Raw genomic sequence first — 121,896 nt, forward strand, 5'->3', positions numbered from 1 at the left:
TACTAGTATATAAGTGTGTGTGTATGGTGTTCATGAAAGTATGTGTAATTATTACAAAAATATATAAGGAAGACAAACATAAAGATCTAATTTGTAATGTGAAAAGTACAAGAAACCTTCTGTGCATATGATGATAATTAAATAAATATTAAAAGGACAGACTCCATATAAGGACACACTTCAGGGGAATGAACTAATTCCTTTTCAGGAATAAAGGATCTCATCAAAGAGATAATTCAATGGACTGATTTTACTATCTTGGTAAGTTGTTTCCAAAGACGGCCACTATCTTCTCACTTCTGGATACCCAGGCCACTTCATCCTGAAAGCTGGGATCCATTTCTCCTCCTTTTGAATCTGGGATGTTCTTGTGACTTGTTTTGTCAGAAAGTACATGGCAGAACTGACTCTCTGACAGTTCCAGGCTTATCCCTTAGATGGTGGTTCCCGTTTTCATTCTGTTGGAAGGTAGCAGCCATGTAAACATCATTTAGAGAGAGAGCAGCTACTTATATGGATGGATGGATACATAGATAGATAGATAGATAGATAGATAGATAGATAGATAGATAGATAGATAGATAACCAATTGTATAGAGAGAAGCCCTGGATAATAAAAGACTTTGAAGGAAGAGAGAAGGCTGGTCAACCCCCAGTTGATCCAGCCACCCCAGGTGAATCACTAGACATGTATGTGAAGCTTGTAGATCTTCCAGCTCCAATTGAACCATCACAGCCAACATGGAGCGAAGACAAACCATCCCCAAGTTGCAGAATCATGAGAAATGAATAGTTGTCATTGCCTGTTAAGTTACCTATAGCTCTATAATAAGCTACCCCAAATAATATGCAATATGCAACTGAAACACCTTAAAAATGGTTTATATTATACTCTACACTGAGCAACAGACCCAAAAGTCATGAATATGTAATGACTTCCTAGGGTTTTTAATCAAGCTGAAGGCAAGTAAGTTTTTATTACTTGAAGCTTAGTGGTAGCTATAAATCTTTTGTAAATATAATGCCAATAGTTACTTATTTTTTGTTGTTCAAATTTAGAAATTGCAGGGCTCTGGGAAAACATCCCATTTACCTCTCAAGGGTAATATAACAGATTTTGAAAGGTTTATCTTAAAAACCCAAGTCTTTTGAAAGACATGATTAAGAAACTGGGATACCTAAGCAAATTATAAATAAAAAATATTCCTCCCAAGGACTTTTTCAGTTTATTTTGTTTAAAAACATCATAAATTAAAAATAAATAAATAAAAATAAAAACATCATGAATTAAATTTATTGAACCTGGAGAGTTTTAAAGGAAAATAAAAAAGATTTTTTAAAAGTCAGAAATCATTTTACAATGGCTGTAAACAGAGTGAAGTTAATACATATGTGTTTTCATTCCTGCTAACCTTGGAAAGACATAGATAAACGAGATTCAGAGCCATCACTATCCTCACACTAGGCGTTAGGTTCAAATGCCTCCCCTACTCAAGTTCAACAAGAACAATTTAAAGAGAACTGTATTTCCTGGGATTGGATTTCGGATCCCAGTCTACCTTCCCTGGTCATCTAGTGGAATTGGAAATGAACATAAACAAAACCAAAGGCTAGGAAAGGTTTCTAATAATTAATAAATATTTTACATGACTGAAAAGTTGACTTAGAAAACCTCTACAGAAATTCTGGAGATACAGGCCACATGGCTGCCACATTTATCACCAAGCTTGACAGCTGAGTGAGGTGATTGAGGATCCCAGTCCTTTTCATTCAGTCACCTGTTTCCAGACCAATGCTTCAAGGTCACTCCATGAGGACAGTACTCCTCACCTACTCACCTAGGATACCTGAGTATGTGCCTCCCTTCCAGATGACCTTTAAAAATCAGGATATTCAGGAAACCTTTCTAAATTATATTAAACTAGTAGCCCTGTGCAAGAATTCATGCACCAGTAGTTTTCTGCGGGGCCTGGCCACTCCGTGCCCGCTGCCCAGAGGCTCTCCACAGCCCAGAGGCCCATCCACAGCCAGGCGTGGAATGCTTGCCTCATTACCACAGCGATGAAGCAAGCATTCTACCAGGCCATTCACACTGCCTGCTCTCAGTGGCTCCACACACCCCCGACCCGCCCCTGGGACTGGAAGACTCCAGCAAGGCTGAAAGGACTGGGCGCTGCCATCTTGTGGCTATGGGTGCCTGCCATCTTTGTGATGGAGTGACAGTTAATTTGCATATTACCCTTTTATTAGATAGGAATAGAGGCCCGGTGCATGAAATTTGTGCACGGGGGTGGGGGGGTTGTCCCTCAGCCCAGCTTGCACCCTCTCCAATCTGGGACCCCTTGAGGGATGTCCAACTGCCCGTTTAGGCCCAATCCCAGTGTCGGGCCTAAACGGGCAGTCAGACATCCCTCTCACAATCCAGGGCTGCTGGCTCCCAACTGCTCGCCTGCCTGCCTTCCTGATCACCCCCTAACCGCTTCTGCCTGCCAGCCTGATCACCCCCTAACCACTCCCATGCCAGCCTGATTGATGTCTAACTGCTCCCCTGCCAGCTTCTTTGCCCCCAACTTCCCTCCTCTGCCGGCCTGGTCACTCCTAACTGCACTCCTTTGCAGGGTTGATCGCCTCCAACTGCCCTCCCTTGCAGGCCTGGTCCCTCCCAACTGCCCTCCCCTGCTGGCCATCTTGTGGTGGCCATCTTGTGTCCACATGGGGGCAGGATCTTTGACCACATAGGGGCAGCTATCTTGATCTTGTGTGTTGGAGTGATGGTCAATCTGCATATTACTCTTTTATTACATAGGATAGAGGCCTGGTGCATGGGTGGGGACCAGCTGGTTTGCCCTGAAGGGTGTCCTGGATCAGGGTGGGGTTCCCTTGGGATGTGGAGAGGCCTGGGCAAGGGGCCTGTGGTGGTTTGCAGGCCAGCCATGCCCCTGGCGACCCAAGCAGAGGCCCAGGTATCTGGAATTTATTTACCTTCTACAATTGAAACTTTGTAGCCTGGAGTGGAGCCAAGCCTCCTGCTCGTTCCGTGGCCAGCAGCAATTTCTCTTGGGATTGATGTATCTTCTATAATTGAAACTTTGTATCCTTGAGTGGAGGCCTGGGCCAACCAGAGTGTGTGGAAAGTTTTGCTTCCTCTGTTGCCGGGGAAACCCAAGCCTCCCTTCTGGTAGCCATCTTAGTTAGGGTTAATTTGCATACTTGCCCTGATTGGCTTGTGGGCATGGCTTGACTGGTGGGCATGGCTTATGTAACGGAGTGATGATTAATTTGCATATTACTCTTTTATTAGAGGATGGCAAGGAACCTCATATTCCAGAAAGTTCTAGCATATGACCCTTCTAAATCTACTCATGTAACAATCTAACAAACTCAAACTATATAATAAATCTAAGAAGTAATCAATATATGCTCCAGGCTCTGAGCTAGAAAATAAATAATAAAAGTAAGAACTTTCTAATAAATAAATAAAAGCAAAGTAATTAACTCACAAATTATTTAAACCTCTATAAAGTTGTTTAGATAAGGCTCTCAACCTTGAGCATTACTATCAGCACAAAAAGTGTTTTTGCTGAACCAAGTTCTCCAATACAAAATAAAATAACAATATATTATCTTTTTCTTTAAATTATGTTGCTTTTATTTTTAATAGTTAAATATTCATATGGTTCAAAATTCAAATGAGTATAATATTAAAAGTCACATTCTTATTCTGTCACCCCCATCATCCAGTTCCCCTGCCTAGAGTCTCTTGTGTATTCTTCGAAAGATATTTTATGCCTTTACAGACATATCTTTCTCCTTCCTACATGTTTTCAAAATAAAAATGGCTACCTTATATTTGTACATTTTCTACAATGCACATTAAAATAATTTATCTTTCTTTGGGGGGTTTCTTCAAAATATCTTTTATTTTATTGAATTTTTGGGGTGATATTGGTTAATAAAATTATATAGGTTTCATGTATATAATTTTATAATATATCATCTGTATATTGTATTGTATGTTCACCATCCCAAGTCAAGTCAAAAAAAAAATTATGCTCTTAGGCCTTAAATTTCCATGGGCATTTACTTTGATTTTACAACTGAGGACACTGAGAAAACATTTAAAAAACACTTGCCCAAGGCAGAGATAGCACATAACCTTGCTCTTTTTATTTCAATCAACATTCCTTTTACTGTACTTCAACACCCTTATTTATTCATTCAGCACTCCATTTGTTTTGCAAATATATAATAAGCTTCTATTTCATGCAAAATATTATGTTAGGTGTTTTGCAGTCCATATATTTTAGTGAGAAACAATTTCTTCTTCCCAAGAGCTTAAATTGTATAGTGGAAATAAAAAAGATTTATATAAAATAGAATCCAGTGTGATTTTACAGCTATGCAAGTTACTATGGAGATCCTAAAAAGAATGAATGCAACTATTTTTCCCTTGAAATATCAAATAAGATTTTATGGTACAAATGGTCTTTGTGTCAAGCCTTGAACTACAAGTACAATAGGAACAACTTAAACACATCAGTACAATTAAAATACATTTATTTACCAAGTATTGCAAGCATAGCAGAAGCATTTAGTTAATTAAAGAATTTTTCATGGGAATAAAATGTGAACCCCTCTCACTGTAGCTCACTACAACATAGATTACTCTCACAAATATAATGTTGAGCAAAGTAAGTCAAACACTAAAGAGTACATTCTGTGTGATTCCTTTCATGTAAAGTTTTAAATGAGTCAAAATGATGCTAGAAATCAGACTAATATATACTACTGGGAAAGAAGGGAAGAGGCATCCGCTGAGAGATGAATGAAGATAATTTGTCTTCTTAGCCTGTGTGGTGATTACACAGGTGACTTGACTTTGTTATGGTTTACTGAGCTGAACAAATAATTTATTCATTTTAATTGAAATACTTCATCCTAATATTTTAAATTTAAAAAAATTAAAATGTGGATAAAATACAGAAAAAGGCATTCTTTTGCTTTTGTTTATTACAGTCCCCTGTGGAAAGTATGAATTCACAATGCTATTTCTCTGACAATCATAGGAATCTATTAGCAAATGAGCACATAAAAGACTTTTAAATGTGATGTTTAGGAAGTTCCTCTTTCATTATCATTACAAATCACCATCAAATATCTTTACCTATATAATGACATTATTTATTCCTGCTGGCTGTAGGTTGTCTCATATACCCCAATATCATGATGATTGAGTGATTTGTGAAAATTAGAGATTATATTAATTTTATAACCTCCTATAAGATTGTGATTTTGTCAACATACATATATTGCGATTTCTTACATTGCTTCTTATAATTATCATGCATTGAGGAAAACAAAAGAGAACAAGTCCTGAATTCTTGTGTGGACTCCAGGTACAAGAGAGCAACAGAACAGTCCAACTAGTCAGTGTTGCCAGGATGTCTTCATTCCTACAGTTGTTAAACACATAAAGCATGTGAATTCATAATAATTAGATTCCCACTTCTAATGAATAAGTAAGCACTAAGAAATAATCCTTTATTTTTATGTAACTCAGGAGGAGGGATCTGTGAGAAACCAGGGAGCAGTTCTCTAAGAAGATTGAGCTCTGGCCACAAGAGGGCATTGTGAGAGATGCAGAATAGCTGAGTCCAAGGCTGGGAGATCTATGGCCGCCCAAGGCTGGGAGATCTATGGCCGCCCAGGATCTATGAAAGAGAAATCACTTTCATCACTGGCTTTCTTCATTACAAACCTTGAACAATATTTGGCCAGGGCCAAGAATAGTAAATTAATTTTTTAAAGTCAATCAATGGCAGTACGTTTCCTATCTACCAGTAAATAGGCCTCTTAGTAAATAGGACCTGATTTTGAATACTCAGTTCAAACAGCTCCTGTGGCTATGTTAGGGAAGAATGGAATAAGCTTCTTTCTTCTATCCTCAGTTCTCCTAGTGAACTCCAGTTCCTACCAGAACAATATAGCAACAGAACTGCTCTAGAATCACTCCAAACTTTTATGATCATTGAATATCATCTGTATTTATTGAACTGACACTACCTTGCTCTGCATTTATTTTAAAAATGTAGATGTGAACAAAAATTACAAAATTGACAAGGTCCTATAACAATTCTGTACCTCTCTTAGAGACACAACTAACTATTCTATGTCTATGCCATGTCTGTAATAATATTTAACTAGAGGCCCCGTGCATGAAATTCATGCACGGGGGGTGTCCCCTCAGCTTGGCCTGCACCCTCTCCAATCGGGGCCCCTCGGGGGATGACCCCGTGGGATAGGGCCTAAACTGGCAGTCAGACATCCCTCTCGCAATCAGGGACTGCTGGCTCCTAACCGCTCACCTGCCTGCCTGCCTGATCATCCCTAGCCACTCTGCCTGCCGGCCTGATCACCCCTAACCACCTCTGCCTACCAGCCTGATCACCCCTAATCACCCTCCCTACCAGCCTGATTGCCCCTAATCACCCTCCCTACCAGCCTGATTGCTCCTAACTGCCTCTGCCTCCCCCCACCCCCACCCCCCACTGTGGCTTTGTCTGGAAGGAGGACCGGACGACTGGAAGATGTACAGTTGACCCAGTCTAATTAACATATTACCCTTTTATTAGTATAGATTGTAGCTTTTATGTCATTTTTATGTATTATTTTCAAATTCATGAATTTTCTCTATAAAAGACTTATTAGACTGATTGTTCCAAGTTATCTAGAAGTCAACAAAGAAGAAGTATTTATAATACAAGGTAGGTGATGTAAACCCTTTGACCATATAGTATTTAACCACAATCTGAGAAAAATCACAAGATAAAGCCATCAGTAGGAGTTGTCCATTTTTTGCTGCTAATATACAAATTTGCTTAAAAAAAATGGCCTTTGGACTAGCAAATTCCACTGGAATGAAGCAAGCCGACAAACCTGTTCAGCTGTAACAAATGCTATCTTTCATTAAAAGGAAAGATTACTAAGAACAATGCCAAGATCCCAGAAGAAGTCTCTGAGAACCATGAAAAATTATTCCTAGGTCTAGAGATGTATTCAAGGACTTTCCAAAACATGTCTGCCCGAATTGCATAATTGCTCTGAACACTGAGTCGCCTTTCCCCCTTTTTGTACAGGAATGTCTACAGAACATTCTGTGCCTTTTTCGCCATTGTTTATTGTGTTTTTTAAAAGGGACAGATACCTCTCTCTTTTGTTCACAAATATACAGATCAAGAGTACTATAACTGAGCTGCTGTACCTAAGGAAATACACCCTAGGATCCTGGTCTTGACTTACACAATGGGATTCTGGACTTTGGTCTGATACTGGAATGGGGTCATAAGAGGATCTGAGAGTAGGAGAGGAGGTGAATCACTTCCTAGAATCCCCAGTGACAATCTCCATCTCATGGCACTCAGATCTTTTGTAGCCTCCTCCCATTATGTACCAGGGTAGGTCTGTGACCAAAAGCATATGACAAAAGTCATGGTGTATTACCTCCAAAATTAGACTAATTAGATTATAAAAGGTTAATGCTTCTATTTGGGGAACACCCCTCCCCCCTCTCCTCATCACTTCCTTTTTTCCTTTTTCATTCTGGAGGGAGGAATGACATGAGCATTCCCATAGAGTGTTCCATATGGACAGGAACTAAAGCTTCCTTCCAACAACCATAGCTATCTGCCAAGCCCATCCTTCAGACTCACACTGGCCTAGGGTTTGACACAAGTCTGAGGACTGCAGCAGGATTCTGTACCATTGGTCTGAGGATAGGGACAGAGATACCTGAGATTGGCTGATTTGGCTCCTCAACAGAGAATGAGAGCTGCTAGAATCTTATCCTGGACTCATTTTACAAGAAATCCCACCTGCTCAACCAGGGGCTTGGCCAGAAGGCAAGAGGTCCAACAATCTGGGCATGGGCTGGACTGGTAGAAATCTAAGAGCTAAGGGATACTCATAGTCAGCAGAATGGGGGGCACTGCTCACCTTGTGGGAGTTTAGGTCAGATAGGCCCAGCAGAAGAGCTGTCAAAGAATCCAAGATGGTCCCAGAGAAAAAAGTCAGCTTTAAACATCAGCCATCCCAGAGAGTAAAAAGACAGAACCAAAGTATAAATCAGTCAAGTAAGAACTTTCTGGTTCTTTTCCCTTTGTCCCTCCCTGAGGTCGACACTTAATAGTAAAATATTCAGGAGAGACCTGAGGTTGCTTAGGTAGGAGAAGCACCTCACAGACCCTCCCTGCCAAGGTTGATAGGAAGCAGCAAGAGATAGGAGGGGACAGGAGAGAGGGAGATCTTACCTTTAACTAAAACTCAAAATTTAAACTAGACATGCTAATTTTTAATCAAGCTCTGTTTTGCAAGTTAAAGCCACAGTGGGACTTTGTCATTAAGTCCCCTTGAACTTTTTCAGCAGCAAGAAAAACATTTGTCTTACTGAATACACTTTAAAGTGACAGTGGGAGGTGAAAATAAAATTGCTTCTCTTATTAAGCCTCTCAACCCATGCTTATTCAATATGCCAGTTGTATTTATTAAAATGGAAATGTTATGAAGAAACACAAGAATTTAAATGGAAAGTTGCATTGCTATCATGAAAAGTATGATGATAAACAATAGCCACAATGCCTTATATTTAAAAAGCTTTTTAAATACATAAATCTATGTTTTATTATATTTACAACCCTCCAGTAATTGCAAAAGATGTTAATTAAGCACCCCATTGGCCTGGTTCCTCATCTCTCTACATATTTCTACCACCCAGAATCACTGGATCTGGATCCAGGTCCTCCCCAACTGGCTGGGTCCCTAGGCTGAACCCACATCCCAGGGTTCTATGTTGTTCCTCTTATTCTCATTCTGACTCTGGCACTAGCCTCCACTCCTGGTACCTGGGCCTTCACTGCATGTCCAAGTTTTGGCGTCAACCTTCATGGCTTACAGTTGGTTTCTGTCCATCTTCAAGTCTTTGATGACTTGCCTATATTCTTGTTCCTTCCCAGGACATCTTCCAAGGTCATTTCCAAATTATTGGAGGCCTATCTTAGAAATATGGAGGCCTAGTCAACTAAGCCTTCATATCTCTTGACAAATCTTTCTCACGTCTTCTTTGCTGTGTCTTCCTCAAATGCCAGAACTCCCTACTATTTCATTGTTGATTCTATTGCCAGCTATTTGCCTGGTTGAACCTGACTGTAGACCTCGGAAAGTGTGCTCACCTGACAGCCTATACTTCCAGCCCCGCACATGCATCAGGTCCAGCTCCCCTGTGGGTGGGTTTATTGCCAGGTCCTAGCCCCTCCTGTGAGTCAATTCTGATGGAAGTAACTGACATGCTCTATCAAATCACAATATTAATGAATTAACATTTATTAATATATTGTTAAGTTCCAGTGAAGTATTATATTATTTTATTTGGTTCTTGCAATATCCCATGAGGTAGGTACTAATTGCCTATAGCAATGAAGAAACTGGTGCATATACTTGTTAGATAACTTGCCCAATATTGATTGGTCTCAGGTAGAAGAGAACAGACTTGACCCAGTCACATAGAAGTTTGTAGGACAATTGATAATTTAATGCATACACATTCACAAGGAAATTACACAAAAAATGTTAAGCCATGTATATAAGAAGAAGGCTGTCTATTTTGTGAAAAGGAAAGACAAGTGAGAATTAATGATATTAGTTATTAACTAAGTTCAGTAACATTAAATTTGTTGGTACATGGGTAAGAAGAGAAAAAAATTGAATCTGCTAACTGGGTAATGGACTATGTTTTGTATGAGACACAGGAGAAAAAGACTGGTTTCTGGAGAATAACCTTCAGGAGCCAAAACCCTGGAGAGAGAAGGAAGCCTGAACTTAGTCCTGTTTGGACAAGAGCTGGAACAGCTCCAAAGTGCTGTGGGAGGCTGTGGGTCTGGAAAAGCAAGCACTGGAACTCTGTTCAGGAGGCTTTTCTTCCACTCATGAAGGGGAAAAAATAATACAGTTGAACTTGAAGTCCAACAGAACTAGGGTTCATAGCATCAAGGCTCCACCACTTACTTTGAAATAATCAATTAGGTTTTCTGAGTTTCCGTTTCCTCAGTTATAAAATGGGAATATTAGTATCTACCATGCAAGATTATGATGTTGATGAGAGATTCTTATGTACATAACCACCACGGTGCTTAGCCCAGTACAAATGCTTTATGGTACCATTATGAGTGGGAGGGGGGGGAATGGAAAGACCACCAGATGCCAAGAAAATGATTGTGAGCTGTGCTCTTAGCTTCTAGTCAAGTTCCTGGAACATAGCAGGCAATCAATAAATATTTGTTGAGTAAATGGAGGACTAAAACAAGGAATGAATGAATCCTAGAGATGCCATCTCAAGGCCCAGCATATACTGGTAGTTGCTTGCTTGGAGAGAGCAGCATCTGTACTGACATCTGATGTGTCACCCATATGTGTCATTCTCTATGTTTTGAGGGGCTTCTAGGTCTTGCAAGCTCTGAGGCAGTGTCTGGGTCTGCTGCCACACTGGGATGTGGCGGGATGCTCTAATGCTGTTCTTTAGCATATAGGATTTATTCACAGTAATAGATGTCACATCTACCATTTCAGAAGGTTCATGTGTCTAATGAGTATTTTTCCAGGCTCTACCCTGGAGAAAGAGTGGGTCAAGAAAAGGATCATTTTATAGCCTAGATGGCTCAGTTGCCTGAGTAACCTCTTGGTCCATATTCACTTAGTGGTAAAAGGGTGGAAAAAGGCTTTAATTGAATGTGGACATAAGAAAATTCTGCAGTGGCATAGATGTGACATCTAATGATGCTGTTGTAATAGCCTAGTTATTATTTAACAGGAAAGGAATAAAGCAGAGACCAGGTAACACAGGCATGCCATTTATACAGCTTTGCCAAAAAGCTGCATTTAACATTCTCCAAGTCTGTTCCCCGATGACCGATGGGGGGAAGGGGCTGGACAGAGGCAGTTTAGACACATGCCCAGTAAGGTCTGAGTGATGTGGAAAAGTGCTTGTCTGTCTGTCACACCTGGGAACAAATTAGTGGCCAGAATAGGCATGGCCACTACAAGTGTATGAAAGCTGAATATTTAAATTTCTAAACAAAGAAGCACTCTCTCTCTCTCTCTCTCTCTCTCTCTCTCTCTCTCTCTCCCCCACCCCCACCCCCCACCCCCAGTTCCTGGCTCTCCTGTTGCAGGGGGCATGCTCCCCTGTGCCCACATGGCCATGTGGAACTCCACAATGGCCTAATAGACTTGAATTAGCTTGGATGCTGAAATACTCCCGGCTGCAACATGGAACAGAACTCTGGACACTGACGTTGCTTTTGGTTCTACTGGAACCCCAGCTGCATCTTTCAGGACTGGTTTCAGGGACACACACGGGACTTTGAAACCCAGGAAATGAAACTCCACACAAATAAAGCCTTTTACCACATCTCATTCTCCCATGGGGGCTTCTGAAACTTCTCATTTCAGCAGTACCCCAAGAACCTCACTCCCACGAGCAGCAGAGGAATTTGATTCTCTGATAACACTATTACATTGGAAAAGAATTGAATGCTGAAGAGAAGGAATGGGAGGAGTTCCAGGAGTAGGCAGGGTAAATTAAAGGAAAATCAGTATGGAATGAAATGTTATAAGAAAAATGCCTTGTGGTGCCGCAAAAATCTTTCACCACATTCTGAGATTAGCTATGCTTACTCTACATTGAGAGTGAAATAAAATACAGCATCACAATGGCCCAGAGATGTTTAGCCTCGTGATATATTCATAAAGAGAGAACAAAGATGTATTTATACTAATGGCATTTGAAGAGTATTTGAAACTAGTAAATGATGCCAACTCGTACTGCAAATTAATAAAATATCCAAGGCCAGTGATATGGAAGGGGAAAACCAGATGCCTTTAGGGACCCACCTTTTATGTGGGACTGACTCCCCAGAGCAAAAATGAACACTAATGCAGAGTATTGACTAACCAAAAGGGTGACTGGAGCCATATGGTAGTTGGTTCAGTTCCAGCTCAAACAGCAGACCAAACTGTGGTATTCTCAGATCTTTCTAAGCCTGGCACCATGTAGCAAATAGCTCATCTGTATTGCTGGGGATGGTACCAATGAGAGCAAACATCTATTTACATAAAGGCATACTCCAACGGCCAAAATGACTTTATATTTGGCATGGCTTACTCATAAAAACTGAGCACTTAATAGGCCAGGAAGCTATAATTGGTCCATTGAATTGTTTCCTTCATTCTTGGTAAATTTCCAGTGTTTTTCAAGAGGCTAAACCCACAATTTATAGGGTTTTATCTTAAAGCTAGCTAACTAGAAAAGTTATTTTACATGTAGTTGAAGGGTAACAATCTGGCCCTTGTACTCAAAAATATTTATTTATTATTTCATTTCAAAAGCAAGGGTTCTTTTTTAGTTGCTTTTTTTACGGTTGATAAATTGTGCTTTTGTGTATGTGTTTGTGTTTAAGGCACATAATTTAAAGACCTGGATTCTAAACTTATTTCCAGTACTTACTAGCTGTTTAACCACAGTTACTTGTAGTCCTCTCTTCCTAATCTATGAACTAAGGGCAGGAATACTCCAAAAATTGTTCTGATGCTAAATGGAACACACAGAGACTACCTAGCAAAGTGTCTGGAAAATTACATGTTAAATAAATATCAGTTACCTCTGCTTCCTTCTTTTCTATCCTCAACGTTACAAGATAATTAAACACAACGTTTTTAAAACTTTGAAAAATAATTTGACCTAAATGTAGCCCTCTGTCCAAATGAATGTATTTTTCAGATAGGTAAATCTATGCAGCTATAGTCATAACAGGTATGCCCTGAAAATCAGTGCACAAATTGAATTGTTAATATCTAATTAGTAATAATGGTAGTTAAATCAGAGTTTACTTTTAAAAATCCTGTGAAGTACCCTAGCTTAAAATAAGTAACCAACCCTAATTAATCTGTCTTGCAAAATTAATTCTTTGAATACTATATGAATACTTTGCCTAAAATGGGATGTATTCTTAGTTCTTTGTGAGCCAATAATTACATATTTATTCATTAGTGGACTTTGAAAAAAGTATTGTGTACTGTTGATTATATTTCATATCTGAAAACATATCACTGTCAGAAAGATAATACTACTTGATTTATTTAGAATTATGAGACCATTGCTACATTTCAATCTTCTGTGGTAAGATTGGGGTGTGTGTGTGTGCGCGTGTGTGTTATAAAATGAAATATAAACATATACTATGTCTAGTACATAGTACATGCTTAATGACTTATTGTGGCAGTTTGAGGATTTTAGCAAATATTGAGTATTATCAGCCACTGGCAGACACTTCTTGAATTGATGTAGGACACAGTCCCAAAGGTTAGCAAGAGGAGAAACACCTGTTCACTGCTTGTGGGAATGCAAACTGATGCAGCCACTATGGAAAGCTGTATGGAGTTTCCTCAAAAAATTAAAAATGGAACTTCCATTTGATCTAGCAATCTCACTTCTGGGGATATATCCTAAAAACCCCAAAACACCAATCAGAAAGGATATGTGCACCCTTATGTTCAGAGCAGCACAATTTACAATAGTTAAGATTTGGAAACAGCCTAAGTGCCCATCAGCAGATGAGTAGATAAAACAGATGTGGTACATTTACACACTGGAATACTACACTGTTATAAAACAGAATAATCTTTTACCCTTTGATACAGCATGGAACAACCTGGAGAATATTATGTTAAGCGAAGTAAGTCAGTAAGAGAAATATAAGTGCCACATGATCTCACTTATTTGTGGAATCTAATGAACAAAATGAATTGACCAACAAAATAAGACCTGAAGCATAGAGGCATGGAACAGACTGACATACCTCAGTGTGAGGACTGGGAGGGATAAGAAGAGATAAACCAAAGAAGTTATATACTTACTAGAGGCCCGGTGCACAAAATACATGAACTGGAGGGGGGGGGGTCCCTCAGCCCGCCTGCACCATCTTGCAGTCTGGGACCCCTTGGGGGATGTCCAACTGCCAGCTTAGGCCCGATCCCCCCTGGACATCCCTCTCCCAATCTGGGATCCCTCACTCCTTACCGCCTGCCTGCTCATTCCTTACCGCTCACCTTGCTGCTCCTTAGCGCTGCCTCAGAGGCAGGAGAGGCTCCCGCCACTGCCTCTGCACTTGCCAGCCATTAGCCCGGCTTCTGGCTGAATGGCGCTCCCTCTGTGGGAGTGCACTGACCACCAGGGGGCAGCTCCTGTGTTGAGCGTCTGCCCCCTGGTAGTCAGTGCACATCATAGCCATGCTCATTCCAGTTGTTCTGCCGTAAAGGTCGCTTAGGCTTTTACTGTATAGATATGCATAGCCCATGGACACAGGCAATAGAGGAATGAAGACTTGGGGTGAGGGAGGGGGATTGGGAGGATGGGGTAGAGGAGAGGAGGAAATGGGAGACATCTGTAATATTATCAACAATAAAAAATATATATTTAAGCCTGGCCAGTGTGGCTCAATGGTTGAGCACTGACCTATGAACCAGGACATTGCAGTTTGATTCCCAGTCAGGATACATGCCTGTGTTGCAGCTCTGTCCCTGGTAGGGGGTGTGCAGGAGGTGGCAGATCAAAGGTTCTCTCTTATCATTGATATTTCTATCTATCTCTCCCTCTCCCTTCCTCTCTAAAATCAATAAAAAATATATTTAAATATATTTTAAATAGAAAATATCAATCAATAAATAAAATTTTCAAAAGCATGGAGAAAGTCTGAGCCCCTCCATCGAGAGTTGACTTTGTCTGGATTGTGGGGCATCGAAGGGGAAACATAGGGCTACTGGAGATAAAAATTCACTGCAAATAGAATATATATGAGGGAAAACACATAGAAATGTTAAAAATTAGTGTATGCAAAGTAGAGGTTATTGTCCTATTATATTGGTATTGTCCTAAAGAACTGTCTATTGTTCTAGCTGCACCATATAATCAAAATATAAATAAAATAATGGTGAATTACAGGTCAGTCTAATTTTGTAAGGAACTAAACACCAAAAGTGGTCATCTATCAACAGATACCAATCATTAGTACCATTGCTTCACACATTCTGCTTAACCCAGCTGTGATTCCTGAACCTATTTCTACAAGTACAAATACTAGTAAGAAATAATTTCCTAAGAAGAATTTAGTTTTAAGGTCTCCTAGACACTGCTATAAGGAACCTTTAAAAAAATATTGAAATGCCATCTGCTAAAAAATATTCTGGCATGACAAATTTAAACAATGTGAAACCAGAGAGATTAAAAACATGGTACAATCATATCACCAATCTTAGCTGGCATTGAAAAAGCAGATGTTAGAGGAAACTTTAGAAAGTATTCTATTTGCATATAATAGCTCTAAATTTTTCTCAAATGTCTTTGTTATAACTCTCACACTATTCATATGCCAATGAGATCTTTGTGGTTTTATTTTTGGAATTATTAATTTGTCAGACTGCACTGCTTCTTCTGCATCTAAAATCATAACTTTTGTTTTAGGAGAATACGAGAGTTACTACTGTGATTAAAATCAGCACTTTCAAATATTTCGATGGTATTCCAATAGCAGGCCATTTGGAGACACAGGTGCTATTTGGGAGAGTTTAATCTGCTAATATATTTTATTTGTTTTTTTTTTGTTTGTTTTTTTTAATATATTTTTATTGATTTTTTTACAGAGAGGAAGGAAGAGGGATAGAGAGCTAGAAACATTGATGAGAGAGAAACATCGATCAGCTGCCTCCTGCACACCACCCCACTGAGGATGTGCCCGCAACCAAGGTATGTGCCCTTGACCGGAATCGAACCCGGGACCCTCCAGTCCGCAGACCAACGCTCTATCCACTGAGCCAAACCGGTTTTGGCTGCTAATATATTTTAAATTAGCAAGACAGAGTGAGAAAGTGATGTCTATCTCCAACTACACATTCACTGGCATAGAACTATTTATTAGTCGCCTAACTTATCATTTAGTGGAATCTTATTTTTAATGAATGGAAATTTATCTTTAACCTAACCTTAAAAGTCAAAAATTCTGAAGTGATTTCTATGATGTACTTCACGAAACATCTTCAATGACAGAAGAAAACATACATAACAAGTATAGATCAGTCTGGAAGTCCTCTTTCACTTTGTTCTTATGAAGAAATATCACATTGTCACCTATTAAAGAGCAACCAGGTGCATGCATACGCTATTTACAAAAATATAGCCCCTTCTGAAGAAATTGCTGCAGAGTTCTGCTTAAAAAGATGCTCGTGTAGCACCTTAATATTTAGCACTTGAACCACAATGGGACTTAGGGGGTATGTAGCACCACTTGAAGTCTCTCCATGGCCAATTAAGTTGAAAGCAATATTTGCCATACAGGATTCTCACTTAGAGAAATAGCTAAACCAAATAATTTAAGCATGTTGAATGGGAAATGGGCCCAGAGTATAAAGTTCAAGCCTATGGGTGCTTTCAAATCCAAAGGAAGTTTTGGTAAAAGGCAATTGGGAGGAGATTAATAGATTCATTGAAGATATAAGCCAAACAATAAGCCAACTAGTTGCTGTAGAAAAATGTGCAACTGAAAGAGCTTTTCCAGGGTCTGAATAAACCCCAAACAATGACTTCAAGAACTATCCCTTCAAAGGAGCCTGAATTTGATTAGATTAGTGTGTGCAGCAATTTATTTCCCAAGGCATTTTTACAAGCAATAGAGTGACCAACCAGCAATTAATGGAACTTCACAGGGGGTGTGGTCAGGTAACCAGAAAGACCAAGAACCTTACCAAAATGACTGTCCTCCCCCAGTGACCGCAGGCTTCCTGTATCTCCAAGGATGCACCTCTGAGGAGCAACCAGAGGCTTCTTCACTGTGTGTGTGCTTGGGACAATGGGGGGTTGGGGAGAAAGAGACTTCACTAAAATATACTTACCATAATAGCAAAAGAGGCTGGTGGGAACAAAGCTGTATTGGGCTAAGAATTGACTTCAGATGTTGACTTGAATATATAGGAACAGGTGCAGAAAACCTGAAATGATAACTAAGGTGGCTAATATAACAAAAGCTATAAATATATACTCGGTCTCCTCTCTTCTCTCAGCTTCCTTAAAAGACATAAAATTGTGCAAAATAATAATGTTAACAATGTATTGCTGAGTTTATAACATGTACAGACATAATACATCCTCTCTAATAATAGACAAATATGCAAATTGACCATACCTCCGACACACCCACAAGCCACACCCATCATCCAATCAGAGCGAGTATGCAAATTAACCCACACCAAGATGACTACAGCCACAGAGAGCAAGGTTTCCTAGGTAACAGAGGAAGCCAAGCTTTCCGCCTGCCCTAGCCAGGCCTAAGCCTCCACTCAAGCTACAAAGTTTCAATTATAGAAGGTAAACAAATTCAAACAAATGGCTGCAGAATGGAGCTTGAGAGAGCAGGCCAAGGTTGCCGCTGGCAACAGGGGAAACAAAACTTTTCGCACACCCTGGCCGGGCCCACCCGCTTAAGGCAACAAAGTTTCAATTATAACACCAACACAAATGGCTGCCGGCTGGCCTCGGAAGGAGCCCCAGGCTTGGCTCCGCTCCAGGCTACAAATTTTCAATTGTAGAAGGAAAATAAATTACAGATACCAGAGCCTCCGCTTGGGTCGCCAGGGGGCATGGCCCGCCTGCAAACCACCACAGGCCCCTCGCTCAGGCCGCCCCACACCCCAAGGGAAACCCCACCTGATCCGGGACGCCCTTCAGGGCAAACCAGCTGGCCCCCACCCCTGTACCAGGCCTCTATCCTATCTAATAAAAGAGTACTATGCAGATTTATCATCACTGCAACACACAATATAGCTGCCCCCATGTGGTCAAAGATCCTGCTCCCATGTGGACACAAGATGGCCACCACAAGATGGCCAGCAGGAGAGGGCAGTTGGGAGGCACCTCGCCTGCAAGGGAGGGCAGTTGAGAGGGACCAAGCCTGCAAGGGAGGGCAGTTGGAGGTGATCAACCTTGCAGGAGAGGGCAGTTAGGGGTGACCAGGCCGGCAGAGGAGTGAAGTTGGGGAGCAAACAGGCTGGCAGCAGAGTGGTTTAGGGGGTGATCAGGCTGACAGGCAGAAGCAGTTAGGGGCAATCAGGAAGGCAGGCAGGCAAGCAGTTGGGAGCCAGCAGTCCTGGATTGTGAGAGGGGTCCCAGATTGGAGAGGGTACAGGCTGGGCTGAGGGAAAACCCCCTCCGTGCACGAATTTCATGCACCGGGCCTCTAGTTTATTATAAGTACCTAAATGAAAAATACTTGAGGCAGGCAGGATTCATTCTTTCACACTTTTTATTTTTTTTAAATTAATATACTTAACTAGAGGCCCAGTGCACGAAATTCATGCACGGAGTGGGGTGGGGGGAGGTAGAGACACCTTAGCACTGCCTGCACCCTCTGCAATTCGGGACCCCTACACCTTTTTCTTATCTAGCTAACCTCTTCACATTTAAAAAAATTAACTGAAATATCACCTACTCTAGGAAATCCTCTTTGAACAAATGTCTTTACAATCTGTATTATTTTCATAGTATACCATTCTTTTTCTTTAACAGCTGCTTAGAGTGAATGCAATGTGCTTTTCATTCTTGCATCTGAATTTTTTCTTCTTGCTCTTGTAATAGCAAAGCTTATCCAATTTACATTTGCCCTTCAAGGGCTTATATTTGGTTCAGTTTCTAGTTGGCTCCCTGCTTTATTTTTAAGCAATAAATTTGGGTTGTGATAGTAAACCTCACTTATAATCAAGCCTGTATGTCTCTCTATCTGAATATTTCTATAATACTTATCACTTTAGCATACCAGAGATTGCCTTCATTTATAGAAAATAACAATAAATGTCACCTGATCATTGGATGTTCTAGTAATATCTTATTTATTTTTTATATATTTTATTGATTTTTTAAAGAGAGGAAGGGAGAGGGATAGAGAGTTAGAAACATCAATCAGCTGCCTCCTGCATACCTCCCACTGGGGATGTGCCCACAACCAAGGTACATGCCCTTGACCGGAATCAAACCTGGGACCCTTCAGTCCGCAGACTGATGCTCTATCCACTGAGCCAAACAGGTTTTGGCAATCTTCTAGTAATATTTTATAGCAAGATGTATTATTCTAGTAATTTAACTATTACAAAACTGAGGCGTATAGAAATAAATTACATTGAACAATAAAGAATGACTCAAATATCAAAGCATTGTGCACTTAGGGCCTCCCTTGTCCTGTGCCTCAGATATCATAGCATAGTTCACAGTTCACATGGAACTCAGCTTCCTTTAAAATAGAAAGGGATGCCATACTCATGAAGCAGCTACTTCCACATATATTTTTTTTATTTAATTCATAGCATATACTCTTTGTACTAATTATTGGAAAATCATCCTAGCAATTGCCTCTGTTTCTCTCTGTATTTTTGCCTTACATTCTGATGTTATTACTTTGCTTTTATCATCCACTCGCTCTAATAAGATAGTGAATTTATTTAAGGGCAGAGATCATGACTTGAGCTTGTGTTTCTCTGTCATGGTGCCTAGATAAATACTCAAAGGCCATCCAGTCCAAATGACTTGTGATGAGAGAGGCCCACTGTTGCTGGAGACCTCTGATTTTTATTTAAGGGCCTCACTTGTTCTGTGCCTTTACAGAGGGGTAAGTAGGGGCTGAGGGAATTTGAGGAAACCCAGACAGAATTCTCTTCCTAAAATATTTTGCTAAGCTGGCCCCCCTGGGGCCACTGGGCATTTGTCCAATTAAAACCCAGACACACAGCAATAACAAAGGCACTGGTCCATGGGGATCAAACCTGCAGGAACTCACCCCCGCATTCAGGACCAGGCCGCTGGGTAGACCTGGGCTGGTGCTCCTAACTCTGGGGACAGGGAGAATTCCCTTGGCTGTACCCCGTGATCTCAGGTCAGCTCTGCCTGGTCTGCTCTGCTCCCCCGTGATGGCGATGGTGGGTTTGGCTTGGCCTGGCTTGCTCTGCTCCCCCGTGATGGCGATGGTGGGTTTGGCTTGGCCTGGCTTGCTCTGCTCGCCCCGTGATGGCGATCGTGGGTTCACTCAGCCTGGCCTGCTCTGCTAGCCCTGTGACCACCATCGGGTCTCGGCTTGGCCTGGCCTCTTCACCCTGTGATGGTGGGGCAGGGCAGCTTAGGGCACTGCCCCCTGCCACCTGCCCAGGTCCCCTTGAATCCGCCGGAGGCTTAGGTGTTGTTGCTCCTACAGCCTGCATATGCAAATTAACCTCCATCTTTGTTGGGTTAATTTGCATACTCACTCTGATTGGCTGTGGGCATAGCAAAGGTATGGTCAATTTACATGTTTCTCCATGTTAGTGTAGATAGTTTGTCTAATAAAAGGAAAAAAATTAAACTCAATAAAACCAAAATAACCAGACTGCTTATTCACTTCTTAGTTCTTTTGATGTTATACAAACACAAACTCAGATTATTCCTTCAGTTGAAAAAAAAAAAATCCAGAAGTATTTACTTGGGAAAATCCAGGTTCAAAAGATTTACCAAAGCCTGAATTTTGTCCTATGGCTATTGAAATCAATTGTATTTAGAGGACATTGATTTTGTTTAATAGCTAAGATGTAATGAACAATATTCACCCTTTTAAAGTGTACAATTCAGTGGTGTTTTATTTTTCAAAAATATATTCAGAGTTGTGCAATTAGAATCATTATCTAATATCAGAATATGTTTATCACCCCAAAAGGAAACTGTATCCATTAGCAGTTCCTCTCTGCCCCTTCATTCCCAACCACAGAAACCACTATTTATGTTTTTTGTGTGTAAATTTTCCTATTCTGGGCATTTCATATAAATAGAATTACATAATATGTGACCTTTTGTGATTGGCTTCTCTCACTTAGCATATTTGCAAGGTTCATCTATGTTGTAGTGAAACCAGACAACCAATGAGTCCGGGCTGCCTATCACTACTTGAGCCAATTCAACAGAGACAGGATTGAATCATATGTGAACATTTATTCTAATAATGCGGGCAATATGGGAGAGCAGCAGGTCATCCACAAAAATCTGCTCTGCAGCCCCCCATAAAGCCAGCTGCTTATATGGGGTAGGACAAAAATTACTTGGGGAAGTAGGGATTACAGGTATGGTGAGGTAGGCAATGTAGGTTGGGGTGGGACTCCATTGTTTGAGCATACTGAAATTTCCATGATAATAGACAGTTCTTGAATGAAAATGGACCTCATTCCAAGGTGAACTCTCAGGTCCAAGGTTGACTCCCAGTTGGGGGAGAAGGGTGCATACAACTCCCAGCCAGGTTAGAATGTCCTTTCTTTAACAAGAATAAGGCAATCACAGTTAACAGAGCATGATTATATTTCCTATAACCATAGCTAGTTCCCAAAATTCTATTTTTGCCCCTAACAGTAGCACTGATCAATACTTCATTACATTTCATGGCCAAAATATGTTCCATTGTATGAATCACAATTTGTTTATCCACTTGTCAGTTGATAGACATTTAGTCTTCTACCTTTGGTTATAATGAATAATACTTCTATGAACATTTGTGTACAGGGATTTTTTTGAGCATACACATTTTTAATTATCTTGAATATATACTTAGAAGTAGAATTAATGGGTTATATAGTAATTGTATGTTCAACATTTTAGGAAACTGCCAGTCTGTTTTTTAAGGTGGATATACCATTTTACAATCCCATCAACAATGTGATAAGACTTCCAACATCTCCATAGCCTCACTGAGCCTTATCATTGTCTTTTTATTTTAATCATCCTAATGAATTTGAAGTAGTATCTCCTGCAGTTTTGATTTGCATTTCTTTAATGACTGCTGTTGAGCATCTTTTCATGTGCTTGTCTGTGTGTGTGTGTGTGTGTGTGTGTGTATGTGTGTGTGTGTGTGTTTGTGTGTGTTTGAGAACTGCCAATTCAAATATTTTGCCCATTTTAAAATTGGGTTATTTCCTTTTCATTGTTGAGTTATATTTTTATACATTCAGATACAAGTCCCTTATCAGTTTTATGATTTACAAGTATTTTCTACCATTCTATGATTTGTCTTTTCACTTTCTTAACATCGATATCTTAATTAATGCTGTTCCTCTCTTTTTATTTACAATGAATAAAAAAGAATACAAACTTTGTGCAAATGAATAGATATAAGTGCTCTGAAGGAAGGGCAGAAATAGAAGACAGACTGATAAAACTCAGGGGGGTGGGGGTGGGGAAACAGGAAGTGATTAACCAAAGAAATTATATGCATATGCATAACCCATGGGCACAAACAATAGTGTAGTGAAGGGCTGGGGAAGAGGCAGGAGTGGGGGGGAGGGAGGCGGAAAGGGGTCAATGGGAGAAAAAAGGGGAGACATCTGTAATACTTTCAACAATAAAGATTAAGAAAAAGAAAGAAATGAGACTTAGCATTTGAGTGTGAATCACATCATTCTCAATGCTATAACACCAAATCTGTAATTTCAACACAGAAAAGTATACCTGCCATATCTTATTTCTAAAATCCAGGACCTCCAAACTCAAATCAGAGTCTGCCATCAAAAACCCAATCAACTATAAATTCTTGCACTATGAATATCTCCAGCAGAGAGCACTAATGTCTTTTGAATATTTAGCGTAAGTAGCTTTAAAGCTAGAAAGGGCTTAAGGAGCAGGTACCACCCTATCCCATTCCCACAGATCTGGGAACATAAAACACAAGGGCATTTATTCCAAATCAATTAATAGTTTATTGAGCACACACTATTACCAGGTACCATGTTAGTCCTTGGTAAGCCGAAAAAGATATACTTCTTACCCTCAAGAAATTTAGAGTTTTACATAGATGTTTACCTCCATCTCCCAATAGCCTAATCTTCCATTAATCAAGGAAAGCATTTAATAACTAATCATCCACTTCCCTATCTCTATCCCTCACACACACACACATGGAATAACTGTCCTTGGTTGGAAATAGTAAGTTCAGGAGGGGTTTAGACATAATCTAGTCAAAGCCTGACATTTTATACGTGGAAACTCTAAACCCAGACTGGGCAAGTAATTTACCCAAGATTATAATTAGAATTAAGATGAATATGGGACTTACTATATGCCAGGAACTGCTCTAAGCATATATTTTTAAAATATATACATATAAATAGATTTAATTGATATTTAGAGAGAGAGAAGGGAGAGAGAGAAAGAGAGAGAGAGAAAGAAAGAGAGAGAGAGAAACATCAATGAGAGAGAAACATCTATCAGCTACCACCTGCACACCCCCTACTGGGGATCAAGCCCACAACCTGGGCATGTGCCTTGATGGGGAATCAAACCGGTGACCTCTTGGTGCACAGGATGGTGCTCAACCAACTGAGACACACTGGCTGGGTTCTAACCATATTATTCATTTAATTCTCACTACACCCATTTTTCAAATAGAAAACTAAGGCACAGAGAAATTAACAAAAATAAAGTAAAAGGATTCCACATAAGGGCAAAGCCAAGATTTAAACCCAAGTAGTCTTGTTCCAGAATCCATGCTTGTAGAACTATGCTATACTATTTAGGTAACTATTAATAAAGGTAGTCATAATTTTTGAACTCGTGTCTTTATGCTTTCTTGTCATTTTATGCTAATCATCATGGTCTCCTGCCCCGGCCAGCGGGGTCTTCTAACGGGGGTACCGAGGCGGCGCACCTAAGAGAATGAGAGACAGACAAGGGACGCAAAGAATGGAGGCAAGACAAAGGGGTTGCTGATCAAGCCTCAAAATTTTATTTTTTACAGCGTTCTTTATATGTGATTTCTAGAAGGGTGGATGCCTAGGAGGGGTGGGGGCTGACCTAGATAATCGGCTAAAGTCGTAACTATAGATAAAGGGTGTGGCGGTTGAAGGGCGGCTACAGAAGGAATGCTTTGTCCTCAGGCAAGAGGAAGTGGGCCTAGTTACAGTAACTTACTGAAGGTCAGAGTTAATCCTTTGACCGACTCTTGGCTCCTCACAGTTTCCAGCATCTCCAAAGAGAATGCTCTGGTCAAGAATCATCGAAGCTGGTTTGGCTCAGTAGATAGAGCACCTGCCTGCAGACTGAAGCATCCCAGGTTCAATTCCAGTGGAGACATGAAAAGGGTGGAGACATGAAAAGGGATCACCCCGAACCTGCATGCTCTAGTTAAGAAACCAGAGAACTATCTCAGCTGCAGACCCTGAGGTGCGAAGGGTCTTAATCCCACACCGGCTCATCAGCTAGACACACCAGTGCCAGGGAAAGGAGCCAGCGTACCAACAGGCTGTGAAAGTCAGCATGAATTCCATCTACGAGGGTGAGACAGGAGACTGTTGGAAACTCAGTTGCCCTCTTAAAAAGCCAGTGCACAAAATCTTGTTTGTAGCCAATCACCCTGAGCTCCAGCAGAGGGAAGGAGCTCAGAGTGGACTGAAGTCATACAGGAGAGACTGGGTTGTGTGACTTCTGGGAGAGGGCTGGATGGACAGCCACCAATGCTCCCGTGCTGAGTCCCTCTCCCACACCACCCACAGGCATCATCTGTCCTGGGTCCAGCACTCCCACTCATGTGGGAATGCACTAGCCCCACCCTCCTGACTCTCTGTGGCCCTGTCCTCCTAAATCACGTTACAGAGGAGTCTGCTGGTTATAGCCAGCCTGGGCACCCAGTGCAGACTTCATTGGAAGACTCTTGAGGAGGGCCAGTCAGGCTCAGGGAGTATCAGAGTTGCACAGATAAAATTGCATTGTAGGGCTCTAAAGGGAGGGCCATTTTTTCCCCAGTGCACACCTCCCAACTCCCTGTCACCCCATCCTGCTGAGCTCATGCCCTGCAAAGGAGTCTGCTGCCTGATCCTGTGGTGTAGATTTTCTTGAAGAGATCTGAAGGGCTAACTCAGAGGGAGTCAGAGGCTGAGTTGTGTGGTTCTAGGGCAGTGGCAATTTCCTCTCCCACCCAAGCCAGTCCCCCAGTGCCAGAGCAGCAGCACCTCTCAAGCCAGTGCAGCAGCAGCCCACCCACTGGTGTCAGAGTAGGAGCACCCCATCCCCCAGGGCAGATCCACTAGCCCCTCCACTAGAGAACCACTAGCTCCACCCTCCCAACTGCCAATTGGCCCGCCCTCCAAAGCTTGAGCAACATTGTCAGCAGGCTGTGCCAAGCCTGGTGATTGTGCAGAAGACTCTCCAAGAGATTTGGGCAGACTCTGGGAAAACTGAGTTGTATGGTTCATGGGCGGGAGAAAAACTGAGTTGTATGGCACATGGGCAGGAACCATTTTCCCTCACTTGCCCATTGACACCCACACATTCCTGTGCAGAGTTCTCCCTCAACATGGCCAAATATTGATGAACTCCGATGGCCTCACCCTGATGACTCCTGGAAACCCTATCTCATCACAAAGGTCTGAAGGTATCCAGAGGATGGCGGATGACCTTAGTGTACCCTGAGAATGTGCTGAGTAGCTTCAGATGTAGCACTGGTGCCAGATTTGAATCGGTATTAATCTGGTGAACACCAATTGCCCCTGCTTCATGACTCACTAAAAACCAATCCCACACAACTTGCATACTACCAGAGTCTGGTTCAGTGAATCAGACTAACAGGTGGTTAGCAGGCGGAAGACTGAACTTGAAGAGATTTGGGCTTTTTGATGGCCTGCCCCCACGCTTGGTGCTGGTGGAAGCCAGCCTTGGTGAACAGGTTGGCCCCTCCCATATACATCCAGGCCCATGAATGCTTTGTAGCTCCAAACAGGTAGCCCAGGGCCGGTCACAAGCAGCTCTTGATATAGACTTGTACTTGGGTCCCTCCAAAGTGGTGCCAAAACATACACAGAGACAGGATTCAGACCACATCAGAGCACAACCAATTTAACTCTACATGCCTCACACCCAAAGGGAGATTTTGGCAGGCACCAGACCCTGTTAGAGTGAATTCTTTCTTTCTTTCTTTAATTTGGGACAGAGGGGGTTATTGATTTTGACAGTACATTTATTAAAACTGGGGACAATAAAACAAGGAAGGGTTTAGGATAGAAGAAGCAATAAGAGAGAGCCTAGGAAGGGCTGTTTTGGCTCACTGGAAAGTCAGAGGAAAGGGGCCTTCGAGTTAGTTTCAGAGGGTTAGCCCAGAATGAGCTGCTGCTGGCCATTGCTCCCCTGGTTGCAAGTCTTATGGGGACCGTTTCAGTTTAGGAAATGCATGCCTGAGAGGGAAGAAAGGTGCAATTATGTTCTTGAGAGGGAAAGAGCCTGATGTCTATGTTCACCACTCTTATTCAACACTAGTGTCCTGGTGCACAGATTCATGCACACTGAAAGGAAATTAATTAATAGAATTAAATTAATATTTTAATATCTCTATTTGCCCTTCCTCTATAATGGAAATGTCAACCAAATTCACAATCGACAATGACAGATCGAGACACATGTGTGCAATTGGCCCCAGTGAGAGCTTTATATGTATCTCACATGTGCAAGTCAACTTAGCCATATATATATCTATATATATATATATATATATATATATATATCCTATCTAATAAAGAGGGAATATGCTAATTGACCATCATGCCCTCACAAAGTTGGCATCACCCACAGCCAATAAGGAGGGAATATGCTAATTGACTGTCACACCCTCAAAGATGGTGGCACCTACAGCCACAAGATGGTGGCGCTCAGTCCCCTCAGCCCCACCGGGGCAGCAGGCACATGGAACAGCTGGGCCCACCTCCAGGTGGGTCTGGCTGCTCTGTGCACCTGCCTCTGGAGTCCCCCAGTCCCCTCAGCCCCCCAGCCGCCCAGGGCCAGCCTGAGGCACAAGCAAGCCTCAGATGGCAGCTGCCCAGCTACCCAGGGTCAGCCTGAGGTGCAGGCAAGTCTCGGATGGTGGCTGCCCAGTCGCCCAGGCCACCCAAGGCTCAATTAACTAGGGCCAGCCGAGGCTTGCACTGCTGGCAGTGGCAGCAGCAGAGGTGTGATGGGGCATCACCTTCCCCTGAGGGCTCGCAGACTGTGAAAGGAGGCAGGCTGGGCTGAGGGACCCCACCTCCAGTGCATGAATTTTCATGCACAGCAAAAAAATAAAAAGTTATCAAGAAAATGAAAATGCAACCCACTGAATGAGAGAACATATTCACCAATGATACATCCAATAGGGGTTAATATCCAAAATTTATGAATAACACATACAGCTCAACTCTAAAAACAAACAAACAATCCAATTAATAAGTAGGCAGAGGACCTGAATAGACAATTCTCTAATGAGGACATACAAATAACCAATAGACATATGAAAAGATGCTCAACATCACTAATCCTCAGAGAAATGCAAATTAAAACCACAATGAGAAATCACCTCATACCTGTCAGAATGGCTAGCACCAATAAATCAACAAATAACAAGTGTGGTGAGAATGTGGAGTAAAGGGAACCCTGTGCACTTTGATGGGAATGCAGATTGGTGCAGCTACTCTGGAAAACAGTATGGAGATTTTTCAAAAAAATTAAAGTGGAACTGCCTTACAACCCAAATATTTCACTCTGGGTATATATTTAAAGAAACCCAAAACATTAACTCAAAAGAATATATGCACCCCTATGTTCACTACTATGGAGAGCGGCTACAGCGTTTGGACAGGTTCAAGCCTTGGACTAATGAGAGGGCATGGTCCTCTTATGGCAAAGCCATGTGCAGGTCCCAGCTTGGAGGGCAAACCCCTCCCAGTACAATTATAGCCAAAGGCTATGGTTATAAGTTTGACCTTATGATCTGACCTGTGGTCCCAGGTGGCTGAGTGATGTAGGCTTGATAGAGTTCTCAGGTGCATATAATTAAGTAGATTTGAAACTCAGGAGAACATTGTAAACATCTTGACCATGCCCTTGCTTTGCCTCAGGGTATCTGACTATAAATAAAGACTCAGCTTACAGGCTGTGGCTTTGTCTCTCCATCTGAGAACAGTGTCCCACCTGGCCCCGACTGTATTCTCTTGTCTGTCTTCTTTAATCCTTCACCGCCCCTCCTCAGGTTCACTTCTGGCCGTGTTGGATGCAGTTCACACTACAGCCTTATTTACAATAGCCAAGATATAGAAGCAAGCAAGTGCCCATTAATAGATAAGTGAATAAAGAAGAGGTATTACATATATACAATGGATAATTACTCGGCCTTAAAAGGAATGAAATTTTAGCATTTGTGACAGCCTAGAGGGTATTATGCTAAGTGAAATAAGTAAGTCAGAGAAACACAAACACATATTATTTCATTTATTTATGAAATTTAAAAAACAAAATAAATAAACAAACAAAATTGAAATATATTCATAGATACAGAGAATAGACTGATGTTAGCCAGAAGGGAGGGAGCTTGGGAATTGGTAGAAAAATGTGAAGGGATTAAAAAGTACAGATTTGTAATTACAAAATAGTCATGGGAATGTAAAGTATGGTATAGGGAATAAAGTCAATAATATTATATTAACTATGTATGGTGCCAGGTGGGTACTTGAAATAGCAGAGTGGAGGGACACTTTGTAAAGTATGTGACCACTAAGCTATATACCTGAAACTAATGCAAATTACTATTAAATATAATCTGTAATTAAAAATTAAATTAAAATAAATAATGATTAAAGAAATCTCAAGATATTAGAATACTTCAAAGTCACAAGACACTTCACTTGGGAAAAAAGGCCCAATTCCAATGTGGATGTATATGTTACTAGAAGGAAGAGATTAAGACATCCACGGCCATGAGAAATACAGTAAGTAACCTTGTAATAAATTTTTTAGCTAATGTTAACAAATGTTGCCACTTCAATATAATTCCCTTGTCTTCTCTAATCACCACCATGTACTCCTCCCCACTTGCAAATCCCAGTCTTTTAAATTTGTTAATTCTTCAATCAAGTAAAGCATGTTAAACTGTGAGACCTAAAGTCAACAGAGCTACAGTTTCAACCCTGAGATGACACCAGAATATACAACATGGAGAAGATGTGTATTTCAAAAGTCTCAGAGATTTGGTTTTATTTCATTTCTTCATTCATCATTTAACAAACATTTATTCCATGCTACTATGTGCAAAATACGGCCTGCTTTCTGGAGATGCACTAGTCCATGTGATGGATGTGGCCTTTGCCCTCCTAAATCCATACTCTCACAGCATTCCTCCGAGGATGTTAGGGATCTGCAGTTAACCAATTACCTTCTTGCAACCTATTAGGCCTCTGAATGATGGCTGAGCTGCAGGAAGTTTAACAGAGTAACTCCATAAGGCTAGGATCTGCCAACAGATGACATCACTCTTCGATATACACACTATAGAGGTAAGTACATTGCTTAGAAATGACTATAATATGTTATTTGAATGAGTTCTGTGAACTATAATTTACCAAGAGAAATCATTTGTATTATCAATGTATTTTGTCAGAATGCATACATCCTTTTTGTGCTAAGGGACCCTGAATAGCAAAACATTCTATCTGCTTATTGAATTGCTAAGTAAATTAAATATATCCAGAAATTTTATTTGACAATTGAGTTCACTCAAAATAAAGATAAAACTGTAAAATTTCCACCCACCTATATATCTGTTTTCATCCTTCAGTATACTTCCCCCTTATCTTTATTTATAACCAGGCTCTCGGTAACTCCCCCACCTACAACAAGGCCTTTGTCAGCCATCAAAAGCTATTCTACTCACTATAACAACAGGCTTTCTTTCAAGCCCTAAATTCTTTAATTTACTCATCAGGTCTGAATTTCTCTGAGGAATCTTAGCCACTTGAACCTACTCTCTTCTCTATCAATAAAAGACCCGACTACCTTTGCCCTCAATTTGTAATGAGATAAAGAACATCTGGTTTATTATTTTACTGCTCCTTTTCACAAAGTAATCAGGTTATATTCAGCTATCATAAAGCAAATTCGAGTCTTGGGTTCTGAGCCATGTAAATATGATGTATTAGAAGATTCTACTGGGCTCAACATTCACTCACATATCTGGCTACATATTCGCCTCTGTATTTTTGAGTTTTAAAAACTTTAAGCTTCTTGAGGGCAAGTGTTATATGCTCCCTAAACCACAATTTGGTGGATAGTGAATTGGAATGTAAGGAAGTTTGCAGAGATAAGTTAGTAGAAGATTAAGAAGGTAATTGGAAGGAGTGTCTGCATTTGACTTGGTAGGGTTCAGGAGACAAAGCCAAAGAGGATGGTGTTATGGGACAGACTGAAATTTGGTTAGTTAGTCCTCAGTGATTTCTCACATCCAGCCCAACATCTTCTGGAGGCATGCTGACCGACTGTGGGCCTCAGAAGGACAAATGCCACATCCATCACAGGGACCAGTGGATTCCCCAAAACTAGTGTTTTGCACATGGTACACACAGAATAAATATTTTCAGATGATAAATGAATGCATGAAATAAAATGAAGTCTGAGACTTCTGAAACATGAACTATGCCTATCTTCTTTCCTTGTATTGTCCAGGATAGACATAATAAAAACATTGAAAAATAGAAACTCCTGCTGATATTGTTAGTGGCTTGCCCTGGGTCTCATGGTCAGAGGAGCCATCAGTAGAACTCAAGACCAATGCTCTTTCTGGCACGTATCTCTTTCTTCTCCAACCCTAACGTATTCTAGGTCTTATTCTTTTAAATCATTTTGATTTTTAAAAATCCATAATAAACCACAGACGTATTAGCTCCTGCTCCTAGCAAATCAGGTTAGATAAGAATTGAAGTCCAGTGTTCAGTGTGTAATTATAATGAACAGATGGCCTTATAATAGGCCAAGAAACACACACACACACACACACACACACACACACACACACACACACACACAGAGTTTTTGAGAGGGAAATCAGATCTGGCTGCTGCTGGACCTCGGTTATTCAAAACCAAAGAAATGGAAGGGTTAACTATGAGAAACCTCAGAAACCAGCTGCTATTACAGCTCTGTAAAACCTCTTACCCAGATTTCAACATGGTTTGGGGAACACAGATTGAATCCTCATAGGGACCCCAGCAAGCATTTCTCAGTCACTAGCAGAACTCATCAGACCACTTTGCAGAAGCTGAGGAACACCAGCTCTGCTTTATTCTAGGTTTTCAGCCTGGCTTCATTCACAGATATTTTCTTAGAAGTCACTGTCTTTTTATGGACATGAGTCAATGATGGCTGGCTGCTGTGTGGTGGATTCCAATATGTGACTCTGATGACAATGTATATTCTTCTAATGAGATTCATGGGAAACTTTCAAAGAAATATTTGGACAACTTCCCAGAAGACAGATCAACTGGGGATGTCAAGCACCCTGCCCCGGGAATTGATGTTTTTCCTTCAGAGAAGAAGCTGAAGGTCATCTCCTTAGCACCTGTCTCCTGAGGAAGGGGCAGTGTATAGTTAAAGCACAGTGGGAGATGAGAACACAGAGTAACCAGTCATGAATATTTCAGACTCGACCCATGAAAAGGGATCAACTCACACAGAAATGCACAGTCGGCCTTACACGATTACAGTTTGGATTTCTAGGTCAAGTACGTTATTCCAAACACATGTGAAATGTCCCAATCATCCTGTTCTCAGAATTCTCACCACTGAGCTCACGCTCAGGGATCATTCTCAGGATTTTCCCCAGGCCCGTGTTACACATCTATAATTAAGAGATTGAAAAGGTCAGAAAAACATGGTAAAGTGGTCAAAAATAAATAAAATTCTTTATCAGTGACAATATGCTCAATCATACATAGCTGAGCCAGGGGGATTCTGACAAGCTTTCTGAGAATGCAAAATTGTGAATGGCTTCTAACATTTGTTATCCTATATAATAAAAGCATGATATGCAAATCGACTGAAAGGCTGAGCAGCGGAACGACCATCCGGACACAGAGGGAGACCCAGGCCACTGACCAGTGGGCTGTGGCGGGTGGCTGGGACCTCCTTCTTCAAGGGAAGCCCAGGTGCTGGAGGGAAGCCGGTGCTGGTGGCCGGGAGAAGGAAGGCCTACTCATGCATGAATTTCGTGCATCAGGCCTCTAGTTTTCTTCTGAAATGACATCTAGGGTGATCTATGCATGATGCTGAGACAATATTTTAATTTAGAACCTTAAAGCTATCCAGACTTCCTCAGACCCATGTTCAGTATGATTCTTCTTCAATACTACGTGACCCACCAACCTCATCTTCCTCTCCCCTTTAAGATGATGTATGCTTGCTGGATATGCCTTCCCCACTAGAGCATACTATATTTTTAAGTAAAGAAATTATTTATTTTATTTATTTATTTTTTAAATATATTTTATTGATTTTTTACAGAGAGGAAGGGAGAGGGATAGAGAGCTAGAAATATCGATGAGAGAGAAACATCGACCAGCTGCCTCCTGCACACCCCATACCGCGGATGTGCCTGCAACCAACGTACATGCCCTTGACCGGAATCGAACCTGGGACCTTTCAGTCCGCAGGCCGACGCTCTATCCACTGAGCCAAACTGGTTTCGGCAAGAAATTATTTATTTTGACATACTCCCTTCCTACTGTCAGATCCCCAGTGCTTTTTTTTTATGCACTGTAGACATGAAATGTTTAATTAATTAAAAGAGAGGATTTTTCATTATCATAAATAATTTTAGGATAATGAATTGGGAAAGAACTGTTAATAATAAATCATACTGTCCTCCTTTAATCATAAAAATTTTCTTAAGACCCATAGAAAACTAAACTCTTAGTAAGGCAACCACATGAAGCATAGATTAACGCTCATGTCACTCAGAGGTTTTATTTTTGTTTTTTCCCCAGGGAATCAGCTCAGAAGGGATCTGCCAAACCCCAGTGTTAGTTGATTACTTCATGAGAGTCATGGAATTGTAGTGATCCTTTCATTTCTATTATTTGTGACTTTGCTTGTTTCATTGGGTAGAGAAACTGGCTGCATTTGCTGTTCAGTTATCCCTTTGTCACATGAATGTGAAGGCCCTACATGTAGCTCTTTTTCTACTTAATGGGATGCGTAGAAAGTAGAATATTTTTACTTATGATTCTTCTAGAGCTTCTCAGCTCACCAGAAAGAGATTGAACCCTGAGAATGGGTTGATCATTTTAAGACAATATTTGGGGCAGATAAAGCAAAGCTATAGAATTTAATTTCCTTAGTCTTCTTCTTCATTATTTGTTGAACTTCCCCTTTTTTATGAGGCTTTTTCTACCACCATCACCTGCATTGTTCAATCTCTTCATCTGAGCATTAAGTTATACTTGATTGTTTTCTGTGTGTTTGTCTAAGTCAGGCGTCCTCAAACTACGGCCCGCGGGCCACATGCGGGTGTTTTTGCCGTTTTGTTTTTTTACTTCAAAATAAGATATGTGCAGTGTGCATAGGAATTTGTTCATAGTTTTTTTTTAAACTAGAGTCCGGCCCTCCAGCGGTCTGAGGGACAGTGAACTGGCCCCCTGTTTAAGAAGTTTGAGGACCCCTGGTCTAAGTTGTGAGTGACTGAGCTCAGGGACTGGGACCAACTTTGATGCTTCTTTGGTATCATGCCTGATGTCTACTATATTGATGGACACACAATATGTACTTAATATCTATGATGGGATTTTGAATCACTATTTCCAATGTAAGTGAATTTGGTAGTGGAAATACACTGAGTGGCCAGATTATTATGATCTCTGAATGCATAATAATCTGGCATATATATATATATATATATATCTATATATATATACCTATCTATCTATCTATAGATAGATAGATATAGATATATAGATATATATATATATATATCCCAGTGCATGAATTCATGCATGGGTGGTATCTGGCCAGCCTGGCCAGAGGGAGGGGACATGGGCAGTTGGCCAGCCTGCCTGCTGATCAAACTCCTGGTTGAGGGGACAATTTGCATATTAGCCTTTTATTATATAGGATATACACTGAGTGGCCAGATTATTATGCATTCAGAGATCATAATAATCTGGCCACTCGGTGTAGTGACTGAGATTTTCAGAATTTTTACCAAAATAAATTGATCAAAGAATTCTTTAGAAGGCTTCAGATACTCCTGTAGGGACTGCATATCATCCAAGACTACATGGGTCCTATTTTCAAAGAGATTAACTGGGTATGAAAAGCCAAACCATATTTGTATGTCTTATTCTAAGGCCTACTATGAGATGCAAATAATTTGTCATTACTAAAATACTCTTTCTTGTTTATGAACCCAAATCTTGGATATAGTATTAAAGTTCTCTGAGAATGGCATTTTTTTAAACAACAACAAACATTTATTATCTCTCAAGGTTTCTGTGGGTCAGAAGCAGCTTAGCTAAAAAGTGTTGAGGTGGGATCTCTCATGAAAATTCATTCAAGATGTCAGATGTAGCTGGAGTCCTCTGAAAGCTCAACTGAAGCTGGAGGATCCCTTTCTAGGTGGCTCACTCACATGGCTGAAGCCTCAGTTCCTCTCTTCAGCATCCTTTCCACAAGGCAGCTTGAGTTATCCTCACAACATGGCAGCTGGCTTCCCCCAGAGTGAATGATTCAAGAAGGAGAGTATCAAATGAAAGTTATGTTCTTGGAACTAAAATAGCATTATTTCCACCATATTCTATTAGTTAGATGTGAGTCACAATAGAGGAAGAGGAATTCTTTTTTCCAATGGTTTTTATAGCCTTTGCCAGCTTAGGGAAATTCTCAGTCATTTCTTCAAATAGGTTCTAAATCCCTTGCTTGCTCTCTCTCTCTCTCTTCTCCTTCTGTTTACCCCATGATGGAAATGCTAGGCTCAATTTTATCCCAGAGGTCCTTAAACTATCCTCATTTCTTTAATCCTTTTATCTTTTTGCTGTTCTGTTTTGTTTTCTGCTACCTTGCCTTCCAAATCACTGATTCAGTCTTCTGCTTCATCTAATCTGCTGTTGATGGCTTCTAGTGCATTTTTAATTTTAGTTATTGTAGTCTTTATTTCTGACTGGTTCTTTTTTATGGTTTTTTATATCCTTTTTATGCTAACTAGTTCTTTGCTGACATTCTAAGTTCTTTGAGTCTCTTTATAACCAGTTTTCTTAAATCTGGTAGATTGCTTGTCTCCATTTCATTTAGCTCTTTTCCTGGAGATTTTTCCTGTTCTTTCATTTGAAACATGTTTTTTTGTCTCTTCATTTTGGCTGCCTCTCTGTTTCTTGTCAGGGTGGCCTTATGTAGTAGGTGTCCTGTGGGGCCCAGTGGCACAGTTTCCCTGATTACTTGAGCAGGTTGCATGTGTCCTGCTGTAGTTGAGACTTGATTGCTGTGGCACGTCAGTGGGTGGGACTGACCCTCAGGCTGACTGGCTGAGGATTCACATAGCCATAGCATGCAAGCTGCTGTGTGGGGGATGACCCCAAGAAGCAGGATTTGCCCCAGAGGGGTCTGCTGCCTGCCCAAACACTTAAACACCCTTTGAGTGTTCAGACAGAGAAAGACAAATGCCATATTATTTCATTTAGATGTGGAATCTGAGGCATGAAAGGGTCAATGTCTGAGGCAGTTTCGGCTGAAAGGACTGATGCGTTTAACTGACTTGGAACATGTGGGTAAAAGCTGGAATAACTCCTCCCAGTGTAAAAAGTCTACCGCAGACACACAACTGTGGTCCCTTGGAAAGTGCTTTCTCTGTGGTAGGGTTCACTGCTCTTTTCTTTCCAAGTTGCCTGCCGCATTTCTTCCCTCCAGAGCCTGGGTGTATGCCGACATCATGACCGCACACGCAGTCCGGCCCCTGCAGGGATCCGCAGGGGGATCCGCACTAGCACAGAACCAAGGTTTCTCTCAAACCCGGAATGAGAGGCCTTGGCCTACCATCTCCGGCTTCCTGCCCGGCTCTTCCCCCAGCCTCCATCCGCTGCTGCTGCCCCACAGCTCACCCAGGAGGAGGCAGGCGGCCATGCCCTTCTGCTGAGTGCCGACGTGGCTGCCGCTGCCCCTCCAGCTTTTGAGGCGATCTTTCTCCTCACTGTAATGCAAGCAGGAGCTGATAAGAAGTCTCAGCAGAAGGAAGAAAACAACAGAAACATCTCTTGGATGTTATGGCTGCAGAGGACGCTTCCCAGAAGCAGTATCACAAATTTAGAAACCCATTTTCGCCAGTGTCAGTATTAAATGTTGTGGCCTGGGGGGGGGGGGGGGGGGGGCGACTTTGTTCATGAGAATTAGAATAAAATAAACACACTTATAACCTATATATCTGAGATCAACCCAAACCTAATACAGTTTTAATGAACTTTATCACTTTAACTTCCTGCTAATGGCAACTTGGGTCACTTTTTCATTCATACTATCCTTGGCATTGGAATCTTAACAGATCGTCTAGTTTATAGGATCACCCAAGGAGGTTAAGTAACCACCCCCGGTCACAGAGATAGTGATATTGCTGTAACAGAAGAATCAGTGATCTGTTCGTGGATTTGGGAGAGAACCTTGCTTTCCAAACATTCCAAGATACATATAGAAAACTAGACATTCTCAAATTTTAATGTCATGATTTTATAATCAGTATCTCTTCTAGCATTCACTTTTTTCCTTGTTTCGTATTTGATTCTGTGTGTGTGTGTTTTAATCTTCCTCTCCAAGTGATAAGCAGTTTGAGGACCAAAACCAATTCTAAATTAGCTTAATAGATCTGTACATACACAGTGCTTCTCACACATAAACGCGATAAAAACTCTGTGAATGACCAAATGAAAGAAGGTTCTTTCAGCCCTTCCTCTAAGGTTCAGTAAGAAGACAGCTGCCAACACAGAATGGCAGGGGCGAGGAAAGAATAGAGCAGCGTCAAGCAGAAAGCCTTCTTCTCCCCTTTCAGGGTAATTCAGATTGTGGTCCTCATCTGAACGTTCTTCCTGGGATACAACTCGGTCTCACGAAGCTCAGTTGTGCCACTCTCCGCACTCCCATTCACACAAACTGGTCAGAAAGGTCCCAAATGCTGAGCGTTTTATATAATTCTTTCATTTACTTTCGGGAGGTCCCTGTACAAACATTTTTATTTTTTTTTTTAAATAAATGGGGATGTGGTCGCCATAGCAACTCAGAGATACAAAAGTACTCTAACTCAATCATTGTTGAAGCAAGTCCCTGCAAAAATACTGACTTAAACTGGGGGTGGCGATGAGAGTGGGGGGGGGGGGGGGTGGATGTGGATAAAATATTAAGTCTCCCAAATTCCTGGTTTTGCGTTATGTAAACGCAGGGCCACAACTGCAGGGGGGAAGGGGGCGGGACAGCAGATGGGGCGGTCCTGCAAGTCTATTAGCCAGGAAACGCTGGTTAGGAGTCTAGGGTGGCCCCATCCACCACGTTGTTCCCTCTCCAAGCCGAAGGTGAGAACATTTGAGAGGCGGATGGTACTGGAGGCCCAGAATCCTAACTTAAGCCGTTCCTTTTGCTACAACTGTAAGCTCTCCCGCACATGCTCAGCCCTGCAGCCTTGCTAAGCGCGGCGTGCAAAGGCAAAGGAACTTGTGTGTGTGCAAGAGATGGGTTCCCGCGCGCTCCACCCGAGCCTGCCCTTGGGGCCCACAGCTCGTTATGTAAATCACAAATGACTCGGGGGTGCACCCGTGCGAAGGCGGGGCCGACACACACAGACTGTACTCCCGAAGTCCCCCACGCGGTGTGCCTCTCCCTCCCGTCTTTAGAAAACAGCTCTCTGTAGACACCCGCTCCGTCCTCTCCCACCAGGCGCTGTGTGGCTGGTGCCGCGGCCGGCGAACCGGAGAGCAAGCCGGCGGGAGGCCACGGGGCGCGCCCCCGGGCGACGGCAGCTGCGCTTTGTTTCCACCGGCGCGGGGTGAGTCACCGGCCCCCGCAGTCCGGGGCCGAGGCGACTGTAAATTTAACAGCAGGAGCAGCTACCGGGGCAGCCGCTGGCTCTCCCCCCTCTCCTTCCTCCTCCTCCTCCTCCTCCTCGGACACTGCCACCGCCCCCCGCGCCGCCGCCGCCGCCGCCGCCCCCGCCGCCCGCCTCCGCCCAGTCCCCTCCGCCTCCGCCCGCGAACTTAGTCAGCGGTTCGCGCCGCGGCGCCGCGATTGGCCGGCGGAAGGCGCCGCGTCACAATGGAGCCGGTCGGAGGCGGCGAGCCGGCCAGCGCCGGGGCTTCCCGCTGAGCCCGCGGCCGCCGGCAGCCGACGGAGAGCGGGCGCCGGGCCGCCGCCTGCGCGCCCTGAGTGGCGCAGGGCGGACGCCGCGGTGGCGCGGGCGTCGGGGGCTGCCTTCGCGCAGGTAGGTCGGGGTGGGACAACCCCCGCTCCCGGGAGAGGTGCCGGTCGGACCCAGGTGGCGGCGGCTGAGGACGGGGTGGGGGGACGCAGCAGGTGGGGTTGGCCGAACAGGTGCGGTTACCTGTCCAGCCTCACCTGCGAGCTGGGCGTGCGGGCAGCTGGCGGCGCCGGAGAGGAGTCGCGGCCTCGCTGCTCCCTCGTCCCCGTCCGCAGCGAGGCGGTCCGCTCCCCGCCCGGGCGCTCTGGGCGCTGCACCTGAACGGGAGTCCCGGGGCGGTGTGGGAACGAGGCTCTGGTGCTGCAGGCTGGGGTCCCGCCAAGGGGTGATGAGCCATCTCCCCGGGGGCGTACGCGGGGGGTCGCTCTCCTTTGCCCCCTGCCCGGGCGCTGTGGACACACATTTGGTGCTCACTGGATACTCATTGTTCCCCTACAGTGTGATGGTGGTGGTGGCATTCGTCTGTTCGCTGGAGAAGGGGGCAGCCTAAGAGAGAAGCTAAGAGTTCCCTCCTCCCGGTTTGGGGGGGGTGGGGGGCAGTTGAGCAGGTGCTGAGGGGTCAGAAGGGAGGAGGCACGGTGTTTCTTCCTTACTCTGTGTCCTCAACCGACTTCCCAAAGTCCATAGGTTGCCCTTAGATGACTTCTGTGGAAGACCTTTCTTTGTGGTCAGAAAGACACCCCGTTAGCACCCCTTCCCACCTCCCCCCAAGAAAAGAGCAAAACTCAATTTAAAAGCAACTTACACGTGAACTTCCTTCAGTAAATTTGCCTTGCCTAAAATCTTAAAAAAAAAAAAAACTTTGTAAGAAGATATCGCTATGAAACTTCTAAGTGTGCGAACATGCAGCCAACTTAAAATGGGAACTTTGCTCACCTCTTTCTAAGAAGTTCAATGGCATGTGTCTTTATCAGACTGTCCTGACTCCTAAACACAAGGGTAGGGTTGAAGCGCACAGAAGAATCCAAACGGCAGTATAATTGTCTAACAGTTCCTGTGCCCTGGATGTGTTCAGGTTACATCTCCCTGAGAACCCCCCAATGCTCTTTGAGTTGAGGGGGCCAAGGTGACTTCCTTTTGCCCCTGGCTGGCGTTCCTAATCCGAAGCTTCACTCTTGAAGGCAGATGACAGCTAATCTCTGATGTAATTGGGCCAGTGTGATGGAAGAACGTAAGCCCTAACCGTCTGCTATTCTCTTAGTTCAGGTAATGAAGTGGGCAGAGTTGTCACTGAGTCCACAGTTGAATCGTGCACTTGTATTATACCTACTATCCCCACAAAATGTTTTATAGGAAAAGAAAATTGAAATGTTGGAATTAAATTTGCTGTTCTTTGAAACTTACTGTGTTTCTTCGATTGGAAAGGTATTCTATCGTGTCCAGCCCAACTGGAATATTTTCACATCTGGAGTGATTTCATTTGACTAGTTAAAACCTGCTTTTTGAAGACCATCCCCGTTGCTGTTTTCTTCTTTATAATCTTAAATTTAATTTGATTTTATTGTTGACAGTATTATTCAGAATCCTCATAATGAAAGCAACGTTCATTAAAATGAAAAGGGACCAGGTCGTCCAAGTTTTTTATTTAATAAACTTTATTCTTTAGGGTAGTTTTAGATTCACAGCAAAATTGAGAGTATAGTGCAGAGATTTCACATATACTCTCTGCCCCTACTCATTTATAACCTCCCCCAATATCAACATGCCCCACCAGAGTGGTCCATTTGTTACAGTGGATGAACCTATATTGACAACATTATCATTACCCCGAGTCCATTCTACACATTAGGGTTCACTTTTGGTGTTGTACATTCTATGAGTTTGGATAAATGTGTAATAACGTGTACCCATCATTGTAGTATCATCAGAGTATGATACTATAGTATCACTTCCCTGAAAAAAAAAAAAAATCCTGTTTTCCACTATTCATCCCTTCCTCTCCCCAACCCCTAGCAACCACTGATATTTTTACCATAGCCATAGTTTTGCCTTTTCCAGAATGTCATATAGCTGAAATCATTAGAGTCTGTTGCCTTCTTGTATTTAGTAATATGCATTTAAGTTTCCTCCATGCCTTTTCGTGGCTTGATAACTCATTTCTTTTGAGTACTGAATAATATTCCATTATCCCTCCAAGATTTTTTTAGACTGTGGGTATTTTCCTGCAGTTGTCTGAAATTTGTAATTTTTTGGTTTTGTTTTCTGAGGTTGAGAGGGGCAAATATTATAATATTTAGAAGATTCTTTAACCATAGGTTTTATTTGTAAACAAGTTTTTATTTTTTAATTTTCAATTCCTTTTTGATGGTAGATGAGTATTTTTGTGTTCCTTTTTGATTTTGCTGCCCATATAAAAATAGTCTATTCAATCTAATCCCCGATTTCTATTTATTGTCTCTCAAGATTGAATTTCTGAATTTTATTTATTATTATGCCATTTAAAAGTGTGTTTCCTCTGAAAGTCCTCTGAGGGAAGATGGGAGGATCCCTAACCATTGCCTGTATGACTTTTATTTTTTTAAAAATCTCATCTGACATTATGTTCATTATTGATTTTTTGTTTCCTTAGAGAGAGAGGGAGGAAGGGAAGGAGGGAAAGAATGAGAGAGAGAGAGAGAGAGAGAGAGAAGAGAGAGAGAAACATTGATGTGAGAGAAACATGGATTAGCTGCCTCCCAAATGTGCCCTGACCAAGGATCAAACCCTCAACCTCCAAACGTTCCTGGCTGGAAATTGAACCGGCAATCTTTTGGTTTATGCGACGATACTCCAACCAACTGAGCCACCCTGCACTCCCTACTGGGGTTCCAGTCCGCAACCCCCGGGCGTGTGCCCTTGACCGAAACCGAACTTGGGACCCTTCCGTCCACGGGCCGATGCTCTAGCCACTGAGCCAAACCAGCTAGGGCCTGAATTTTATTTTTGTTCTCCTTTTCAACATCCTTCTAGCCTACACTGATATTTCAGTAATGCATGCTGAATCTGACGTGTTACTCCTGACTTGGTGGAATGATTTGCATTGCTTGCCATGTAGGAAGCATGTCTCTCCCTGTGTCCTGCCTCCAGAGCACAGGATCCTGCAGCAGTTTAGACCTGTGACCAACCAGAATGAATTTGAGAGGCCCAATTATAGCACAGAATTTATTTAACCAATTATAAAATGCCTTCTAATTTCTGCCCTTCTGTTTTCATATTGCTGCTTTTTCTTTCATTGCCATTGCCTATTTCCATTTTATTTTCCATCTGTATCTTCTAAATTTCCTACATACCTTTATGACAGTTTTTTCTAGTATTTAAGATACTGTCTTTGGCAGGCATAGCTTTTTTGTTTTTTGTTTTCTGGGTCAATAAGATCTTAAATAAAAGTAGGCCTAACTGCAGTCACTGAATCTCTCTTGTAAGATCTTAACACTTGCTGTGGATTTAGAAATTTAACAAAAGGTAATAATAAAACCCCTGTTCTACAACTGCCTTTCATTTAGGATTCTACTCAACTCCAACATAATTTAAATTCACGTCAGTGGTGTTGTGAATTGTGTAAAGGAAATGAATAAGTTGTCAGAGTTTCAACCTTGATCTTTCCTTTTGCCTTTTGACCTTTACGCTGTCTTTGATACGGGTCATTCTGCTTGTGCTTTTCCAGACTGTGTCTTTGAACTTCATCTCCTACTTCTTCAACTCAGAGTTTCTTATAACTCTTCTTGCCTCTCTTGTCCTGTGGCCATTTCCAGAACTCCATTCTACAATGCCTACTCCTCAGCCAGCAGCATCTTTCACAGAAGCTACCAGCTGCACAGCTTCTATTTCCCTTCTGGTTCCAGCTCCATGCAGGTACCTGAGCTCTTCCTCTGCCCATCTCTGAGGGAGGCTAAATTCTTCACTGTCAAGTAGCATATTCCTTCTGATTGTTTCTCAAGTGTGCCAATTTGAGAGCATATTCAAAGCTCCCTTCTTCGGTCAAACTCCTCTGCAGCATTTTCATACCACCCCCACCCCCAATCTATTGCAAATTCTAAGTAGGAGTTCTTCAGGCTTCTGCCTAAGAGCATGGACTTTGCAAGTCTGGCTTTGGATGAGTTGCTGGATTAGTTAAGATTAGCTGCCTATTACAGAGACCACAGGGAACAATGGCTTAAACAAAGTGAGGTTTGTTTCTCTTTCACACTAAAAAAGAAAAAAAAAAAAGTTTACAGAGAAACAATACAGGGCTGGTGTGATGATTTTACAGTCTTCTGAGACCTAGGCCAGTTCCACCTTTTAGATCTATCTATCATACCTCAGGTGAAGCCCTCAACTTCATGGTCCTAGGTGGAGCTTCAGCCATCACATCCAGGTTCCAAGTAGTAGAAAGAAGAAAGGGGGCCGAAACCGGTTTGGCTCAGTGGGTAGAGCGTCGGCCTGCGGACTGAAGGGTCCCAGGTTCGATTCTGGTCAAGGGCATGTACATTGGTTGCGGGCACATCCCTGGTGGGGGGTGTGCATGAGGCAGCTGGTTGATGTTTCTCTCTCATCGATGTTTCTAGCTCTCTATCCCTCTCCCTTCCTCCCTGTAAAAGTCAATAAAATATATTTTTTTTTTTTAAAAAGAAAGAAAGAAGTAAGGGAAGGAGACAGAGGAAAGACAAAAGCCTTTCTTAAGAAAGGTCTCTTAAGGAAAATTTCTGAGGCTGTCATATACTTCTTGTTACATCTCATTGGCCAGAACTTAGTGATGTGGCCTCACCTAGCTGGAATAGTGATGTTATAGTACTAGTATTGTCCTTATTTCAGAGAGCCTTATGCCCAGCTAAAATGTGGGAGGTTCACCTCCTTAGGAAAAGGGAGAGAATGAACATTGGGCAGCCAAACACCACATTTTCTCTACAACTCTTTCTTGACCAATATTACCCATCACACCAGATTCTTACAATTAAAAGAAATATTATACATGAAACCATCTAATACAGTGTCTGGCATAACACAAGTTTTCAGTCAGTGTTAGTGCATATTCCTCCTTATGCCTCTTTCAGGAATTGCCTCTTTTCCCTGTTGCAACATCATTGGCATCCAAACCCTATTTTAAGTAGTTAGGCATTTGCCCAGTTGGTGGTATCAGATTGTATGCTTGTACCTTTTCATAGGAGAGAGCAACACATTATTACTCAATGTCAGCATTTATTTTTTAGCTTAAAACATGGCTTAGATGAAAAACATAGCTCTTGGAATCAAATAGACCCAGATGTGGATCCTGGCTATGCCACTTAGTGTGTAACCTCAGCCTCTCCGCACCCTCAATTTCCTCATCTGTGACCTGGGAGTAATAATCAGATATGAGAATTAAATGAAAAACATGTGTATAGAATGCTTAATACTGTACCTGATAAAGTAAGCAGGAGCTTTTCTTTTTTAATTTGGCTTAACCTGGGTGAAGCTTTTTGAAAATGAACTCATTCCATTAAAAAAAATATATATTAATAGTGGTCATTTCCATATATATCCAAATGAGTGTTATTAAATTATTAGTCAAACTTTTTTGAGAATTGTCTCCATAATCAGTTTAAACCCAAATAACAGCAAAACCTTTCCTACATTTTAAAAATAAATAACAGAATGGCTCAGCCTTAAGCTTTATCAGCCTTGATTTGATAATTTGGGGCTGTTTCACTCTCAGAAGCTGAAACATTTACATGATTGCATATATTTCATAGTATTCTTTTCAGCAGCTATTTATTAACTGCCTACTGTGTGCCAGACACTATGCTAGGTCCTGGGACTACCATGGCAAGCACAAATGTATTCCCTGCCATCATGCAAGTTGCAGATTACTGGAGGAGTCAGCAAATAAATTTTAAAAATGCCACTATATCCTGACTGGCGTGATTCAGTGGTTAAGCATTGACCTATGAACCAGGAGGTCACTGTTAGATTCCCGCCAAGGGCACATGCCCAGGTTGTGGCTCATCCCCAGTGGGGGTTGTGGGGGTGGGAGGTTGGTTCAAGAGGCAACTGATTAATTATTTTTATCATTGATGTTTCTATCCCTCTCTCCCTCTCCCTCTCTAAAATCAATATATGTACACACACACACACACACACACACATATATATGTACATATATATTAAATGCCACTATGAAAGTTGTCAGAAGGAGACATACAGCTGCTGTGAAAGCACGTGCAAATGCCTTATGGTTGGAGGTTGAATAGAGTCTGTAGGAACAAAACATTGGCCGGTGAGCTGCAAAGCTCAGGAGTGTGGTTTGAAATGAGCTCAGACATGACCTGAGCCTGCCCTTAGGCGAGAACCAGAATGTGCCATGGGTTTCCAACACCATTACAAAGAAGGCATTTCATAATGTTTGGAGCCATCTTTGAAATAAGTGTATATAATATATATCTTCTCGGTGTGATACTCTGAAAGGGGCTACATTGGCAAACTTTAAATATAGATGCTTTTAGATACAACAGGCAGATGCATCGGAGAGAGTTGGCAGGAAAGTAGGATCTTTTCAGAGAAGGTCAGAGGCTTGATCTGCATCACCCTTCGCAAATGGAGTTTGAAGCCATTTGGCTGGATGGGGGCCATGTGAAAGACTGTTGGCGGAATTGGCAGCTCTTTCTATAAAGCAGTAGTGAAAAAATGACCAGAGGATGGGAGGTATGGGCAGTGTGCTCCAGAGAACTGGCTGGACTGCTGTGCTGGGATGGCCTGTCAGGGCCAGTGGGCAGCACCAGCATCCAGTCCCTTCTAGGCTCTCAGGTTTGCGTGCAGGAGCCCAGCTCCACACATTGACAGTAGGCCACCATTTCTCCTTGCCCTGTCCAGCTGAGCTAATTGAGAGACGTGCTGTCTCTTTCATCCCTTTGAGAGCCTCGGAGGTGGTGGGGCATGATGAGCCTCAGGGGCAGAGCTGCCTGCCATTGGACGGCAAGTTGCTTCTTGCTCTGAGTAGATAAATTTAAGATGAATAAATTCTGTTCCTCTAAAGATTTTAAAGTTCATCTCTCAAGGCAAAACTAAATGAGTTTGTTCCTGGCCCTGTGTCAAGTGCCGAAATAGGCAGTCCTCAACTGAGCAGTGATCTGTCTTCCAAAAGCCTTGTGAGTCATGATGCAGGTTCTCAGACGCAGGGTTGTGCATGGGCTCAGGTTCCCAGGCTTGGCCAAGGGAGTCTGTGCTGTGCCTGCACCACCCTAAGGTGCCACCAGCCTTTCTCCTTCCCCCTCCCAGAAGCGCCCTGGCCCCTGGGACTCGCTCTTTTTTTTTTTTTTTAAATATATTTTATTGATTTTCTACAGAGAGGAAAGGAGAGGGACAGAGAGTTAGAAACATCGATGTGAGAGAAACATCGACCAGTTGCCTCTTGCACACCCCCTACCGGAGATGTGCCCGCAACCAATGTACATGCCCTTGACCGGAATCGAACCTGGGACCGTTCAGTCCGCAGACCGACGCTCTATCCACTGAGCCAAACCGGTTTCGGCCTGGGACTCGCTCTTGCTCCCCACTTGCCATGCATTTGGAATTCCTCCCTCAGTGGCACACCAGGCTTGTTCCTACCTCGGGGACTTCTCATTGCCGTTCTCTACATGGAATGCTCTTTCCTTATGAATTTGCATGACTGCTTCCTTCTCCTCTATGAGGAGTCAACTCAGATGTCACCTCTGAGATACCTTCTCTGACCACCCATACCTGTCCCCATTGTCGTCTTTCAGACCTTGGCTTATTGTTTGCTTGCTGGTTTGTCTTCTATTCCCTATACCTCCCATTAATTAAAATATAAGTTCTGTGAAAGCGTGACCCTGTCTCCCTGTGTACCTACTCTTAAGCCTGGTTTTAAGTAAGCTTCTCAAACTGCTACATGTGATATTGGCAAATAATTTTACCCCTTTGAGAATAAAATGGGGCCAATAATACCTATGGTACCTGCCTCGTAAACAAATGAAGGCCTGAAGTTAGTAGACTGAAAATTCTTTTCCCCTCAACAGGCTATTCATTTTTAGATTCCATGTTTTTTAATAACAATGTTTTTTACCCAATTACATGACCCAGAGAAACGTAGAACTCATCCTAGGCTTGTCTCTGTCCCATTCCCCACTAAACTGCTCCTCCTCCAGTTGCTAAGCAACTTGTCCAGAGACTATATTCTTAAGGTTCCTCCCATCAGCACCTTCCCTACACAGCCCCTTTGCTGTCTTGAGTCTTTTCCAGGATCACTGCTAATTGTCTTCCAACCAATAGTTCAGTTTGTAGTCTTTCCTGTCTTCTATCCCTCCTCCCATTTGTTGTCCACACCAATGTAATATTTCTGAAAGGCAAATCTTATACCATAACTGCCCAGTTTAATAACCTTTAATGACTTGCTTTGCCACAGGATCAAGTCCAAACTCCTTGGTGAGCCATATAATAAAGTCTCCCTTTGTTGGCTTCTACAGCTCTTCAGTTTCACCTCTTGCCACCCTGTCATTTCTTAATCAGCAGAGCATGTGCCACGGACACAGCATGCACAATCGCAGCCTCATACACCAGCCTAAACTATTTACAGTGCAGGGAGGAAGACGGCTGCTCTCCACGGCTTTCTTCCTTCCCTCCATCTGGGAGGCTCGTATCCCCTCTCCAAACACCTGCCCGCCTTTCAAGAATCAGTTCAAGCATGCCTACCTATTCTCAAGGATCATCCACGACACTTTCTTTCTGCCTACCAACCCCAAGAGCTCCTCATTCCCTCCTCTGTGCTGCCTCTGAGCCTGGGTTCCTACTATATAATACCTGTGCCCCAGAACAGCTATGCTTCCTCCTAGGTCTTCCTTCGTGATAGAAATTATTTTGTTCATCTCCAGGGCTTCCTGGGCCAGCCATAATACTTGTCATGTAAATGGAGATCTGGGAAAGAATTAGGGAATAAAATTCAGCGTACTTATTACCTAATCTAGGGCTTTGTTTCAATAACATGCTTTTGACTGGTATTTGACTAAAATTTGAAAGCTCTCCTTGAAGTTTAGAAGTAGAAAGTCATATTGTATTTATGCCGTTAATAGATAACAGTTGAATGGCCAAAATATTTTGTTAATGAGCTAGAGTTTACTGAACATATACTGTGTTCAGAGTTCTGCATTTGCCAATTTACAGGGGATGCTTTAGACTGCTTTTTTTCTTTTCTGAAATAATCCTTGCTTTGTTTTTCTATATGAAGTAAAAATGTTAGATGGTCAGCACACATTCTTGGCTTTCAGACAGTTTAGAACAGTGTCTCCTAATGTGTTTTTTTTTCCAGGACCCCCTAAGAGTATTTAGAAAAACTATGTGCTCTACTCATACATTTTAAAATTTAATGTCTAAATTTTTATCATGATTTTTATTTTTTTTAAATGTATTTTATTGATTTCTCACAGAGAGGAAGAGAGAGGGATAGAGAGTTAGAAACATTGATGAGAGAGAAACATCGATCAGCTGCCTCCTGCACACCTCCTATTGGGGATGTGCCCGCAACCAAGGTACATGCTCTTGACCGGAATCGAACCTGGGACCCTTCAGTCCACAGGCCGACGCTCTATCCACTGAGCCAAACCGGTTAGGGCTATCATGATTTTTAAATAGTTGTAAAAGATGACATTTCTGATATTATAAATATTGATTTAAAAAATTCTTGTTAATGTACCCAGTAGAAGCTAAATTAATACCAAGATGACTTCCTATTTACTATATCATCTATTTTAAAAGTACACGAATAATCTCTTCTAGAAAAGTTGGGAATTTTACATACTTGTTTCCCTCATGGGACTCACATCATTCCTCTACTCTTATTAAACTTAATCCCAAAGTAACATTATTATGTTTGAAAATCTTTCATTGATTACCTTATCCTACTCTTGTGACACACACACTACATGTACTACATTTTTATTTTTTTAAGTTCTTGTGGCAAAAAGTTCCTGTTAAACAAAATTTCTTTTAGATTAAATTATGGTTTGTTTGTTTTTAGTGTACAATTGACCAGAACAATTACATCAGAATTTTGATGAATCATTATTAGGCATAGGTAAAATTTTATTGGAAAATTATCTCTCAATGAGGTTCCTGGGACTTAATAGTTTATGTATGCATAACTAAATATTACTTATTGCTAGAGTAAGCTTGGCTTCATATTAAATCATGTGCTGCTTTAAAAATATAAGTTGCTTATGAAATTCTTGCACAAAGACAGTATAATTCCAACCCTATGTTTTAAACTGCTGAGTTCTATGCCAAAAGTTATGTAGTGATTGATCATAAAAGTGATTTTGTTTTTTACTAACAACTTGATTAGCTCTTTCTCCAGTGTTGCTCCAAGCAAAGAAACTTTCCTCTGACTCCCCAAAGGATTTGTTTCTCAGTCATGAAAGTCACTCACTTCCTTAACATCTATAACCCTACAGGTACTTCAAAATGGCCCTGGGGGGTTTTACTCCCGGTGATGGTGGGCTATAAGCAGACTCCTAACCAGTGATATGCAGGCCTTTCTTTTTGAATGTGGGAAAAGGATAAATGTGAAAAGGGAGGAAAGGGGATGGCTAGAAAGAACCAACAGGACATCAGTTGTTTTGAAGCAGATAGACACAGGTTAATTGACGATCTGAAAATAAATGATTTCACAATATGTCTTCCTCCAAAAAACAACAACAACACAAAAACAAACCAAAACAAAACACAAAAAGTGTCCCTTACTCCCAATGCCCTGTTTAAAGGTGAATTGGTTTGACTGCTAAAGAAAACTTTTCAATCAAATTAGCTATCAACTTTAAAGCAAAAGCCTCCTATTAGGCCAATTTAAACATTTCCTCTTGGTGGGTAGTAACATTCAAAAGGGAAAGAGCCTGGCTAATGCATGCCACTCTTTTATATATGTATCCAACAGAAGCTAGTTTGATACCAATGTGATTTAATCATCATCCATTTTAAGAATACATGAACAAACTCTCCTAGAACAGTTACATAATTTTTCTACCCACTGTTAGACTAGATACAAAAAAAAGAAAAACATTGGTAAAAAATCACCAGATGCTTGACTGATAGTCAGCTAAGTCAGTGGGTGAGTGGTTTCTAAATAAGTCTCAATCACATTGGAAAAGAATTATTTCATGTTTTATTTAAAAATGCTAATTTCTTCCCAGGAGGAGGTTATGAATTTCAGCATGCAGAAAGGTTGGCCCCAGGCTGGATTTTGGACTTTTTTCTGTATGGATAACGCAATCTGAGGGAGAGGAGTTAGCCTAGCCATCATCCTACTGAGTAGGGAGCCTTTACTGAGTCCTCCTGGCTCCTAGATGCTGTGGCCATGTGTGAAGGGACACTTTACGATGTCCCCTGTTTTCATGCCTTCTCCCAACAGCTTATAGCAAATCTCTCCTGAAATACTTTATAGGAGCCCCCACATTACTTGGTATATTATACATTTGTACATCACTTCTAACTTCAAAAGCATTTATATTCACTTTTGTTGATGACCTGCAGTAGATGAGGCAAGTATTATCCCCATGATACAAATGTGGAAACTAAGTTTACAGTGGGATATGTGGCTTATCTAGGCAAACTCCACAAGTTAATGGTACATCTGGCACTTGATAAAGCAACTTTTTTCTACAGTATATGTACTGCCTGGCTCCTTTTCCCAGATGTGTTCTTTTATAAAAGGCTCTAAGGATTGGAAAATTCGACTTAAAGTGACCATGTGAAGATTAAGTAAGATAGATATAAAATGCTTAATAGAGTGCATGGTTCTTAGCAAGACTTTTTAAAAAGAAAAACAACATACTTGAGTTTTTGTACTGACTTTTATGGATTTTTTAAAAACTAATACATTCAAGAGAGGTTTTTTTTTTGAGCACTTAATACTTATCAGCCATCATGCCAGGCTCTGGGAATAAATCCAATATTTTTTTTGGGGGGGACAGAAAAGAGAAAATGCATTTTGCATGGCACATACATCCTGGAAGAGGGAAGTTAGACAATAAGCAAATGCAAGATAAAATGTCATAGTGCAGATAAAGGGTTAGAGAATGGTTGGTGATGGGGATTAGAGATGATCGGGGACAACATTCCTTGGGTAGGGGCTTTTGAGAAGATCTGAATATTATGGTCACCAGAGTCAGAATTCAAAACCTTGAGTTTATTTGGCTAAGTTGATTCAAGTCATGGTATCCTAGAGTTATTTAGAAAGGACCTTTGAGGTTATCTATTGATTTTAACTTTTTTATGTCATGCATAACATTTAAACATGCCTAGAAATCATCTTTGGATCACCTCAAGTTCATATCCTTGTTCTATTCTAGTCCTTTCTTTTTACTGATAAGACGTTAAGGTGGAGAAAGGCAAAGTAAAAATGATCCACAGTTTCACAACTAGTTTGTGGCTGAGTCAAGGACCTAAAGATCCCCACAAAGTTGTCTGTTGCTTTTTCCACTAAAATCTACATAACTAGGGTGATACATTTTCTAAAGCAATCATCCATAAAGCATCTCCTGCTTTTTTTGTATATGTGCCATTTTTATTTGCATAGACTAACACTTCTCCAAGTAGCTAAATGTGGCAGTGTGGTTCCTTTTCCTATTTCCTGACCAGGAACAGCATAAATAATACCCCAAGGATTCCCAATGTCCTAGAAAATTCTGAGCAAGGAGGACTCAGGCTGATGGCAGGAAAGGACAAAATATAAAAACAAAGAATGTAGACCTTGGAGTGTGGGAAGATCTATCTGTTCTTGCAGTGAAACTTTGGCACATCATGGCTTTGAAGAGCGGATAGGGACTGACAGTGCCTTTAAAGGTCTCTAAATGTGCAGGCAGTAGAGGGGCTGGAGATGTGAAAGGCTTTGTTCTAGATTCCACAGGGGCAGTGACTCCCTAGGGTGAAAAAGCAGTCACCCCCATCACCCCACCCAGTAATTTCCTCTTGGGACATTTTACACAAAAACTTGGAAGATAAACTTGTCACTTTCAGGAAAATATTCATTATATCAACTTATCTTTCTAGCCACACTTCCTTGACAGATATTTCAACTTTTAGCGTTAAAAAATAACCAAAAAAAAATTTTTTTTAAATTTCCACCGTGACAATTCTCACCATGGTCAAAAATCATTTGGTAAAATTTTATACTCCTTTGTAACCATAACTTTTTTTTAAACATTTTAAAATTGTTTTTCAATTACAGTTAACTTTCAACATTATTTTATATAGTTTCTGATTAGACAATCATGTACTTTACAGAGTGTTTCCCCAATATTTCCAGTGTCCACATGGTACCTTACATAGTTATTATAATACTATTGACTATATTTCCTGTGCTGTACTTTATTAACCAAAAAGTTTAAGTAGCAGTAACCCATACCATGGAATGAGTACCTGATTTCTGAAATTGGGTGCTAAGTAAACATTTATATTTGCATACAAGATTTTCTAATAAAGTACATCTGGCTTTAAAACCCCCAAAGCACAGCCAGTCTGCCTTCAATAAACATTAATATTTATTGAATTTTAAGCTGCTTTCTATAGTTGCTCTTAAAGACAAAGAAAACCTACTTTTTCCATTGGAATTGCCCCTCAATATTGTGATACCTCCAAGAGAAGAAATTCTAGCCTTTTCTCTCTTAGTCAGTGAAAGGCCCTTTCCTCCATACTCCCCATCTCCACCCCCCATTTGGGGATATTTCTAGCCTACTTTTCCATCTGTGTGCCTTGTTACTATGGTGATGGGCACCCGAGAAATAGAGAACAAAGTGGATGTAATAAGCATCTCCTTACATGGTTTCCAATGCTAACAAGGGATCTAGGTTTTTCAGGCATGGCTTGTTCTTTATTGGTGGCAGGAATGAACCAGCCCAGCTGGGAGCGGGCCCTGGGGTTGCAGGCTGATTCCCATTGTTCTGCACTCATCAGGCCTTTCTCACTCAGAGTCATGAAGCTGAGGAAGAGCGATGGGAGCCCGTGGAGGGGATGGAGTACAAAAATTAGAGCCACAATCAACCCACCGCAAAAGACAAATCTACTGATGCATATTCATGGGAGGGGATATTGGGCTAGTTTTTAGGTTTCATGAATTTCACGTTGTTTAACTTAAGCTCTCAATAGAGAAGATTTGCCAACCGGTTTTCCTCCCTTCAAGGTACTTAGCCTGTATTATGTGAAAATTAAAATGAAATCTATCTTGGTTGATAATAGCTTGCAGTATTTGCTCCTGTGAATTGTTTTACATAAGTGATTAAACTATTAATGCATGCTTATTTTGTGGTTGTTTTAGAATTACAATTAAATATGTTCTAGGTATTGTGGAAATTAATGTGTGTGTTTTTTTCCATAAGACCCGGGAGAAGGTTCCACAAGTAGTTTTTAACCTTCTTACATGCTTATTCATTCTTTCATAGATTACATCTTCATGTATCATATTCTTTGACAGCCCTAATGAAATACCCAAAGATTAAATGAAATATTCCAGTTAATCGATTCAATCTTCTGGGCAATTATTTTTAAATTTATTATATTTTAAGTTTGCATTGCTTGTATTTTTTATGTTTAAGGGGCAGATACAGGATAAAATAATTTAGCACAGTGTTTTAGAATATAAAATCATGGGGCATGAATCCAATTTTTTGGAGCTAAAGAAACGGAATGTTCCAGATGCCTGTTGCATTGTGACATGACATGAGGGCTGGAAGTTCCTTCTAGCTCTACATTCTTGATTCTTTTGGTCACGTAGCTCCTTTCTTTTTGCCCGATGACCCATATTTTGCCAGTTTTGTTATCTGCTATAATGGCTTTTACACTGATATAAAAAATGCTTGAAATCAACCTCATGCTTTGAGTTTCTTAGATACAGTGTAACCCTCCCGAGCAAAGTCAGCTTTTCCTATTGTGGCATGAATGAAAGAATGAGAGCACTGGAGTGGGAGCTGGACTGCCCAGTGCTGACTCTGGCTCAGCTGCTGCCTGGGGTGAGCTTGGAGATGCATTTTTAACCCTGCAAATAGCACATAGCTTCATCAGGAGGAGCCGAGGTGCCACAGGACGGTTTTGAAGCAGAAGATGACATCGGATTTGTTTTGGAAAGTAATGCTAGCATCTGTATGGAGGACATGCTGGAGATGACAGAGATTATATTGGGAGACCAAATAGGGCAGTGGGGATAGAACAGAAGAGACTAATGTAAAAGGAATTTGAGGAAAAGGTCATAGAATTAAATAGTTTCATTAACTTTTTAAAAAAATGTTTCTTATTGTTTTCAGAGAGGAAGGGAGAGAGAGAGAGAAATAGAAACATCAATGATGAGAGAATCATTGATTAGCTGCCTCCTGCAAGCCCCCCACTGGGGATCAAGCCTGCAGTCTGGGCATGTGCCCTTGGCCGGAATCGAACCTGGGACCCTTCAGTCTGCAGGCCAACGCTCTATCCACTGAGCAAACTGACTAGGGCCCCATTAACTTTTATCACAACAATCCCCTGGTAATTGCTTAAGTCAAACTTTGCTTACTTTATACCTTTAGTCGTTTTTCATAGAAGGAATGGATTAAATTCCTCCTAATTATTTAGTGGGCCCCCCCAAATCCTCTAATTTCAGTGAATATCCTATATAATAATAGACAAATATGCAAATTGAACATACCTAAGACACACCCAGAAGCCACTCCCACAAGCCACACCCACCATCCAATCAGAGCGAGTATGCAAATTAACCCAAACCAAGATGGCTACAGCCACAGAGAGCAAGGTTCCCTAGGTAACAGAGGAAGCCAAGCTTTCTGCCAGCCGTTGCAGGCCTAAGCCTCCACTCAAGCTACAAAGTTTCAATTATAGAAGGTAAACAAATTCAAACAAATGGCAGCAGAATGGAGCTTGAGAGAGCAGGCCAGGGTTGCCGCTGGCAACAGGGGAAGCAAAGCTTTCTGCACACCCTGGCCGGGCCCACCCGCTTAAGGCAACAAAGTTTCAATTATAATCCCAACACAAATGGATTCGGGCCTTGGAGGGAGCCCCAGGCTTGGCTCTGCTCCAGGCTACAAAGTTTCAGTTGTAGAAGGAAAATAAATTCCAGATACCAGGGTCTCCGCTTGCGTTGCCAGGGGGCGTGGCCGGCCTGCAAACCACCACAGGCCCCTCGCTCAGGCCGCCCCATGCCCCAAGGGAACCCTACCTTGATCAGGGACACCCTTCAGGGCAAACCAGCTGGCCCCCACCCCTGTACCAGGCCTCTATCCTATCTAATAAAAGAGTAATATGCAGATTGATCATCACTGCAACACACAATAAAGCTGCCCCCATGTGGTCAAAGATCCTGCCCCCATGTGGACACAAGATGGCCACCACAAGATGGCCAGCAGGAGAGGGCAGTTGGGAGGCACCCGGCCTGCTAGGGAGGGCAGTTGGGAGGCACCCGGCCTGCAAGGGAGGGCAGTTGAGAGGGATCAGGCCTGCAAGGAAGGGCAGTTGGAGGTGATCAACCCTGCAGGAGAGGGCAGTTAGGGGTGACCAGGCCAGCAGAGGCGGGAAGTTGGGGGCAAACAGGCTGGCATGGGAGTGATGAGGGGGTGATCAGGCTGGCAGGCAGAAGCAGTTAGGGGCAATCAGGAAGGCAGGCAGGCAAGCAGTTGGGAGCCAGCAGTCCTGGATTATGAGAGGGATGTCCGACTGCCCGTTTAGGCCCGATCCCTGGGATCGGGCCTAAACGGGCAGTCGGACATCCTTTGAAGGGTCCGAGATTGGAGAGGGTACAGGCTGGGCTGAGGGACAACCCCCCTCCATGCACGAATTTCGTGCACCGGGCCTCTAGTAAATTATATTAGCACAGCTTTAAAAATGATAACTTCTGCTATAAACTGAATGTTTTTGTCTCCCCCACCTCCCAGGCTCTTATGTTGAAGCCTAATCCCCAAGGTTATGGTCTTGGGAAGTGGGGCCTTTGGGAAGCAATTTGGATGTGAGGATAGAGCCCCTTCAATGGGATTAGTGTCCTTTATAAAATAGAAGCTAGGGAGCTTCCTCCCCCCTGCAACCCTGGGAGGACACAGCGAGAACAGCCCTGTGAATCGGGAAGCGAGCTCTCACCAGACAATCTTCTGGCATTTTGATTTTCAACTTCTCAGCCTCTAGAACTGTGAGAAATAAATGTTTGTTGGTTAAGTCACCCTGACGATGGTAGTTTGTTATAGGAGGTAGAATGGATTAAGGCAGCTTCTAAACATGAATGTTTTCTGACTGGAAACGAGAAAAGACTTGGGGAAAAGGTCGTGTTTGTTCTATGGGAAGAATAATGACTCGTTTTGCACCGGAGAGGTCCGCCGAAACCATGCAGGACAGTTTCTTATCTTCCAGAAGGCTTGAAACTGTGGGCATGTTGGGTAGGTTTTGTGGGGAGAACAGAGCTTGTATTTGTGAGGAGATCCCTCCTTCATAGGCAGTTGTTCTCTGATACCTCCTGGGAGGAGGGAGTTTCCATTGCACTTGATGTTATCATCCATGTGAAGGTAGAAAGTAGGCCAGGTAGAATTAGCTCTTATTTTTAGTACGATTAAGAAGCTGGCATTCTGAGAGACTGCATAGCTTGGCTAAAGTTTAGGCAGATAGTAGGCAAGATGGGAGTTCACTCTCCTCCATCGTTTTGCTGGCTTCTCCACTTGTCACTGAGTGAATGTGTGAATGAATGACTGCCTACTTACTCTGTTCCAGTGAGCTAAGCTACTTTTTATTCTCCTCGAAGATTACTTTGATGATGATTCATATCTTGCTAGTTTTACTATTATGGGTTGTGCAGGCTTAGGTAAATGACTTAACTGTTTCATTTGCCTCATCTATAAAGTGGCAATAACTTCATGGAGTTGTGGGAGCATTAATTAACTGACATTAAGGGGGTTAGGAGAATATTTAACACACTTATCTTGTGATGAGCATCCACTCCCATGACTGTTGCAATACAATGAGCATATTCAACTACGTCAGCCTCACATCAACTACTTATTAGGGTCTGTCTTTGTGTCCTCACACTAGGCTCTTTGTGTTATCCACCGAGGAGAAATGATTAGGAAAAGCTCCACTTGATTTGTCTTTTGATGATTTATAATTTGTTGTTTCAGTTAACTAGGCCTAAATGGACTTTTTCTTGGTTAATTTTTAAAGCACAGCCCGATTACTTAATTCTGACAAATTAGGCTTGTATAATTATTGATGGAAAAGGAACACTGCAGACAAATTAAAAGAATTTATAGCTGTCCCAGGACCAGATCAGAAAGATCTCTAAGTTACTGTTATAGCCTAAAATTTGTTCATTCTTTACATCCACTGAAATTCAACCTTGAATTATTTAGCAACTGGATAAGTAAAAAAAAAAAAAATTAATTGTCCTTCACATTTTTAAAGTTTATTGCTATATGTAGACTTTATCCTTGAAAAGTCTCTCATGATCATTGATCATCATAAGTAATAATACTCAAAGTAATATGTCTAGATGGTACAAAATCCTCATTTTTTAGTTGTTAGAAGTCTTACAACTCCTTTATTTCTTTTCCTGTTGTCATGAAAGTAACTGAACCAGCAACTGGTACTCTCTTCATTTTAAAGTGATCTATACGAGACCAAGTATATTCTAATATCTCATTTTTGAAAAACTAAAACCTCTGTATATATGTGTGTACAGAGAACAAGATGTAAGGATATGTAGAATTGCCTGGCGTGTGCAGTGGGGGTTTATGAGAGGGGAAGGAAACAATTGTTTTGAAGTTTACCCTTTGATTCTTGTGTTTTTCCTCTCTAGTGAAGTCCTCAGAGATACCACACATGGTGAAATCTTATAAAAAAAAATTCTTTCTAAACAAAGTATTTCCTTTCCTAATGAAATTCCGCTGTGGCGCTTTGTTGTTAGTGTGCTGGGAATTTTGAAGTGTTCTCTGTGTATTTCTGTGATTTTGACCCAGTAATCTTATTTGGATTTACCAGGCGTAGCAGCTGTTGTTTTTACCAACTGCTATTGCTAAATTGTATTAATGTCCAAAGTTGAAAAACCCTCTTTTCTATGTTGCTCTAAATTACTCAGTTTTATTTAAAATGTTTTAACAGATTTTTTATTGATTTTTAGAAAGAGAGGGAGAGAGAGAGAGAGAGAACATCAATGTGAGAGTGAAACATTGATTGTGTGCCTCCTGCACGTCCCCCACCAAGTGTTTGCCCATTCGATTCCCGGCCTGGTGCATGGAATGACGTCCCACCAACTGGGCCACTCCAACCCAGAGTTTTATGAAATGTAAGCCTTTCCCCAACTCTTGTAATTTTTATTTACTTGTAAGAAAAATATAATAATAATATTAATATTGCAGTGGATGGTTTAAAAGGCTAAACCTGCCTCTCAGAGATTGTAGTGTGGTTTGTACAACAGTATTTTATTTGGGAAAGCCATCTATCCCATATATATTTTAAAAATATATTTCATTAGTTTCAGAGAGGAAGAGAGAGAGAAACATCAATGATGAGAGAGAATCACTGATGAATGCCCCACACTGGGGATTGAGCCCACAACTCAGGCATGTACCCTGACCGGGAATTGAACCATGACCTCCTGGTTCATAGGTTGACACTCAACCACTGAGCCACATTAGCCGGGCTCTATCCCCTTTTCTACTGGAGAAAAAAGAGATCTCAATTCCATTTTAATTTAAGTAGTGTTTGGTATAATATAGTAAATGTTTGCAGTTTGATATTAATGATTGTTCTTTGGCAAAACAGAATGCAAAGTTGAGAAGCCAAAGGCTTTGAAAATGTCCTAGGAAGCATAAACTCAGAATTATAGTTCCTTACCTCTTACTCAAGGAGACTTATGACTAAGGGACAAGTTCAGTGGAAATTATGTGGGAAGTGAGACATGAGCTTAGCCTTGCAGGATGCGATAGAATTGGAAAGATGAAGCGGGTATCAGGGAAATGTCTGAGCTGAGGTGTGCAGGAAAGTATGTAGTACTGAAATAATTGTGGGTGAAATGGTACGTTCAGGCTTTGCTGCAAAACAATTTAGGGCCATAGGTGTGATACGAGTTGATAATTGCTGAAGCTAGGTGAAGGGTACATGAGGCTTCCATAGACTATTATTTATACTTTTGTATGTATTTGGAAATTTTCATAATATAAAGTTTGGAATATAAAAATGGTATGTGGTTTTTGGTGTTGGGTAGGCTGACCTGTCTGGAATAAAGGGTTTATTCGAAGGCATAGTGGGAAATGATGTTGGAAAGGCAGTTTGGGAACAGATTATTTGGTGGTGGAAGTGGGTTCATGAGGGCACACTGTGGAGTCTGGGTGAGTAGTGGTAAACACTGGTTCATTAACTGGACTCGAGTTTCACTTGACTATGAGCTCAAGGAGGAGTTGCGGTGTAGCCAGGCACCCTCATTGAGGATGGCAGCTACCCCACTTAACGTCTACTTGGGCCCTGCCACATCTCACCTGTTATATTCAGTGCTGGAAGGCTCATTTAAAGAGGGCTTTTTAACCGCGTGTCAATGGTGGGACATATCAGGCACAGAAGGGTATCTCACATCATCTTAGGAATCTTCCTTGTGGAATTCTCCATCAACTCGAGGTTGTCTACCTGGGAAGGACTTATTTTTCCTTCTGAAAAGTCCCTGTCCTATCCCTTTTCACACTCTTTCGTTAGGAGCTTGAGAATGGGCAGTAAAAGTGAAATAAAAACATGACTGTGATTCCCAGTAATCTAAAGGAATGTGTGCATGCTGCATCTAATTTAACTGCCTGGAAGCAGGCTTTCACAGCGGACTAGCCATTTGGAAAGCCTAACACTTTGGTGTAGCTTCCTAAAGCTGAGTTCCCTCTTCACCCCTGCTGAGGTGCTTCTCTACTGCGAGGAAAAAGAGGAAAGAGAGGCATGTCAGAGGATTTTGGATAGTTTGGAATTTTTAAGAAATTGTTAAATATTGGGATGTGATTCAGTGGTATGCTAGAGCTGACGAGAGCTGATGGTTATATTTCAGGAATTTTGCAAGCCAGTTGTTAAACACAGCCATTTTAAAAATTAAATTATACATACTCGAAAATAAAGTGTTAAAATAAAATTAATGTTCAAAATGTATCACTTCCTAATTATTTTACTCTAATCTGCTGTTATTTATGTTCTCAGGGTTATTTATGTCTAATGTATCTGCATAGCGGAAGTCCTATAAAATGGTGTTCCTTCTCAATGCCACATTCAGGTGCATCATGTTGGTACCTTGAAATTGGCCATGGTGGGGATATTTACACCATGGAATGGAAATTGGCAAAAACTGCATATCAGGGCTCTCCTCCCCTCCTCTCCTCCCCCCATGAGAACTGGTTGTTAAAAACTACCAGCACACTCCTTGGTATGGGTATGATATTGTGGCTATATTTTTTAAGGACTCTCTTTACCTTTTAGAGATACATACTGAAATAAGACAGGTAAAATGACATCTAGAATGTGTTTCAAATAATCTGGGGGAGGTGGGTGTCATGATTGTTATATCCGAGAGATGGGCACATGGGCTTCATTACACCACTCTCTTCTACTGTTGTGTGTATTTAAAATTTTCCATAACCAAAAGTTTAAAATAAATAATTAGGGACTGTTACAAGGAAAATAAGTCCCTTATACCCAGTATACATAGAAATTCAGTCCGGTACCTGTCTGTTCCTCAGACTCTGATGCTAACATTAATTTGATAAAAATATTGTTTTCTAATTTTAGAGCCCTTATTTGTGACTGATTCACATCACTCATTAAGTGAAATGCCTATTTCCTGTTAAATAAAATGAAAAAATCACTATGTGCAGTTTACCATACCCATAAGGGCAAAGGAATTCAAGAGAGCCCTCGCTAGGACACTAAGCAGCTCTCTTCACATTGAGGGGAAAATAGATTCTTGGATTGCAGTCCTGTTTGCAGAACCAGGGAAAAATGAATCAAGTTATTGCTCAGAGGGCTACTTCAGGCTACATGACAGCTGTGTGCCCTTTAGATTTATTTTTCAGTCTAGCTGATTTGAGTCATTGCCCAAGAAAAGAGTGCTGTCAAGTGAATTGTCTTCTGTGCAGGTGATGAGAGCGTTTTTAAATAGTGCCTCACTGATACAGTTGATGTGTTTGGAATTGTTGGTCTGTGAATTAAATTAGACCAATCCAATGCCTTAGAAAGCCATAATCTATGTTACACAATAACTACATTTCACAAAGAGTGCACAAGCTCAGTTTTTCCCCTAACATATCTAGATATCTAATGGAAAAGTTGTCGCATAAATTACTTAGAAAACATCTCTTTTCTCATTTTAAAGTCCTTTTAATTTCACTCTTAACATGAATTTGTAGTATGATAATAGTTTCTTCTTGTCTTTGATTGCATAATAATTCATACTAACTAAATCCAGTTGACCAGGAAAAAAAACTTCATGTTGAGTAAGGAATGCACGTGGTCATAGTGATTATCTCATCAAGCAGGGTGATGAGGAAATTACTAGGTTTTACAATGGGGAGAGCAAAGGACATTAAGAAATTTGAGGGGAAAAGTAGTCCATAATATCTGTCTTGTAATTCTAAAGTTTTGTGAAATCTGTCTAGAAATTCCGGCTGGGACCATTCTCTAGGTTTAACCACACACACACACACACACACACACACACACACACATACACACACACGTGCACACACGCACACATACACACAAGTCAAAGTGTCAACAATGAAAAGAACAGATTGTACACTCAAGTAACCTGGGTCAGAATACTGAAAGGAAGCCTAGGCTGAAACAAATGCTGAAATAGGAAGTGAGATCATGAAACCAGAAGTCAGAGTAGGATGGGTAGGTGAGAAATCATAACTCCTCCTCATAGGACAGAGATAGGCAGATGAATCACCTGGAGAACCTGGGAGGTTTTGACACTTGGCTGCAGTTTTTCCCATGTTAATATCTTTGTATTGATAACCTTCAGGGCCCTGCAGGGTCCCACCACAACACAGGTCCTGAAAGAATTTCTTTTGGGTATATAAATAGAAATCATGGTTCAGGACTAAGTTGGAGCATGGAGACTGAGTCATGATTGCTAAGGAAAAACACATGATAATTTCTTGAGGTATAATAATCACAGGACTCTGATTTATTCACTCTCAGTTATTTATTGAGCCCCTACTCTCTAAGCTGAGTGCTGGGGATACATCAGTGAACCCTACAGATAAAAGCCCTGTGTTCTTCAAGCTTACTGCCTAATGGGGAGACACAGAATGTAGACATAATCATTACATAGTACATTAAGTGGAGATAAATTCCATAGAGAAAATCAAAACAGGAAGTATTCTTCCTGTTAGATTCCCCGAGGGTACATTTTCCAACTTCATCAAAGCTAGCAAAGGAAAGATTGATATTTATAAAACTGCAAAACATACCACATCTGAAATTCCTTTGTGTATCTATTAACTCTGTTAAACTAAATATATCCACTATTTCTACAGTTGCTAAGTTTAGAGCATAAATGAAAGTTGAAGTAGTGTGGGAGAGGGAGCAGCTTTTTTACACTGAAGTAAAATTTTAAAAATATGCCCCACATATTGGTTAGAGAATTGGCCGTTCATGATCAGGAAGGCAATGAACACCTACCACAGGAGGCTGGAAGTTATTGAAATACATCTTTGCTTCCAGTGCTGTTCACCTCCAGTTGGGCGACAGGTAGAAGCCACTCAAAAAAGTGGTGTGTGTATGTGTTATATAACATAAGACTTTTTACCTTAGGCAACTTGATTGCCGTTTTTAAAAATAAATAACTTGTCTCATCTTTAAAACGAAATTTTGGAAAATGAAGGGGTTACGTGAATTCCTTTACATAGGAGATAGACTCATGCTACATTTAGTTCTTCATTTTAAATAACTTGTTTTCCCCCAAATTACCAAGCCTTTAAATGCAGCATTGGTGAAGGTCGGCAGCAAAAATCTCATTCACATGTTCTCCTCTCCCCAGGGCTCCAGTTTGTATTTCCAGCTGCCTACTAGATCTCACCACCTAAATGGCCCAAAGGTACTGCAAACTCCGCATTTAAAAAACCACGCTCATCACCCTCCTCCACTGACCAGTCTTCACCATTACCCTGTGGCCAAAATAGGGGGGTCACTTGTCCTTGAGTCCTGGCTCTCCTTCTTGTTAACATCTATACCTTCTAGGCACATTCTTCAACCTTCTGATTAATGCCTGAGTAACTCTAGAATCTATGCCCATAAGCTACTTAGCAGAGTACCTGCTTAAATTTTCTTAAAAGTGTAGTAATTCAAAGTGCTTAAAAGTATTTGCTTTTATTCCCTCTTCTTCTCACACCCATTCACTTCTTAGTTCAAGCCTTCTTTCTTGTTTTATCCCTTGGACTATTGATCTGGTTTTCTACCTACATCAAACATTTCCACGTTCTAATGAATCCTCCATGCTGCTACCAAAGGGGCAAATTCTAAATTTCTAAATTTAAAATTTCACACTGACCAACTCATGTCACTCCCTGGCATGAAAACCTTCATTGATTCTATAGTATAGTACCCATGTGTCTTTATGGTCTGAACCTAAATGATCTTTTCATCCCATCTTCAGCTTTCCCACTGGGTTTACTCTCGAGAGTAATATTCAGTCAAAACTTATTTATGCCCAATCCCTAATAAGGGTATGGAATCTTAATTATGTTAGTAAGTCATCCTTGATTCAAAGTGAAAGAGCAGAATTCACCAGATTGATCATTGGTCTGCCAGTGAATATTGGAATATTAACTAGTACTTTATGATAGAGCCTTTTACCAGCCCAACTTAGTTCCTCTCTCCTCTCTCCGTCTCTCCCATTGGCCAATACATTTCATATTTTCCTTGTGTGGGGACTAAATATTAATTCTTCTCCTGCCACCTTAGAAGGTTTTCTAGTTGGGTTAATAATCAAATGAGCAGAAAAGTTTTAACTGGACAAAATTAATTTTTAAGACATGTGCATGGGGAATTCACATAAGCATGAAAATTCCCAAAACAGTGAGGCAACATTGGATATATATGACATTTTTGGACAAAGGAGAAGGGCGTGGGAATGGGGTATTAGATTTCAGAATTGAGAATGAGTGATTTACAGGTAGTTAACATACATGGCAGGCAAATTCATGCTAGGAGACTCAGAAACAATGGAACACATGGGGTATCTAACTAACAATACCCAGAAGCCCTCTTATTTACCATACTTAATTTAAATGAGGCTAAAGCTAACATTCTAAGATCTTCCTGAAGCAGGTTTTTGTCTATCTGAGTCTTTTGAGTAGGAAAGGGGGGAGGATGTCAAAGGTTCTTTCCGAGTCTTGTTTCTTAATAAACAACGTTAATATCTCAAAAAGGCAGCTTCAGGGTGGCCAAACTTTGGTCCCCTTCACCTGTTAGTACTCCTCATCTTCCTTCATTCCTGGCCATTTTCACTGACACTCCCCTCACTGCGGGTCCTCACTACTTTCTTGCTAAATTACTACTGTTGGGTCTTACCTGGTTCCGTTGCCTTCATTCTGTCCCACTCCCTTCTGCTGCCCCAGTGAATCTCTCATGCCCTACCAGGTTAATTTTCCCAAAACATTGCTTTCATTCTGTTTTAGAATCAATCATTGTTTCCTTTTGTGAGTCAAATCAAGTCATGCACTTCATTCTGAAATCTGAGATCTGAATGTCCTCACTTATTTGTGAAGTCATCTTTCTCTGGTTATAAAGATTCTCTCCTCAGCAGGACCTGCTGCCTCATGGCTCTTCCTCACTCAAGACCTCTCTGCTCTTGCCCATCCTCAACTGGAGTTCTTCTTTCTGATCCAGTTCTTACACATCCCCAAAGGCTCAAGGTGCGCACCACCCACGTTGCTTTCCTCATTCCCTGAACGATAGCTGTGGACCTTTGTGAGAGCAGCTCTGGGTGGTGGGAAGAATGCAACGTTTGGTGTCAGTTATGAGAGCAAGCTCTTGATTGCTAGACATGTGACTTAGGCAGCTTATTTTTCCCCCTCTAAGCTGGTATCCTTGTCATAAAGTCAAGTGCATGGTTTAAATGAGTTATGGGGGGGGGGGGGGGGGGGGGGGGAAATGCTCCATAAACTTTAAAGCATTATGCAGCTGTATCTTGTTACCTCAACTATGCCATATAATCTTCAATTATATATTTTCCTGTTCCTTATTAATTTTGTGTATATTTCCCATCTTTTATGAGTGTTTTAAGGGTAGATATAAGGTAAAATACAAAAAAAAAAATCTCATTTATTGATTATTATTCTTTCTGTCCTATTCAGCCCATGCCATAACCAGTGTTCAGTAAAAGCTCTTCTGTCAGGAGAATCAAATGCACATACCAGTATCAGGCGCTATAGTGAGCGTATAGCATTTGGTTCAGGGAGTGAGAGAGTAACAGGAAGAAAATGAAGCAGCCGGAAAGAAGTAGACTGATTAGGGGTCTAGCCTGTCTCAATACTGACTTCTTTAATGTGTCCAAAGACAAACTCAGGAATTAGACCTCCTAGGCACAGTCAACTTTTTTGGACAATGGCAATAGAATTGCCTCTGTTTCTTAGGAATAACACAGTTCTTACACAGAGAAGACTCGCAAATGTTTGTTGAATTCATTTTCCACCTAATTTTTATACCGTTATGTGTGCACATACACAAAATGTGTATACACGCATGTGTGTGCCAATGGATTTGTCTGTCACTGCCGATATTTATCCATAGTTTCTTTTTTCCTTTTAAATTTCATTCTCATGTGGAGCAGCAGTGTGTCTGCTTTGTCTGCAGAATAGCACTGATATTCACATTTGCATTGTGTTTGCGCAGTGTTTGATGGGGGTACCTAATCATTTGCTGAAGTCTTAGATAGTTCAGGGTCTGCGATATTTATTAGATTGCTAAGAAATTATTAAAATATTGTATGGTATACAATATTAAACTTACTCAAATTCTGCTTATAATTAAGAATAAAAATGAAGAATAATAATCCTTAAGTGAGAATTTATTTTAATTTTGCACGGGTGTCTTCTAGCCCCTCTCTCACAGGCAGCCCACTCGGAGTAAAGGATATGGTAGTGGAATGCAGGAATTTATGATTCTGCTGCTGGTGGAAATGGGGCCTTTGCAGTGTCAGGAGAAAAGCATTTTCAAGGATCCATTTGGGAGGATGAGGTGGTAAGATTTATTCGGGTGGAAACAGAAGGCTGCCCCCAGGTTCCCAATGTCTTATCTTCATCCATCCCACTGTGAAAAAAGTCCAACCTTGTTTTCATTAAGCCCTGTACAAAGGCCGGGGACCAGAAATTCTGTGCCATTGGTTCCAGTCCATGTCTGTCACCATCTGGCAAGCATAGTCTCTCCCCAGCTGCACTCTCTGGCTTGCACTGTGCACGAGCCCAGGCTTGGAGTCGGTGAGGCTGCTGGACCCCAGGTGGCTGTTAGGGTGGCATGGCTGCTATGAAGAGAGAAAGTGTGAACGAATGGGGGAGGGAGTGTTATGGGCACCAGAGATAATGGAGCTTTGTTAAACTTGGATTATATTACCTCAGGCTTGGGAAGGATCAGGCACCCTTTCAAAACAACTAGTCAACTTCCCAATCTTTCCTGGGCTTCTGAGGGGCCCAACCCCTAACCAATCTATTCCAAGATCTTCTGGGGTTCTGTGTCCCTTATCCAATCCCAGGCTAGGTACCTCCCCTTCCTGGTCACCATCTTAGTTCCTGTTGCACATGCCTCATCATAGAAGCACCTCTACCTGAACCATCTTGACTTCTACTAGGCTAGCTCCCAGCAGAGGAGTTTCTTTTGCTGTTTTTATTCCTCCCCTGGTAATGACCAGTAACAATCCTTCCTGCCCCCTTGTGGGGGGCGGGGTATGGGGGGGGAGGAATAGGTCCTGAGGGTGGAGGATGCCCTAGAGAGTATGTGAAGCTGTAACTTCCTGGTGAAGCAAGCTTATTGTCTGATTCAGCTCCCAGCCCATTAGATTCAACAATGTCCAATTCCCTTTGCTCTCTTCCTTTATTAATATCTAGCTGCCTATGCTAACAGTTCTGCACAGTATCCATCTTAGGAGGGAAATATTAATTGTGACAAGTCTTGGTTGATAAACTATCCTTGGACAATAAAAATAATCATTTGATGCTTTGTATAACTCTTCCTATCCCTGGTCACTGAGTCTTCCTACTCCATTAAAAAACAAATTAATCAGACAGAAAAATTGGTTTCTGTTTTCGGGGAGTTTTCAATTTACCGTAGAATGAAGGGAGTGATGGTAATCCCAGCAAAACAACTAAGAGAAATTTGCTTTTTACTGTCGAAGCAAAAGGTACATTTCTCCAAAGCAAATCACTAAAGATTCCGATTGCTTTGTTGAAGAGTAAATTTGCTAGCATGAAAATGATAGCTTACCCCCCGTTCTCCATTCACCCAGGCAGGCTGGGGGAGTGCTCGCATTTCAGATGAACCAGCCTGGATATGAAAAGCTATTGCACAGACGATTGGGGACATTCCCAAGCAACAAAATGAAGACGTATGCTTTTGAAATTCCTCATATCACTGCTTTCATTAAATTGACGTTTTTAAAGGGAATGTATTTTTAAATGAAATTTTAATAGTGCCTCAGCTGATTCCAAATGCGTTCTTTCATTTTACTCGGCTTTCACAGCAGAATCATATTTGGTTTCACTTCCTGGTTTGTTCTCACAAGCCTGTTGCTGGGAAATATTTAAATAAAATTATTTATTTATGAGAGAAGAATATTATTTTATAATGGGTGAGAGAATTTGGTTTGATTTAGATATAGTTCATATAGTAATTTTTATAGAAATAAGATTTCTGATGCCTAAATTTGTAATCAGTTGCTTAAAGAAAACTCTTAAAAAAAAAAAAAACAACCACTAAAACTCTTTGGCACTGAACTTAAGTTACCTTGTAGTGAAGTAATCTACAGAACTGTTTGAATAGGCACCAGTGATGAGACAGATGAAATGCTGGCCCATATTTAGAGTAATTGTAACTTGATTCTAAACAAAGCTTTGACAGTGCCTAATGATTTTTCCAGAGGAAGGGCCCAGTATATTCTTAAGATGATGACTTGCTAATGGTGTGTTTCACATGGCCACTAGAGTATCTGGCACCCTTTTGTGTTTGTGTTTTAAAAACTGTTTTTGTGTGATATGGCAGTGCATGAAATATTTGGCTCTTAATTCTAAACGTCATATTTCTACCTCAAAGCATCTAATTTTACCCAAGTCTTCAGGTACCATCCTGTATAAACCAAACCAAAACAACCAACCAACCAAACAAAAACACCTAATGAAATCCATTTCTCTTTCAAAAACATCAATAAAGACTTTCTGGGAGAATCTGCTCTCTCAAAATCTGTTTCGTCCAGCTACATCATTTTACTGGATAGTCTAATAGTTCAACATTTTAAGCATAACTATTTTTCTACTTGAAAATTTCTACTTTAATTGTGAATTTCATTTATGTTTTATTTTACAAGGTGATCTGATATATGCCCTAATGTAGAATTAGGCTTCCTGCTATTATTCTCTAACCCCCTCCCCGACACTTTCAAATTAATTTCCCTAATATACAATAATATACCCTTAAATATATTTTTTTCCATGGTACCCCTGCTCAGGTACCATCAGTGATTCCCTACTGCTTGTTTGATCAAATCTAAATTCTTTTCTGCTCTCATTAGAATATTCATCTATTAATTCCAAAAGTGATATTTTTACTCCAAAACAATCATTTCTCAGATGCCTCTTATATGCTAAGTTGTGGGTTATCTATTGAAAAGTTCATAGCCTAACATTCCAAACTTTCTTTAATATTTTACCCTACTTGACTTCCTGATCTTATCTTCATTATTTCTGTATCAAAAATACCACTCCGAATATATGTCTCATCATTAACTTCTTAAATTAATCTTGGCTTCCTCCTACCTTCTTTATTTGTTTCTCCATTCCTCTACATTAAAATATTATGTGCCTTATTAACCCCTTATCCCTTCACCTCCCACCTATATAAATTCTATACATCTTTCTTGGCCCAACTCGTAAATTCTAAGCTGTAACTATTTTATGCCTTTGGCATGTATTTCCTTAAGACACAACTGTGTAATCCGTTTGTTTGATCTTTCTTATATTCATGCTTTAAACCACCAAAGCATTGCTCCTTTTGAGGGTCCTGTCTGAGTTTGATACCTTTCTATCCCCTGTAGCCGTGGTCGGCAAACTGCAGCTTGTGAGCCACATGCGGCTCTTTGGCTCCTTGAGTGTGGCTCTTCCACAAAATATCACGGCCTGGGCGAGTCTATTTTGAAGAAGTGGTGTTAGAAGAAGTTTTAGTTTTAAAAATTTGGCTCTCAAAAAGAAATTTCAATCGTTGTACTGTTGCTATTTGGCTCTGTTGACTAATGAGTTTGCCAACCACTGCCCTATAGCATCTTGGGCAATGCCTTGCATTGAGCAGAAGCTAGGCCGTGATTGTTGAATACACCTAGTGTCAGAGTGGATGCAAGATAAGACATTCCTCTTACACTTGCTCTTGGGAACTACATCTCTGGCCATGATACACATTGGTGGTACCTGGAGTTCTCTTCATTTCTAACTCTGTTCAACTAACATGACTAAGTTGTTGCCTTCCTTGAATAGATAAAACTTTCTGCAGTAAAAACAGATGGTGTTGTCAAATATAAATAGAAAAATATTATTTCTTGTGATGGGTAAGGAAAAAATAGATACAGAAAAACACACACACGCATTAGCTGTCTTGGCACGATCTTTCTGCCTTTCAAGTTGAGTTGCTGAGAAATAACTGTAGATTTATGTGATGTGCACAAAGGAGAAACTTAAGTTTGACTAGAGATCATGCGTGTCGTGTAGCTGAATTTGTCGCCGAGCCAGACAAAGCCCCACCCTGATTTAGAAGTCATGTGTTAAGCTTCCAGAGGGGAATGTGACTTCTGTCTCTTGGGAAGCAATCAAAACTCTAAAATTCCCAGGAAGAACCTGGTGTCTCTCTTTTGCTAACACCAAGTGAAGCTGCAGGGTCCTGGTGAGTCTGAAGCCCAATGTGCAGAAATCCTACCTGTCACCTTCTCTGGAATGTGGGCATTCTACCTGATTCTTACCAGTTATTTGTGGGTTCTTTTAGAAGCCTGACCTTCCTCTATCACTTCAGTATGCCCTGAGCTGCCTCTAGGCATTCATAATGCTGAGCTAAATTCCCCTTCTCTGCTGATAGGGCTCAGATAAAGTCTTTACTTGCTAAAGGATTCGGGGGCCTTTCCATGTCATGTAGAATTTGGTGCATTGAAGACAAGATGATGTAGCTGTACTGGAAGGTGTTGTGGTGCTTGCTCCAGACAAGGGGGTCCAATTTTTATTCTTTTGTCTGTTCACTTAATATATATTTTTTAATTTATTGTTGGCAGTATTACAGGTATCCCCCATTTCTCCCTCTTTGCTTCCTAATACGTTTTTAAATTAAGTTTATTGGGGTGACATTGGTTTAATAAGATTATATAGGTTTCAAGTATACATTTCTATGATACATGATCTGTATATTGCATTGTGTGCCTACCACCCAAAGTCAAATCATCTTCTGTCACCATATATTTGACCCCCTTGACCCTTTAGTACTGCTCAACCCCTTCCCTTCAGTAACCACCATACAGTTGTCTGTGTCTGAGTTTTTATTAGTTTCTCTTGTTGGTTCATCTGTTGTTTTCCGTTTTATATCGCCCATATAAAGTGAAGTCATATGGTTTTAACTTTTTCTGTCTGACTTATTTCACTTAGTATGATGTTCTTAAGGTCCATTCATATTGTTGCAAATGGCAGTATTTCTCTCTTCTTGTGGCTGAGTAGTATTCCATTGCATATATGTACCACATATTCTTTATTCAGTCATCTATCAAAGGATAGATGTTTCCATGTCTTGACCACTGTGAGTAATGCTGCAGTGAACATAGGAATACATACATCTTTACAATTAAGTGTTTTCAAAATTTTCAGGTAGATACCCAGAAGAGGGGTTGCTGGGTCATATGGTAACTCTACTTTTAATTTTTTGAGGAGCCCTCCATACTGTTTTTCATAGTGGCTGTTCCAGTGTACCTTCCCACCAGCAGTGAATGAGGATTCCTTTTTCTTAACAAACTCTCCAACACTTGTTTTTTTAAATATTTAATAGCAGCTTCTGCCTGCTAAGCCCTGGCTATACAATGGGGAGTATGATACATGTAGAATAGACCTTATAGAGCTTATAGTTTAGTGGGAGAAAAATAAACCTTTAACCAAACAGTCATATGAAGGTGTGTGATAAGAGCTATGAAAACAAGGGAGGGGGAACTGAAAGACAATGTTGTGAAGGGCCCGGTTGGAGTGGTCAGGGAAGACATCTCTTAGAAAGTAACTTCTGTAAGTCATTGACTTAGGATGGCAATGGCTTAAATGGCTGCCCTGTTTTTTAGCCTTGATGGTGAGCTTGATCTTTTGAATCAGGGATGGGGAAACTTTTTTCTGCTAAGGGCCATTTGGATATTTATAACATCATTCATGGGCCATACAAAATTATCAACTTAAAAATTAGCCTACTATTGACACACCATTATAAAAAAATAAATTAGCCTGCTATATCTGGTCAAACATTTGATTAACTCACCCTTAATGCCTTGGCAGGACCAGACCAAATGATTTCTCGGGCCTTATATGGCCGGAGGGTCGGACGTCCCCCACCTCTGTTCTAAGTGGACTGCTTGGCACTGTTTCAGATTGTAACTACTTCACATAAGAATTAGCCTTGTGTGAGACTGTTCTTATGTAGTGACATGCTATGAGTGGTATAATAAGAAATATATACTTGGCCTTTGCCCCTGGTTCCTGGCATAGAGCTCCTAAAACCCTTGGAATGTGCTGATAGGAGCATCTTTTGTTACTCATAAGGAGCCTCCTTCAACCATACCTGAGTTTATGCTAATCAGGTGACTCTTGGTGGGCCTCTAGATAGCTGCAGAATGGCGGCTGGTCTCCAGAGGAGCCAATCAAGTGGCTAGAGGATTAGAACTTTCAGTCTACCCCTGACCTCTGAAAAGAGGAGAGGGGCTGGAGATTTTCAATAACCAGTGGCCAGCAATTTAATCTATCATGCCTATGTAATTAAACTTCCATAAACACCCCTAAATAATAGGGTTGGGTAGCTTCTAGGTTGGTGAACAGATTGAGGTGTGGGAAGAGTGTAGTACTTGGAGAGAGCCTGGAAGCTCCGCCCCTTCCCCTCCCCAAAATATGTTGCCCTGTGCATGCATCTCTTCCATTTGGCCTGTCCTGAGTTGTATGCGTTACAATGAAACAGTAATGCTAGGTAGAGTGTTGTCCTGAGTTCTGTGAGCCGTGCTATTCTCTAGTGAATTATTAAACTTAAGGAGGGGGTTGTGGGAACCCCTGAATTTGTCATCAAGTCGTACAGAAGGGTGGGTAGTCTGAGTACGGGGACTTGTGACTGGTGTCTGAAGTGAGGACAGTCTTGTGGAACTGAACCCTTCAACCTGTGGAGTCGGACACTAACTCATGTCAGAATAGGGTCACACTATACGACACCCAGTTCATGGGAGAGAAAATCATGTCAGAAAAAAGACCTCTCACTGTGTTTATCCTAAATGTAAACCAGACTTTGTTCTGCTCCAGCAGAGGAGCAAATGGAAACCAATGCGTTTGGCCAGCAGCCATTAACCAAGTTGCAAATTTGCAGCACTGATTTAACACCAAGGTGAAAGTGGACTTTTTACCTGAAATAATAGATGACATAAGAACCCGTTCTTTCAAAACTGACTTTCTCTTATGGCATTCTTGCCCAGTGCTTCACTCCCCACCCGCTCTTCCAGGGAAAAATAGGATCCTGAAGAGATAGCAGTGCTGGCTGCCTGGAATGTTTTAAAAGATCTTCTGTGGGTTGGGCTTTATCAGGCTTCACTTCGTTGGCACTGTGAGCCAGAGGTCTTAGGTGTTTTTGTTCTGTTTGTTTCTTTTTAAATACCCAGTTGATGGAATGTAAATGGTCCATTATCAGTCCATTATTGCCAGGTTGATTTGGAGAATCATTTTTTTCTTAGCCTGTAGTTCTGTGTTTGGGCCAGGGAGCTCTTTGCAAAGTTTCTTTTGACTTTGCAGTGAGATTTAAATGTTAGGAGGTGCCGGTGACCTTGTAACACTTGCTGTTTTTGTTTCCTAGGAGCTAAAGTGGGGGTAAATAGAGCTCACTTCATGGGTTATTTTGTTTCAATTTAAGATAATGTTCCAAAGGCCGTCCTCTTTTAAAATTATTTTACCAGCAAAAGAATTGGCTTTCTTTGTGAGTTCCCCTTTACGTTTAATGTGCCACTTGAATGATTCCAAAGTACTTGTACAATATTTATTTTTTTACCACTAATATCAACTCTTGGGGCCAGTGTGACTGTCCGTATTGTAACGCGGAGGACAGGAGGCCCGGATCGGGCCAGTGATTTGCCCAGGCCCGTGCAGACGGTGGTGGAGGCAGGCCTGGGACTCCTGCAGGGCACCTTGTTCACACTGCCGCCGTGGAAAACCAGTCTCTTTCTCTCACTCGTACATGGGGGTCGGGGGTGATGGTGGAGAAACTGAGGCTTCACTCAATCAACAAGGAGGCCCCTAGGTTCAGGGGGGACAAAAGACATAAGTAAAGTGAAATCGGGCAGTTTGTACTAGCCTAAAGCAGCACAGAACATTTCCAGGGTAACGCGCCAGCAGGAAGAGCAGTCGCTCCGTATTCCCAGAATAGACTGCTGCTGACCAGGAAGTAGAAGAAAACTTCTGTAAAAAGGCCAGTATCTGGGAACATAGACACTGGTAACATGTGGATAGAAACAGAGCAAGAGGCTTGAAAAACCGCTTCCCTTGTGGCTGGAACTATCAGAAACCAAGGCATAGGCAGCGAGAGCTGCCGAGGTTAGCGGTAGCCATACAAACGTGGGAGGGTCGGTGTGTGCCCCCTTGAGTCACGTGGTGAAGCATCCTTTCTTTCTGTCCCAGCTGCTCTCAAGTGAGTGATGGTCACAGTGATCATGGAATATGTTATTCAGCCTGCCCAGCCCTTTGGGGTCAAACTAGCATTCCTGGACAGGAAATAGCAAGACCCAATAAAACAAGAGAAGCTGGATAGCACGCGTTTCCATCAAGTTCCATTGCCCGGCCTCTCCCACGCCCCCATGAGACATTATTTTGTCTTTATAATAACAAAGAGCAAATGGGGAGGTGCTATGTTTTAGAAAGAGCTCTCTGGCTGCCATTTGGAAACAGGACTAAGAAGGGCAAGAGAGGAGGGTGTTTCAGTTGTCCTCCTCAAAGCTGGGCCAGGCTCCTCCCAAGGCAGTGGTATCAGGGATGCAGAAGAAGGGGCTAGTTGAAGAAAAGACAGACCTGACCGATTGGAGGGATTAGAGGATAAGAAGGCTTTCTGGTTGGGTGCCTCAGCTCTTGATACTGCTCTCTCTTTTCAGCATCATTGGGCTCTCAGTCTTGATGTTGCAGGTTTGGTGTGGATGTGAGCAGAAATGGCGGATTCAGTTTGGGACATGCTACATTTGAGCTGCCTCCGCACACCTCAGTAGATAGCCAGGAAGATCTTGGGGAGATGATTCGGATGCTTAGGCTTAGGGAGCTCGGCTCACCATATAGTTTGGGAATCATCTACACAGAGGTGGTGGGTGATCTTTAACCATAGAGGATGTCACCCCAGAAGAGCATATGCATCTACTGGCCAAGAACTAAATGTGGTGAACCCCATTTCTCAGTGGGTGGGTTTGTATTAGGATCCTTCCATGGTTCCCAGTTACCTTTTTTTTTTTTTAAGTATGCTTTTATTGATTTCAGAGAGAGAAAGGGAAAGGGGGGAGAGAGAGAGATAGAAACATCAATGATGAGAGAGAATCATTGATCGGCGGCCTCCTGCACGCCCCCTTCTGGGGATCAAGCCCACAACCTGGGCATGTGCCCTGACCGGGAATTGAACTCTGACCTTCTAGTTCATGGGTCAACACTCAACCACTGAGCACACTGGGCCAGGCCCAGTTACCATTTTACCTTCAATTAAAATCAGTGCTTTCATTAATTATATGCTTGACCTGATGACCTTCTTTTCTTGCTATGACCCACTTTTACTTTCTTTTTAGCAAGACCGATTTCTTAGTTGCCAACTGAAGACTATTCAGTGCTCTTTCTAAGAAAACCAACACCATTCTTCTTGGAGTTAATGCTTTTCCTGGGCTGTCACTTTTTCCCTCTAAAGCCCTGTGCAATTCTCACCACTCCAGAGGAGTCTTTTCAGATTAGGTGTTCCCTCGCTCCAGCTGCAATCAATCAACTCATAGACTAGTGGAATGCAGGAAGCAGAGGATCAATCCATCATCTGGCTCTCTAATATCACAAGTGAGGAAAGTCAGGTCAAGTGAGGTGAAATGACTTGTCCAACATTATACTGTCCATTAGATGCAGAGAGTAGAAAACCTTGTGGGGGTTGACCGACTTAATAGATTGACCTCTTAATAAGAAAGATTAATAAGAGGATCAAATATTTTCCAAATCCATCTAAATTTATTTGTGACTTTTATAAACAGGTGGGTGCTTCCATGGTTATTTTTTTGGGGGGAAAGATCTCATGTGTTTACCTAGATAGTCACTAGAAGATTTTTAAATGTGTTAACTTCATATATGGCTATTTCTTCTAGTGTAAAAAAAAAAAAAAAGATCTATGCCCTTTTGGGAAAAATTAGTAGGATCATATCTCTCCCATTCAAATCCTTCTAATTCAAGGTAACAAACAAAATTGTTAATTAAATATTTAGTTTTTATTATAATAACCTATAAATTCTAAACAAAGCAAATTTGACACAGGAAAATTATATTTTGGTGTGTTGGCATGTTTTTTAGTATAATGGGGCTTACTATATATTTAATTTGTGTAATTTATTATGTTCATTTTAAAGCAGTTAGAACACAGTTTTCTTGTTTACATGATTATAGATATTTTTGGTGGTAAAAATATATGTAACATAAAATTTATCATTTTAATCATAAAAGTGTGCAATTCTGTGGCATCATCATGTACATTCTCATTATGCAGCTATGATTATAGTTTCATATATAGATTTATATATTTAAACATACAGGTTTATAGACTTAAAACATGACCTTTGCTTGGTTGACATTGGCTCTATCTGTCTTGTCTGCAGCCTGGATCTCGATTGGGGAGATAGGCATTGCATCAAAAACTGGAGGTTATTTGCACAGGTTAATTTTTTAAAAGGGGGGCCTCAGTGTATATTATTTTGGCTTCATAATACTTTGTCTTCCCTATGGGCCATATATTAAATAATTGAGGTAATTTGCATTTATAATTAATGATACTGGAGTAGTAACTGGAGTCATGTGACATATTGCAAAATTTGGCATGGAAAGTACTAATTTAGATAGAGAACCAAACCCCATAACATCCAATCTAGTTTCTCTTAAGGGGGTAATACTTTAAAGCCCACCTTTAAAAATTAATTTTAGATATAGCTTCTACTCTGTTAATAACTTAACATTTTGAGCACTTATTTTGTACCTGCTGCTCTGCTAAGCATTTGATTTATAGTTAGCTCATTTAATTATTGAAACAACTTCATTAATATCTATTTTACAGATGAGAAAATCGATACTTATTGATACTTACTGCTACTAATCTAAGGTCAAGCAGATGGTAAATGACAAAGTCAGAATTTGATCTCAACTCTTCTGCTACATTCCCTTCCAGGTCTCTCAAATATTCATAATAATTTGAGGACAAGAACTAGGCCTAACAAAGTAACATATTGAAAGTAACAACAAATCGAGGTCATGTAGTACTCCTTTATTAAGTCATTAAGAAAGAAGGTCATATTTCGGTGATGTGGTATTAATTTTTTTGAACCACATTTTAATAGGAAGGCAGGAAGAAAAGCCAGGTAAAACATTATTTAAGTACAGATTAAACGTAAGTACAGCTATTCCTCCTGTCATTCAATTGGTGGGTAATTGTTTCTCTGTAAGAGGTTGTGCGGGCAGGATGCACCCTCGCTCTGGATATCTATCATGTTGATCTTAATTACGAATAGAGGCAGGCAGGATGGAGGGAGCACTTGTTGATCCTGTTCCACTAAATGGAATACTGAGTAATGAGCTAGGAAAAACTATATAGACCTGATGGTTTTTTTAGATTGTGCCTTGTAGTTTCTCTAAAAGGTAGATGGCAGATTTTTAAAAAAGAGGGATGTCATAGTCTATATAAAACTCCATTTTACATAGCTCCTTGGGGAGGCGGTTGTAGCAGATGGCTCTTAGAGCTGGTGTGAATTCTGGGTTTGTTTTGTGAGCTTGAGCAAATTCCAGTCCTCCGCTTTCTCACCTTCAGAGTTGAGATCATAATACCTACCTCACTAAGTACACAGTAAATTGAAAGCCTTCCCCTTTCCACCTCCTGCCACCTTTTTCCATCAACAACTAATCATTGAGCATCTCCTGTGTCTTATGTTCTGTCCTATACACGGAGCTCTTCGAAGAGCTCCAAATGAGAGGCAGGAAGGCATCTAACCAGCCCTTTGTGTTGCAGTTTAATGGAAGTGTCGTAGAACTATCTACACGCCCTAAATGCGGAAGAAGCACGAGGTATGGAGCAATTACATGTTTTGGTGGTGAGTGGACAGCAGTGTCCATTTGAAACATCTTTTGTGTTTAGTGGTCATTTAATGGTGAACGTTAAACCTTTGTATTTTGTGGTCAGAGATGAGCTCAGTGTAAACAGTAGGCTGATCTGCAGCACATAGCAATTTGATTTTTGTCATTGGGTTAAGAGTATGTTATGCCAGATGTAGCAATCTTTACAGTGGTCACTGTGAGAAGTTATTGGTTTTATAGGACTGAAACTACCCAAGGACTTGCAGAGCTGTCCGTTTGATCCTAGCTCCCAGGGTTAGGGAATTACATACATATAGAGCACCTGCTATGTGGCAGGCTCTGGGGAAACAAGAAATGTCCTTGCCGTCCTAGAACCCCCGGCCTTGGGGGAAGGTGAGCAGGGCAGGATGCACACCATCCTTGCTTGGGTGATAACTTGATAATTCCATTGGTTCCGGCATTATTCCTGTTGCATTATACTGTTAACTTGTACAAAAGAAGAACTGTGAAGTTATTGGGTAAGATTTTAAGGTCACCCAGGAATGCTGTGGCATTTATTCCGTGACCCACCTTTGATTCCAAAACGACTGGCCATCATTCTGAAGCAGCCAGTCATGCTGAGTTTGACAGCACTTCTCCATTCTGATTTGTTAGATGTCACGTGTGGTGGGGAAGTTGTCAGCTACGAATTTCTCTCCTTTCTTCCTGTAGGGTGAAGGCTTAGCATCTGCTTCTGCCCCAGGGTGATGGGAATGCGTGAGGCTCTGTCCCCTCCACTGTGTTTGCCCCCTTCCAGACCCATCCTGTGAGTGCACCGGTGTGTTCACAGATCTTTCAGAACCCTGGTTCCTAATGGGGTTTGATCCTGATCTGGTGTTATTTGTTCACTCAGTAATTATTTACTAATTTTTTTTAACGGTGGGGACAGGACAGGATAGGACTAGACATGGGGTCGCTCTAGGTGAGCTAGTAACGTGTTACCCTGGGCAGGCTAATGATTTGATGTCACTTCAGACTGTTATTCTTTAAGTCCTGGTTCATGACATTGTTAAGAGGCGAAGGCAAGCACTCTGTGACAGGGAAGAGCGTAGCCAAAGAGAGGCCCTCTGGTTCCCCCTCTGCCCGTTCTCAGGATCTCAGCGGACCGGAAGTAAAATAGCAGATTCCTTATCTTTCCTTCCAACCACATTCTGAACAATTCCTGAGAGAGGTTCTGGTAGATACTATTTTTGTTCAATCTAATTCAGTTTCCACAGTTGTTTTCAACACCCCTTCAATGAATCGGTGCATGGAAGCCACTGTGATATCCAGGCCCTCAATCTAGCACTGGGAAGAGACACTGGGGTAGGTCCCAGGAGTCCTGCCCCAGTCCTCAAGGACCTTGAGGCAATAGCTTATGGTAGACTATAAAACAGTGTGAGAGAACTATTAGTAAAGTGTTCTAGGGACAGAGATGGAAGAGCAGTGGAGTCAGCTTGTGGAGGTCAGGGTAGCTCAGGGAAGTGATTCATGGTTGTGATCCCAGGGTGGGACAGATGGTAAAGTGACATGTTCCTTTCAAATTGATGAAATGGGATACTTTAATTTCACATCACTGAAAGTCTTAAACTTTTGGAATTGCACAAAGCAAAGTGACTAGGATATTGCAGTGATTCTTGCCGTATTTGATGACCTGCAAAATGACATCAAGTGACTATGAGGAGATTCTTGACTTCTTGCTAAATCATTAATTGTAGAATTTTATTTAACTTTTCACTACAAGACAAACTCACCCAAATGGAAAGCCCTTCTCAGATTCCAAAATTTTACAGTAGTTCTTCGATTTCCTACAAAAGAGTTTGTTTTATTAATCTCCATTCTTTCTACTGACAAGCAAGAACTAAGAGCATTCAGACTTCTCAATTTTCACAGTAAAAACCTTGGGGCCTTTGTTTTCTATCAGAAGGCTGGTTGCCCCTATTGTTCCTTAAGCCATAGTCACTGCGGAGTATTCCCTTATAAATCTCTTTTGGGGAACCTTCTGTACAGAAGCTCTTACTTGAGAAAGGGAAGTCTCAGTGTTTTGCTTGTCTTCCAGATTCGGAGATGACTTTCTGGAATTGACTTTTTAAGGGGAACTATGTCTTATGTCCTGCTGCTGGGGAAAGAAAACGTTTTTGAGGGAGGAGGGAATGCTAGTTTTGTAACATTCATTAGCATAGCAAACTGGAGGAGCCACAGATGCTGTCTCTGGGCAGCTGGGTCTGCAGAATTACTGTGAGTCTCAGGCTTGTTTTTATCCTGCCTAACATGGACTATTTATTCTGTTCTGAGAAGCATTGCCATTTAGTATTTTTGCATGCTCATCCTTCCAACTTGTACTTTTGTTTGTTGCTGGGGAGGAAGAAAGCCAATAACTTCTGCTATGGTTCCTAAAATTAGAGTGATTTGGCTTTAGCCTGGATAAAGAAACTGAAGTACATTTTGTTGTTGTTGTTGGTGGTGGTGGTGGTGGTGTGTGTGTGTGTGTGTGTTTACCTGACAACAATGGTTGCACTCTGAGATGACAAATTGTCATTCTGAGAAAGCTTTTTTTAACGTCTACATTTATATCTTCTCAGCAATATATTCTTCTGGTTTAGGTAAATAAGTAGAAAAAAGAATGAAACTCATTAATAAAACATTGGCAAGCATTTAACCCCACTTAATCAAAGAAATGCAAAATAAAGCAATAATAAGATCATTTTTTCATGGAATTAGTGAAGTGTCTTTTATTTGTTGTTGTTGGGGTTGGTTTGTTTTTTGCCTTTTTTTAATGGTGATTCTAACATCTGGTGAGAGTTCTACTGATATATTGTTTATAGGAAAGAAAATTAGCATAAGCTTCTTGAGAAATAATTTGATGTTACATATCAGAGGCCTTAAAATATTCATGCTCTTTGACCCATTACTCTCACTTTCAAAGTCTATGCAAAAGAAATCATATGAACAGAGTACAGAAATGTTTACAACATTATTAATAATAAAAAGAAAAAATCTAATATTCTGTAGCGAAATGGTTTTGTAAACTATGACATACCCATGTATGAATTATGTTTGGAGAAACTATAACAACATCGAGAAAGCCTGTGATAAATGATGAGGCAAAGGAGATCTGTGTTTTGCCATTGAATTTTACAATGGCACATTGTGTATAATTAGCAGTCCAGCAAAAATAAAACAAAAAAACCTGGAATGAGAAAACAATCTCAAATATTAAATCTTTCTTCCTTCCCCCATGTTTTCCTTTTTTCTATAAGAAGCGTAAATATTTTCAATTGGTGTTTCTATCTTTTATTTATGAAATGAGTGGTGCCTTAGATATAATGCTTATCTCATTGTTCACTAAAAATTTAATGTTCATATTTTACACTCTATAAGTTGCCATGGTGATGAGATTAAATCTGTAATTTCTGATAGTGATTTGTTTCTTTCCCTGAGTGTTAGTTAACACCTTTTATGAGAGGTCAGAAGGTGATCTCTTTAACAACACTCACTTTTTAATTTATTTTTATTTTTTTGTTAATCCTCACCTGAAGAGATTGTTTCCATTGATTTTTAGAGAGAGACAGAGAGAGAGAAAAACATTGAAGTGAGAGAGACACATCGATTGGTTGCCTCCGCACATGCCCTGACCAGGGCCAGAGATTGAGCCTGCAACTGATTTACAGAATCAAACCCTCGACCCTTCAATCTGTCGGCCGAACCGGCAAGGGCAACCCTCAATTTTTTTAAAAGTTACTTTTTTGTATGTTGAAAATTTAGTACCATATAAATTGACAAATTGTGTTGGAGTCCTGTGATGCATAAAATATAACAATATGTTTATGATTTCTCTTTAGGAATTTTTCAAATAGAAACTAATTGCAAAGTTTCCAGTTGACCAGCATTCATAGGGTAAGATTAACATTCTGAATTGTGAACACATGGTAAAGATAATTACTATTACATTGGTAGCTTGGGGCAAACAAATAATGAATACTTAGTATGTAAAAAAATATAACTATTGTTATAGATGGCATGAGTAAAATCCTGATGTTTTTAAACAAGTTAAACAGAAAATTAAATCTATATACATTTTGGTAAAATGTTATCTTACTGTGCTTTGTCAGTTTTGTATATAGGAAAGTGTGTGTGTGTGTGTGTGTGTGTGTGTGTGTGTGTGTGTGTGAGAGACAGAGAGAGAGAGAGAGAGAGAGAGAGAGAGAGATTTTTCATTTTTAACATTAAAAATCTAAAGAATATAATAAATGTCTCCAACAGACTTAGACTGCAGGACTCCATGTCTGTATTTTTCTGACTTTTGTTTAAGGTGGTATTTTTAATGCATAGAGTTGGTTTGCCAGGTTCTCATAAGTAATAGATGGCCATGCTTTCCTAGAGTAGGTAAGTCAGAAATAAATAAGTCCTGTGTTCTGTTGCTTCCTGCAAACATCATTCTTCTTTTATAGTTGTAGAAGATTAATCTTAGATTAGCTCTGTGGCAGAGCTTTTGACTTTGATTTATGCACTGTATGAAATAGCATGACTTTCTAGTGTGAGCACAACATATGTCTTAAAAGTGTGTCACCCTGAACGTAGAGTTGAGGCGGAGCAGTGGTGAGCACAGTGGGCCTGTTTCCTGGCATTCTGAACACCCTTCTTTTTGTAGCTGAAGATGGAGATCCTTTGACTTCTTGAGTATAGCCACATTTCCCTGCTGATTCATTGATTTGACTATACATTTTTAAAAGCTAATATCATCAACTCTTCCTGCACTTATGACTCTTCGGTGGCTTTTCTGTCACTCCTGAACTGTGTATTTTCCAAACTCTTTACCTTGGCAGCAAGTCCTCTGTCACTCATCGTCTTTCCACAGGCTCCTGATATTCCAGATTTTTTATTCACTTGATTTTTAGATTCACTTATTGGTAGGTATGTATTTGATGTCTCTTTGTTCATAATTTTTACCTTTACCTTTTTTTTCTTCTTCCTCTTCTTAAAGAATATCCTTCAGCATTTCATGTAATCCTGGTTTGGTGGTGATGAACTCCTTTAGCTTTTTCTTGTCTGTGAAGCTCTTCATATGACCTTCAATTCTGAATGATAGCTTTGCTGGGTAGAGTAGTCTGGGTTGTAGGTTCTTGCTGTTCATCACTTTGAATATTTCTTGCCACTCCCATCTGGCCTGCATAGTTTCTGTTGAGAAATCAGCTGACAGTCGTATGGGTGCTCCCTTGTAGGTAACTAACTGTTTTTCTCTTGCTGCTTGTAAGATTCTCTCTTTGTCTTTTGCCCTTGGCATTTTAATTATGATGTGTCTTGGTGTGGTCCTCTTTGGATTCCTCTTGTTTGGGGTTCTGTGCGCTTCCTGAACTTGTAAGTCTATTTCTTTCACCAGGTGGGGGAAGTTTTCTGTCATTATTTCTTCAAATAGGTTTTCAGTATCTTGCTCTCTTCTTCTGGCACCCCAAAAATTCGGATGTTGGTACGCTTAAAGCCGTCCCAGAGGCTCCTTATGCTATACTCACACTTTTGGATTCTTCTTTCTTTCCGCCTCTCTGGTTAGGTGTTTTTTTCTTCCTCATATTTCAAATCTTTGGTTTGACTCTTCAGGTACGGTGATCTACAGTTGAGTTTCTGTATATTCTTTATTTCAGACAGTGTATGCATAATTTCTGACTGGTCCTTTTCCATTTTTTTTGTATTCTCATTAAGGTCCTTGAAGGTCTCTTCAAGTTTCTCAGTGGTTTTTAGAAGATTCTTGAGTAACCTTAAAAATGTGGTTCTGAACACTGTGTCATCCATTAGTTTACTTTCCTCTATCTCTTCTATTCGTGGCATACTTCGGTGTCTCTGCATTTTGGCTGCCTCCCTGTGTTGATGGAGTGGCTTTGTGTGATCAGTGACCTATAGGGGCCAGTAGCTCAGCTTCCCCAATCACCCTAGTTGGTTGCTCTTGGTACACCCCTTTGTGGGCTGAGTGGAAAGTCTTGGTATAGTTAAAAGCCTTGATTGCTGTTGGTACACTGGGAGGAATTGACCTCCAGGCCAATTGGCTGTGAGGACCTGCTGTGTCTATAATGGAAGCACTGCTGCGCTGGTACAGGGCTTGTTTGAGTGGGGCTTTGGTGCTCACTGAGTCCGCCTCCCGAGTGTGTCACTTATGGATGTGAGGAGTTGAAATCTGGTGCCTCACACTGACCATTAGATGCATTGGCTTCTGAATCTCCAATGGGGTGCAGTTCAGCTACTGTCTGAGGCTACCCTGCAGGAGCTACAGCGAGAACTGCCGTCCTCTCCTTCCTGCTTGGAGCATGGAGGCCTTGGAGCTGTCTGTACCGGGTTGCAAGTTTACTAGTTTAAACTGCAATAGAGAAGGCCATTAATATGCAAAAGCCGCTGCTAGGAGCTTGGGTGTGTTTGTAGATTGTGTGGGGTGGAGTCTCAGGGCATCACTAGGCTAGGGGGTAGCAAACAGCAATGACTGGCATTGAGCCGCCTCCAACTGCTTCCTCGTACCTCCGACCGCGTCCTCGCCGTCTTGCGCCCCGGTGCAGCCAACAATTCTACCTCCACGCAGCTCTGCTAGTAAGCCACCCTCACTCCGACCCAATGGCAGACAGCCCAGTCTCTCCCCAGAAACTGGATTTCAGAGAGATTGGGGGCTTGTCTCTCTTCGGATTGAAGAAAGCAACGCCCGCCTCCAGCTGGGCTCCGCCGCCAGCTCGTAATGCGCGTGTGCTCCCCTGTACCTCAGTTTTTCAGCTTTTGTGTCCTGATTGCGCCCATCTCTTTCTGTCTAGTTGTAGAGGTTCCGCTCAGCTAGCTTTCCCGTGATTCTGGGTGATAGATGTTCTGTCTTTTAGTTGTAGTTTTGGAAATTGTTGTGGACGGCAATAGCCCAGATGTTTATCTATGCCGCCATCTTGGATCTCTCCATAAGCCCATGTTTTACCCTTTGACCCTAGAGAAGCCACTTGAACATCTCTGAACTTTCATTTCCTTGTTTGTAAAGACTTGGACTTTGATCTCTCTGGTTTCTTCCTAGAGTATATAGTCCATATGATTCTGCTATTGTGAAGGTAGGTCACCTATGGAACTATTAGGAGAAGCGACTGGAATGATGATCTCTGCTTTCAACCAGTCATTTGAAAGGAGAGCATGTATGATTCACAGGAAACTGCAGAGGCACTGATTTTGGCTCTATTTTATGGCTTTCGTACTGTGAGGTGGGGGTGGGTGTCAGGGAGACATTTTTGTAAACAATGAAGGTGGTGGAGAAGGTGGCTTGAAGTTACACATTCTCTCTAAGAATTATGCAGCCACTGGTGGCTTATGCTCAACAAATAATCCTACCTAATAAAAGAGTAATATGCAAATTGACCCTAACTCCGCCACACTCACAAGCCACGCCCACAAGCCACGCCCACAAGCCAATCAGGAGCAAATATGCAAATAAACCCAACCAAGATGGCTACAGCCACAGAGAGTAGGAGGGAGGCTTGGGTTTCCCCGGTAACAAAGGAAGCCAAGCTTTCCACCTGCCATTGCCGGCCTAAGCCTCCACTCAAGGCTACAAAGTTTCAATTATAGAAGGTAAACAAATCCAAACAGAAATGGCGGCAGCCACTGAGCTGGAAAGAGCAGGAGGCAAGGGTTGCCCCCAGCAATGGAGGAAGCAAAGCTTCTGCAGCCCTGGTTGGCCGAGGCCTCCGCTCCAGGCTACAAAGTTTCAATTATAAAAGAACATAAACCCCAAAAGAAATGGCTGCCGGCCACCACGGAGCGAGCAGGAGGCTTGGCTCCGCTCCAGGCTACAAAGTTCCAATTGTAGAAGATACATAAATCCCAGATACCAGGGCCTCTGCTTGAGTCGCCAGGGGGCATGGCCGGCCTGCAAACCACCACAGGCCCTTCACCTAGGCCGCCCCACACCCCAAGGGAACCCCTACCCTGATCCGGGATACCCTTCAGGGCAAACCAGCTGGCCCCCACCCATGCACTAGGCTTCTATCCTATCTAATAAAAGAGTAATATGCAGATTGACCATCACTCCAACACACAAGATGGCTGCCCCCATGTGGTCAAAGATGGCTGCCCCCATGTGGACACAAGACGGCCACCACAAGATGGCCAGCAGGGGAGGGCAGTTAGGAGGGACCAGGCCTGCAAGGGAGGGCAGTTGGGGGCAATCAAGCCTGCAGAGGAGGGCAGTTAGGGGTTACCAGGCCAGCAGAGGAGGGAAGTTGGGGGTGACCAGGCCTGCAGGGAAGAGCAGTTGGGTGGGACCCAGGCCTGCAGGGGAGAGCAGTTGGGGGGGACCAGGCCTGCAGGGGAGGGCAGTTAGGGGTGACCAGGCCTGCAGGGGAGGGTAGTTCGGGGCAAACACGCTGGCAGGGGAGCAGTTAGGCATCAATCAGGCTGGCAGGGGAGTGGTTAGGGGGTGATCAGGCTGGCAGGCAGAAGCAGTTAGGGGCAATCAGGAAGGCAGGCAGGTGAGCAATTGGGAGCCAGCAGTCCTGGATTGTGTGAGGGATGTCCGACTGCCCGATTAGGCCCGATCCCACCAGAATCAGGCCTAAACGGGCAGTCGGACATCCCTTGAGGGGTCCCAGATTGGAATGGGTGCAGGCTGGCCTGAGGGACACCCCCCACCCTGTGCACGAATTTCGTGCACCGGGCCTCTAGTCCTATATAATAAAGAGCTAATATGCTAATGGTCGTGATGCCCTCACACCTTAACGACAGATCATTAGGAAGCTGCGTGCACGGCAGGCGCGGGTGGGTGGGGCTGTGTGCATGGCAAGACATGCGAGGGTGAGTAAGGATGTGCTGCTGCGTCCCCTACTGGCGGAGCTTGACTGGGGTGGGGCCAGCCGGGTCTGGGTCTCTTCCCTTTTAATGTGCACGAATTTTGTGCACTGGGCCACTAGTATTATAATAATGTGGCTGCAACTTCTTTAAATGTGTTCTAGTTAATTTGGTAGTTCACTAAAAGTATGTAAGAACTAAGAGGTCTTTTCTCTAAGATAATCACCATCTAAATTAAATACATGATGGGATGGGAGGACAATCTAGCTTTGACATCTGTCACCCCATTGATCACCAGGGTTGATTCAGCTGATCTGGCTGGCTAGGCAGGTGTCCCCTTCCTCCCTCACTAGTCCACATGCATCCCTCCCAAAGTAGATGACTTTCCTCCCAGAGGAGAGGACCGGTCTTCAGTCAAGGGTATATGAGTAGCTGCTAGAACCTCCAAACAAGCTTTCAAGGTCCATCTGTAGGAGAACATAGGGTAGTCAAGCTTTCAAGACTCCAGACGTATAAATGAGGCACTGCACATAGAAGTCAGCCTGCCTTTAAATTTTTTTTTAACCTTTTGCACTCGGATGTCGGGTGTGACTTGACACGGTTAGCATTAGAATAAAGGAATCGAGAAAAAAGCAAGCAAGTGCAAAGGGTTAATTAATTAATTAATACATGATGTATTCCATGACTGTGAAAAACAAGGATAAGTAAAAAATGTTCTGGAAACAGCCTAAGTGCCCACCAGCAGACGAATGGATAAAAAACTGTGGTATACCTACACAATGGAATACTATGCTACTGTAAAAAAGAAGGACCTCTTACCATTTGCAGCAGCATGGATGGGCCTGGAGAACATTATGCTAAGTGAAATAAGTCACACATGATCTCACTCATATGTGGGATGTAATGAACACATACTGATGAAAAATAGATCCAGAGACAAAGAAACACTGAATAGACCATCCAACCTCAAAGAGAAGGCGGGGTTTGGGGGAGGTAAGAGATCAACCAAAGGATTTGTATGCATGCACATTAGCATAACCAATGGACATGGACACTGGGGCCGTGAGGGCTTGTCCTGGGGGCTGGGAGGGGTCGGGGGTGGTCAATCGGGAGAAAAGGAGACATATGGAGTACTTTAAACAATAAAATAAAATAATTTAACAAAAGAATGTTCCTTAAAACTCAGAGCGACTGAGCTTTTCTTGGGCTATCTAGTGTTGTTCCTGTGGTTTTAATTGCCGTGTTCAGAAACTTTCTCCTGGGGCTTTAAAACGATTAGGGTTATTTTCTTAATATTTAGAATAGTTTTATGATTGTTTCTTAGACCACTCTACTGCTTTGGGTAAGAGGTTGCAGAATGGTATCACACATCTCTATTCTCCTTTAGTTTCTCTGTGTTATTGGACTCTGATGTCAGCTTCTCTCCTTGAAACGATTTGGTTTTAGTGTTCTAGAAATACTGTGCTTCTCCTTTATTTCATTGACCCTGCTTCTCTCTCCCCCTTTATTGCTCTGTGTCTGGTAGTCCTTCTTCATCTGATATATTATCTAGGGGAGAAAAGTTCTGTTATTCACTCACTAAATTTACTATCTCGAAGAGTTATTAATTCATTTCTATGACACTATCTACTACTTAAATACTCACGACTTCCTATGGGAGGTCAAAGATGGCTGTGAATATTTTGTGATTCTCCCATCAAGAGATAGACTCTCTGTTTCCCCTCCCTTTGGATCTGAGCTGGCCCTGTTTCCTTTTTGAAGCAATCCAATGGGACAGAAATGGTGTGGGACAGGGGTCCTCAGACTTTTTAAACAGGGGGCCAGTTCACTGTCCCTCAGACCGTTGGAGGGCCAGACTACAGTTTAAAAAAAAACTATGAACAAATTCCTATGCACACTGCACATATCTTATTTTGAAGTAAAAAAAAACAAAATGGCAAAAACACCCGCATGTGGCCCGGGGGCCGTAGTTTGAGGATGCCTGCTGTGGGTTTATTTCTAAGGCTGGACTAAAGAGAATTGTAGCTTCTGCGTTCGTGTCCTTGAAAGGCTCCTTCTTAGCACTGAGCCACCTTGCTGTGAGGAAGCCTACACGGCTGTGTGGAGGAGCAGCCAGGCCGCTGGTCATCAGCCCGAGCTGAGCTCCAGGCCAGCAGCCAGCCCTAGTGCCAGCTCTGTGATTGAGGCATTTTGGACCTTCCAGCCATCCCAGGATTGAAGCCAACACCATGTGAAACAGATTGCCTCATCATCCCACAGAATCATGAGAATGATTTTGCTATTTTAGCTGCTGAGTTTTGGGATGGTTTGTTACATAGCAATTAAGAGCCAAAACAACAACTGTACCTAGAAGTGTGGTGCTGTCATAACAAAACATCTGGCATGAGCTTTGAGACCAGATGGTGGTGAAGACCTGAAGGGCAGTGAGAAGGCTATTAAATGTTGGCTGGGTCCTCAATGGGTGACTCGGTTGGTTGGAGCATTGCCCCGAACACCAAAAGCTTGCGGGTTTGATTCCTGATCAGGGCACATACCTAGGTTGTGGGTTCCATCCCCTGTCGAGGTGCGTGCAGGAGGCAACTGATCAATGTTTCTCTCTCACATCAATGTTTCGCTTTCTCCCTCTCCTCCTCTTTTCTCTGAAGGTCAATAAAAACATATCCTCTGGTAAGGATTAAAAAAAAATATGTTGCCCAGAAAAAAACAGTGAGGAAACTGCTATTGGAGAACATAAAATGGTACCATTGTTGTTTTTTTTCATCGTGGCAGAAAAATCATCAAGACTGTCCCCTACATGGAAGATTGAAAATGAACCTAATGAATTTGTGGATCTAACTTGGGAGATTTTCCAGCAGAATATTGAAGTGCCAATTAGCTTATTTTTTTTAACCACCTATAATCAAAGTATTGCAGAGATGAATTTAAAAAGAGACTATTCAGATTTTAAGTCAACTTTAGAGGAAATATTTCCGGATGATAATTTTCTAGGGTCATAAATAAAACTGTTTCTTATGGCCAGCTTCCTTACCCAGCAAAAGGTACTTCGAGTAAGAAATGGCCTCAGGTCTAAAGATTAGGTCCAGAACACTACTGCCATAAAACTTGGTCTCGGGCTAAAAATAAAAGCCAGGGCATAGCTGTAAGACCTTGTATTAAGATTTCAAAAGATTTAAGGCAGAACCTCCTAGATCTTCTCAGCTAGATGTAAGGGTCTCTAAGAAACTTAAGGACATTGTCTCATAGCATTGAGGACCTGATTTAGGTGACATGATCCTGGATTTGAAGCCTGAACTTGATGCTGTAGTGGGCTAAAACTTTGGGGGGGCGGGGACTTGGGAGAGGGTGAGCAGGCCTGGTATGCATGGGAATGTAAATTTGGGGACAGAGAATGGGCTGTGGTGGTTCAACATGGCTGCAATTCCTTGGCACTCTTCCCATTGAAAGGTGTTCGCTTCCTCTCTCCTCGAACCTGGGCTGGCTGTGTGACTCCTTTGGCCACTAGAATGTGTTGGATGTGACACTAGCTTCCAGGGCTCTGCCATAACAGATCTGCAGCTTTCACCTCTGTGCTTGGAGTGCACCATCTTAGACGCCAGCTGCCTCGCTGTGTAAGGTCATGCAAACGGCCACGTGAAGTCTCACATGAGGGAACTGCCAGCCAGCAGTCAGCACCAGCTCCCCGCCTGATGAAGGAGGACATTTGCCTCTTCCGGCTACCTTTGTGCCAGCCAACACCCTGAAGCAGAGAACCACCCACAGAATCACGGGAAATAAAACTATATTTTTTTAAAGCCTTACGGTTTGGAATGCGCAAAATAGCCAGCCAACATCCTTGCCATCTGTTTGTGATGAGTTGCAGCCTCTCTCTGGCAAAGGCTGCAGAGACACCCTTCCTAAAGATCTGAACATACTGTTTTCTGCCTTCTGCATTTTTTGTAGGGTCAGTTCTTCAGTGTTCCAATATTTATGGTGCACTGTGTGCTAGAAACTGTGGAAGGCACTACTGTAGCATAGGATCAAAATCTGAACCTATTTGACTCCTGCTTCTCTATCGGGTGTTGGCCAGTGGCGTGAATTTTCATTTACAGTGACTATTTCATTCTTTGCTTTCTTTTCAAATACATTAAACATTTCCCTTATTATCTCTGGCCCACATGGTTGAAATAGCCTTTCAGCTGCCCCCTTGTTTCTAATCCCTCCTCCTCCAGTCCGTCCTGCAAATCTTGACTCAGTGACTCGCTGTTCCCCTGCCTCACATAGCTGAGCCTCTGAGGCTCATGGGGGAGAGAGTAGCTGTGCCTTTACAGTCTGTGGAGGTGAGGAGGGGGTACCCTAGACATCTAGGGAAACGGGAAACATTCAGAAGACTTAAAAGGTAGGCACTTTCCCCAGATATTTTATTGCTAATTTTTCTTGTGGGCTTTCTCCTCCTACAGAGGTTTAGAAATGGTAATAATAATAATTTTGGCCTTACCTGGACCACTTGAATTGCTCCGTGGGAGTGGGGCCTGGATTTAGGTTTCATTTTATTGTGCCCCAGGTGATTCTAATGTGAAGCCAAAATTGAGAACTGCTGTCATCGATTTGTGATTCTTATAAATGGTCTCTGCACCAGCAGGCATCACATTAGCTAGGAATTTGTTAGACATGCGCATTCGTGGGTCCTGCTTCAGACCTAATGAATCAGAAACTCTGAGGAGAGGACCGCTCGCTTGTGTTTTAATAAGCTCTCCAGTGCCTTTGTGGATATTAATAGGAGAGAAACACTTTACTAGATAAATCTTAGTTCCATTCCAGGTCTCAAAATCACAACTAAATTTGGGAAGGATGTTTGTTATTTGAAAGTTGCTATACTGACAAGATCTGAAACAATTGGTAAGGGATATAAACTGGTATACTAAGTGTCTTGCTAGTGATCACTTTGGGTACTTCTCGGATCTCTAAAGAGTAGTTCAAGGTATTCTTTATTATTTAGTTTTCAATTACAGTTTGGATTCAACAGTATTTGTATTACTTTCAAGTGTACAACAGAGCAGATAGACATGCATTTGGTTATAAAGTGTCTCCTTCAATAATTCAAGTGCCCACCTGGCACCATAGATAGCTTTTATAGTATTGTTGACTATATTCCCTATGCTTTACCTTAAATCCCCAGGACTATTTTATAACTATTAGGGTCACCAAAGGATGTGTGTATGAGGCCAAAATGCATAAAGAATTATGAATTTATTAGGTCATCTGGAAAACAGATGGGCTAAGCCCCCAAATGGTGCCAGCACCCAGGGACGGTGAGTCAGAGATTTTAAAGGATCCTAGGCGAGCTTTTTCGGTAGGGAATTCTCCGGGCAGGTCCAGATCTTGGGCAAGTCCAAAGGGGAAAGTTACTGGTCTTAGTAAATGGAATGTGGTCTAAGTGAAAGGGGAAGTCGATTGCAAAATGATCTAAAGGTCAGTTTCCTAGGGAAGGGGGTATCAATTTCATCAGTTGATAGACCTAACAGTAAATATCAATTAGTCCTTCTTAAATCGCATCACCTTTTTTCACCTTATCCCCCAAAACCCCTCTCAAGGGGTTATCTTACCTTATAATAGACAAATATGCAAATTGACCGCACCTTCACTATGCCCAAGCCATGCCCACCAACCACGCCACGCCCACCAGGAAACCGTTGCAGGGACGTTGGGGTGTGGCGGAGCCTGCACGGATCGCAGGAAACCACTGGGGGTCGGCTCCTTCGATCCTTAGCAGGGATGTTGGGTCGGCCAAGCCCAAGGCCACCGCCTGGGGCCAAGCCCCGACCCTGAAAGAAGGCAGAAGGTGGTGGCCACAGCCAAGGCCTGGGTCCCCGGTGCTGGCAGAAAACTGGTGCAGGCAGCCAGGTGAATGAAGGTCTATTGCACGAATCTTCGTGCAAACGGGCTACTAGTTTAAAATAAAGGAGCAAATTTATCAGGGATACTGATGCTTTGTTTCCCAGAGAGAGAACTCAAAGAGGTGAATTTAAATTTCGGTTAGCTGTATGATCGACCCAAGAAACATCTTGAAGTAGTACTAAACATTTTGAAGGGATATAAAATGACTTTTAAATCAATTTTCAGTGAGAGTAAGAAGACAAAAACCCCATTTTGAATTGTTTAGCTATATCCCTGCCTGGGGTCAGAGAAAAGGGATCTTTGAAGTACCCGCCAGTTCTAAGCATACAATGACTCTAAATACCATCTGATCATCATTTGTTTATTTTGTCACTGGTTATTTTGGAAATGCTTTCAAAGTAAAGTAAGGACTAGTGGAAAGTAAAGATGCCTAACTTGAGTGTTGTTGTTCCAGTCTGGGAGACTTTGGGGTGAGATTGTCAAATGAAATTCACGTGCTTTGAAAAGCTTTTATGATTTTTTAATGAGGTTTAAAAGCTAAAGGAATGGGATTAGGACCATAAAATCTTTTACTCTTAACATTGTTTCTTTGAACTGATTTAGTGCATTTGTGTATTAGAAATAGAGATCTGATTTGGATTGAATCCTCATTGTTTGCAATAATACGGTCTGGAAAAAATTTCCTAGACACAGAAACGGTATTGCATTCTGTAATGACAAAGGACAGCTATGCTCTAGCTCTCCAGTTAAACACTTCAATGAGAAAAATTAACATCAGTTAATATATCGGAAGGCTTGAGACTTTTCATGCATCATTACATTCAGATGTTATATATTTATATATTTACTCTTAGATCAATGGAAAATGTTTAGTAGGGGAAAATGTTAACTGAGAAAGTAGATTATATAATCTGTGACTGGAGATGTTGCAGAAAACTACATTTGCATCCTTGTTTTTCAAAAGATTGTAATAGAACCCAGTTACAGTGCAGATGTGGGGATAAACGGATATCTTCATCAGTTGGGGCTGCTGTGACAAACTACTATATAAACTGGGTGACTTAACAAACATGTATTTCTCACAGTTCTGGAGGCTAGAAAGTCCAAGTTCAAGGTGCATTGTGTCTGATGAGAGCTCACGTCCTAGTTCATAGACAGCCACCTTCTTGCTCTGTCCTCATATGGTAGAAGGGCAAGAGAGCTCACTAGGGTTCCTTTTATAGGCACACTACTCCCATTCAGGAGGGCTTCCCCTCAGGACCTAATTACCTCCCAGAGGCATCACCTCCTACCACTATCACATTGGGGGCTAGGTTTCCCACGTGTTGGGGACACAATTATTCAGTCCATTGCAGTTGAAGAAGGCAGTTAAATATTCAGCTTTTCCTTTAGCATTTGAGAGAATCAAGACTGGCATAGTAAAGGGATTGAATGAGACAGTGTGGTCTGGTGGACAAGACTTGAGATTTGAGTCTGAGGACCTAGGTTCTTGTTATATCTATTTCTTCCTGGTTTTGTCAACTGGGACATGGTAACTTCTTTGGGCCTGCCTTATTTTCTATGTTTATAAAATATGAAAAATAATATTTATCTCAATGGCTTGTAAGCATGACACAAATTAATATAAATGAAAGTCATTTGAAACTAGGAAACTAGATAGTAGATTATTATTAATAGATTTTTATTTGCTCTTTTATTGACAAGGGACTCATCAAAGGAAATATGCATTTGAGGAAAAGTTTATAATTCTTAAAAAGACAGAAGTTCTTTACAGATAATTTTCAGTTAGAATAAATATGGTGAACCTGAAGTGAGTTATCGTTCTCTGACAGACTAGTTACAGTAGTTTCTCACTATGATTATTTACAAATATTACCGTAGTGAAGATTTGTATTTCTCTGCTCTCATAGAAATACTGTGTTTAAAGTAGAAAATGTATTTGCAATATTTTTTAAAAGCTGTATTGTATGCCAGAAGTCTCGTCATGGCTGAACAGCATTTTGGAATGATGCACTAATTTCTTTTCTGGCACATTACAGATGCAGTACAATGGGAGAATATGTAAAATGTTTCACACACCAAATGTCTTTATCATGCTTGCTGCACATAAATGCAGGTGTATATCATATGCGTAAGCCTTTGGAAAATGTGAATGAGAAACTCATGGCCCAGTGGTGCTAAACATGAATGAGTATTCAGCTCATTTGTCATACACACTAACTGTGCTTTCTGGCCTGCAAAATAATACGATACTGGTTAGTAATTATTAAGCAGGCTTTACACACACACTGGTAAATTCAAAGTAACTTTCAGATATGCCCAACTTTTTTATCTTTGAAAAATGATAAGGAAGCAAAATTATTGCTAAAAATATCTGCAATACAGTTTGGGGTCAGTGAGTGGATTTCAGGTATTTAATAAACCATATTAAATGAGGATCATATCTTCAGGGCAAATATCAAATGTATACTAACCTTCCCAGCAACATTCAGAGGTTACATAGGCATTAAAATTTTTCACACCCAATTTAAAAATTTTTTGTTTTAGAAAGTTGTCACATTTCAAATTCATTAATGCATATGTAATTTAAAGTATTGCAAATTATTATCTGAAGAAGATACTAAGAATGGCTTTTATTAATCCTCAAAGGTAAAAAAAATGGATATAAAAGGGTAACTACATTTAATAAATACCATAATTTCAGAGAACTTCAGTCCTATTTCTGAGCTCTGTCTTAAGAAGTTATTTACTTGTGACTATTTCTAATGAAATCAGTAGGCTAAGTTTTAAGTGTGTTGAGTCTTCTCATTTGGACAGATGTGTGGTTTTAAATCAGAGTGCAGAAATTACAAGGTCTGACAGGATATCTGATAAATGCAAGCAAGATCAACTGTATGAGGACTGAGTGAGGGAAACTAACATGTAGATTGCTTGGGAAAAGCTACGTGTTCATCAATGTACTATAGACATGGGATTTTAAAATCTGTTATGTCTAAATTTCTGTAGAAAATTTTCTGTCATTTAAGGGAGTTCGGGTAGTGAGTATGATCTGATCTGTGAGTGAGGTTCTGTATATATAGCTTTGCCAAGATGTGCCACAGTGTGGAAAGTGCACTGATTTATGAAAATTTACTTCTAACATTATATCTTTTGATGGAGAAGTTCTGTGAATACAGTATCTCAATTTTTTAAAGTAATTGCAGCTATTTCAAGATATCTGTGCTTTCTCATAGAATGAAGACAAACACAGAGATGGTGTTTCTAAGAAATTTTAAAAGGTGTAGGCCTCCTGATTGAAGCATTGTCAAATTATTGGAATCATTTTTTTATTGTTGTAAGTATAAATATTTGAAATCTGTTATTTTGGTCAATGTTGGCTTGTGTTCTTTGTTGAGTAAATATTCATTCTCTGTCAAATACCGTTGTCATTGTTAGAGCTGTTAAAGTTTATCTCCTCCTGCAACTTCAGTTGCACACTTGAATTTAACTTAACTCAGGACCCTTGAGAAAACAAATAAAGTCACGATGTTTGAGCTAGAAGAGCCCTTAGAGATGCTCTGTTTCATACTATGCATCCATTACAAGGAATTCCTTGGTGATGTCTCTAACAGATGATCATCTAGTCCAGACGTGGGGGATGTCCAGACATGGGGGTTGTCCAGCCCACGGGCCATGTAAATCCCACGAAATCATTTGGTCTGGCCCTGCCAGGGCGTTAGGGGTGAGTTAATTAACTATTTGACCAAATATAACAGGCTACTTTTTAAGATGATAATTTTATATGGCCCACGAATAATGTTATAAATATCCAAATAGCCCTTGTCGGGAAATAGGTTCTAGACCCTGGTAGGGAGAAGGGCTGAACTGTTTCACACAATTCCCAGTTCTATGGATGTTCCACCACACATTGAATCAAAATATGACTTTCTGAAATGGCACCCACCTAGTTCTGCCTCTAGAGGAAATCCACTTATTCTTTCATCAAATAGTCATGCAAAAATGTGAAGAAATTACCAGGTTCCCCTACTCATTTTTGTTGTTTTGTTTTATTTTTCAATTACAGTTTACATTCAATATTATTTTGGTTTCAGGTGTACAGCATAGTGGTTAGTCATGTACTTTATAAAGTGATCCCCCTGATATTTCCAGTACCCACCTGGAAACATAGTTATTACAATATTATTGACTATATTTCCTATGCTGTATTTTACATCCCCATGACTATTTTGTAACTACCAATTTGTACTTCTTCATCCCTTTACCTTTTTTACCCAGTTCCCCAGGCCCCCTCCTGTCTGGCAGCCATCAATCAGTTCTCTGTATCTATAAGCCCATTTCTGTTTTGTTTGTTTACTTATTTTGTTCTTTACATTCCAGCGTAAATGAAATCATATGGTATTTGTCTTTCTCTGACTCATTCATTTTACTTAGCATAAGACTGTCTAGGTCCATCCACACTCTCCGAAATGATAAGATGTCATTCTTTATTTATGATTGAGTAATATTCCATTGCCTATATGTACTACTGCTTTTGTATCCACTCATCTATAGATGGGCACTTGGGGTGATTACATATGTTGGCTTTGGTAAATAATGCTGCAGTGAACATAATGTTGCATATATTCTTTCGAATTAGTGTTTGGGATTTCTTTAAATGTATACCCAGAAGTGGAATCACTGGGTCATAAGGCAGTTCCATATTTAAGTTTTAGGGAAACCTCATACTATTTCTCATAGTGGCTTCACCAATGTGCATTCCTACCAACAGTGCATGAGGGTTCCTTTTGCTCCACATCCTCACCAACTCTTGTTATTTGTTGATTTATTAATGCTAGCCATTCTGACAGGTGTGAGATGGTATTTCAATTTTCAATTCTCTGATGATTATAAATATTGAGTATCTTTTCATATGTTTATTAGCCATCTGTATGTCCTCTTTGGATAACTATCTATTCAGGTCCGCTGCCCATTTTTTAATTGAATTGTTTGTTTTTTTAGTGTTGAGTTATATGAGTTCTATACAAATTTTGGATATTAACCCCTTATCAGGTGTAACATTGGTGAATATCTTTTTTTTAATTTTTAAAAACTATTTATTTTGTTATTCCTCAACTGAGGATATTTTTTCCATTGATTTTTAGAGTTTAAAGGAGGAAGGGAGGAAAGAAAAAGAAGGGGAGAGAGAGGGGGGGAGAGATAGAAAGAGAGGTGAGAGGAGAGAGACAGACTGATTAGTTGCCTCCAACACGTGCTTGGGGCTGGGGATCAAACCTGCAACCCAAACCCACAACCCTTCCGTGCAAAGGCCGATGCTCTAACCACTGGGAACATCAGCCATCAATATTTACTTTATATGTCCATCAATATTTACTTTATATATTTAGGTCCTCCTATTTTGGGTGCATAAATGTTTGTAAGGGTTATATCTCTTGTTGAATTGATCCATTTATCATTATGGAATGTCCTACCCCTCCTTTTTTTGTTTCCATTTGCATGCTATTTTTTTTCCATCTCTTTACCTTCAGCCTGGGAGTGTCTTTCATTCTGAGGTGAGTCTCTTATAGACAACACTAGAGGCCCGGTGCACGACATTCGTACACTTGCGGGGGGGGTCCCTCAGCCCAGCCTGCGCCCTCTCGCAGTCTGGGAGCCCTCAGGGGATGTCTGACTGCCGGCTTAGGCCCACTCCCCATGGGCCTAAGCCGGCAGTCGGACAGCCTTGGTGCTGCTGCGGAGGCAGGAGAGGCTCCTGCCACCGCCACTGCGCTCTCCAGCCGTGAACTCAACTTCTGGCTGAGTGGTGCTCCGCCTGTGGAGTGCACTGACCACCAGGGGAAGCTCCTGCATTGAGCGTCTGCCCCCTGGTGGTCAGTGCATGTCATAGCGTCCGGTTGTTCCGCGGTTAGGTTGATTTGCATATTAGACTTTTATTATAAAGGATAGGGATATATATATATATATCTTGTTTTTTTATTCATTCAACTACTCTAGGTCCTTAGAATGGACTATTCAATCTATGTACATTTAAAGTGATTATTGATAGGTACTTATTTATTGCCATTTCTTTCTTTTCAATTATGTTTCTTTCTCTTTTTTTTTCTCCATCTTCTTCTTAAGCCCCTTAAATATTTCTTGTAATACTGGTTTGATTATAATGAACTTCTTTAGCTTTTTCTTGTCTGAGAAGCTCTCCTTCAATTCGAAATGATAGGCTTGCCGGGTAGAATAGTCTTGGTTGTAGGTCTTTGCTTTTCATTACTTTGAATATTTTGTTCCAGTCCCGTCTGGCTTGAAATGTTTCTATTGTTAAATCAGCTGACAGTCTTATGGAAGCTCTTTTGTATGTAACTGTCTTCTTCTTGTTGCTTTTAAGATTCTCTCTTTGTCTTTTACCTTTGCCATTTTTATTATGCTGTGTCTTGGTGTAGACCTCTTTGGGTTCATTTTGTTTGGGACTCTCTGTGCTTCCTGTATGGCTCTTTTCTTCACCAGGTCAGGGAAGTTTTCAGTTATTATTTCTTCAAATAGATTATTGATCCCTAGCTTACGCTGTTCTCATTCTGGTACCCATGTGATGCAGATGTTTTTGCTCTTCATGTTTTCCCAGGTCTTTAAACGATCTCACTTTAAAAAATGTTGTGTTTTGTTTTGTTTTGTTTTTTGCTGCTCTGATTGGGTGTTTCCTGATACCTTGTCTTTCATATCACAAATTCTATCCTCTGCTTCATCTAAGCTGCTGTTGATTTCTTCTAGTTGTATTCTTCATTTCTGGTTCTTTTTCTTCTTTTTTTTTTTCTACTGAAATAGAAACAAAACATCTTTACAGGACCTCAAATCAGATTGCTATAGAGATAGGGAAGGGCTTCCTCCACAGAAAGAATTCCTCTCCATTTAAAAAACAGAGTGAAAGGTGACAGTGTCAGGAATCTAAAAATGCTATTTTTTAGAAACCAAAAGAAATACTCAAGAAAGTTGTCTCTGCAAAATAAAACCCAGACCTCCTGCTTATAAGGCTAACCTGGAAGCTGGATTACCCTACAAAGCAAATAAATGTTCTCTTCTCATTGTCATTATACTTTTGGCAATTATTTTTGGTGTTAATCTTAATCTAAGGATATTTTTCCATTGATTTTTAGAGAGAGTAAAAGGGAGGGGGAGTGACACAGAGAAAGAAACATCACTGTGAAAGCACAACATTGATTGGCTGCCTCCTGCATGCCCTGTACCGGGGGTTGAACCCAGAACCCCAGCATGTGCCCTGGACTGGGAATTGAACTGGCAACCTCCTGGTAACCAACTGAGCACACCATCCAGGGCAGCAAAATGTTTTATTACATAGTAATGTGTCTGGGAGGGATGAGCATTAAGTTGAGAATTTACCAAATAGCTTCTTAAGAAATGACAAAGATGGAACCATGTGACCCAGAAACTGGAAGATGATGGGTCAAGGTATGCCTACCTTACCGTCTGCTTAGGATTACCCTCACCTCAGATAGGACTAATCTTAAAAACTATTGGCAGCATTTCAGAGCTTTCTCACATTGTTTTTGTTTTTTTTCTTTTTCCCCTTTCTCCCTTCCCTCTCCTCTTCCTCTATTCCAGCTGCACTTAGATGTTTCTGCATAATGCAATGGAAGGCATGGAGTTTGGGTTGGTGGGGGGGGCTTCATGCCACAGAAAGATAACCATTAACTGGGTGGTTTTGGCAAGTAACCACTATTTGCCTTGATGTCCTCACCAATAAAATGGAGATCTCTATTTTCTTTTTAAATTTTTATTTATTGATTGGATTTTAGAGAGAGACATTGATTTGTTGTTCCACTTATTGATGCATTCATTGGGTGTTCCTTGTATCTGCCCTGACTGGGGATTGGACCCTCAACCTTGGCATTTCGAGATAATGCTCTAACCAACTGAGCTATCAGAGCAGGGTGAGATCTCTATTTCTTAATGCAGCTATAAGACTAAACAAGCTGATTTAACACAATGAATGGAATACATTAGGTGCTCAGTAAGGTCTTGTTCTCTTCTTTACCCTTTCTTTTTCTCTGCTGTCTTGCCTGCTTCCCTCCCTCTTTCCAGCATCCAAAGATCTAACAAACAAGTGATCATTCCTCTAGGATTATATCATAGCACATCACTGAAATTCAGTTTCACTGGGGCAAAGCTGTAGACAAACAACCAGCATTAACTGTTGCTTCTCCACTTTGAGATGACTTTGAGGGACTAGAGTTCCTGATCACCTTGCTAAGAGCCATGACTGTGGGATCTGTGGATCGGGGAGTAGTTTCCCAGGTGAACAGTGCCGGGAGCCAATCACAACCCCAATTTTAGGTGTTCCCGTCAGATGGAATCGTCCCCCCACCTGGTCTTCCAGTCCTGGGAGACAGGAAAAAAGGAAAGGTTTTCAGGCTGACCCAACAAAGTGTTAGAGAAAGACTGATTTCATCAATATTAGTAATGATTTTTTTTTAAGTAGATGATAAGTTCACTGTGTTTGTGAGCATGCCATTTCTCAACACTGATCAAGAATAGGGAAGTTTTTAAATAAGAGAACTAAAGTGGTAACAACCACAGATATCCAGAGAGCAGCCTTCTGTGAATCTTTGAACTTTTGTAGCCAAAAACTAATAGTTTGTGCTGAATAAACGGTCTTGAGCACCCAGCATAATCCAGAAGACAGTTTGCACCTAAAGCACCATAACCTAGCCTTCACTATCCTCCCTGGGACAGGAAATAGAAATGTATAAATCAAAGGCAAGCTATAAAGGAAAATCTGCCAGTTTTAGTTACTGATTATCTTTTTTTTTTTTAAGAGTGTAAGTTTCCATGTCTATATGTGTGCTTTTATTATTTTTATCAATCTACTGCAAGTTTTCAATGTAAACAAAGCTCTTACTTTAAAAGAATAACCAAACTGATTAAGCTGCCTAAAAAGCCAGCTTTTCAGGACAGTGGTCTAATTTGCAGTCTTCGAGGCCAACTTAATAGTGATAGCAAAAACACTTTTATAGCTGCATCCCAAATTTAGAAAATAGCCTTTACATTTTCAAGATGAAATTATCTTACTGTTAGTTTTGGAACACACCATAACTTAGACAACTGCTGAAATCATTTACTGCTGTGATTTGGAGTATGAACCTGGGAATCATACCCTCTTTAAATTATCCATCACACCTATTAAAATCAGCTTCCTGTTGATCCTATGTGTGTTTCATATTCAACTAAAATGCTTTCATATTTAAGTATCACTGCAGCTGTATATACAACAGTTTGATTGAAGCCATGAATGCTTTAATTATGACTTTTGTTTCATTTCACTGAGGAAAAAGCCAAAGCATTTTTACAACAATGTATCAATGAAATGCAAAATCAAATACCAGTCCAAAAGCTTTGTGCATCTGAGCCCTAGTTGGTTTGGCTCAGTGGATAGAGTGTTGGCCTGCAGCCTGAAGGGTCCCAGTCAAGGGTATGTACCTCAGTTGCAAGCTTGATCCTTGGCCCTGGTTGGGGCATGTGCGGGAGGCAACCAATGTGTCTATCTCTCCCCCTCCATTTCACTTTCTAAATATCAATGGAAGAATATCCTTGGGTGAGAATTCACTGCAGCTGTATATACCACGAGGAGCAGACACTCCGACCAGCAGGTTAGCAGCCTTCCCTGTTGTCTTTTCTACCCCTCGGATGTGCTCTAACCTGCTGGTCGGAGTGTCTGCTCCTCGTGGTCAGTGTGCGTCACAGCAACCGGTCAAACAGTCAGACTCGTAGCATATTAGGCTTTTATATATGTAGATAACATATGTCACTCCTGTTTGTTTTCCTTTTTATTGAATTTATTAGTTAACAAAATTATATAGGTTTTAGTTGCACAATTCCACAACACATTATCTGTACATTGTATCATGTGTTTACCACCCCAAGTCAAGTCTCCTTCCAAATACCGTTTATCCCCCTGGCATCACCATACTCTTATCCATAGCCATGAGTTTTTTCTCTTTTTGTTTTTTTCTCAATCTTTCAACGCCCCTCCCCCCGCAGCCCTTCAAACTCACCCACTCCCCTGCTCTCTATCTATGAATCTGTCTCTGTTTTGCTTGTTAGTTCATTTTGTTCATTAGTTTCCACATATGAGTGAAATCATATGGTACCTCTCTTTCTCTGACTGGTTCTTTTTTTTTATGGTTTCTAGGTCCTTTTGTGTGTTTCTATCTCTTTATTGTGGTTCTCACTGAGTTCATTCATTTTTCCCTAGGTTTCTTGAGCATCCTTACAGCCATTGTTTTGAATTCTATATGTGGTAGATCGCTTGCCTCCATTTCATTTAGTTATTTTTCTGGAGCTTTCTCATGTTCTTTCATTTGGGGCATGTTTCTTTGGCTCCTCATTTTGGCTGTCTCTCTGTATTTGTTTCTGTGTATTACGTAGATCTGCTATGCCTCCCAGTCTTGGTATGGTGGCCTTTTTTAGTAGGTATTCTGTGGGGCTTGGTGACACAATCTCTCCCTTGTCACCTGAGCTAGGTGCTTCAGGCATGTCTCTTGTTTGGCTTATGTGAGCCTTCCTGTTGCAGTTGAGTCTTGAGTGCTATTGGCCTATCTAGATGGTGTTGATTCTCAGTCTAGCTGACTATGAGGATCAGTCTTGACCATAGTGTACGAGTTGCTGTCTGGAGGCTAACCCCACAAGGCACAATTCACCCCAGCTGGGTCTGGTGCCTGCTGACCTCTCCCTTCGGTTGTGCCACTTATGGACTAATTTGGTCATTCTCTGATGTGTGTTGGTTCTGGGGCCTCTTGTGAGGGACTCTAGTGCAGGTCAATGTCAGGCGCTGCCAATGACCAGCCCTGGGTCACCAGTTTGGAGCTCCAAAGCAATCCAGTTTGTGGCTGCCTCTGTGGGGCCTGGGTACATGGTAGGGACCAAGCTGTGTTTTAAGCCTGGCTACTACCAGCACCATGCCTGGGGGCGGGTGAGCAAAAGGCCCAAGACACACACTGCCTCCTGGTTGCCTACCAGGCTCAGTCACTGAAAATGCCTCTGGTGGTACTCGAGTTGTGTCAGGTAGGTTCTTAGTGAATCACCAGGTAGGGGCAAGTAGGATTCATCGAGTTTCTAGGTCTGAGGCCATTCAACAAAAGCCTCAGTGTACACCAAGGCCAACCACCACCTGCCTGGGAGCAGCAGATCTGTGTGGTGGGCGGGGCCTCAGGGAGTCGTCAGGGTGAGGACAGCAGAATTCATCAGATGAACACAGACCAAAATATGGGTGTGTGGAGGGAGGGCTCTGCACAGGGTCGGTGGTGGCTCTGGTCAGCGTGTGAGGGAAACATGGCCCTTGCCCTAGAGTCACACAACTCCATCCTTCCCTGTTGTCTTTTCTACCCCTCGGATGTGCTCAGATCTTCTTGAGAGCTCCCCAAAGAAGTCTGCGCTGCTGCCAGGCTGGCCACAGACAGCCAGCTCCTATGCAGGGCGTGAGCTCAGCCGTGTAGAGCCACAGGAAGTCAGGTGGGTGAGGCCAGTGCACTCCCCAGGCTGACAGCATGGAGAACAGTGGACCCAGGAAAGACGGTGTCTGTGGATGGTGTCAGGAGGGATTTAGTACAGCTGTCCCTTCAGCTCTCTTCCCTAATGCACACAACCCAGTTTGCCCCTGCATGACTCCAGTCCTCTTCCTTCCACTGGAACCCTTTAAGAGGGTGCTTGGATTTCTAGCAGACTCCTATCTCTCCCTGGTGGTCGGAATTGCCACTGATTTTCACAGCCAAATCTTATTTGGGCTCCTCTTCCTGGCTCTGGTGCTCTGGGCTGGGGATTCCAATATGGGGTTGAAAACCCTTCCTCCTAAGGAAGGACCTTTGCAACTAAGAGATCCCTCCAGACTTTCATCTGCCACCTGTGGGTGTGGGGACAGCCGTTTTCACATCTCGGCCCTTCCTACCAGTCTCTTCTGTAAATCCTTGATTATAAAGTCTTCTCTTCCACTAGTCTTCAGTTGGTTTTTCAGGATGATGGTTCTATGATTTATTGTAATTCCGGTTCAGTCCTGGGAGGAGGTGAGTAGTTTCCATCTACTTCACTGCCCTTATCTCAGCTGAATATCGTCAGTTACCTGTGTTTCTCTGTAGATAATGGTTTTCAGACAAATAGCTCCTGATTTTTTTGTTGCCCACTTAATTTTTAACCTATGACTCAGTATTGAATTCCAGGTGTGATCTCACCAGGCAGGTACAGAATGACTGTTGTCCCTTTATCTGGGTTCATCTATCAATGTGGCCCCAGATTATAATAATATTGTAACTGTAGTTAGCATTAATATAGCACATAGCTATATTTATCATAATAGCTATCACACTATTAGCTAAAAGTATATATTCATGCCAACTAAAAACCTTAGGTATTTTTCACATGATCATCCATCAATATGTTCTACCATCCTGCCTGCTACCACATTTATGGCATTTTGGGGTCTATGTGCAGGACTTTCTGTTTGTCTCATATACTCCTCTTGGTTTTGGTTTTGGTCTTGTCTTGACAAACAATTACGGTTAACTGCAATTGGATGAGGCAGAATGAGAGGAGCTGAGAGTTAGAATTAGACCCACTAAACTAAAGGAGGGAAGGCCTGACGAGTTGTATAATCAAGACCCAGGTCCTCAGAGGAAGTCGAATCCATATAATACGATGTTCAGCGCGGATGCAGGGAGAAACTGGTGCTCCAGTCCGGCAGTTAAAATCAGGTGTCATAGGTGCCCTAACAGGTGGGAGATCAAGAAGGTGTGGGGCTCAGGATCAGATGATAAGGAGCATGTTGGAGCTGACCAGCAAAAGAGAGCACACTGATTAACAGGTAGCAGAGCATCTGTAATGGAATTCTGGGGTTCGAGGCAGGATGCCGGTCTCTAGAAGGGGGACGAATGAGCCAAAAAAAAAAAAGGCCTCCTTGGGGGTGCTACCAGTACTAGGATATCTAGAAAGAGAAACTCAGACCTAGGAAAGATGCTGAGACTTCAGATTCAAGAAAGTATAAGAGAAGCCCATGGACATAGGTTAGAACTGAACCACCAGCAAAAGATAACCATGCCCACTGTGGGGTGTTTTTTTTTCTTCTTTTTTCTTGCCAAATATACTACTAGGTTCAAAATGTCCTTTTATCTATCTTGCTCTGTGCCCTCTTACAGGAGGTCTGGATTTTACTAATTAACAATTTTTAAAATAAGTGATTTAAAAATATTTTTAAATGACTTAACGTTTTATGTAACGTCTCTTTCTGAACTTTACATAAACCATTTATATAAGGAACATTGAGTACTTTTAAAGAAACTGAAAAATCCACCTTGTTTTTCTGATGGCAAAAATAATTTAAGAATAGATTATTCCCTTAGTCATTTATTCTATTAGTATTTTGGCATGGAAACGTTAAACAGGAGAGTCTCTATAGTAGAATATTGGCTCTGACTGAATTTTTATTCCCAATCCTTTTTTAAGCCATTACTATTGTTTGTCAGCTTTTAAGTCTTCTAAGTTGGACATGAATTTCAGTTACATCGCAAGAGCTGGGGGTGGAGGGCGGGGGCGGGGGGTGGTGGGGAGGAACGAATGCATTAAATTACGTTTTGTTTTGAACATAGAATTGGCAGATCACGCTAGAATTTTCGGAAGGGGTAATTTTATAAGGCAGTGCTTGCTCAAAAGAGGTTCTTCTTAGCGACTGAAACACAACTCTTAGGCTGAAGCGACTGCTCCAGGCGTGGGGGACAGGGCGTGGGACAGAGCTTACTCCAACCGTTCCTGGGAGGGTGTCAAGTGTAGCTAGGAACAAGTAGCATAAGAACAAGTTGTCCCAGTGTTGATTGAAGAAAATCCGGTTTTTAATAGCTCAGCATGGAGTCAAAATGCAGGAGGAAATGAGATTGTTGCTTCACATCCTGCCCCAGTGGGTTATCACCAAACAGCATCTCACCTAAGGCACTTTAAAGCGCACATTATCTAGTGAAACCAGGTGACTTCTATATTCCCTGATCAGTCCTGCCTTCAAGGGTTTGCCCCTGAACTAAATCCCACTTAGGATATGTGTATATGAGCGTTAGCATTAAATGCTTATTTTGGGTACTTTTACCTCAGCCCTTTTCCTTTTATTTTTCTCTTCCAGTTTCTGTATTCCTCCTACAAGGGAAAGTCATGATCACACTAACGGAGCTAAAATGTTTAGCAGACGCCCAATCATCTTATCACATCCTAAAACCGTGGTGGGACGTCTTCTGGTATTACATCACCCTGGTCATGCTGCTGGTGGCCGTGCTGGCGGGCGCGCTGCAGCTGACGCAGAGCCGGGTTCTGTGCTGCCTTCCGTGTAAGGTGGAATTCGACAGTCACTGCACCGTGCCGTGGCACCTCCTGAGAGCCAGCGTGAACGCATCCTCCGACCTTGGGCCGCCGCTTCCGTTCCCCCTCCAAATCCAGAATGGCCTCCACCGCCAGCAGTACTCCTACATCGACGCCGTCTGTTACGAGAAGCAGCTCCACTGGTTCGCGAAGTTCTTCCCCTACCTGGTGCTCTTGCACACGCTCATCTTCGCAGCCTGCAGCAACTTTTGGCTTCACTACCCCAGCACGAGTTCCAGGCTCGAGCACTTTGTGGCCATCCTGCACAAGTGCTTCGATTCTCCGTGGACCACCCGCGCCCTGTCGGAAACAGTGGCCGAGCAGTCAGTGAGGCCCCTGACGCTCTCCAAGTCCAAGGTCCTGCTTTCATCCTCAGGGTGTTCGGCGGATGCGGATGCCAATAAGCAGTCACTGTCCTACCCGCAGGCCGGCATGGAGTCCGCTGGCATAGAAAGCCCGACTTCCAGCGTCCTGGACAAGAAGGAGGGCGAGCAGGCCAAAGCCATCTTCGAAAAAGTGAAAAGGTTCCGCATGCACGTGGAGCAGAAGGACATCATTTACAGAGTGTATCTGAAGCAGATAATAGTCAAAGTCATTCTGTTTGTCTTCATCATCAGTTACGTTCCCTATTTTTTAACCTACATCACTCTTGAAATTGACTGTTCAATCGACGTGCAGGCTTTCACAGGATATAAGCGTTACCAGTGCGTCTACTCCTTGGCAGAAATATTTAAGGTCCTGGCTTCCTTCTATGTCATTCTGGTTATACTTTATGGCTTCACCTCCTCCTACAGCTTGTGGTGGATGCTGAGGAGCTCCCTCAAGCAATATTCCTTTGAGGCGTTGAGAGAAAAAAGCAACTACAGCGACATACCGGATGTCAAGAACGACTTTGCCTTCATCCTCCATCTGGCCGACCAGTACGATCCTCTTTATTCCAAACGCTTCTCCATATTCCTGTCGGAGGTCAGTGAGAACAAACTGAAGCAGATCAACCTCAATAACGAATGGACGGTGGAGAAACTGAAAAGCAAGCTGGTGAAAAACGCCCAGGACAAGGTAGAACTGCATCTCTTTATGCTAAACGGTCTTCCAGACAATATTTTTGAGCTGACTGAAATCGAAGTGCTCAGCCTGGAGCTGATTCCTGAGGTCAAGCTGCCCCCTACCGTCTCCCAGCTGGTCAACCTCAAGGAGCTTCATGTGTACCATTCGTCTCTGGTGGTAGACCATCCTGCCCTGGCCTTTCTAGAGGAGAATTTAAAAGTTCTCCGCCTGAAATTTACTGAAATGGGGAAAATTCCACGCTGGGTATTTCACCTGAAGAATCTCAAGGAACTTTATCTGTCGGGCTGTGTTCTCCCCGAGCAGCTGAGTACCACGCAATCGGAGGGATTTCAGGACTTAAAAAACCTGAGGACCCTCTACTTGAAGAGCAGCCTGCCCCGGATCCCACAAGTCATTACCGACCTCCTGCCTTTCCTGCAGAAACTGTCCCTCAATAACGAGGGAAGCAAACTGGTTGTGTTGAACAACCTGAAAAAAATGGTCAATCTGAAAAGCCTAGAGCTGCTCAGCTGTGACCTTGAACGCATTCCACACTCCATTTTCAGCCTGAACAATCTGCATGAGTTAGACCTAAAAGAAAACAACCTTAAAACTGTGGAGGAGATCATCAGCTTTCAGCATCTCCAGAATCTTTCTTGCTTAAAATTGTGGCACAATAGCATTGCTTATATTCCTGCCCAAATTGGGGCATTATCTAATCTAGAGCAGCTGTCTTTGGACCATAATAATATTGAGAATCTACCCCTGCAGCTTTTTCTATGCACTAAACTACATTATTTGGATCTAAGCTATAACCACCTGACCTTCATTCCAGAAGAAATCCAATATTTGAGTAATTTGCAGTACTTTGCTGTGACCAACAACAATGTAAGTAAATTCATTCTTCTCTTTATTTAGTCATTCGAGTGTCTGCTGTTGCAGTGTGTAATGTAGATAGAGAAAATGGACATTAAATCACACTAAGCATCCTCTGAGAACAGCCTGACCACCACTTACTAGACATGTGGCCATGGACAAATTACCAAAACACTGAGCAGCAGTTTTTAAGCTAACTTGCAAGTGTCAGGGAGATTTTATGAAAAACTATATAAGCACTCGGCACAGTTCCTCATATGTAGTAGTTGCTCAACATATGTTTTCTTTATTCTCTTTTCCTATATTTTACATACACATCACAGTTGAAGTATGTTAAACTAATTAGGTATAACAGAACTTACTTTTCATTTTGGAAAGGTCTTAACTACTTAGAAAGTTTCATAAAACTTTTCAGCTTTCCATATCTGTCATAGGAGCAGAAATTTTTGGTAAATATACTGTGATCATGAGTTATTCATAAATCTTTCTTTGTGAGGCGGTAAGACAGATTTGAAATCTACGTGCATGTCTAGAAAGGCAATGCGAAATGAAAGGCCTGGTTCCATAATGCAACACTAGGGCTTCTTGGAAGCTTTTTCCAGCACCCATGCTTTACAGATGAACCATAATTTGCAACAGTAAAGCCAAGCTAAGGAAAACTTAACATCTCTGAAACAAGAAAAAACAAAATAAATGACTAGTTTCCTAGGTTAAAATGTGAAGGAGGAGGAAAAAGAAAAAAAAAAGTCATGCTAGCCAAAAGCAGCAAGAGAGTGATGGTGATGTCCAAAAGGAAAGAAGCGGTGCGGGGCGGTGGGGGGTAGGAGGGGGGGAGGGGGGAAGAGGGCAGGGAAACCTGGAACTCAGGTCTGCCAAGAGAGGAAAGTGGTCTTCCTCTAGTTGGAAATGGGAGCTATTCTATTTTCTTCTATCCCATTCACTAATTTGTTATCTCCTACCAGTGGTCAGCAAACTCATTAGTCAACAGAGCCAAATATCAACAGTACAACGATTGACATTTCTTTTGAGAGCCAAATTTTTTAAACTTAAACTTCTTCTAACGCCACTTCTTCAAAATAAACTCACCCAGGCCGTGGTATTTTGTGGAAGAGCCACACTCAAGGGGCCAAAGAGCCTCATGTGGCTCACGAGCCGCAGTTAGCCGACCACTGTGCTAGACCTTTTATCATTCATATTTCATGCTAAATATAGCTGTGAGCATGGTGTTGGCTAATAAACATATTAATCACCTGGTATTATATTTGAAAACCATGGATTGTTAGAGGAATACCAGAAAGTCAGGGAGTGAGAGCAAAATTCATGGCACAAAATTCATTCACATTTTAATGAGGGCTCTGATTTTTTAGAACTCTTAAGACTTCACACATATGTAAAAGGTTAGAGCCCATTCTTAGATAAGAAATCTTCAGGTCTTAAAGGATAATGAGGTTTTAAAACTCTTTTAGGCTTCACTTAGATTAATAGTGCACTTCAGGATTACCTGAAGGGCTTGTTAAAACATAGATTCCTGGGCCCCACTGCAGGGTTCCCATTTCAGTAGGTCTGGTGTAGGATCCAAGAGTTGGCCGTTATCAAATGTCCAGGTGAAGCTGATACTGTTGATTTTGTGACCATACTTTGAAGTCTATGGGTCTAGAGATTTATCATTAGAGTTGTTAAATTATGCAGTTAACTAATATTAATATTAATATTAATAAAACAAGCAGAAGACTTCTCATCTTTCCCAAAAAGCTGTCCAAAAATTGAATGAACAATTAAAAAGGGAGAGGTGATTTTCTTATTAATAAAACTGTCTAGATATAGATTATCAGTCTCTTGGTAGGAAGGTTGTTAAAAGGAATTAGAGATTCAGGATTCATGTGGAATTTAATTTTAAGGTTCCTTCTAATCTTAATATCATGATTCTATGAGGTAGACCAAAATATCTATAAAAATTAGAAAATAGCCCTAGCCAGTTTGGCTCAGTGGATAGAGCATTAGCCTGCAGACCAAAGGGTCCTGGGTTCGATTCCAATTAAGGGCGCATGCCTGGGTTGTGGAGTTGATCCCCAGAGGGGGGCATGCAAGAGGCAGCCAATCAATGATTCTCTCTCATCATTGATGTTTCTATCTTTCTCTCCCCTCCCTTCCTCTCTAAAATCAATAAAAAATATATATTTTTTTAAAATAAAATAATATATCAAATTCGATGCATAAGTATTTACATATACATATACTCAGAAATGTGAGTTGATTCTTGCATGTTGAATAGAGGTTGGTAAAGATTCCTGAGAGAAGTTTTAAAGATTCTTCTAAGGACTTAAGAAATGTATCAGATTCATAAATGAGGCAATAAATACTAACTCTGGTGTTAAAGACTTTTTTTTGAAAGAACATTGGGTAGCTAATATTATCACTGAAAAGGGTGCAGAATTAAACTTGGAAAACAAGCACCAAGTTAGTTAGATAGCAAAAAGCACCACAGCCAAAATCACAGTACAAAAGCAAAATGGTAGAGATACCGTGCCACCGACCAACCCTGGGCACCGGGGCTGCCCCTGAAAACTCGATTCTGCTGCCACTGCAGCCCTTGCCCTTCCAGCAAATAGGTTCTTAGTGATTTCTGCTTCTTGGTGACACTACCCCAATTCAAAGTCCAAGTCTGAGCATTGACTGGTAGATTATGAATGCTCGTACTCCAGCACCAAGATAAGATAGGGAATTCTCTAGATAGCAAAGCTATTGGGCAGTTCCCCAAATGATAGACATCCAATGGGAGGGCACTCCAGAGTTTCTTCCACAGGATAGTAATGGGGGTCATCCCAAAAGCATTCAACGTTTCTTTTTATCATGCTTTTGCAGCAGGATACTTCAGAGCTTTTAAAATATGAGTATGCATTATGCTTCTCTAAGAGGGAGGTATGGTGTGCAATGTTTGTCAAACTTACTTGAGCAAGACACTTTTTCATGGTAACGCTGAGTTTCGTGGAACATATCCTGAGAACGCTGGAGGCGGGAAATCTAAAAAAGTTAGAGATCATGCACAAAGGATTGCAACAGACATGCCCAGATGTAATAAGAAGTGAGAGCATTTAATAAAGTGGACAGAATGGAGAGTGCCTTGAGGTCTGCAAGTCAAGTTCATGTTTGATTCATTGGAAAGTAGCTGTGGTGAGACTTGAGCTTGAAAGTTCTAGTTAGCTTGAACTGGTAGTTTCAAAGGTGGCTCTGATTATAGTGCATAGAAGATTGGCCCCTGGCCAGAAAGCTCAGTTGATTAAAGTGTCGTCACAATACACCAAGTTTGTGAATTCGATCCCAGGTCAGGGAACATAAAAGATTGTGAGTTCGGTCCCAGGTCAGGGAACATAAAAGAATTAACCAATGAATTCATAAATAAGTGAAATAACAAATCAGTGTTTCTCTCTCTCTCTCTCTCTCTCTCTCTCGTATCATTAAATAAAACTTTTTAAAAAAAAGAAGATTTGGGAGAGGATAGTCAAAAAACAAAACCCCATAAAAAGATTTAATCAGTTATGATTTACAATTAGGAATTCTAAACAAAGAGACAAAGACTCATATCTGAAAGATATGGGAGCCAAATCTAACCACAGCTTGAGCTAAGAATGGTTTTCAATTTTTTAAACGGTTGGGGGTAAAACTCAAAAGAATAATGATATTTTGTCACATAAAAATTATATGAAATTCAAATTTCAGTGTTCATGAATAAATTCCATTGCTCTCATTTGTGGGCCTATATTACAAAAAAATTACATTCAATTGTTATTACTATATTTTGACTTTCATCACTTAAATCTGAATGAATTTTTTTCTCTCTTGTTATATAAGCACCTACATAATTTTCAGTTTTGTCTCGGCCCACAAAACCTAAAATATTTACTATCCAGCCTCTGCTCTAGTCCACTGCCCTCCTTTTACTGATACTGAAACTGAGGCTCATAGTAATTTGAACTGAGGTCTGAAGCTACCTAGTGATGGAACCCAAGTCTTTCAACCCCTATTCTAGAGCTCTTTCTAGTGCATCTTAGATGCATCAGTCCAACTGATGTTAGAACGAAGAGTGGTGTGTGTGGAAGACAGGCGAGGAAGAGGCAGCATCCATCTGTCCCAGTGCTAAAGTGTCATTGGACGCTCATCCATAAGTAACGTGATGGAGAAGCACAAGGAAGGGAGCGAGGGGGGATTGATAGCTTCACTCAAATCTTGTAAACGTAGGTCTTCTGACGTCTACATTTCTGCATTTAAAGCATTTCTTGTATCAACTTAAAGACGTCTAGCCAAAAGGTGAACAATGTGGAAATTCCTCCTCATTTCACACATTAATGTGATATGATGCGGAAGGTCACTTATGTGGCAGGGCTTATTGTTTTTACCATCACTACTTAGAAACGGAAATCTTCAGCTTTGTTTCTTGAAATGATTAGAATTCTGAAGTAAGGTCCCAGCCTCTGCGAAACAGTGGAGTATTTCATTATCAACGTCAGCCATAGATATAGAAAGAGAATCACCCTCCTTCGGATGTCCTGGGGACATTAGTACATTTTGTTGAAAATATTTGGTTGCTAGAGAACTCTAGGATATAGAGTGATATTGTAGCCATTAGTTTTGTTGTTCATTTTATAGTTTATTATATGTATATATTATAGTTTAGTCTATAGAACCTTTCTGTTTATGAACTTTATTACCTCTCTTTTTGAAAAGAAATCAGTGGTCCACCAAGGTAATTCTTTTCTTTCTGGTTCATGTATTATATAGTCTAAGAAAGAATATGCTAAATGAATTCAGTATAAATAAATGCTATACAAAATTTTTATAAATAAAATTCATTGGTCCAGTCAAAAAATGTTTGGTGTTCTTGTAAGCTTCGTGCAAACTATTGTTTAAAGGTGTAAGTAGATTTTTCAAGATGAGCTTGCTGAGTTGAAAGTCGGTCTTGAGTCTCTAACATAGCTGCCCAGCCTCCTTTAGCAAAATTGAATCCCAGTAGATGAGTTAGGGCTTGTGCTTTCACAGGGGGTGCTGATGTTGAGAAAAAGCCCGAGATGGACATTGGCTCTGGGGAAGTGGTTCCACTGACCACAGCCCTGACTCACTGTCACGGCAGCAACACAGACATGTTAACAGCCGGGCCTCAGAGGCTCACTTCCTTTGCCTTGTGAAATCCCTCTCCTGGAAGTCGCTAAAATCACAAAGTCTGAGATTTGGAAGAAGATTGGTGAAAACCTGATAGTGCTGACAGCCCAACAGAAGGAGAGTGGGGGCCATGGCTTCAGGGTATCCACCCACTAGGCAGTCAGTTCCAATGAGCAAGGTTCTTACTGGCATCTGAAAGCGGACCGAAGAAGTGAGATGTGGGTACCCTGATGCACCTCTGGTTAGGGCTCTCTTCATACCACCCAGTACGGACTAATTATTTGTGTAATTGTTTAATATCTTTCTCTCCCGTTAGACCACTGTTTCTCAAATGGGGACGACTTTGTCTCCCAAGAGACATTTGCCTGGAGACATTGTTGGTTGTCACACCTGGGGAGGGGAGTGGCACCAGCATCTTGTAGGTGGAAGCCAGGGATGCTGCTAAACATCCTACAGTGCTTAGGGCACCCACCACACAAAGAATTATCCTATCCAAATGTCAACAGTGCAAGGTTAAGAAACCCTGCGTTAGACTAAGATTCTTAAAGACCCATCTGTTGCCGAGACCGGTTTGGCTCAGTGGATAGAGCGTCGGCCTGCGGACACAAGGGTCCCAGGTTCGATTCCTGTCAAGGGCATGTACCTTGGTTGCGGGCACATCCCCAGTAGGGGGTGTGTGCAAGAGGCAGCTGATGGATGTTTCTCATCGATATTTCTAACTCTCTATCCCTCTCTCTTCCTCTCTGTAAAAAATCAATAAAATATATTTTAAAAAAGACCCATCTGTCATGCTCAGCACTTTATCCCCAACACCTAAGCACAAAAGGAGGCTCTCAGCACCCATTTACAACTGGTTTGCCTAAGTATTGCTTAGGCACCAGCAGGCACTATCCTGAGCATATTGCACAGGACTTAATGTTTCCTCTACCCATGTCTCACTGACTCTACTTCCAGCTGCCAATGTCTCTGAAGGGGTCACATTTCTTCTGTCTCGTCTGTCTCTCTGTCATACTCTGTGTTGAAATCTACATATGCATGGTGCTGCATTTGCATTCTTGAGAAGAGATTGAAATAAAAGGGTAGATGTTTTTTCATTGCTTATACCTAGTATTTGGATGAACAGTGATGAGCTATAGTGAATGTTGGTTTTAGCGAGAGTGGTCGTTTGGTTTATTATCAAGACTCTTCACTACTGAGTGTATGTGTGGGGGATGGAGGGGAGGTGCCAACATAATGAGCATTTATGAATATAGTATGGCAATTCTTTAGTTTGTATAGAACATGTTTATCCTTTTGCGTCTATCCTCCTCCCATGTTTCATGGTAGCAAATATGCCCTGTCCCGACCTGTATCAATATGGGGAGTGTTGTAGAGTAGCGAGGTGTGTGCAGCCCAGCTCTGCTGGGCCCAAACTCACCCTCAGTGGCAGGGTGAGAGTTGAAGGCACTGTGCTTGCTCAACTCTCCTGTGGACCTCTTTCCCCAACAAACACTATCTTATATACACACAGTGGCTCTCGTAGAAATTCACATTCAACCTACCCACCAGATAGGGGAGCGGTTCAGTTGAGTGGCTCCAGGAGTTCACTTAATTGCAGGCTATTTATCATATTTTAAATTATTTCTCTGTGTTACATCATTTAATCGAACCAGCCAGAAAACAGGAAGAAGGGTAAAGAAATACTCATGTGTATGTAGAGGGCAATGAAATATATTATCATACATATCTTCTTGTCTCTGCTTCTGTCGACCTTTTTTTTTTTTTTTTTTTAACAGAATAATGTTTTCAGTCTATACTGTGAAACCCTAAGGAAATAGCCTCATGTCTGTTCTCAGGATGTTTTTGAGGGTGTTGCTTATTACATAAGACAGTAAACTCTTCACAAGGACTCTTGAGAGCAATTGATTTCTGATCTAGGACTCAAGAATAATTATGATTTTCCTGAGTTACTAGCTTGTCTCTCCCCCCCTCCCCTTTTTGGGACAATGAGTATGTAACTGAGTAGGTTTTCTTTGAGAATTGCTTATTAGAATGTTTAGAGCCAAATGTGTTGCCCACCCACATGTAACAAGGGTTTAAAAGTTTATGGCAGCCTCCATTCTGACTCATGTTGGGATGTCCTTGTTTTTCCTTTATATTTTCCATCTACTTCAAATTTATCATCAGTGTTACATGTAAACATCCAGAAATGTTTTTGGAAAAGGGTAGAGGTATACATAAGTAATTGTATTATAACAGGCCATCAAAAACCGGTCTTACTGGCTTCTTTCTTTCCGTTTCCAGATTGAGATGCTACCAGATGGGCTGTTTCAGTGCAAAAAGCTGCAGTGTTTACTTTTGGGGAAAAATAGCCTGATGAGTTTGTCCCCTCACGTGGGTGAGCTGTCGAACCTTACTCATCTGGAGCTCATTGGTAATTACCTGGAAACACTTCCTCCTGAACTGGAAGGGTGTCAGTCCCTAAAACGGAGCTGCCTGATTGTCGAGGAGAACTTGCTCAATACTCTTCCTCCCCCTGTCACAGAACGCTTGCAGACGTGCTTAGATAAATGTTGACCTAAAGAGAAAACTTCTAAAAGTGTGCCCCAGGGCTTTAAATGAGAACTAAAATTTCCTAACTTATAAAGATTTTTTAAATGGGTAATAATTATGACTAACTATAATCAAATGTTTTATTAAAGCGTCTCAGTGTCTAAGTAAACAGGTAAAAAGTGTTAACACTGAAATGAGTTTTGTGAATAATCAATCTTTTACTTAATGACTTGTAAGGGTGGAATGGAGGACATGAAATTATTGAATGTCCACCTTGCAGTTATCACCTTGAAGATTAGATATTCTTCCCTCTCCCTCCCCAGCCCCATTACTTATTTGCACACTTGTTTTAACTGACGTCCTGTTTGGATATTTATCAGCTAGACCATAAACTCATCAATATAAATGTCCTTGATGTACACTTAACACTGTCTTTGATTTATGTTCTTAATTATTTTTAGGCAGGGTGTCTGGTGCTTGGCAGAATTCCTTCTTGGTTTTTTACTTCCTGTCCCAGCTTGATTGAGTCTTCCTTCATCTGGTTTTCTCTTAACAATGATGAACTGAGAAGGTGCCTGCTTTGGGCCTCTGCATAGGACAGGAGCAGGGTACTTAGGACATGTGACCCTTGGGACATCCTGAAAATCCATGTATTCTCCAAGATTTCTTCTTGTGCATCATCAAAGCTTTTTTTTTTATCTGCTCGTGTTTATATTAAATGTAAAACTTAAATATTTTTATTGCATAATCTTGGATTCAAAATCTGTGGGAATAATTTTTGTATGGTACAGAGAACACATGCATTTCTCTAAGAATTTACTATTAACATGCTTGGGGTTTTTTTGGTTTTTGGTGGCTTTTTTTTGCCTGCTTATGATTCTCATGTTTGTGTGTCTCCAAAATGTTTTTGTACTCTGCAACTAATTACTTTTGGATAACAAAAGCCTTGTGTTTCATGCCCTAAAATATGTAAGGGTTTCCTTATAAAAGGATGGCCACATCATCTACCTCTCTCTTCCCTTGTTGCTGTGCTATTATTGTACGGGTACAATTCTTAATAACTTCAGAAACTGTGATGGAGGGGAGAGGTAGAGATTTCAATCTTTAAAACTGACTTCAAAATATCTTGTAGAAATTAAGAGTTAAACCAAAACACTTTACTTTCTTCTCCATCTGCATGATCTGTAGATACGATTATAATGTAAAACACTCAGCCTCTATTCATTGTTTAAGATGAGTTCTCAAAGCTCACAAAGAAATAAACCCATTTAACTGGAATTCATCTCATGCCTCTGGTTAACTTTTCTGGAATACAACTTGCTCTTTTTTTATAAAGAGCTTTTGTGTTTGGCCTTTTACCGTGCGTATTGTAAAATGAAAATCAAAGGACTCATTTTGGGTAAATGTTACATTTTTAATGTGTTTTTCTCTAGGCATTATGATGCCATCTAATTTTGGGTGTGACTATGAAGTAATTGATTAACCGCACCTAGACAAAACTGGAGAACACTATGGGTAAAGAGTACCGTAAACATGGAGTTGTGATGTTTGCTGTTTTTCTTGCTTTGCCCATTCCAAAAAGATGAAAGTGAGTCTTTATAACAAAATGTGGCTTCCCTCTCCTGCCACACACACCTGGACTGAATCTCAGAGAAAGAATTGTTTGCATCAAGTGAATTCGAATAATATTAGCTATAAAAATTATAAAACACCAAAGGCTGCCTAAACCTTATGGTTTATTCTGAATGAGAAGGAATGGTGTAAAAATGTAATTCTTACCAAAACTTGCCTTTAGTCAGAACATTCAAGTTCTCAGGGACCCAGGCATAACTGATGAAACTTTCTTCTAGGACTTCAGAAAACAGATTCTGACTATATCTAGAGTTCTTTTTGTCATTTTCCTATTTTTAATGTGAGTTGATTGTCATTTTCATATTTCACAATAGAATTGTCATGTGTGTGGATCCCGTGTTAGATAGGATTATCTTAAGTTTTGGATGAGAATGAGGTACATGGAGAGGTGTTTAAATGTTCTCAGAACTTAAATGTTTGGGGACAAATAATTAGCCATAATTTATATGAAAATTTTCATCATCTTTTCTAAAGAAGAGTTTTCAAAACAAATTTTAAATTGTTAACATTTTCCTGACAAACTAGTCACTGGTTGTATTCACATGCAAAAGTCATTGGCTAAATCTTCCTTATCACCTCTCTCAATTTCTGGAAGTGAGTTACTATCAGGATTATTAGTGAGTATTGTAAGCTTCTTTCCAAACATAAGGGTGTAGTAACTGGTGCAAACTCTGTTCTCGATGCCATTAAAAAGTTCTCAGATGTCTTTTTTATGTCATCCTTACACACCAGTGTTTAGGTAGCTTTTGAAATGACGTCGCACCAATGCAATGAACTCTGAGACACCAAAGGGGTTTAATGCCACCTTTCCTGCGTGGCTGGAACAGATCACTTTCTGTGTGTTCATATCCATTTAGGGGGAATTTAAGTGGAGAAAGTGAAGTTGGTTCACCTGTAATTTTGAGACTTTAGTTGGCATTTGATTTCCAAGAATGTGCAGTACATTTTCCAAAAAATAAACATGGATGTTATTCAGAACAAAGTTAATGGCATTGGTTCATTTTATTTGCATGCACACACACATAGACACACACACCTACCTATATATGCAAAATGTAACATTAGTCTTGGATATATTTAGTATTTTTTCCCAAAGTTGCAAGAGGATATTTTTTATTTCTCATAATTATGGAGTGTTTTTTTCCTCTTAATTATGTTTTTTTTTTTTTTTTTTAAAACTGACTGCTCAACCTTAGCCTGAGAACCTAAGCAGTTTTAAGCATTTCTGGTAAGATATTGTGTTCCTTTCCTAACCTACATCAGGGTACCTCTATGTGACACATAGATAGTGTGTTTTCATTCTTCATCCTCAGTCTTAATTTCCCCCTGGATGTCACCATATTTCACTGTTACTTAACAAATGTTTGTGTGGAACAGGGTAGAGATCCTCAGAATCTCAGCACTGTACCATACACAGAATGTGTGTGCTGTGGTGAGCTGCAGTGAGCTATTTGCAGACCCTTGTTTGATGGTGAAAATATTTGTTTTTGTTCTTCAAGTGCTTCATGATTCAAATTCTATATGTTTAATTAAAACTGCATAATATTGATGGGTTCAGAAACTATTATAATAAATAATTCTGTGGATTTATAGCTTTATTTCCTTGTATTTTCAATAAAATGCTCTTTCCATCTTTGTTCTCTTATCATTGTCCTATATACATAAGGTATTTTGTTATCTCCCTCCACTCACTCACCTCCTTAAATTTGATCAGCACTTGTACAGTAACAATACCTTTGTGCTAGGGAACTCGCAGTGACACCTGAGGAGAAGCCAGAGCCGATAATCATGCCTAGTTGAGTAGTTCTACTTTTCCCAACCCTGCAGTATTTAGAGCTAATCCAATGGTTCCCCATCTCTCCCAAAAGCATGAGAATATAACTGTAAGTCCGTTTTCAGAAACTGTTTATTGCATCAGAATCTGTGTTTATTTTTTCTGGAAACAAGAGGAAGGCAGATGGGAGAGGGGAGGAGTTATTTTGTACCCTTGTTTGAATTATGACGATACATACATGAAACTTGCAAAATGCCCTAAATATAATTCTCATCTTCAGCCGGATATGAAAGCTGAAGCAGTGAAAAAACTGCAGTCCTATTTAATTGCTTTTTTCCTGTTTCTGGTCCATCACCTCTCTATCCACTGGGAACTATCTATTAAGTTCCTTTGGTAATGTACTACACATTCTCTTAAACTTTTTTTTTTTTACATGAACAATTTCATCACCACGAAAGCATTAACAGAAAATGTAAGCCAAAGCACTGAATTGAGATGGTTTCCAGTTGAACTTAATTATACTCAAGTTTTGCATTTGACTTGTATAATACACTACTGCTGAGAAAAACAATTATGAGTGCCTCCTGCATGTCATATATTATCAACAGAGATGGTGCAATTTAAAAATACAAAGGGGCATAGAATTAGAATGGATGTCTCTGTGCATATATGTGTTGTGTATAATCTTAAATATGTTTAAATATTTTTAAAATTCTTCAAATATTTCACTTTCAGTAAAGTATTGGCCCATCTGAAGTAGAGCCATTTTCTTGTTAGCGTCCCGGAGAAGGCTAGCATTGCTTATTTTATCTTTGTCCCATATTTTGAAACATACATAATCAGCTTTTGCATCTGGCAATAAATTATTAGAAAATGTAAGACTTTGGCTTGAGTTGAATGTTTTCAGCCCTCAGGTTTACCATGAAAATCTGCATTTTAGTGGTAAATCCCTTTGCCTGAGATCCATTAGTTTTGGTACACTTTACTGTTTTTAAAGTACATTTTGTGTAAAAGGAAGATTCAATTTTTATAACAAATGGCAAATAAAAACAGATTAAAAGTTGAAAGAAGTTGACTGTGCTGTTTCTTACCTGTGTCTGTCCGTCAGTGACCAGGTTCCCTCCCTCCTTCCACACTTCCCTGTGCAGCCAGCTGTACCGTTACATAACTCACCAAATGATAGATTTTAGGTTTACACATGAATCTCATAACAGTTTTATGAGTTTTCAAAATAAGCTACAATTGTCACAAAATAGCAAGCCCCTAAAAAGAGCTGGATTGATCCTTGAATGCACAGAGGGGCAGGGGAAGGTGGAACTTGTCACTCTCCTAATAGGTTCATCTTTCCAACAGTGTGCATCCTTGAGGACCTGAGATCACCAACCAGCCCATCTCTCTGCCTCTCTTCTTGGCTCCAGAAAAAAAAAAAAAAAAAAAAAACACACACACAAAGAAATGAGCTGCAAGATGTCATTTTCAGAAGGTTTTGTAAAGGGAGAAAAAATAGAATTATTGGGAAAAATAGACACATAATCATTTGACCTTTATGTTTGTTTTATTTTTAAATCATTATTTTGATCTCTTTCTCTCTCCCCCCACACCTCTCTCCCTCTATTTCAGCTTACACACACACACACACACACACACACACACACACACACACATATAGTGTCAGGAACACATCAGAAAGCTGATACTCAGATCTTTTCTCTGCCGGACAGAACTTGATACATACTGAACCAGATTATGAAGGAAATTTAACTGCTGAAACCTGATGGACATATTTTTTCCTGGAAATGCGGTTCTTCAAGAAGGCTTTCCTCTACCTCCCAAGTGCCTTGGGAATGGGAAATACAGGGTGTCCCCCCAAAATGTATACACATTTTAACAGCTGATAGCTCAGTTTTGAACACTGCCTTTATAATTATTCAAAATGTGTGTATACATTGGCGGGGGCGGGGGGACACCCTATATATTGAGAAAATAAAGCCTGCACCAGACTCAAGGCATGTGCTGACAGCCTGCAGGGCGGTGAGGTGACATGCCCCATGAGCACCATTTAAGTGTGGCTTTGTGTTGTTCTTCAGCATTCACTTCCACATTGCCAAATGGCTTATCACAAACGTGGTGAAGGACCTGCCTGTGCGGGGAGGGGGCGGGTCGGGGGGGCGGGGGGGGAGGCTTTGTGGTGTGGTGCAGGGCACGGTTTGAGTCTGGAGCTTCAGCTTCTGTTGGGCTTCTGCCTCTTTCTCCTCTGGATCCTCTGAAATCCTAGCTTGTCAACTCTGTGCCGCTCACCTCCGAGGTCTGGAGGCCAGCTGTTCATCCAAAGGTGCAAAGTTAAACCTTGGACTCAAGCCCCATGTTTACAGAGGAATATGTAACTATAGGCCAAAGAAGGATCAGAAAAAAGTACGCAGTCCTTTTTAAAATGCAAATCTCTCCTCACCTTGTGTTATCTCATCATCCTCTAGAGTTATAAGTCCTGCCTTCTAAATACCAATGATTCTATAGGACTACCTGTGTGTTACTGAGAGCTTTGCAAATGATTTATGTTAACATAAGAAATATTCAAACTTGTAAAAAAAATAATAACTTGTGAGTTTATTTGAGCCAGACTGTCGACAATTGCTGGGAAGCAGAATCTCAATGAATTAAAATAATATTCCAGGGAATGGCAGTTTTTCACCTTGTTTTATACATTACAGTCAAAAGAGGAGATGTA

General features: G+C 41.3%; 1 protein-coding gene and 1 long non-coding RNA gene across 4 annotated transcripts; one reads left to right on the top strand and one right to left on the bottom strand.

Annotated features, from left to right (window-relative positions):
• Positions 1–34,411: 34,411 nt before the first annotated feature.
• Positions 34,412–36,167, bottom strand: LOC114227460 (uncharacterized). Its single transcript, XR_003613506.2, has 3 exons — positions 36,019–36,167; positions 35,729–35,900; positions 34,412–34,634 (listed from the first exon to the last, which is right to left on the bottom strand). It is a non-coding gene; the product is annotated as an uncharacterized LOC114227460 (long non-coding RNA).
• Positions 36,168–38,175: 2,008 nt separating this feature from the next.
• LRRC8B (leucine rich repeat containing 8 VRAC subunit B) lies at positions 38,176–120,627 on the top strand. 3 transcript variants are annotated; one of them, XM_054721311.1, is made up of 6 exons: positions 38,176–38,375; positions 62,335–62,391; positions 80,947–81,001; positions 95,005–95,105; positions 105,924–108,091; positions 120,525–120,627. In XM_054721311.1, the coding sequence occupies exons 5-6, from the start codon at positions 105,953–105,955 to the stop codon at positions 120,543–120,545; spliced, it is 2,160 nt and encodes a 719-aa protein (XP_054577286.1). In that variant the 5' UTR covers positions 38,176–38,375; positions 62,335–62,391; positions 80,947–81,001; positions 95,005–95,105; positions 105,924–105,952; the 3' UTR covers positions 120,546–120,627. The 3 variants fall into 3 exon arrangements, with proteins under 3 accessions (XP_054577286.1, XP_054577285.1, XP_008152925.1); XM_054721310.1 differs by lacking the exons at positions 38,176–38,375; positions 62,335–62,391; positions 120,525–120,627 and adding exons at positions 115,517–115,646; positions 116,227–119,435; XM_008154703.3 differs by lacking the exons at positions 38,176–38,375; positions 62,335–62,391; positions 80,947–81,001; positions 120,525–120,627 and adding an exon at positions 115,517–116,191.
• Positions 120,628–121,896: the final 1,269 nt, after the last annotated feature.

This window comes from Eptesicus fuscus, chromosome 9 (genome assembly GCF_027574615.1).
Source record: "Eptesicus fuscus isolate TK198812 chromosome 9, DD_ASM_mEF_20220401, whole genome shotgun sequence".
In the NCBI taxonomy this organism is placed as follows: Eukaryota; Metazoa; Chordata; class Mammalia; order Chiroptera; family Vespertilionidae; genus Eptesicus; species Eptesicus fuscus.

What these genes read in the sequence shown, in the direction of transcription:
- LRRC8B (XM_008154703.3), top strand. Translation starts at nt 105,953, where the DNA reads ATGATCACACTAACGGAGCTAAAATGTTTAGCAGACGCCCAATCATCT. An exon ending in TTGCTGTGACCAACAACAAT is followed by an intron (nt 108,092 to 115,516) that starts GTAAGTAAATTC and finishes TTCCGTTTCCAG; the next exon opens with ATTGAGATGCTACCAGATGG.